The sequence below is a fragment of the Pleurodeles waltl genome, chromosome 2_2 (genome assembly GCF_031143425.1).
Source record: "Pleurodeles waltl isolate 20211129_DDA chromosome 2_2, aPleWal1.hap1.20221129, whole genome shotgun sequence".
NCBI classification, from domain to species: Eukaryota; Metazoa; Chordata; class Amphibia; order Caudata; family Salamandridae; genus Pleurodeles; species Pleurodeles waltl.
Window position 1 is genome coordinate 219,812,423 of NC_090439.1, and position 144,179 is coordinate 219,956,601.

Genomic DNA, 144,179 nt, shown 5'->3' on the forward strand with positions numbered 1-144,179 from the left:
TAAACCTGGGATTGCGTCAAAAGCCTACGCCTTGCTGCACACCTTACCAGGGGAGGCATAAGGGAGGACAAATGAAGAGAAATAACTTTATTTCTCACTGTTTTTTTCCTCTTTCTATGTGTGCTGCACACACATAGAAAGAGGAAAAAGCCTCCAGTTATTGTGCACGAAGGTGTCCCTTCCTGCACAAAAAACAATCATTTCTATAACGTGGACACCTTTGCACCATGGTGCACCTTTGTGCACCAATGCAGGGGAAAAGGACAGGAATGTGCTGTATCTCATAGCCTTACTTACACTTGAATAAGCTGTGTCCTGCCCCCACACAAAGGGCTGCATACCCCCTGTAGCTAGTCTGGACCAGGGCAGGGGAGGCAGAAAACCTGTGCACTTCAAAGGGAAACCTCTTCAAGCTTCTCCCACTTCAAAGGAAGCACCTGAAATGTATTGGAACACCAACAATTCAGTACACTTCTGGACCTATGGAAGACACTGCCAGGAAGGACTGCTGTCCTGCAGAATGGACTGATGCTCTGCTGAACTGCTGCTTTGAAGGACTGCTGCCCTGATGTGCTGACCTGCTGCTGTCTTGCCTGGGTGAGAAGGACTGGAACTGCATCTGTTGAATCGAGGGCTCCAAGGTGACTCCAAGAGCTAGTTGGCTGGCCTCCTGACTAGAGCATCAGGGACAGAAGGCTTCAACCCATGAACAACATTTAGGGTTCACAACTGTGATCCCTGGCTTGTCCCTTAAGGCCCCTGGCACTACTTTTGAGACCCTTGGCCTCAGAGGTGGCAAAATCAGTGCCAGGAACACAGCAGCAGCTTCTCCTTATGGATGGTAGTTGCAGTCTATTAATTTCTTTTATTACACTAATACTTAATATATATATATATATATATATACATATGTATGTATGTATATATATATATATATCTATATATATATATATATAATTCACTGAAATAAACAAAAGGTTACAGGGACGTTATAGTTGGGTTCTGAATTTACTTGTATAAAACCATAGAAATTCAGCAGTTATAGTTCGAGTTCATTTAAATAACTATAACTCGTGACCTTACCATGCACAGTTTGTTTTCTTATCAATATTTTTATTGCAAATGTTGCAGTGATAATATCAAAGATGCCATACAAGATCTCATCAAGGATATATGTGGAATAATTAGCTGTGCATGGTGAAGGCCTGAGTTATATATATGACCCCGGAGGGAGGCAGAGCCCCCCTCCTGTTTTAAAAAGTGAATAGGCCCCAGGCAGGAGGTGGTCCCCGGGGGACTCCCTGCATCATTTTCTATTACAGCCCCACCAAGTCCCAAAATGGCTGCCAACACCTCCTGGTTGAAGTGTTGGCAGCCAATCATATTTCTGCACGAGATTGGGAGGATTAGTGAAGGGTTCGCGCCTCCAGATATACAAATTTGTTTTTCTTTTGATATTTAAAAAACTATTGAACAGATTTACACCAAAACAAATGGGCGCTTTCTGGACCAAGTGCTACTTTTTTGCCAAATTTGGTGTAACTCTGTCCAGCCGTTCAGGTTGCAGTTGTGTCTAAAATCCCTATGGGAATTAACATGGAAAAAACATTCTTTTATCTCCCTTTTTCTCGCCCTTTGCTTGACAGATCACCCTGAAACTTTCCTGCTCAGAGCATGCATTAAAAGGGGGCACTCCATTATTTACAATGGGCCCCTATGTACTGTTTAGGGTAAGCGCCAAAATGTTGGCGCTAACCATGAACAGTATACAAATAGGGCAAAATATTTGATGCTATTGCCTCTACCCCGTGCCATGGTGCACCATATGTTAGTTCTGGCACACACATGGTGGCAGTAGGGGGGCGCTAAGGGATGCAAGGAAAGTGGTGCTGCACTGGGTGCTGCGCCACTTTCCTTAAATATGCCCCTACATTTGGCTCAAACAGCTTACCTCGTATCAGCTGCTTGCTTGATATTGGACAACTTGCAAACCCCCCCCTTCAGTAGAGCGACCTCAGACAAGCTGGCGCTATGACAGGAAGAGTTCTTGCAATATGCTGCAACTAACTATTCAAAGTCAAAGCCGCAGCCGCTGCCCTAGCTCTATCGATGCAAGCATCGTTCCTCGTGGGCACAGATTTACTGCTGGCCAATCAAGATGGGGTGCATCAATACTGTTAAGGCATTGAAGCTGCCTGTAGGTGAGTCATTAGGCCTCTCTGCGGGTCAGGAAGTCTCAGAGGTGTGGCAGAAGTGGTCTGCTTAGCGCAGATGCGGCTTGGAGCCCTCCCTGGATATTCCGAGCATCACCCAGCATTGCGGTGTGGGATCAAGCGAGATGAAACGTATTGCTTGGGATGGAGTTTCTAAGCTGTGCCTCCCAAGCAAAGCTTCAATGTCTAGAAGTCGTAAGTCACCCGGACCATCCCGAGGAACAAAGACTCCAAAAAGGCAGAGTACTCAGCAGACGGTTCCCCGGCCAGTTTAGGCTTATTATTATTAGGGTCACCCTCATCGGGCAATCTACGAGAACAGGAGTTACTACTGCCCATCTTCAGCACCAGCATACGCCCCAGCCTGCATTAGGTTAAGAGAGCTGCGTAGCTAGCTCAAGAGGCTGCAGCAAGAAAGATCAGGCCTCGCTGGTCATCTCTAGTCCCAAATCAAAAAAATACGGGCATAACCCTTGTTCACGATGAGCAACTCGAAAGAAACTATGAGGGAGAGCCTTGTGATGGAACGGTCCCTTCAATGCACAGACCAGAGACCGAGTCCAAATTTGAATCATGTTCTAGACGATTGATAGCGGATGGTAAACGTTAGCCCCAAATTAACACCAACAATGTTCTCAGCGCTAGTAGACTTATCTTCAGTGCCTGTTGATGAGTCAGCAAAGGCTCTGCCTGCCCTAGCAGCACCACCTCCGTTTGAGCACATGGCAGAGAAGCCAACTGTGAAAATGATACTAAACCAGATTCTCAAGGAGTTTCGTGATTTTAAAATGTCTCAGGAGGAGGCCCACAGAAAGACTAATGAAAAGCTAGGTGAAATAAGCATTCGTATCCAGCAGCTGTCCTCTCAGGTGTACCAGGCAGAGGAAAAAGTGCCTGATCTGGAGGATATAACGAACAGACAAGAACTTAGCATAACAGAACTTCAATCTGAACTTGAAGACTTCCAGGTCAAAATGGACGATGTAGAAAATGGGTCTCGCTGCTTGAGTTTAAGGTTTGTGAGCATCTCTGAGGATCTTCAGGTGTGATCCATGGTAACCAAAGTCAATGCAGTTCTTGTGCATCAGCATATTATTCCGGAGCCAGCAGCTCGGGCCTTGATTTAACAATTTTGCGGGCTCATTGTGTCCCAGCGGTAAGTTCTCCTAATGTCAAATTCCCTTGTACTGTTCTTGTAAACTTTGGGGATTTTAGGATAAAGGAGCCAATCCTCTTGCATGCCATCAAAGCAAAAATCTATAACTTTAAGGAAAACCTTTGTTTTCGGGTATTTTCTGACTTGTCCATCAGGGCGGCATGGCTTTGTAAGGAGTTTCTTGGCCTAATGGGTGACTTCAAGAGCCAATGGGCACCAGTGGGCATCACTCAATAATCCAAGCTTAAGGTGTTCCATAAGAGACGAGGGCACATTTTTCATTTGGTGGATTCTGCAAAAGACTTTCTTCAGTCAATAAAAGGGGACAGTCGGCCAAGCATGCCCTAAATCATCAGGAGAAATGAGGAATCCACCTCTACTAGTCCCTCCAACGGATTGTCATAAGACTTATAGCTACTTATGGTTTGAGTAACCTAGAATGGAGTTAAGGGCAATGTGAGGATGTACTTCCTTGTTTTATTTTTGTTGAAGGGCAGGTGCTATAGGACTTTAAATTACAGGTTCTCATTGAAACCCCTACCAATGCCCTTTTGTTGTCCATCTGCTGCTTATCCCTTAGACGTAGGTTCAGTAAATACCATGTCGCGGCACTCTATGAGTCTGGCAGGGCAGGGAGGAAGGGCACTCAGGGAGGGCACTACTGCAGGAGAAGGAGTCCCATGATGGGTGGGGCTCTAAGTAGGCAGTGTGACGGGAGAGTGGTTTGGGGATGGGATTGGCAAGTCAAATGGAGGTGAAGAGTGATTGGTAAATACACTGGTATGGGCATGGGTAGGAAGGAGGTGATGTGGTCTGCGTCCAGTCTGGGAATTGTTTGTGATATCTGTTTTATGGTAGGGGGTATGACTACAAGGCAAATGGGCACTCCTGTCCAAATAAGGACCTATATAGGATGATGGCTACAAAATAAAGTAAGTTTGCTTCCTGTAATGTAAATGGACTAAATAATCAGATCAAAGATCAGGCAATCTTGCAATAACTATACATTCCAAGTTCAAATAATCCTGATGCATGAAACACATCTCAAACTGCATGCTAAACCACCTAAAATACAGAGCTATTTTTCCCAGGAATATTATGCCTCTGCAAGCACGGGGGCATGAGGTGCAGTGTTTTTTTTATAGCTCGAGGCTTCGAATGTGAGGTGTGTTAGGTTTTCAGAGGTATCCAAGCCAAATGAATCATAGTCAGCTTGTCGGTTCAGGGCAAATTAATTCAAGTTGTCAGCCTTTATGGCCCAAATGAGTATGAACCGTCATCCTTGGAATGTTCCTACAAAGGGCTTGTGTTGTTAACAGGCCACTTTATTATAGGGGGCGCATTTTAATTTGATCCCAGACCTATGGCTAGATACATCCCGAAAGAATAGATTGCAGAACAAGCCTAGATCTTTTTCTGTTTTGACAAAATGATTCAGGATTAAGCTTTAATTGACACTTGGTGGTATGACCAACCTACCACCGTGTTCTTCACTTTTTTGTCCAAAGAGATTTAGTACTGCCTCAGGGATCGATTTTTTTAATTTTTAATTCTCATATATGGACAAGGGAAAGCTCTTGTATTTTAGCAAATCCTTTTTTGGATCACTCAGTTCCTGTTATTCAAATTCAAATGCACACCAATTCATCCAGTAGGCCAAGGTGGGCACTAATGAAATCTTTGTTAACTGATCCTGGCTGAATAGCCACCTTGCAGTGACATGTGTCTACATTTCTATCTAGAAATAGAGGCACACCAACAACTTTCTCCACTTGGAGGGCATGTAAAGCCTTTATAAGGGGAGAGACTATTGCGTATCAGGCTGAGATATCAAAAATTAGAAACAAGAAAGCCCAATGTCTCCAACAAGATCTAGATTCCGCAACTCTGACATATGTAACAGAGGGTTCTTCCGCCTCTGAAGAGCGTTTAGAGGCAGCTAAGGTGAAGCTTAAGGAATTTATATGACCTGAGAAATTTTGAATCGGAACTCTTGTTTTCAACAGTATTACAAAGAGAGTGAGCATGCCGGGCGGCTTTTGGAGTGGTCTGTCAATAAATGGCATAATAATTAATATTGTGGTCAAGTCTATTTTTGATGAGACCAATAATCTTCTGGTCCATCAACTGACCAATATAGATAGAGTGTTCTTGACTCACTATGAGGACTTATATACCTCCGCATCTGGTATCGGCTTGGCTAATGTTGAAGCAAATTTGGACTAGACTTTGAATTAGGCCGGATTTATAGGCCCCAAGCGCCACAGGAGCGCCACTTCTTGTGACTCTCCTGTCGCGTTAAGCACAGCGCTGTATTTACAAGGTGACATTAAGACACGTTTTGTGGCTTAACACCACCCTATAAATACAGCCCCTTCCCATGCAGCACTGTGCGTGGAAGGGGAGTGCAATGGGTGTTGCTGTGGACGTGCCACAGCAACACCCATTGCATTTTGACCCTGCCTCAGATTTATGAAATTTCTTAAACCTGAGGCAGCGCCAAAATCTAACACCACCCCCAGGGGGGTGCCATTAGCAGGGCGTAACGAGGAGGAATACTTTAATTCCTCCTCATTTTTTGCTTTTTCTATGCGTGCTGCATTCTGCCGCATGCATAGAAAAAGCAAAATGCCAGAAATTATCATTTATATGTGGGAAGGTGTCCCTTCCTGCACATAAACAATCATTTGAAAATGGCGCTTTGGCACTTATGTGTGTGCTGCATTGGAGGTCTATGGAGGTGGAATTAGTAATGTTCCTGTGTAATTTTTTAAAATTTTTGTATTAATGTCAAGCATGGTACCATGTATTCCTACTCATGTCTGTAATTAATTAATGGGAAAAATTAATAAAACTACATACATATATAACCTAGTGGCAGTCACCACTAGGTAGTTATAGTTAGGATCTAGTTCCTAAAGAAAAAGCTGTTTTTTGCTTTCCTACATCTTTGTGGCCGCTTGACCAGTCTTCACAAACGTTTCCCAAACAATTCGACAGTCGCGTGAGCCATCAAGCGGGGGCTGAGAGAAAGGGGTGGTGAAATTTAGAGAGTTTCCAATATTAATTCCCATAGGAAAAATTGAACAGCGATAGCGCAAAAACCACTGGATGGAATTACATCAAATTTGGCAGAAAAATAGCTCTTGGTCCAGAAACAGCTCTTTTAGTAATGTTGGTGTAAATCCGTTCAGTAGTTTTTGAGAAATGTAGTGGAATCCAAATTTGTTTATTTAGGGACACAAAGGACTCACGACCCCTCTCGATCTCATGCTGAGATCTCATTGGCTGCCAACACTTCAACAAGGAAGTGTTGGCAGCCATGTTGGGACTCGGCTTCACCTTGATCCCTTCGCTCCGGTGCTAAGATCCCAACGGGACCCCTCCAGGGCTAAAAAGCATTTTTTTTTAAAAATGTTTACCGTGCTTGATTTTAAATAAAACTCCAGCTGGGCCAGGTCCCTGGAGCACTGTTTCTTTCTCATAGGGAGGGGCCTCCTGGCTCCCCCACAGCCCCGGGGACCACCACCTCCCCAGGACAAAATGAGTGAATTGTGTGTGGGGGGACCAGAGGGCCCCCCAAAGCCCTGGGGACCACTACCTCCCCAGGGCTATATAGAGAATAATGATGGGGGTCCGCCACCTCCCAGGGGCATTTGTGGTTGACTCATAGGGCCATATTTATACTTTTTGACGCAAAACTGCGCTAACGCAGTTTAGCGTCAAAAAATTTAGCGCCGTCTAACGCCATTCTGAAGCGCCATGCGGGCGCCGTATTTATTGAATGGCGTTAGCCGGCGCTACCAGACCGGCGCTGCCTGGTGTGCGTGGAAAAAAACCACGTACACCAGACAGCGCCGGCGTAGGGGGAAAATGGCGTATGGGCGTCTTAAAATGGGGCAAGTGAGGTTGCGTCGAAAAAATCGTCTTAACCCGACTTGCGCCATTTTTTAACGACGCCCATCCCCCATCAACATGACTCCTATCATTGTAAAGATAGGAGTCATGCCCCCTTGCCCAATGGCCATGCCCAGGGGACTTCTGTCCCCTGGGCATGGTCATTGGGCATAGTGGCATGTAGGGGGGCACAAATAAGGCCCCCCTATGCCACAAAAAATAAAAAAATAAATACTTACCTGAACTTACCTTAATGTCCATGGGATGGGTCCCTCCGTCCTTGGGTGTCCTCCTGGGGTGGGCAAGGGTGGCAGGGGGGGTCCCTGGGGGCAGGGGAGGGCACTCTGGGCTCATTTTGAGCCCACTTGTCCCTTAACGCCATGCCTGACCCAGGCGTTAAAAAGCGGCGCAAATGCGCCGTTTTTGGCCACGCCCACTCCCGGGCGTCATTTTTGCCCGGGAGTATAAATACCACGTAAAGGCCTGGGAGTCATTTTTTAAGACGGGAACGCCTCCCTTGCATATCATTAACGCAAGGAAGGGGTTCACGCTAAAAAATGACGCACACTCCGGGCACTTTGGCGCCCGAAGAGTCTAACGCCATAGTATAAATATGGCGTTAGTTGGCGTTAGTTTAGCGTCGAATTTGCGTCGAAAAAAACGACGCAAATTCGGCGCAACCAGAGTATAAATACGGGCCATAGAGTCACTGATGGAGGAACAAATGGCCCTGAGGATCGCCTGTCAAGCATGCCCTGCTGTCAAAAAGAGGAGCTTTCATCTCTGCAGGTATGTGTGCAGGAAGCATAGATGAGAGGTTTGCTTCAGCAACCACGGAGCTGCTACTTAAAGCAGCTCCTTGGTTGCTGAAGCAATGGATCCGCAGGGGGGCCTTGAGGCTTCTCCCACAGTCCCAGATGGGCTCCCCTGCCGTTCCAGATATCCCATAAAGGGCTAAAAAAAATATATATATATATATATTTATATATATATATTATTATTATTATTTTTTAAATGCCCTTTATGGGCATTAAAGCTACCTTCGCAGTGCCATTGCTTCAGCAAGCACGGAACTGCTTTGACAGCAGCTCCGTGCTTGCTGATGCATTTCATCTCTGTCCCCTGCATGCATGCAGGGGACATAGATGAAACTTTGGATTTTGACAGCAGGGCATGCTTTAAAAATCCCGCTGTCAAAACCTGGAGTGTTTGCTGCAGCCAAGCAACAGCAAACAGCCATGTACTGGAGTGAGCACCCAGGGACATAGCAGGAGCCGGCCCTGGGGGGCTGTGGTCCCCAGGACCATCTGTGGCTCTACAAGGGGGGCCACACAGTCCCCCTCCAACAAGAAGATAGCCCCGGAGGGTGGTGGTCCCCTGAGCTAATGGGGGTCCAAAACAAACCTGTTTCATTAGTTTTCTGTTTGCTCTGGGGAGTGGTGCCCCCAGGGTGCAGGGGGGGGTCAAGGACCTACCCCACATTTATCTATATAGAGTCCCTGGGGCGCGGGGATCCCATACGAACCCCCTTTTTTTTTTTAAAGATTTGCTCCTCGAGGTGTAGTGGTCCCCGGGGCGCCAGGAGGCTGTGTGGCCCCCACTCAAAATTCAGTGCAGCCCCAAGGGTGGTTGTCCCCAGGGCTAAAGGGGGTTCCAAAGGGACCCCCTTTTCTTTTATTTAAATATTTGCCCCAGGGGCGTGGTGGTCCCAGGGGCGTGGGGGAGGGTACAGGCCCCACGCGTATCATTTCTTTAATGCCCCAGGGAGGTGGTGGTCCCTGGGGCAGCGGAAGGGTCTGGGCGCCTCCCGTGTATCATAACAGCCCTGGGGAGGTGGCAGTCCCCAGGGCAGCGGGGGCACGTGGCCCCTCGCATATACATTATAAGCCCCAGGGAGGTGGTGGTTCCCCGGGCAGCGGGAGTGGGCCAGGAGGTCCCCCGCATTTCTAAAGAAATGCCCTCGGGACTTAGCTCACCCAGGGTCTTCATGATAATGAAGCACGGAACCTGTACTTTTAAAATATTTTACAACAGATCTGCCGCAGTTCCGACCAGAAAATTTTAAAAATGCTATTTATCCCTGATGGGGTCCCTTTGAGAGCCCACCACCAGAGTTAAGGGGTCAGGGTGTTCATACCATGGCCCCTTTTGTATCTGTTTTAATTTATTTCCAGGGCTCAGCTTCCGCCGAGTCCCAAGATGGCTGACAACACATATCTTGTTGAAGTGTCATCAGCCAATCAGATCTCTGCACGAGATCGGGAGGGGTCGCAAATCCTTTGTGTCCCTGTATATACAAATTTGTGTTTCCTTGAATTTCTTGGAGCAGGTGTTAAAAGGAGGCTTCTATTGGTTACAATGGGCCTCTGGGTGCTTTGCAGGATTAGCGCCAGAATGTTTGATGCTAACCCTGTAAAATGCCGGACAAGCATCAAACATTTTGACGCTAGTCCCCTAACTACCGCCATGGTTTACCTATTTTAAATATGGCGCACACCTGGTGGCATTCGGGGGGTGCTAAGGGGCACAGGAAAAGTGGCGCTGCACTGTGTGCAGCACCCTTTTTCTTAAATATGCCCCTATATACATTTTAAAGACTTGGTAGCAATAAGTTTTGCTTCGAGCTACCCTGCAAAGATAGACCTAAAAATGATTAAATGTGAAAAGGTTGTATCACATCTATGTTGCCATCATATCGTGAAAATCAATATGTAAGATAGTGCCTGAGACTCCTAAGGCTGATTTTTATTAAATATGTATTTCAGAATGATAATTAATCTATAAGATAAACATCAATCAGTTACAAATTTAAAAGGTGGCAAGACTATAAGCATTTAAAACACATGAGAGACATAGTAAAATATGTGTTAGCTGAAAACAACACTCAAAATATATCTGAATTTCTGAGGCAGATAGAGTCCGTCTAAAGTCACAGCACCATGCAAAAATATTTATTCCCATTTTACAGCTCCAGCACTTACTGAAAACGGTTACATTTAATTCTATGACCTGGTTTTGTAGAGGTTCCTGTATCTTACCAATAACCCACTCAAATTAAATTAGCTTTAATATAGAAGATCTAACCTCTTAAAGAGGCAGGATCCATGCAACTCCAACCGACTGACTTAATACAATCCCTTAACACTTTCTGCAGGATATTTGATTATTCAGCAAGGGAGGTTGTGCCAATCAGTGGGTCACACATTCAACCAGCAATCAAAAATAATGGATTTTATAGTCATTTTACATGAAATGTAATCCTGTTCACACCTACAAGGGTACTATAAGATATATGTCTAGAAAATAAATATTCCAGTAAAACGGTTGACCTATGTTACACGTGAAGAAGTGTGTTCCTTCATTATACGTAATGAACACTATTGGCAGAAGCTTCATTCTAATGTAGTATGAAGTCGCAAACATTTTCCGGGCACCCTCATTGGCCAATAGAGTCTCATAACCGCTTTCTGTCAACTCATTTTAGGCCTTCTTGGAGTGTTTAGCTTATGTGCCAGAGTTAAGAATTTAAGCTTCCATGGGCAATATGTGGGGTGATGTGTTGACCAGAACCCAATAGCCTCATCAGCGCACATCCGCTGAGGATGGCAGTAATGCAGAACAGCTTGTCACACAGAACAACCCCATCGCTAGATGGAGTGGTTTTACGTAACTCCTAACACTGTGGTATGAGCTACTGTTCAGTTTGTCATGCTGCCTGCAAAATTACACACAATGGGGCTGATTTAAGAGCCCAAATCACCTCCTTGCGTCACATTAGCGTCAGTTTTTATGCTGAAGGGGCCCAATGAGGCCAAAATTGCTGTGCCAAATTCACAAAGTGGTGCAGTGCGTGCATTGCTCCACTTTGTAACCCTTTTCACTACATTATGAATGCACCAGGCATAATGTATGCAAAGGGGGCATTCCCCGTTAGGGGGGGCGAAAAAATGGCACAAAGAAATCTAAGAGGTTTCTTTGCATCATGTTTTCTGCACTTTTAACACCTGCTCAGAGAAGGCGTTAAAAGGAGGCACACCATTGTTTTCAACAGGCCTCAATGGGCTTTGCAGGATTAGTGTCAACATTTTTTACGCTAATCCTGCAAAGCTCTGAACTAGCGTCAAACATGTTGGCATTAGTTCCCTTAATTATCGCCATGATGCGCTGTATCTTAGATATGGCGCACACATAGTGACGTTAGGGGGTCGCTAAGGAGCGCAAGGAATGTATTGCTGCACTGGGTGCAGCGCCACTTTTCTTAAATCAGCCACAATATCTCTCAATAAACGCTATTGCTCTTGGACACCCAAGCAAAAGGTACCGTATGGTGGGGCATATTTAAGAGCCCCTAGCGCTTCCTAGCACCACATTAGCGTAATTTTTTCTGACGCTTATATGGCCCAACGAGGCCTAAATCCCTGCACCATATTTACAAAGTGGCACAATGCTTGCATTGTGCCACTTTGTAACCCTTTGCACTACATTATGCCTCCACCAGGCATAATGTATGCAAATGGAACTAGACCCGTCTAGCGTCAAAATATTCAAGTTAGTGGCATGTTTAGGATACACAATATCAAATCATAGACATTTATAAAGCGCGCTACTCACCCGTGCGGGTCTCAAGGCGCTAGGGGGAAGGGGTTACTGCTGCTCGAAAAGCCAGGTCTTGAGTCGTCTCCGGAATGCGGAGTGGTCCTGGGTGGTCCTGAGGATGGTGGGGAGGGAGTTCCAAGTCTTGGCCGCCAGGTAGGAGAAGGACCTCCCACCCGCCGTGGAGCGGCGGATGTGAGGGACGGCGGCGAGAGCGAGGCTGGTGGAGCGAAGAAGACGGGTGGGAGTGTAGAAGCTGAGGCGGCGGTTGAGGTATTCAGGTCCCTTGTTGTGGAGGGCTTTGTGTGCGTGGGTGAGGAGTCGGAAGGTGATCCTTTTGCTGATGGGAAGCCAGTGCAGGTGTCTCAAGTGGGCGGAGATGTGGCTGTTGCGGGGTATGTTGAGGATGAGGCGGGCGGAGGCGTTTTGAATTCGTTGCAGACGTTTCTGGAGTTTAGCTGTGGTTCCGGCGTATAGGGTGTTGCCGTAGTCCAGGTGGCTCGTGACGAGGGCGTGGGTCACGGTCTTTCTGGTGTCGGCGGGGATCCAACGGAAGATCTTTCGGAGCATGCGGAGGGTGAGGAAGCAGGAGGATGATACGGTGTTGACTTGTTTGGTCATGGTGAGAAGTGGGTCCAGGATGAAATCGAGGTTGCATGCGTGGTCTGAGGGGGCGGTGCCAAGGGCCGTGGGCCACCAGGAGTCGTCCCAGGCGGTCGGGGTGTTTCCGAGGATGAGGACTTCCGTTTTGTCTGAGTTCAGTTTCAGACGGCTGAGTTTCATCCAGTCTGCGACGTCTTTCATTCCATCTTGCAGGTTGATCTTGGCGCTGGTGGGGTCCTTGGTGAGGGAAAGTATCAGCTGAGTGTCGTCGGCGTAGGAGGTGATGATGATGCTGTGTTTGCGTACGATGTTGTCAATGGGATGCAAGGTAGGCGGTCCCATTGTAAACAGGACCCTAACCCCCCTAGCGCCATATTTATCTCCAGGTACAGAAACAATGCGCAAGGAGGAGGCAGACCTTAATAATGGTGCTAAGCCCGCTTAGCACCATTATTTAATGACTGGGTGGAGGTAGGACCATTTCTATGGTGGAACACTATGCCCACTTAAAGCCCCAGGAACAACACCACCCACACCACAGGGACACTACAGGAGGGGGACCCCATCACAGGTAAGTTTAGGTAAAAATAATTCTTTTTTGTAAATACCATTGGGGCCCCTTACTTGGGGCCCCCTGCCTGGCACTGGGTATGTTGTGCTTTCCCAGGAGACACTAGTCCCCTATGGTGGTCATTGGAGTGGTGGTAATGACTCCTGTCTACACTTAGACAGGAGTAATTATTTGGCTGCTTGGGCATTAAAAAATGACACTTGGCTGGTTAGCGGCATATTTTTTGCCGCTAACCAGCCTAGCGTCATTTCAGACACACCAGTGCCATTTTCCCTAACGCTATCCCTGACCGGCTGGCATATTTTTTTTTTAGACACTAGGCATTCCTTAGCGCCATCTTGGGTGATTTCATAAATATAGTGCAAAGATGGCTTGAAGGAAGAGCGTTAGCTAGCGTTAAGAAAAATTATGCAAAACTGCCTTAGTGCAGTTTTGCATCATTTTTCATAAATATGGGCCTAGGGGCCTGATTTAGAAGTCTGCGGAGGGGAATATTCTGTCATAAATGTGACGGATATCCCATCCGCCATATTACAATCCCATCCTATTGTAAGGGGATTATAAAATGGTGGATGGGATATCCGTCACATTTGTGACAGAGTATTCCCTCCACTGTCATCTAAATCAGGCCTTAAAGCAAGTTAACAAGATCCAAAACAATTACACGGCAAATTATAATTAGCTGTCTTATTTAAATTAGCTGTTTTACCACACATATAATCAGTCTCAGTATTGCCTCTCTACCAACCAAATATGCACCAATTCCAACGTAACTCTTTTTGCACCACTCTCTTCCACATATTCAGTCTTGCCAACTTTGAATCACACATATGCATCATACACATGCATCAATGCATCATACACATTTCACCTCTATTCTCTTGTTCCATTCTCAATCTAGGGTCTACATTTTTCTTCTTTAATTTGTTCTCTTATTGCCTTTTCATCTTTCCAATCTCTCACAATTTCTCAATGTATTCCTAAATAAATTAAATTAACATGCATACAGTTAATAGTTTCAGTTTCATGCTTAATTTGTGCAACAGTTTTCAGAAACTTACCATACTTAGGGGCATATTTATACTTTTTGATGCAAAACTGCATTAATGCATTTTTGCATCAAAACGCTTAGCACTGGCTTGCACCATTCCTGAGCACCAGCCTGGCGCCATATCTCTGGAATGATGCAAGCCAGTGCAAAGGGTGGGCTAGAGTAAAAAAATGACGTTAGCGGGCTGGGGGTGGCGGTATGGGAGAAGGGGGTTTTGCACCAAAAAATGACGTTAGGCTGGTTAGAGGCAAAACAATGCCTCTAACCAACCTAGCGTCATTTTCTGATGCAAAACCATCCATCCTACATGCCTCCTGTCTTAGAAAAGGCAGGGGTCATGCCCACCACCCCAATGGCCAGCACAGGGGACCAGTGGCACTTTCATAAAAAAAAAATATATACTTACCTATGCTTACCCTACTTACTTGGGCTGGGTTCCCCCATCCTCCTGTGTCTCTCTGGTGTGGGTGACGGTGTTCCTGCGGCTTGAGGTGCACACCTGTGGACCCATTCCATGGTGCTTTACCATAGAAATGGGTCCACAGGTCCCCTAACGCCTGGTCTGGCCCAAGTGTTAAATAATGGTGCAAAGCAAGCTTTGTACCATTATTTAGCTCCTCCTCCCACCCGTGCGTCATTTTATCACAGGGGATAAATATGGGGCTATATTTTTTTAGATGGGAACGCCTACCTTGCATCTCATTGACGCAAGGTAGGTTCATGCATCTAAAAAATGGTGCAAACTACAATAACGCCAAAATATAAATATGTGATGGTTTTGCACCTTATCTGCATAAAATAAATTACACAAATTCGGAGCAAATGGAGTCTAAATATGCCCCTTAATACCATTGTTTGATTCACCATTCTCCTGAATAGATAAGCTCTCCAGTGACGTGTTGAAATCTAATAAGTAGGGGGGAAAAATAATTATTAATAAATACACTAACAAACACTGTGTAAAATAATCTAGAGGAGATGAGAAGATGTGTATATGTGACACCCTCACCTGCGTCAGAGGGAAGGAAAGTACACATAGCTTTCATAATTTCAAAATATTTCTGTACCATTTTAGTATCCTGAAATCCACTAACTATACTTTTGTTATGTATCTGTGTGTCATATTTCACTTAATTATGCACTGTAGTTAATTCAACTCTTGTGGAGAAATATCCTAACAGATGACTATTAATATTATAATTTAAAAAATGAAACCAATACTTTTATAGCATTTTCTGTAGTCAGTTTACTATTGGGACAAAACAAAAAAATGTGAGGCTCAAAAATGTAAAATTAACATATTTTCTTTCAAACAATAGGGTTTTGTTTCTTCTTATTTCTTTCAGCACAATAATCAAAGAAAAACTGAAAAATTATATTTTTCTTCAAAAGTTCTTTTCAATTCTTGCTTCCAGTATATTTACTCTTTTCATTTATTTCAACAGGAATATCTATTTTACGGTACAGTCTTTTTAAAACCTTTCAAGGTGGCTCTTCTTCCTCTTCCGATTCACTTTCAAGTTCACATTCAAAAGTGTATTTGAAGCAATTTATTGGGTTATAGCTCTCTGAGTCTGATTCTTCTTCCTCTGACACTGGAGCAAGACATATCCATTCAGGTGATGCATACTTTTCATTTGGTGTTCTCTTTCCTACTGGTCTTTCAGCAACCAGTGATTAACTTTCCCTATTTTCTGAATCTAGTTCAATCATTTCTGAACTTTCATTAAATGGCTTTATTCTCCTTTATTTCCCTGGTTGGTAATGCTTTCTTTTGCAGGTTCTTTTCATTGACTGATTTCCCTCTGTTCTTTCTTTTTACCTGATTCTCAACTCACTGAGGGATTTGAACCCTGATCAATCTCAACTGCACAAACAATTTTGAACAACTTTCTTCCTCTGGGGGTCCTCATGACACACATTTTCATCTAAAGTCCTTCACTGTTTGTATCAGAGCCTACTTCTTGTTGCTGCTAGTGATGCCTTGACTTTGGCAATTCAACATCTCTCTACTCTGAACCCAACTTTGAAACAGGAGAGTAGTACCACTGGTTGAGGTACCAGGATCTTCACCAGAACTTTCACCGATCAGGACTTTTAGAACTTCTTTCCTTTACCAGTTTCAAACATTTCACGCCCTCTGGATCCACACCACAAATTTGAGCTTGATCTAGAGAATCAGTGGTTATTTTCACTGCTTCTTCATTTGCCATCTTCACTCTTTTCGCATGTCCACTGCGGGTTTCCACCACATTTCACCACAGTGTTTGCAGCCAAGATCACTTGATAGGGTCTGTGACAACACTCTTCTAAACATTTCTTCCTCATGTGTTTTCAGACCACTATCCAGTCCCCAGGGTTCAATCATTGCAAAGTATTTCCTTTGTTGCTCCTGATGCCACTTTCACCTCATGAGAAACAGATTTCACCATATCAGCCAAACCTTTGCAGTAATCTAGCTTAATTATCAGTTATGGAAACTAAAATACCTGAGGAAGAATGAGACAATCTGATTGCTGTGACCATGATCACTTTATGAGGCAACAGACCAGTATGTTTGCCTACAGTACATCTGATGCTCCTCAAAACAAGAGGAAGAACATTTTGCCATTTCAAAGCAGTAGAATCACACACTTTGGCAAATGTGGTCTTGAGAGTTCCATTCATCCTCTCAACCACACCTGAAGATGAGGACGAGGCCCACCATGGAACCCCTGAGAAGTTTAGAAGACAGTGCTAATTATCTGCAAACTTTCATTTTTTAAATGTGAGCCACAATATCTCTCAATAGAAGTTGGTGGGCCAAAATGTGGAATTAACAGTTGCAACAAAAATTTAGCAACATTAAGGTTATCAAATCTCCAGGTAGCATACACCTCAAACCATATACAAAACAAGCAGACAATGACTAAGATGTATTTTAAGCCTTTACAAATTAGTATCTTCACAAAGTCTGCTTGGAGTCTTGTAAATGGGCCTTCTAATTTTCCAATATGGTTCATTAAAGTCAATGTCTTTTTTCCTGGTTATTTTTCTAACACACAAAACACTTGGAGCATATACTTTCAGCAACATTTTTAAAATGTATATTTTCCCAATATTCCCTAAATGGTCGAACTATAGAGACTTGTCCTGAATGAGATTGTCCATGAAAATACCTTGTAACATAATATTGCGTCTGGAAGAATGTATTTGTTTTAAAAAATAACATATAAATCCTGGTGATTTTCTTCTAACCTAGTTTTTCCCATTTCTTTTTTTCAACTTCTATAGCTTCCCCTTGAAGGTCTTTTTCTCACCCAGAGAAGTTTGAATGGAACTCAACAAGAAACAGTTTACATTGTTTGCATTTTGTATAGTACCGCAGCAGTATACCGCTACCCGTATTATGACCCACACATAGAAATCCGTCACTATACAGACACACACACACACAAGTCCACCAGCCCAAAGGTCATTGATAAACTGGCGGTACCAAAACCCACACCGTCATGCCAACAGAACTACGCCCACAATATTATGACCCACGAATCACTGCGGCGGACATTCAACTGTGGTAAACCATTGGCGGTACATACCGCCACGCTCAAAATACACACACACGTACAAAACACCACCACATTGGACAATTCAAACTACACACACCTGACACACATACACACACCATACCCACACACCCACACCACTATAAAGCAACCACCCACATTACCCACAACCCTTTACGACTCAAAATATTTTAGAACTGAGAGAGAGACACCAAGAGCACCCACAGAACCAGAGCCACAGAAAACCATCACCCATAGACCCATCCATGCACCTCACAGCACACACCCCAACACATCACCCCACACACCCTCATACACACCACTCACACTACACCCATGGCACCACAAAGACACCCCAGGTTCTCTGAGGAGGAGCTAAGGGTCATGGTGGAGGAAATCATCCGGGTAGAGCCACAGCTATTCGGATCACAGGTACAGCAGACATCCATTGCCAGGAAGATGGAGCTGTGGCGGAGGGTCGTGGACAGGGTCAATGCCGTGGGACAGCACCCAAGAACAAGGGATGACATCAGGAAGAGGTGGAACGACCTACGGGGGAAGGTGCGTTCCGTGGCAGCAAGACACCAGATAGCTGTACAGAGGACTGGCGGTGGACCTCCACCTCCTCCCCCACAACTAACAACATGGGAGGAGCCAGTCTTGGCAATCATGCATCCTGAGGACCTGGCAGGAGTAGCAGGAGGACTGGGCTCTGGTAAGTCAAATCTCTATTACTGTCACCCCTCTACCTGCATGTTATCACAAACCCCCAACCTTACCCTCACCCCCATCACGCCACCACCTCAGATACACCCCACCATCACAACCCACGCATCCCAATACCAAGCCCTACATGCAACACCAATGCATGGACATCACTCACAGCCCTGCATGATCATCACTAAAGTATGCACATTAGAGAGAATCACCTAGCCCACAAAATCACTACTCACACAAGGCAAAGCTGACAGGGCAAACACAACCATACAGGGCAACACACCCATGCACAAGATGTCAAACGCAGAAACAATAACACTGCATTTAAATCCCCACAGGTCCCCCACACAATGTCACCGCAGGGGAGGTACCAGCAACATCCAGTCCCCCCACAGAATAGGCCCACAATGATGACAGCAGCTCTGCACACCTGGATCACGATGACCAACCTGGCCCATCAGGGACCTCCGGACAGTCGGTTACCCAGGCACAGTCCCATAGCACCACCGACCCCCTCCCCTCAGGAAACACCACCACAGCACCCACCCAGTGGGCCCATACCACTCTCCCCAGGACATGCCAATCAACAGTGTGTCCACCAGTACAGGGACCCCAGGACACCCCTCAAACACAAGACGATCAGGGACCTGGGGTCAGTGGCAGTGGGCACGCAGTTCAGGGGACAGAGGCACAGGACAACAGGGAAGCTGGGAGGACTGCTGTGCGACGGGGGGAGGACAGGCCCAGGGAACCAACTCTCCACAAGGCACTCACCAACATCCTGGGAGATTACCACCATTCCCAGGAGACGATTGGGCAGATACCGGCCAAGTTGCAGGAGACCCAGCAGCTGCAGTAGGGACAATACCTTGGGATCAGGAAGGACTTGAAGGACATAAACTTCACCCTGGTCACCATTGCAAGGGTGCTGGCAGACATGGCCAACATTGTGAGGGAGGCAGTAGCACACCAAAGGCCCCCTGACACTAGTCACACCGTTGAACAGCCCTCTACCTCCACCAATGCAAGTGGACAGGAGGGCCCGCCACAGGAACAACAGGCCACCAGCACCCCACCCCCTGCAGAAGTAGAACCACCACGCAAACAGTCCCTGCAATCCAGGCAGAAGCCAGAGAGTATTGCCAAGACCCCCACCAGGAAATAAGACTCTCCTGAATGTCACCATTGTGTCCCACTCTGTCACCCTGTCCACCTTGAACTGCCATTGCTCCTCTTCCTATGCCCCATTGGACAATGCATCTGTAATACCAATAGACTGGACTCTATCCTAGACCTTCCTCCACCATCACCCAAGCCCATTGCACATCCCCATTTACTTTTCAGAACTGAAATAAACACCCCTTGAAAAAATACAAGTATGGAGTATGTCAAATGACTTAAGGATGTATTCGTTTGACAATCTGTAGACATTGCAATTAGACTGTACAGTTATGTATACATAGGTAGAACCTGTAATGTGCTGCAGTCAATACACCAGGAGCCAAAGTAGGGCACAAATATCTGTGAATAGACATGTCAAAGGGTAGAGTAAGTGGCCATAGTAGTGGGAACAACAGCCTGCCAGTGATAATTTACAACACAAAACTGCAATGGAAGATGAAGTTACAGTGTCTTACCTGTGTGTCACTGGAAGTACTGTTGTATGATAGTTGCTCTGTTGTCCACATCCTCATCCTCTGCCTCATCTTCGTCACTGTCCACAGGCTCCACAGCTGCCACACGCCCATCTTCAGTCTCATCCTCCTGCAGAAAAGGCACCTGGCATCTCAAGTCAAAGTTGTGCAACATGCCACGATGATCTACCACACCTTCTTGGGTGAGTAGCACAGGGATCCACCTGTCAGATGGAGGCACCTGAACCTGGCCTTCAGGAGGCCAAAGGTGCGCTCAATAATTCTTCTTGTTCGCCCATGTGCCTCACTGTAACGTTCCTCTTCCCTTGTCCTGGCATTCCTCCCTGGGGTCAGCAGCCATGATAGGTTTGGGTAACCAGAGTCACCTGCAAATTTTGAGGGATGCCTGTTAGCCACACACTCACCCTTAGAACCAACCCCACACCCAAAGACCAACATACACTGGGTGGGGACCATTAGCTCACCTATTAGCCACACCCTGTGCCTCTGGAGTTGAGCCATCACATATGGGATGCTGCTATTCCTCAGGATGTAGGCATCATGCACAGACCGAGGATACTGTGCATTGACATGGGAGATGTACTAGTCCGCCAGGCACACTATCTGCACATTCATTTAGTGAAAGCTCTTTCGATTTCTAAAGACCTGTTCATTTCTCCAGGGGGGAGGGACAAAGGCAATATGTGTACCATCAATTGCTCCAATTATGTTGGGGATATGTCCCATTGCATAGAACTCAGCCTTCACTGTGGCCAAATCATCCACCTGGGTGAAAACGATGTAGCTGCGCATGTGTTTCATCAGGGCAGACAACACTGTGGTCAGCAGGTTTGAGAACATTGGCTGGGACATCCCTGCTGCCATGGCCACTGTCACTTGGAAGGAGCCACTTGCCAAGAAATGGAGCACTGATAGGACTTGCACAAGAGGGGGGATCCCAGTGGGCTGACAGATAGTTGAGATCAGGTGTGGCTCCAATTGGCGCCACAGCTCTTGGATTGTGGCCCTATCAAGTCCGTAGGTGAGGATTATGTGCCTGTCCTCCATTGTTGCCAAGTCCTCCAGGGGTCTGTACACGGGGTATGTCTCCATCTCCTATTCATCCTCAGCGGTTGTAATCTAGGGGTCAAAACGGTGAGCAGCTGGTCATTTTCAAACATATACTCAGCAGAGTAAAATGCATTGCATGTTGTGACAGAAACAGTATGTTTACGTGTAGTCCCTAAAAGTGCTCATATCTGCTATGACGCAGTTATGTGCCAAGGCCTGCCCCCCATGAAATGGTGGACACCTGTCCTGTGTGGATGGACCGGTGGAAATGAGGTAATTCCGCTGACGTTGTGCGCCACTGTGGGAGACGGTCGAGGACCGCCGTGCAACTCCTCATTGGTTATCATTGGGTCCTATGGGTTACAGTAGCCAATGGTGATGTACACCGGCGGTGACGGTACGCACCGCCGCAGATGTGACCGCCATTTTCTATCTGTTTACTCACTTGCTACCTGACCTTTAACAGTAGAGGACCTACACTGCAAGTGCTGCTGTGACCTGTGTCTGGAAGCGACCATGGCTCGAGTCTCTGGGGAAAGGGCCCCAGCCTTCACTTCGGAGGAGTTGGAGAGACTGGTGGATGGGGGTCCTACCTCAGTACTGATTGCTTTATGGGCCTCCAGACCAACAGGTGAGTACACTGTGAGCACGATGCATGGGGCATGAATACATGGAGTACTGTGTGTGAAGGACTCATGTAAGGGGGGGTGGTTGAGGGGTCCTGGGCAGAGTGCTGCATGTATGGTGGGCAATGTATATGCATAAGGGGATGGGACGGATATAGTGGGCCATGAGTGTAACAGGCCAGACGGTATGACTGATACCTCTTTTTATGTTATTTCCCTGCAAGTTAGCACCCATCAGAAAAAGGGTACATGGGGTGCCATCGCCAAGGATGTGCGGACCCTGGGCGTCTACGGCAGGCAGAGCATCCATTGTTGCAAACGGTGGGAGGACCTGCAACGCTGGGCAAGGAAGATGGTGGAGGCCCAGCTGGGGATGGCCTCCCAGTGAGGAAGGGGTGCCCGTCGAACCCTGACCCCTCTGATGTTCTGCATACTGATGGGGGCCTATCCAGAGTTTGATGGGCACTTGAGGGCATCACAGCACCCACAAGGGGGTGAGTACAGTTTCCAATTCTGCAAATCACTTGTGGTGGGGTGTTGTCTGGGTGGGGGATGTGTGCCTGTGGGTGCCTTTAGGCCAGGTCGAACATTGCAGGTTAGGTTCCATTTTGGGCAGGGTCTGAAGCACTCCGCCCCCAAACATGCTAGTGGGCATCTACTTCTGGGCAGTGTTCTGTGGGTCTCAGGTATGCTGCTATTGGCGTTAGGCATTTTTCTCCATGGCCTGGTGACTAGCATTGTAACTGGTAGTGCATCGCCTAGTGCATAGGGCTGTTCCCTGTGTGTTGTGTACGCCAACTGTGGTGTTATTGCTGGCATTGACCAAGTTTATCCTCTGTCTCTTCCCCCCCTTTTTTGTTTTGTCCCCCTGTCCTTATGTGCATTAGCATCATCTGCCGGAGGAGCAGAGGCACCAGCGACAGCGGGAGCTGCATCCCACATGGCCCTGGAGGCCGAATCCACCGACTGTGAGGGCACCAGTGGGACGGAGGGTGAGGGGAGCACCACGGCGGAGTCTGGAGGGGTCAGTTCAGACAGTTGATACCTCCTCCAATGGAAGCTCCCTGGTGGTGGCAGACACCTCTGTGGCCACCCCAACTACAGGTACAGCTGCCACCCCCGTACCAGCACCGCCCACCCAGCAACCCCTCAGCGTGTTTCCTGTGCCCGCTCACCCAGGAGGGTGGGCATCTCCTTCACCCCAGGCACCTCAGGCCCTGCCTTAGTCAGCCCTGCTGCCCTGAGTGAGGAGTCTATTGACCTCCTGCGATCCATCTCTGTTGGACAGTCAACCATAGTGAATGCTATCCAGGGGCTGGCAGGGCATTTGCAACAAACAAATGCATTCCTGGAGGGCATTCACTCTGGCGTGGCGGCCCAACAGAGATCTTTCCAGGCTCTGGCCTCCTCCCAGATGGCAGCCATTGTTCCTGTCTCTAGCCTCCCCCTCCAACTTCTTCTACCCAGTCCCATTCCCCTCAACCCCAGCCTATCCCAAGCGCACCATCAGACCAGCATGCACCCAAGACAACACACAGGAGGGGCTCAGGCAAACACAAGCACCACACTTCACCCCACAGGCACTCACTCAAACACCATCCAGATGCAGACATATCAACATCCACTGCCTCCACTGTGTCCCCCTCCTTCTCGTCGTCCACCTCCCTCCCAGTAGCATCTCCACTCACACCTGCATGCACTACATCCACACCCACTGCCACCATCACCCTCACGCCTATCACTACATGCCCCTCACTGGCAATCACCACCCTCAAATCCATGCACACATCCCCTGTATCCTCTCCCACTGTGTCTGTGCCCCCTCCTCCCAAAGTACACAAACGCAAGCACTCAGACACCCAACAGCCATCCACCTCACAACAGCATCCAGCCCAACCCATGCACCTGCACCCAAACACAGCAGACAGACACTTACAACCACCACTCCCTCTTTCTCAACTCCCAAACCTTCACCCTCTTCCTGCCCCAGTGTCCCTAAAAAGCTTTTCCTCTCCATCCTTGACCGCTTCCCTGCCCCTCCCCCCCCGTCCTTCACTTCAGGCCAGGGTGTGCAGAACCCAGGCCAGCACCTTAGCCACCCAGTCCACGGCCACTGGAGTTTTGGCAGCTACTGCAGGTGTGAGAGGCTCCAAGGAGACACCCGTCAGCACTGCCAGTGTGCCTGCACCAGCTGCCAAGGTCAAGAAGGGACCACCAGCTACCACGGGCAAGGAGGCACCACCAGCTGGCAAGGGCAAGGAGGCTACACCAGCTGGCAAGGGCAAGAAGGGACCACCATCTACCAAGTGCAAGGAGGCACCACCATCTACCAAGGGCAAGGAGGCACCACCAGCCATCAAGGGCAAGGATGCACCAACAGCAGGCAAGGGCAAGAAGGGACCACCAGCTGCCAAGGGCAATGACAAAGGGCCAGCCACTGCAGGCAGGATGGATAGGACGCCTGGTGCTGGGGCTGAATCTGAGCACACAATACCAACCATGGCACTTCAGCCGTCCGAGGCTGCAGGGGAAGGGCTGGAGCCTCCCCTCACAACTGGCAGCACGGCCGCCAGCACCGCCAGCATCACCACTGTCAGCATCAGCAGCCCCAGTGGGCAGCCGTCCGAGGCTGCAGGGGATGGGCTGGAGCCTCCCCCCACCACTGCCAGCACCGTTGCCAGCACCGCCAGCATCACCACTGCCAGCATCAGCAGCCCCAGTCAGCCGTCTGAGGCTGCAGGGGATGGGCTGGAGCCTCCCCTCACCACTGCCAGCCCCGTCACCAGCCTCGCCACTGCCACCACTGAGCAGCTGTCACCGCCAGCGGGCAGTTTGTAGTTCTGCCTCCATGGGCTGTAGTGCATCCTGGACCCTGCAAATCCTGTAGGTGAGACAGTCAAGTGAGAGACTGTGACCTTGCACTCCTCAAGTGCTCATCACAGGGCACAAGGCCCCATCCATAACCAGTGGAAGAAGTCATCCACTCACTGCATCCTTGCCAGGATGAAGTGCACTGGGCACAAAGCCCCCTCCAGAACCAGTGGAAGAAGCCATCCACTCACTGCATCCTTGCCAGGATGAAGCACACTGGGCACAAAGCCATCCTCCAGAACCAGTGGAAGAAGGCATCCACTAACCCCTCTCTGCCAGGATGAAGCACACTGGGCACAAAGCCCCCTCCAGAACCAGTTGAAGAAGGCATCCACTCACTCCCCCCTTGCCAGGATGAAGCACACTGGGCACAAAGCCCCCTCCAGAACCAGTGGAAGAATGCATCCACTAGAGAGACTGTGGCCTTGCACTCCCCAGGACCAAGCAGTGGGCAAACCACCCACTTGAGAGACTGTAGCCTTGCACTCCCCAGGACCAAGCAGTGGGCAAACCACCCATTTGATAGACTGTGGCCTTGCACTCCCCAGGACCAAGCAGAGGGCAAACCACCCACTTTGAGAGACTGTGGCCTTGCACTCCCCAGGACCAAGCTGTGGGCAAACCACCCACTCGAGAGACTGTCGCCTTGCACTCCCCAGGACCAAGCAGTGGGCAAACCACCCATTTGATAGACTGTGGCCTTGCACTCGCCAGGACCAAGCAGTGGGCAAACCACCCACTTTGAGAGACTGTGGCCTTGCACTCCCCAGGACCAAGCTGTGGGCAAACCACCCACTTGAGAGACTGTCGCCTTGCACTCCCCAGGACCAAGCAGTGAGCAAACCACCCACTTGAGAGACTGTGGCTTTGCCCTCCCCAGGACAGAGTAATGGGCATGTTGCCCCCTCCAGGAGCAGTGCTGTTGTACCATCTTCCGGCTGAGGTGCCCCCCTTCCCCCTGAGGTGCCTGTGTTTTTTCAACATGATGCCCCAGCAGTGTTCCTTCCGTATTGAGGCAGGAGTCAAATGGGGCCTTGGCCTATGTGATATGGCCCTGTGGCCCACGGACATTATGGACTGAGCAGTGTCCCTCCATTTGTATATATTTGAATACTGCTTTGAAACTTGCAGACTTATTTCTAGATTTTTATCTTACTTCACTAACTTTCATCTATTCCTGTAGTCCTTGCATTATTCCTGAGGGGTACTGGGTGAATATGTAATGTTACTGCATCTGTTTGTGTGTATGGTGTATGGTGTTGCGTGTGTGTGTCACTCTATTTTTCCTCCCCCCTCCCTTGTGTGCTAGGGGCGGTACTCACCGTGGTCGTCTTTGCCGCCGTTGGTATTCCTGGTGTAGGAGGAGGTAGACCAGCATAGGTAACACCTGTAGTTCGGGCCCCATGCGTTGTGGTTCTTCCTTGAGTGTCCAGAGGTGAGTCGTTTCCCTTCTGTGTTCCTTTTCCGCCATGCTTTTGATGGCGTGGGTACCGCCCCGGAAAAGGTGGCGGATTGCTGTCTCGTAATACAGTGTTGTTAGATTAAGTGAATTACATCTCTTAATCGATATGTTCTTTGCTGCAAGAATGACTTGCTTGTATTGGCTAAACCAACTATCATGTGCTGTGTTCTTGTATGGGTTAATAAAATTCCACCTGAGTGTGAGACTCCACAATTAAAGTATGGCCCATTACTATTACTTTACTTTGTTCAATAGCCAAGCAAACAGCAGCAACCAATTTCAAACATTTAGGAAGACTTACTGCTATTGGATCTAATGCTGCTGAAAGGTAAGCTTCTGGTCTCATTATCTCACCATGTCTCTGTTTAAGTATTGATATTGCACACCTACCTCTTTCATGGCAGTACAGAAAAGAATGTCAAATTATAGTGAGGCATTTCAAAGGTAGGTGCATTGCATAAACCCTCTCTCAAAATTCAGTATACCTCTGAACACTCTTTGTCAAATGGTACTGAACCTTTTATATAACTGTGGTAACCTAATTAAAGGTTTCACAACTAAGCAAATAAAATTGGAATCTACTGACGGAAGTAGCCAACAATTTCCAGAAACATCCTCAACTCCCTCTGGGTAATAGGAAGACTAATTTTCAGAATTTCTGAAGCATTTTCTTTTGAGACTTTCCCTGCACCCTTCTCAAAATGGTGACCAATAATAATTGCTTCCTTTTCACAATTCTGCATCTTTGCTGGGGAACTTTTGTGCCAACTGTCAGCTAAATGATTAAGCAAAGCAAGAGTATCAATATTAGAATGCTCTTTAGTCTTCAATACACTGCACCAGGACCGAGTTACAAGGCACCCCCAAACTCTCTGCATCTTTTTTTCGATATTTGACTAAAGATTAAAGGACTTTTTGTGTACCCTTGTGGGATTCTACACCAAATAGAGAACTTTATTTTGAAATTGAAAAGCAAACAAATATTGACTGTCTTCATGGTGAGGAACTGAAAAGAACACTTGGCATAAGTGAATGACTGTATACTATTCTGTATCTGAAACAATTTGGAACAAAATCACTGCTGGATTTGGTACCACTGGACAACATGGAATTACAATTTTATTAATTTTTCTCAGGTCCTGCAAAATGTGACATTTCCCACTCGGCTTCTTTATTTCCATACAAGAGAGTTGCAAAGACTACCAAGCACTTCCAGAGGGATTCCCTGCTCAATAATTTTCCCAATAACAGGATTCATTACTTGTTTTGCTCCTATTGGAAGTTTATACTGTTTTTTGGAGGAGGACACTGCGTCAGGTTGTACCCTAATTTTAACTGGTTCTTCATTTTTAATCAGACCTATCTGTTTACCAGAAATCAAACACCTCTTTTTTGACAGCATGTCTTAAATTCAGAGGCAGGTCATCTTTTGAAGAGGCTAGAAATAATTAAACCCTTAAATGTTGTGATTTGATTTTGAAACCTGAATCCTAATCTTGTGACTCAATTGCAACACCATCCAGTGTGCAGTTTATCACACAATCACTTTGGCAAACCAAGGGGGTTATTCTAACTTTGGAGGAGTGTTAATCCGTCCCAAAAGTGACGGTAAAGTGACGGATATACCACCAGCCGTATTACGAGTTCCATAGGATATAATGGACTCGTAATACGGCTGGTGGTAAATCCGTCACTTTTCCGTCACTTTTGGGACGGATTAACACCTCCTCCAAAGTTAGAATAACCCCCCAAGTCTCTGCCCAACAGATTTACAGGGCTTGAATCACACACAATGAACTGATGGTTATTCTTCATTTGTCTGATTTTACATGGGACATCTGCCGTAATCTGATTAACAATTTGTTTATTACTGATCTTTACAATTTGGACTTTTCTTCCTGAGAGACGTAGGTTTGGGACTTCCACAGAACAAACTTTAGAACGAGTAGCCCCTGTATTGATTAAAAATGAAATGGGAATGCCACTGACTTCATTATCAATATATAGGCCATTTCAGTTTACTCAATGACTGCTCAAAGTAAACAATCCTCCTCTCATCTCAGGCACTGTCATTGTGATTTATTCCCTGGTACAAACTGAGGAGAATCTTTACTCTGAATCTGTGGATTCTGTTAGTACCCTGAACTATATGGCATTTTATTCTTGATATTTTTCTGCATCATTGGGGCTGAAGCCACTGTCATGAGAAAAAGATTCTGATTGTGCATACTCTTGACAGAACTCGACTGGGCAGGGATCATGAATGATTTATTTTTTTGCATCTGAGGAACAAACACATTCTGGATTCTATCTGAATTTTGGCTGCATTCCCATTTTTAGGGCCTGATCTTACCACATAAGTGACAAGCAGTGTTTCTCTTTAATATTGCAGCATTTACATTTATTCCAGAATTGTTTACCATCCCTTTTCTACCACCTTGCATTTGCATTGAACCATTTCCCATTCTTGCACCTTCTATTCTATTCACTCCAGCATTTCCAGATTGAACATAATCCATGTTCAAACCCATCAACTGATTTCAGACACTTCTCTCAAATCGTTTTGTCTGGGCAGCCATCATTTTCTTCTTGATTCTCTTCTGCTTCACATAAAACCAATCACTACTGTATTTGGACAGATTTAAAATCTCATCTATACTCTTTATCTGCCAGCACATTTCACTTTGCTGTATGTGACTACTCAATTCTGGGCGCAAATCCATAACAAAAGCATAATTAAAACCCCTGACACATCCTTTCTGTGGACCATCAACTCCACTGTGCCTTTTCAAAATCTGCAGGAGCCTCTCATAATAAGCATGCACTGACTCTTTAGGTTCCTGTGGCGTTTCCAAAATCTTTTCCCACTGTATATCACTTTTATGCGCATTCTTTTTCAAAGGTTCAATCACTTGTCTATATTTGTTAGCTACCTCTTCAAAAGGAGCATTATTATGAGAATCTCTAGCTGGTTCTTCAGTTTTTCAAGTGACAGTAACCGCACATTCAAACCACAAGACACTAGGAATTATACAATCTCCAATAATGAATTCAAATCAGTCTACAACATTTGTGAAATCATTGCAATACCTATGAACCTCCTTGTACTAACTTTCAGGCTCCTCGCACAATTTTCAGAAGTTTGTAGTAAAAGCATAAAGATCAGGTCTTGTCCATGGCACATGCATCGTTTCCCTTATGTACTTCCCTTAATGGAAACTCCAAAGTTGTTCCTGATCCTACTCCTGACTCACTAGTTGATCCCTTTGCCTTGTTCTCTGATTCTGTCTTACCTTTTCGCTAGTTTGCTTGCTGTCCCTCTTTTCCACCGCTCTCTGTATTTCTTCAAGTCACTCCGCTCCCTTGTTTTCTCAATTAAATCTTTAATGTGAGCTCTTCCAGTCATCAATCCCATTTCCTTTATTTTATCATGGGTTAGATCAATTTTGTAACTCTTGCTCAAATTCTTCATTTTACTGATGTCAACTTCACAGTTATCAGCTAATTTATCATGTACTTCATTTGCACATCTCACTGCTTATTTATTGAAGTACCTAATTTCATCAACATTGTATGACAACAACCTGCTTAGATCAATTGTCTCTTCTAACATTCCTCCAAATTCAAATTTTAAAAGACCAACTTTATTAGTTCCCTTTTTATGCGTCTATTCAACTAGAGCTGTAGTAATCCGTGGATCGATTTGAATTTGATACACAGTTGGGGTATCTCTGCTAGTACTCAGCAATGCTGTCTTTGTAACTTTAGGTGGGGCACTCACTATTGTGCTCACAACCACAGCTGTAAATGGCCTTTGCATCTGTAATGCTGTTTTATCTCGTACAGCACCCATATCTCCACCAGAAGCAATTCCCTGTGCCCTGTCGGTATATGGTGAGTTCTGAAATCCAAAAGGTCATGTAAAATGTTATCCTCCTCATCTGAATCATGATTTTGTTTTTCTCCCTTGTTGATTGAGCCATTCACTTGCTTTGTGTTTTTTTTTTCTTTCCTTCTCCGTGGATATTCAATCCCATCTACTTAATGCCTTCAACTGTGTTGGTCTATGTAAAAGCTTTCTATCATTCATTGTTTGTCTCTGGAAATCTAGCCTGCTAATGCTAAATGCACATTCTAAAGAAAACTGCAGGACTTTATCAGAAGTGATATAGTCATGCCATTTAGAAATCCAGGTACACATATTTGGCAGAATGAAGATTGTCCATTCAATTGACATAACCCGACTGACAATCGGCGGCCCTGTAGATGCTTTTGCTGCCCCCATCAGAGGGCCAAAAAGGGCATGCAGCTTGCCGGCAGCCGGCCCAAATCTTGTACATGGCCAAATTCAGCCTTCAGACTGCAGTCTCGAGCCCCTCCTGGGTGCCACTGAGAGGCCGGGAAGTACAGTGGATCTGAGCAGCGGCTACAAGTGGTGAGGCGGGGAAAGTAGGAGGTGTGGTGTGCTTTGTTAGGAGGCACAAGAGTTAGGGGGAAAGCTGCACAGCGAAGGGGGAGTTGCACCCTAATGTCCCAAGAACCCAAGTAAGCAGCCTTTTTAACACCAGTGCAACATTTATACAATATTTGCATCACACTTGCTGCTGCTTGTCAACCAGCCTTTCGCTTGTCGTGACTAGACTATATCAGTCTGTGAGACTGAGGCTGAGCACAGTGAGGTGCATACAACCCTAGGTATCGTTACAATAGTAGGGAGAGCCTGGTAGCCATGGAAGTGGCCTGACTAGGTTCAGGTGTGGCTTGTGGCCCTTGTGAGCTCCCTCCCTCCCGTTCTGTCTCCCCTGCAACCATTTCTGCAGTGGTGCACTCCAATGCAATCACCTCTATTTGCGCCTCAGACCAAGGACCAGGAAACTCTATACTCCTGGTTCTGTACGTTGTGAGACAATAAGGTCTGGCAGGACGAGGAGAGGTTTGCTCCGTGAATCCGAATCTGACAGGGGAGCCCTTGTCACTCGATCTTGAGCTTAGCCCCTGGGCCCTGGCATCAAATTCTATACTTAACTCTGCAACAGCTAGCCCCATGAACAGGATCAGTCAAATAGGCCTGCACACAATCACCCTTCTTGACTTTTTTTTACGAAACCTTTGATTGTTGACCTCTCACATCTACCACATGAGGAAGAGTCCTCCACTTACGAACATCTGGTGCCGGCTGAGGCTGTGCCAGCAGGGACCATTGTTCATGTTACTGTTCACGCAGTCCTGCTGTCACTGTGTCAGAGCGGCAATGGCAGCAACAACGTTGAAGGCCTGAAGTCCTGTCTCAAGAACTCACTTGCTGGGTTTGACTTATCTGACCTAAGCACCACATAGTGCCTATCACCTGCTCCTCCAATAGTTCACCCCATCAGTGGCCTGCCACAAGTCTGTTACCATGGGTTTTGCCTGAGGTCACCAATCCCTGCCCCGTTCTTCTAACCTCAGGACACAGTTTCCCTGATGCAGCCCGCTCCCCCGAACCCCAGCATGCAAGTGTATTACAACTACCTGAACTGCAAGGACAATTCGCTCCCTCCCTCAAAGCACTTAAGCAGGCATCCCCGCACACATAGCAGCACAATACCGACCAGCCCTAATCCTGGAACTAAGCACAAAATACCCATTCAGTCCTCCAGCCACCCAGCGGAACCATGCTTGGTTGGAAGCATCTCTAATGAAATCTTTCAAGTCTGACACTACGAACTATCTCGAGACCAATGCTGTCTGCACAGAACTAAGGGGCATATTTATACTCTGTTTGCGACGAATGTGCGTCAAAAATTTTGACGCACAATCGGGGCAAACCCTGCCCCATATTTATACTTTGACGTCCGACCCCACGGGCGTCAAAATTCCACTATGTGTGTCATTTTTTGGAAGGGGGAATAAGCCTTGCGTTAATTATATGCAAGGTAGACTGAACCTTTTATATAACTGTGGTAACCTAATTAAAGGTTTCACAACTAAGCAAATAAAATTGGAATCTACTGACGGAAGTAGCCAACAATTTCCAGAAACATCCTCAACTCCCTCTGGGTAATAGGAAGACTAATTTTCAGAATTTCTGAAGCATTTTCTTTTGAGACTTTCCCTGCACCCTTCTCAAAATGGTGACCAATAATAATTGCTTCCTTTTCACAATTCTGCATCTTTGCTGGGGAACTTTTGTGCCAACTGTCAGCTAAATGATTAAGCAAAGCAAGAGTATCAATATTAGAATGCTCTTTAGTCTTCAATACACTGCACCAGGACCGAGTTACAAGGCACCCCCAAACTCTCTGCATCTTTTTTTCGATATTTGACTAAAGATTAAAGGACTTTTTGTGTACCCTTGTGGGATTCTACACCAAATAGAGAACTTTATTTTGAAATTGAAAAGCAAACAAATATTGACTGTCTTCATGGTGAGGAACTGAAAAGAACACTTGGCATAAGTGAATGACTGTATACTATTCTGTATCTGAAACAATTTGGAACAAAATCACTGCTGGATTTGGTACCACTGGACAACATGGAATTACAATTTTATTAATTTTTCTCAGGTCCTGCAAAATGTGACATTTCCCACTCGGCTTCTTTATTTCCATACAAGAGAGTTGCAAAGACTACCAAGCACTTCCAGAGGGATTCCCTGCTCAATAATTTTCCCAATAACAGGATTCATTACTTGTTTTGCTCCTATTGGAAGTTTATACTGTTTTTTGGAGGAGGACACTGCGTCAGGTTGTACCCTAATTTTAACTGGTTCTTCATTTTTAATCAGACCTATCTGTTTACCAGAAATCAAACACCTCTTTTTTGACAGCATGTCTTAAATTCAGAGGCAGGTCATCTTTTGAAGAGGCTAGAAATAATTAAACCCTTAAATGTTGTGATTTGATTTTGAAACCTGAATCCTAATCTTGTGACTCAATTGCAACACCATCCAGTGTGCAGTTTATCACACAATCACTTTGGCAAACCAAGGGGGTTATTCTAACTTTGGAGGAGTGTTAATCCGTCCCAAAAGTGACGGTAAAGTGACGGATATACCACCAGCCGTATTACGAGTTCCATAGGATATAATGGACTCGTAATACGGCTGGTGGTAAATCCGTCACTTTTCCGTCACTTTTGGGACGGATTAACACCTCCTCCAAAGTTAGAATAACCCCCCAAGTCTCTGCCCAACAGATTTACAGGGCTTGAATCACACACAATGAACTGATGGTTATTCTTCATTTGTCTGATTTTACATGGGACATCTGCCGTAATCTGATTAACAATTTGTTTATTACTGATCTTTACAATTTGGACTTTTCTTCCTGAGAGACGTAGGTTTGGGACTTCCACAGAACAAACTTTAGAACGAGTAGCCCCTGTATTGATTAAAAATGAAATGGGAATGCCACTGACTTCATTATCAATATATAGGCCATTTCAGTTTACTCAATGACTGCTCAAAGTAAACAATCCTCCTCTCATCTCAGGCACTGTCATTGTGATTTATTCCCTGGTACAAACTGAGGAGAATCTTTACTCTGAATCTGTGGATTCTGTTAGTACCCTGAACTATATGGCATTTTATTCTTGATATTTTTCTGCATCATTGGGGCTGAAGCCACTGTCATGAGAAAAAGATTCTGATTGTGCATACTCTTGACAGAACTCGACTGGGCAGGGATCATGAATGATTTATTTTTTTGCATCTGAGGAACAAACACATTCTGGATTCTATCTGAATTTTGGCTGCATTCCCATTTTTAGGGCCTGATCTTACCACATAAGTGACAAGCAGTGTTTCTCTTTAATATTGCAGCATTTACATTTATTCCAGAATTGTTTACCATCCCTTTTCTACCACCTTGCATTTGCATTGAACCATTTCCCATTCTTGCACCTTCTATTCTATTCACTCCAGCATTTCCAGATTGAACATAATCCATGTTCAAACCCATCAACTGATTTCAGACACTTCTCTCAAATCGTTTTGTCTGGGCAGCCATCATTTTCTTCTTGATTCTCTTCTGCTTCACATAAAACCAATCACTACTGTATTTGGACAGATTTAAAATCTCATCTATACTCTTTATCTGCCAGCACATTTCACTTTGCTGTATGTGACTACTCAATTCTGGGCGCAAATCCATAACAAAAGCATAATTAAAACCCCTGACACATCCTTTCTGTGGACCATCAACTCCACTGTGCCTTTTCAAAATCTGCAGGAGCCTCTCATAATAAGCATGCACTGACTCTTTAGGTTCCTGTGGCGTTTCCAAAATCTTTTCCCACTGTATATCACTTTTATGCGCATTCTTTTTCAAAGGTTCAATCACTTGTCTATATTTGTTAGCTACCTCTTCAAAAGGAGCATTATTATGAGAATCTCTAGCTGGTTCTTCAGTTTTTCAAGTGACAGTAACCGCACATTCAAACCACAAGACACTAGGAATTATACAATCTCCAATAATGAATTCAAATCAGTCTACAACATTTGTGAAATCATTGCAATACCTATGAACCTCCTTGTACTAACTTTCAGGCTCCTCGCACAATTTTCAGAAGTTTGTAGTAAAAGCATAAAGATCAGGTCTTGTCCATGGCACATGCATCGTTTCCCTTATGTACTTCCCTTAATGGAAACTCCAAAGTTGTTCCTGATCCTACTCCTGACTCACTAGTTGATCCCTTTGCCTTGTTCTCTGATTCTGTCTTACCTTTTCGCTAGTTTGCTTGCTGTCCCTCTTTTCCACCGCTCTCTGTATTTCTTCAAGTCACTCCGCTCCCTTGTTTTCTCAATTAAATCTTTAATGTGAGCTCTTCCAGTCATCAATCCCATTTCCTTTATTTTATCATGGGTTAGATCAATTTTGTAACTCTTGCTCAAATTCTTCATTTTACTGATGTCAACTTCACAGTTATCAGCTAATTTATCATGTACTTCATTTGCACATCTCACTGCTTATTTATTGAAGTACCTAATTTCATCAACATTGTATGACAACAACCTGCTTAGATCAATTGTCTCTTCTAACATTCCTCCAAATTCAAATTTTAAAAGACCAACTTTATTAGTTCCCTTTTTATGCGTCTATTCAACTAGAGCTGTAGTAATCCGTGGATCGATTTGAATTTGATACACAGTTGGGGTATCTCTGCTAGTACTCAGCAATGCTGTCTTTGTAACTTTAGGTGGGGCACTCACTATTGTGCTCACAACCACAGCTGTAAATGGCCTTTGCATCTGTAATGCTGTTTTATCTCGTACAGCACCCATATCTCCACCAGAAGCAATTCCCTGTGCCCTGTCGGTATATGGTGAGTTCTGAAATCCAAAAGGTCATGTAAAATGTTATCCTCCTCATCTGAATCATGATTTTGTTTTTCTCCCTTGTTGATTGAGCCATTCACTTGCTTTGTGTTTTTTTTTTCTTTCCTTCTCCGTGGATATTCAATCCCATCTACTTAATGCCTTCAACTGTGTTGGTCTATGTAAAAGCTTTCTATCATTCATTGTTTGTCTCTGGAAATCTAGCCTGCTAATGCTAAATGCACATTCTAAAGAAAACTGCAGGACTTTATCAGAAGTGATATAGTCATGCCATTTAGAAATCCAGGTACACATATTTGGCAGAATGAAGATTGTCCATTCAATTGACATAACCCGACTGACAATCGGCGGCCCTGTAGATGCTTTTGCTGCCCCCATCAGAGGGCCAAAAAGGGCATGCAGCTTGCCGGCAGCCGGCCCAAATCTTGTACATGGCCAAATTCAGCCTTCAGACTGCAGTCTCGAGCCCCTCCTGGGTGCCACTGAGAGGCCGGGAAGTACAGTGGATCTGAGCAGCGGCTACAAGTGGTGAGGCGGGGAAAGTAGGAGGTGTGGTGTGCTTTGTTAGGAGGCACAAGAGTTAGGGGGAAAGCTGCACAGCGAAGGGGGAGTTGCACCCTAATGTCCCAAGAACCCAAGTAAGCAGCCTTTTTAACACCAGTGCAACATTTATACAATATTTGCATCACACTTGCTGCTGCTTGTCAACCAGCCTTTCGCTTGTCGTGACTAGACTATATCAGTCTGTGAGACTGAGGCTGAGCACAGTGAGGTGCATACAACCCTAGGTATCGTTACAATAGTAGGGAGAGCCTGGTAGCCATGGAAGTGGCCTGACTAGGTTCAGGTGTGGCTTGTGGCCCTTGTGAGCTCCCTCCCTCCCGTTCTGTCTCCCCTGCAACCATTTCTGCAGTGGTGCACTCCAATGCAATCACCTCTATTTGCGCCTCAGACCAAGGACCAGGAAACTCTATACTCCTGGTTCTGTACGTTGTGAGACAATAAGGTCTGGCAGGACGAGGAGAGGTTTGCTCCGTGAATCCGAATCTGACAGGGGAGCCCTTGTCACTCGATCTTGAGCTTAGCCCCTGGGCCCTGGCATCAAATTCTATACTTAACTCTGCAACAGCTAGCCCCATGAACAGGATCAGTCAAATAGGCCTGCACACAATCACCCTTCTTGACTTTTTTTTACGAAACCTTTGATTGTTGACCTCTCACATCTACCACATGAGGAAGAGTCCTCCACTTACGAACATCTGGTGCCGGCTGAGGCTGTGCCAGCAGGGACCATTGTTCATGTTACTGTTCACGCAGTCCTGCTGTCACTGTGTCAGAGCGGCAATGGCAGCAACAACGTTGAAGGCCTGAAGTCCTGTCTCAAGAACTCACTTGCTGGGTTTGACTTATCTGACCTAAGCACCACATAGTGCCTATCACCTGCTCCTCCAATAGTTCACCCCATCAGTGGCCTGCCACAAGTCTGTTACCATGGGTTTTGCCTGAGGTCACCAATCCCTGCCCCGTTCTTCTAACCTCAGGACACAGTTTCCCTGATGCAGCCCGCTCCCCCGAACCCCAGCATGCAAGTGTATTACAACTACCTGAACTGCAAGGACAATTCGCTCCCTCCCTCAAAGCACTTAAGCAGGCATCCCCGCACACATAGCAGCACAATACCGACCAGCCCTAATCCTGGAACTAAGCACAAAATACCCATTCAGTCCTCCAGCCACCCAGCGGAACCATGCTTGGTTGGAAGCATCTCTAATGAAATCTTTCAAGTCTGACACTACGAACTATCTCGAGACCAATGCTGTCTGCACAGAACTAAGGGGCATATTTATACTCTGTTTGCGACGAATGTGCGTCAAAAATTTTGACGCACAATCGGGGCAAACCCTACCCCATATTTATACTTTGACGTCCGACCCCACGGGCGTCAAAATTCCACTATGTGTGTCATTTTTTGGAAGGGGGAATAAGCCTTGCGTTAATTATATGCAAGGTAGGCGTTCCCTTCCAAAAAATGACTTTAAGGCCTGTGCCCCATATTTATACTCTGACGTCATTTTGACGCACAGGAGGGGGCGGGCCTTAAAAAACGGCGCACAGCCTGATGGGCGCCGTTTTTTAACGCCTGGTCAGGGCAGGCATTAAGGGACCTGTGGGCTCAGAAGGAGCCCAGAGGTGCCCTCCCATGCCCCCAGGGACACCCCCTGCCACCCTTGCCCACCCCAGGAGGACACCCAAGGATGGAGGGACCCATCCCAGGGAAGTTGAGGTAAGTTGGGGTAAGTATTTTTTATCGTTTTTTTTGTGTGGCATAGGGGGGCCTGATTTGGGCCCCCCTACATGCCACTATGCCCAATGACCATGCCCAGGGGACAGAAGTCCCCTGGGCATGGCCATTGGGCAAGGGGGCATGACTCCTGTCTTTGCTAAGACAGGAGTCATGTCAATGGAGGTTGGGCATCAAAACAAATGGCGCAAATCCGATTTGAGGCCTAAATTTTGCCTCAGACCTGACCTGCCCCATTTTTTGACGCACAACCCCCATTTTCCCATACGCCAGCGCTGCCTGGTGTGAGTCATTTTGTTTTACGCACACCAGTCCGCAGCGCCGGCTAACGTCATTCCATAAATAAGGCGCCCGCATGACGCGTTGGAATGGCGTTAGCCTGTGGTAAAATTTTTGACGCACAACTGCGTTGGCGCAGTTGTGCGTCAAAAAGTATAAATATGGGCCTAAATGACCAATCATTTCTGGAGCTGTCCCTCCTTCTCCTTTCCAGAGGAACCATTGGCCCATTACCTTCCCCCGGCCACATAATGTTCCATCTTTCCAGAACTCTTGCAGACTCTTCAGTCTATAATAGCCACCCTCAACTATAACTCCAACAAGCTGGATCCCTAAATAGATCGCTTGAACTCCTTCATCGTTTTTACTGAAGGATTTACAATAAGCTTGATTATTTCAGCAAATTAATTAATATTCAGATCGCAATCCACTCCCAACCTGCCACATGCTTTTTGGTGCTACTCCCCAATTATCGACAACTTGTCATCGCTCCTAGCCTTTCTCAACACCATCTTAACTGAGATAAAAGGCATTTGAGCTGCCTCCCGGCAAAGTTTAATTTCAACTGAGGCAGCATGACCCAAGCTCCCAAAACCCTGAAAGCTCCATCCCCGGAAGCTTCTCCCTCGACATGTTCTTAGTAATTAGCATGCAGGATCGCCTACTCAGGACGACCTGTCCATTACTACAGCAAGGTCGCCTCAGACTGCTCTTATAACGGCCAGGGCCAGCTCTAATCCAGACTGCTCCTCTCCTAAGTAAAAGAGAGAGGAAAAGCTGCCAGAAGCAACGGAACACAGACAGCCGATATTCCTTCTCAGCAATCCACCAGCGTACCAATTGTTCATAAAAAGGAGCTTGAGGAGCCCAGCGCCCCACCAAGAAGGAAGCAGCACCTATCAGTCCACAAAGGCCCATTCCTCAGATCAAAACACCGGAACAGAGATTATCAACTCAAATGTTCTTCCAAACCCAGGTGTCCGAGAGACAAGACAAACTGAAATCTTTGAGTGCTGAAGAAGTCGATACAAGGGTGAGTCAGTTGGAAAGCAGAGCAGACCTGGCCCCCTAAGAGACAGGGGCGGCACAGAATTTGGGCAGCCTAGGCAACACCCCTGTGCCTTGCACCCAGGTTAACTGAGGAAGCATTCAAGTCACAACCGCAAGGGAACAGGTGGGCTCGCACCCCGCGGACCCTTTGTCCTAAAAGGGTCAAAAAGTGGAGCATATGGAATATCATACGCAAAGTCCTCACAATATACAGGGGAAATATTTTAAGGCTAATGAAGGCCATCCTGGAGCTCAGCATCCGAGAATCAAAGGATAGTGTCTCAATTGGGATTTTTGGCACCCAGGGGTGCACACATCTACGATCCCACACTGGTGTCATTTGCCTCTGCATCCCATATGCAAAGGATCTCACCGAGAGAAGAGTTCTTCAGCTCCTGGGGCATCAGCCTTAGGGGCAGATTTCAGAAAAGTGGTGCTGCATCCACTGCAGCACTACTTTTCTTTCGCCCCTTAGCACCCCCTTCCGCCACCATGTGTGCACCGTATTTAAAATACGGCGTACCATTGTGCAGGTTAGGGGTCAGTAGCATCAATATTTTTGACTATATTGATGTACTGTTCAGGGTTAGCACCAAAATATTGGTGCTAACCTTGAACAGTACATAGGGGCCCATTGTAACCAATGGTGTGCCCCCTTTTAACACCTGCTCTGAGCAGGTGTTAAAACCACAAAAAACGGCAGAAAGAAATCTTTTAGTTTTTTATGCAATTTTTTTGCCCTGCCAAATGGGGGAATGCCCCACGTGCATACATTATGCCTGGCGCAGGCACAATGTGGCGCAAAGGGTTACAAAGTGGCACAATGCAATGCATTGTGCAACTTTGTAAATCTAGTGGGGTGGTTTTGGCCTCGTTGGGCCATATTAGCATACAAAATTATGCTAATGTGGTGCCAGGAGGATCTAGGCCATATTAAATCTGGGCCTTAGTGTCCTTAAGAAAACTAAGGGCCAGATTTTTAAGAAAAGTGCCACTGCGCTGGGTGCAGCGCCACTTTTTTGTGTGCCCCTTAGCACCCCTCTAACGCCACCAACTACCACCATGATGGTATTAGGGAACTAGCATCACATTTTTGACGCTTGTTCGGAGCTTTGCAGGACTAGCGTCTAAGAGGGGAACACCCCGATTGCATACATTATGCCTGTTGCAGGCATAATGTAGCGCAATGTGTTACAAAGTGGCGCATTGCATGCATTGCACCACTTTGTAAATTTGGCGGGCGATTTTGGCCTCGTTGGGCCACATTAGTGCAAAAATAATGACACTAATATGATGCAAGGAGGCGCTAGGGGTTTCTTAAATTTGCCCCTAATTATCATATGGTTCTTGAAAAACAGCAGACTGCCCCAGCTGTGCTTAAGCAAGAGACTTGGGCCCATATTTATACTTTTTGGTGCAAAACTGAGCTAATGCCGTTTTGTGTCAACAAGTTTACCGCCAGCTTGCATCATTCCAAAGTGCCAGCCGTGCGCCAAATTTATGGAATATGGCAAGCCGGTGTTAAGCTTGGGCTGCCATCAGAAAAAATGACGTTAGCCGGGTGGAGGTGGCAGTAGGGGTGAATGGGGTTTTGCCTCAAAAAATGACGCTAGGCTGGTTAGAGGCAAAAACAATTCCATTAACCAGCCTAGCGTCATTTTCCTGAGGCACAACCATCCATAACACATGACTCCTGTCTTAGCAAAGACAGGAGTCATGCCCACCACCCCATTGGCCAGCACAGGGGACCAGTGTCCCCTGGGTATGGCTATTGCACCCATGTCAGGGCCCCCAATGGCACTTAGAATTTTCTTTTTTAAATACTTACCAATACTTACCCTACTTACCTGAGATGGGGTCCCCCATCATCTGGTGTCCCTTTGGTGTGGGTGTAGGTGTTCCTGGGGCTTGGGGTGGGCACCTCTGGGCCCATTTCATGGTGTTTGACAATGGAAATGGGTCCACAGGTCCCCTAACGACTAGTCTGGACCATTATTTAGGCCTGCCTCATCCCCCCTGCACCTTTTTTGCATGGGAGGATATATAAAGCGCTAGGGGCCATGAGTAATTTTTTTTTCAGGAACACCTACCTTGCATCTCATTGACGCAATGTGGTTTCATGTATCCAAAAAATAACTTTGACTCCAATATTGTGACGCTAGACGGGGCTAGCATCAAAATATAAATATGGAGTGAAGTTTGCGCTGAATTAGCGTAAAGAAAAGGACGCTAATTCAGCGCAAAGAAAGTATAAATATGCCCCAAAGTCTGCTGTCGCTTTTTATACTGCTCTCTGTGTTGTGTGACTTCAGCCATTGGTTAAGTACTTTACAGACACCTTTGCTATTATACTTTATATGGCCCTTGCACCTTGTTTTATTAGCTACAAGTTCCCCTTTATTGGCTAAATGTGGCCTAAGCCCTGGTCCCGGGTGTGAACATTAGGGGGCATATTTATACTCTGTTTGTGCCGATTGTGCGTCAAAACTTTTGACACACAATCGGTGCAAACCGTGCACAATATTTAAACTTTGACGCCGAGGCCGCGAATGCCAAAATCCTGCTGTGTGCGTCATTTTCTGGATGCGGAAAACCGCTTTGCGTTAATGACATGCAAGGTAGGCATTCCCGTCCAAAAAATTACTTAAACCCCAGTGCGCATTATTTATGCTACAGTGCAAAAATGACGCACTGCCAGGAGGCGGAGGCGGAAAATGACGCACAACCCGATTTGCGTAAAAAAATAACGCCTGGGGCAAAAAATGGGGCAAACACACCTGTATTTAAAAAGGAAGACATGGAGGTGCTTTTCATCCAGCATACATGCAGATTCAGAGCACAGGACCAACAACAGCAGCTTCCACAACACCAGCATGGACCTCAAAGGCAACGCAGAAGGCAGGAGAGGATATTCCGCACCAGGACAACCCTTATGGGACTCCGCCAACAAGACATCATTCAGAGGTACAGGCTGAACTTGTCACGACTCACGTGCTGCTTGCGCCTGGAATTTGCAGATCTGGTGGCGTGGATCTTCAATGTTCGACTTTGGCCCAAAAAGGGGCGACTCTTTCTGGTAGCCACGGTGCTGTAGGCAATGGAGACGCCAAGAACAGACCGTGCCCTTCAGAAAATAGCGCCAGAGGGAAAAAAAACCTTAGAAAAAGGGGAAAAACCTCCAACAGGAAGATTCCTGGAAAAAACAAGAACAAACAAACAAGAATCCAAAAGGAGCAAAAGTCAGGAAACACAGAATGCTGAAATCCAGAACCAAAAAGGGGAGGAAATCAGGAGCGAAGACACTAACTGAGCAGAAAGTGTTGCAGCGCAAGGAAATGAAGAAAACACAGCCCTTATATACCAAAAGACAGGAAGTGACCCACAGGAAGTAAAAGGACACCATATTAGACAGGGAGAGGTACATAGAACAAAACAGAATAGAAACCATAGAGAATAGGGAACAATGAATGCTGGGAAGAGAAAGGTAACCTGGGAAGGGAAGAAGACATCAAAAAGGTACAACAAAAAAGACCCCAGAAAGAAGAAAAGAAAGAAGATAAGAAGGAAGAAAGAAGAACAGGTAAGGGGGGTCAGGAGACCCCAGCAAGGTGGTGGAAAACGACAGAGCGAGGCCCCATGCAATGCCTGGGGCCTCGAAAAGTGCATGAAAGGCTGGGGGCGCGCCGCGTTTTAGAAACGCGCTCTGCGGCCCCAGCCGGCTTGTGCCGAACATTCGGCTCGCGCCGCACCACGCGGCGCGACAGTAGGTCCCCCTCCCGAAGGTCCAGGTTTGAGAGGAAATAAACGGTGAAAGCGTTGAATCAGGCGAGGAGCGTGAACAGAAGATGCATCTTCCCAAGAGCATTCACTGAGAGGATAACCCTTCCAATGAATCAGATACTGAAGGCGTTTGTGAAGAAGACGAGAGTCACAAATTTCCTGTACTTCATATTCAGGAACATCATCCACGAGTACAGGAGGTGGACAAGGAAACTGACGTGAGTAAGGGTCAGGCACATAAGGTTTAAGCTGAGAAACATGAAAGACCGGATGAATCTTCCATGTATGAGGTAAGTGAAGACGGACAGTGACAGGATTGACCAACTGAAGAATACGGAAAGGCCCATAGTAACGAGGTGTGAACTTATTTTGAGAAAGACGTGAGGGTAAGAATTTGGAGGAGAGCCAGACTTTATCTTGCGGATGATAGTCTGGATTGGTAGCACGTCTCTTGTCTGCAGCCTTCTTCATATATCTCTTGGTATGTAACAAATTAGATCGAATTAGTCTATGGATTTGGAGAAGGCGTTTGGAGAAACAGGTAATAGCGGGTAGAGGAGAGTTGGATTGTGGAGAAGTAGGAAAAGAGGTAGGATGAAAACCATATGAACAGAAAAAGGGAGTGACCTTGGAGGCACTATGGACTGAGTTATTGTAGGAAAATTCTGCTATAGAGAGGTAAGTGTTCCAGTTACTTTGGGTAGAATTGCAAAAGCATCGAAGATATTGCTCTAGTCCTTGGTTCAGACGCTCGGTCTGGCCGTTGGTCTGAGGATGGAATCCTGAAGACAGGGCTCTATTAATATTTAGTGTTTTACAAAAATGCCTCCAAAATCGGGAAATGTACTGAGGTCCTCTATCAGATATTATGGTATGTGGAAGTCCATGGAGACGGAAGATATGATCAATGAATATTTGACTTAGTTCCTGAGAAGTAGGTAGCCTTTTCAGGGCAGTGAAATGAGCCATCTTCGTGAAAGAATCCACCGTGACCATGATGAATCGGTTTCCCGCTGATGGTGGGAGTGAACACATAAAATCAGTAGAGATGGTATGCCATGGGGCCGGTGGAACAGGCAAAGGCTGTAGTAATCCTGCCGGTCTGGTATGGGGTATCTTGATTTGGGCACATATGGGACAGGCCTGGACATATCTTTCCACATCCAGCTTCCAGGTAGGCCACCAGAAAAATCGTGAAAGAAGTTCTTGTGTGGCCTTGATGCCTCTATGACCAGCTACAGGTGAATCATGGCACATTTGTAATGCCTTTTCTTGCACCTTGTTAGTGGGGAGGAATATCAGGTTTTGATAATAAAAATATCCTTGTTTCTTATGTATTAATGGTCTTAGTTCTTCAATGTCGTGGTCCGATAGATTGGCGTATTCCAGTTGTACTTCTTCCAGGAAAGACTGAGCCACTCCAATGATCTTACGGGGTTCCAGAAGATACTGAGATAAGGAAGGAGTACACTCTGGATATCGGCGAGACAGAGCATCAGCCAGAATGTTTTGAGATCCAGGAATATATGTGATAAAAAAATCGTACTGACTGAAGAAAAAGGCCCAGCGGGCCTGACGACTATTCTGGCATACAAAATTTCATAAACATTGTAGGTTACGGTGGTCTGTCCTCACCTCAAATGGTTCCTTGGAACCCATCAGAAACTGTCTCCACTCAAGGCAGGCTGTTTTCAGAGCCAATAATTCCCTTTCCAGTACAGAATAGTGTTGTTCAGCTGTGGAAAGGATATGAGACAAGTAGAAAACAGGATGTTCAAGACCATCATCCTCTTGTCGTTGGAGTAAGACAGCTCCGATGGCTCTCTCAGAAGCATCAGTTACGACTATAAATTGTTTGGTGGTATCTGGATGTCTCAAGATGGGGGCTTGGGTGAAGACTCTCTTTAATTCTTGAAAGGCTGCTACAGCCGCCTCAGTCCAGATAAACCCTTTCTTTAAATTTTCCTTTTTTAAGGTGTGAGTTATGTGGCTAGTCAGTCTGGCAAAATCTAGAATGAATTGTCGATAGAAGTTTGCTAACCCTAGGAAACATTGTGTTTCTTTTATGGAAGAAGGAGAAGGCCACTCTAGGATAGCTTGTACCTTTTCTTGATCCATAGCTATGCCGGTGGGACTTAAATGATAGCCCAGATATTTGACTTCCGTCATGTCGAACTCACATTTTTCTGGTTTGCAAAATAGTTGATGAGCACGAAGTCTTTGAAGAACTTGTTTCACATGGGAAGAATGGAGTTCAGGATTTCTAGAATAAATAAGAATATCATCTAGGTAGATCACGACTGTCTGATTCAGAAGGTCTGAAAACACTGAGTCCATAAATCTCTGGAAGATTGCGGGGGCGTTAGTGAGACCAAACGGCATAACCCTATATTCAAAATGGCCAAATGGAGTCCTGAAAGCTGTCTTCCATTCGTCGCCTTCTTTTATGCGTAAAAGGTGGTAAGCTCCTCGTAAATCTAATTTAGTAAAACGTTGAGCCCCTCTGATAGCTTCTAGTATGTCCCTGATGAGAGGCAAAGGATAACGATCTTTAATTGTTATTTTATTCAGACCTCGAAAATCCAGGCAAGGACGAAGATCCTTTGTCTTCTTGGGCACAAAAAAGAGAGGAGCCCCAGCCGGAGATGACGATGGAACAATAAGACCACTCTGTATATTTTCGTCCAGATACTCTTTTAGAACTTCTCTTTCGGGTTCCGTGAGAGAGTACATCCTCCCAAAAGGAACAATTGTGCCGGGTTCCAATGGAATAGCACAATCATATTCTCGATGTGGAGGTAGCACAGGTTTCGACGGTTTTTGGAAAACATCCTGAAACTCCAAATAGTGGTCTGGGGCCCCTTGGACTGTATTAATGGACATACCAGTGGCACCTTCAGTATCTAAGGATCTTTTCGGAGACCAATACTTGTCGGAAGTAAAACAGTTCTCATGACAAAATTGCGAAGACAAAGAAACTGTCCGGGTTACCCAATTTATATACGGGTTATGTCTGATGAACCACGGAATTCCAAGAATGATGGTATGGTTGGGGGACGTGATAAGATCGAAGGAAATGTGTTCTTGATGGTTTCCCACCTGTAGACTTAACATCAGGGTAGTGGTGTCTACAGGACCCGAGGATATCAAGGATCCATCCACGGTGTGTACCTGTTCGGGTACTTCTTTTGCTTGTGTAGGAACTTGGTGAGCAGCAGCCCACGTCTTGTCCATGTATATACCACTAGCACCACAATCCAGTAATGCCATAGTCTTTTCTTGACGACCGTCAGGAAGTTGTAACAGGACAGGAAAAATGAACAAGGCGGTTGTATTGTCATTAAAGGAGCTGATGGAAGGTATAGCTGTAGATCCCGTCCCCTCCCTTCTTACAGAGGACGGGAGGTGGCGTTTCCCGAAGGCCTGGGCGGACGTACAGGACAGGTACGAAGCATGTGACCAGCAGAACCACAGTACAGGCACAACCCTCTCTTGCGTCTGTCTTCTCGTTCACTAGCAGAGAGCGGACCTCGGGTAGTATCCACCTGCATGGGTTCCCCTTCGATGTCTCTAGCAGGAGTGCGAGGTTCCTCGGAACGCTGCAGGCAAGCTCGTGAGCTACTTGGCTGGGAAAACCCTCTACTCCTTTTCTTTTCCGATCTCCGTTCCTGAAGACGATATTCGATGGACAGTGCTTGATCCATCAGGCCACGAAGCTCTTCTGCTCTGGTAGAATGTACTAGTTCATCCTTTATTTCTTCTTTGAGTCCTCTACGAAATAAAGTTACCAGAGTACGTTCCACCCAAGTGGTCTCTGCCGCCAGCTGACGAAAACGGGTTATATATTGCAGGACGTCTTGCGAGCCTTGTTGGATGTCACATAGGGCTTCTTCAGCAGAGGCTTCCAATCCAGGATGGCTAAACATCTGTTTGAAGCGACTCACCAAGGTGGAATAGTCCGACAATACAGGGTCGTTGGAGGACACCATCGGGGTTGCCCAGGCCAAGGCTGGACCGGATAAGGCACTGATAAGATAACCCACCTTGGTCCTGTCGTGGGAGAATTGGGTAGGTCGGAAGGCGAAGTACACTGTTAATGCATCCAGGAACTCGCGAAGCTTGGTTGGTTCACCAGAGAAACAAGGGGTGGAAGCGGAGATAGTTGGAACATCACTGGTGCGGAGAGCCAAAGCCTGTCGTAACGCAGCATTTTCATTGCGTAGTTGTTGCAATTCCTGAGCTTGTTGCTGAATCGTGGTCAAAAGAGATTGTTCCGGATCTGCAGCAGCCGCCACTGAGTCATCCATGGTGTTTGAGGACGTCGGAATGGTTGGGCGCTGCAATCTGTCACGACTCACGTGCTGCTTGCGCCTGGAATTTGCAGATCTGGTGGCGTGGATCTTCAATGTTCGACTTTGGCCCAAAAAGGGGCGACTCTTTCTGGTAGCCACGGTGCTGTAGGCAATGGAGACGCCAAGAACAGACCGTGCCCTTCAGAAAATAGCGCCAGAGGGAAAAAAACCCTTAGAAAAAGGGGAAAAACCTCCAACAGGAAGATTCCTGGAAAAAACAAGAACAAACAAACAAGAATCCAAAAGGAGCAAAAGTCAGGAAACACAGAATGCTGAAATCCAGAACCAAAAAGGGGAGGAAATCAGGAGCGAAGACACTAACTGAGAAGAAAGTGTTGCAGCGCAAGGAAATGAAGAAAACACAGCCCTTATATACCAAAAGACAGGAAGTGACCCACAGGAAGTAAAAGGACACCATATTAGACAGGGAGAGGTACATAGAACAAAACAGAATAGAAACCATAGAGAATAGGGAACAATGAATGCTGGGAAGAGAAAGGTAACCTGGGAAGGGAAGAAGACATAAAAAAGGTACAACAAAAAAGACCCCAGAAAGAAGAAAAGAAAGAGGATAAGAAGGAAGAAAGAAGAACAGGTAAGGGGGGTCAGGAGACCCCAGCAAGGTGGTGGAAAACGACAGAGCGAGGCCCCATGCAATGCCTGGGGCCTCGAAAAGTGCATGAAAGGCTGGGGGCGCGCCGCGTTTTAGAAACGCGCTGTGCGGCCCCAGCCGAACGCCCGGCTTGTGCCGAACATTCGGCTCGCGCCGCACCACGTGGCGCGACAGAACTGGCAAGCCATTCAGGAGCTGCTGCGCAACATTGAGCCACAGTTGGCACCCAGCTTGCAGACACCCCGCACCATTCCACCAGAAACCAAGCTGCTAGCTGTACTACACATGTTGGCAAGTGGCTCCTTTCAAACCACTGGCGCCCTGGTTGCTGGGATCTCACAGCCATCATTCTCCGCCTTCCTACCCAAGGTAATGGATGCAATTATCTCACTCACACCCCACCACATCTGCTTCCCCAACACACAGCAGAAGCAGCAGGAGACAAAACAGGGGTTTTACCTAATTAATGGCTTTCCACACGTCCTTGGTGCCATTGACTGCACACATGTAGGCATTGTGCCACCTGCTGCAACCAAACATCTATGCCGCAACAGGAAGCACACACACTCCATCAATGTGCAGGCCATTGTCGATCACCGGGGATTAATCACCAACATCATGGGAAAGTATCCTGGGAGTGTACATGATTCATTCATCTTCCTTCACTGCACCATCAATCAACACTTCCAGGATGGACGATATGGAAATGGACTACTTGTTGGTAAGTACAGAAATCTACCTATGTACACACAGCACAGCAACCCTCTAGGACACACAACTCATACACCACGACATCAACATGTGGACAGGAACACACTGAGGTTGTGACACCGCTAGGCATGTTTGATATCTTCACCCAATGGGAGACATACCTAGGGACAAATGACCGTTCTAAATAACAACTGATGCCACTCCACAGACACAAGGGAACAATTTAAAAACAACACAATGACAAACACATGGCCCCAACTGGCAGTACATCTGGCTAGATGAAACTTTCAATATCACATCAATAACACTCAATTCAACACCCTTCAAATCAATACGTACTGTATAAGGGGTGTGTAATGTTTTTTGCTGCAGGTCAAACACCATGACACACATAGCATGATGATGAACACAATGAAGGTCACGTGCAATCATTGAGGCCGTTCCAATATCTCACATCACTCCTGATCTCACATTGCCCACTACCAAGAAGCAAGTGGACTGTGCGAAGAACACATCTTGATGGGACAATATTGAAAGTACACATTCCTACACCTATGCATAGCGACAAATTAACACACACACAACAGATGTACTGCCATACGGACCTTCTGAAACTCTAAATGACAACCTCACAACCAAGTTAGCCATCGGAACCTGAACATGTTCAGTAGTATAGGAACACGTAACAACCTGAGTCGACTTGGCAAGGGCAGAGAAATAGGTCTGCAGTGAACTTGTCACACATGTGAAACTAGTGTATAGTCAATTGTTAACACATCAGTGCTCACACCGTACGGAGATGTTTTGCATAATGTCACCTTGCAAAATCAAAGGGTCTCACTGATGGTTAAATTAATCTATTGCATATGTCAAATTGTATGGGATGTCCAGGGTACATAGATGCAACCGTGCTACCACCACTGTCGAATTGATTCTGTGTATGCAATTATTATCTCACCCCCAGTTAAGACACAGGGACACCTGTATCACAAGTCACAATGCAAGGGAGTACACACTCTACTGCAACTCTCCATAAATACTACTGACATCCGGTCAACAGCCAAACACCCGTTCAGATAAGGAAACAACCCAATGCTGATGGTACATCCTAGAAGCCTAGCAATCAACACAATAATACAAATACCAATGAGTCACAGACAACACAAGAGAACTACTACCATGCAAGGTGATATTTATGGGGCAAGCTACATCAACATGTTCTCACTCATTTTCTCTTTCAGCTGATCAGGGGTATGGGATCCAGCCATGGATTATGACACCATTTGGCAACCCAAGCACTGCATCAGAGCGTGCCTATAATGAGGCACATAGGAGGACACTCACTATAGTCAAGAGGACCTTTGGCATCCTGAAGTCAAGATTCAGGTGCCTCGACATCATCGGAGGCAGCCTCCTATACTCACCTGAAATGGTGTGCAAAATAATTTTGACCTGTGCCATCCTGCACAACATATGTGTAAGAAGGAACATTCCCCTATATGAACCCGGCCCACAAATACCTGAAGAGGAGGAAGAGGAGGATGCTGGCCATCAACATGAGGGGGACCATCCAAACACAGCAGCAGGATTACGTTGGAGACAACAGATTGCACAAAATTTCTTTTGACCCTACTCACCCATCACCACTGTCTTACCATATGTAAATAAACACCTATACTAACCACTATGGTCTGGAAAATCATTTTTGCATAACATTATCTCTAACTATCAGCTTCAGAGTGTATCCTCATGGAGCATTGCTGAAATACCGATTAGGACACAGAACATTGCCAAACTAGTTAGATGTGTATGAATATACAGCCACATTCACTCACACTGTAAATGACATATATCCTGTACATGTCACATTTGAAGGGCAATAGCAGAGGACCACACCTATATCACACATACATGTTGGCAACAAGGTTCATTTCAGCATATGGCACACAACTAAGACACCATCAGTCAATAATGGAAAAAAATTCATCATACATGAGACAGTGGATGTGCTATTGCATTAGTAACAGGAATGTATGACCAGACCCTTGACAGCAGTAACTGTTACATCACCTATCTTTGCAAGGACAATATCTAACTAGATTTCCATATAAGCAGCAAAGTCATAGCACATGTGCCCCAGGTATGACAAGCATTGCTCACATGACATCCCCTGCACATGTCAGCCCATGTCCTAAGTCCTGACACACCCATGTTCCCTGTCTCACCCCACCCGTCTTCAGAGGTCCCTGGAATGGTAATATGTGTACCCAGATAATCCCTCCTCTACACACTCCCAGACTCACAATCTAAATCCAGTGTGCTTCCCCCTTTAGTATGGTATGCCATAGTCATTGTACTTCTGTCTGCATGGACATCACGTTAAATAATGCACTGGCTTGTAGTTTCTAAAACCTGTTATCACTTGTACAGTGATTCCCATGTGAAAGGTACTGTTGGCCCTTTGAACTTGAATCTCACGTAGAGCACATGTGAGCACCTCCGTGGAGACCAGCCATTTGAACATGCACTGCCCTTGCTGATGCTTGGAACAGCATAGAAGCTGCCATTTTATCTCTAACACTGTTATGCCTTGCCGTTTAACTCAGCTGTGTAACACAGCCCTTGGGTTAATGTCTTACCTTTCAAAACACAGGACAAACACAGTTTTCCATTTCAACTGTCTTGTTCCTCCTTACACCAGTCTCAGTCTGCCCACTGTGTATTTACCTTGTGAACTGTCTGGATCCTGATTGACCCTGCATCCTGTTAGCCTGACTGGCTCCTGTCTTTGCGTTACCCTAAAGGTACCTTGTGGCTACATTTGTATCATAGTTGCTTTCCCAACCCTCATATTCCTCCTGGGGTATTGTGTCAGGTGGGTCTACAATGCATACTCAAATACATTGTATAGCATAATCAGTTTATTTATCGTACCATGGGTGAGAACTTGTCTCCAAATACCCGAATCATGGCCTATCCCTTGTCTGGGTCTCATGTATGCACGAGTGACAAATTGTGACAGTGTATCATGGCTGTATGCAGGGATTGGGTTTGGTGCCTCCAGCAGAACCAACAACGTCAGATAATGTGCATGAAATGTCTACACATGTTAGGACCCTGACAGTCCACACACTGATTCACATTGCTCCCAACATATTGATGGGGCCTGCGTGGTGAATGGCTGTGAGAATAATCAGCACAGAGGCAATGATGTTCCCATATGCAGTGGGAATTTTAGAGGCCAACCTGTGTACAAATGTTGTGATGACACCTGCCGGTACAATAATCCTGAGATATTAACTGTATCAGCACACCAAGGTTGCCCTGTTGACAGTCTCATAACATGTCTGCAGTAACAGGGTTGGACCATCCCCATGTGTGTTCTCAAATCCTCATTGGCTTTACTTCTATAGATCTGCGAAGGATACTTTGTAGATACAGGAAATGGCGCCACAGACTCATGACTAGACCTGCACATAACTGTGACAACATAGATCCCAATAATTATACAGACAAAACATTGGCCCACACACATGAACCAGACACCTCTGTGCATTTGACCTCTGGAAATATGTGAGCATGTGCTGCTTGGTCTGCTAGTCATCCACTGCCACAGGAGAGACATGGCTCAGTTATATGACCTCAACTGTGGCATAACATTACAAATGTGGTTTATCTTTGGTTCTCTGTGTCACAAACACGGTACCCACATAGTATGTACCCGTGCCTGACTCATGGTGGGTGAACAAACAAGTGCCTAGGAAGTAGTATCCAACATTCCAGGACATGTGATGGCCAAGTTTCCGACCATTGACATGAACAACCGTCTGCTATCTATCCAGTGCATGCTTTGTCATTTGTGGTGTTTATGTTACAAAAAAACTAGAAAGTGCACACAGGAATTGTTGCTACATGTATGACTAACACATGTCTTCTCTCATTTCCACACTGACTTGCATCTGAGGGTTGGACACAATGACTCCACATGCATACAAGCATATTTGCTACAACGCATCTTGTGATGGTCACACAGTGGGTCAACAACAATAGTAGTAGGCAAATCACACACATTGACCCATAGGCATTGAGTTATTGTACTTATGTGTGTCGCCTTGCTATCCTCTCTTGATGCCAAACATTCCCAAATTCGGTAATACATATTTGTAGCCCACACGTTTGCCCATCTATTGCGTCAGTGAAGTGTAAAAATCCTGTACACCAAGTAGCGGATCATGGTCCGCAGTAGTATGATCTGTCACATGTACCCATACACCGTAATGCCCAAAGTGGGTGCAATCAGCCTATCTCTGTATTGTCACAACTGTCATGTACCATTAAAATGGAAAAATGACCCAAACCCAGTTTATGTCAGAAATTTTGACACATACGCTTCAAAAAATGACGCACATGTGTCTAAAAATGACGCTTATGCTTAGAAATATGACGGACAATGCCCTGAAACATCCATTGGCCCTGAGCGGTATTTCCCATACTGTTCCCCCGGAAATTGGTTAAGTTGGCAATTTTTTTTAACCATATGGAAGCAGGGTTAATTCTACTCATGTGTGTAAAAAAAAGGACACGCAGACTGTAAGCGTCATAATATTTTGACGCATAAAAATAAAAACGGACTACATTTGAGGCAGGAAGTGATGTAATAGGATATCCTGTTTACAGAATTGGTACAGTGGGTGTACTTTTACTTTCACTTTGCAGTCTGTGATATTTCCTGACTGTGTGGCTGTGTCTAGAATTGTCTCTCTGGGCATTTTGTGATTTTGTCTCCAGTGTGGTCTTTAAATTGTCTATTTTTGTTTCATAACTGTCTGTGGTATCCTGTCTGAGTGTTTTTGTGGTCATTTGTGTTGTCAACATTTGTCTTTGTTGTGTTGGGAGTCTGTTGTGGGTAGTGGTAGTTTGGGTATAGTTGGGCTGTGTTTGTTGTTTTTTTGCATTTTTCCTGTCCTACTTTCTCTCTATTCTCCTTTTTTTCCCATTTATCCCCTCTTTATTTTTCTGATATAATGTTGGGTAGGCCTCGTCTTGGCAGGATGGGAGAGGAGGAGCTGGGTGGGTTCATTTGGCTGGTGTGCCATTTCCTACCCCTGATGATTGAGGCAGGTGGTCGTGTGATCCAAGGTTATCACACAGAGGCACGGAGGCTCCGGTGGGCAAAGGTGTTGCACCATCTGCAGAGGATATACAACACACCACGAAATGACCACCAGCTGAAGCACCGCTGGGCTGACCTTGTATCCAGGGAGCAAGATATGCTGGACCACCTGGGCATTGTGATTGGTGGCCCTGTTGGTAAGTACAAATCAGGGTAATGTGCACGTTTAAATGCTCTGTAGTGACAGTAGCTGATTTTTTCATAATCTTCCAGCAATGTTTTTGAACATGTGGAATGCTAGTGAAACATACAGGGCCATATTTCTACTTTGTTAGCACCACAATTGCGAGCTGTTTGAAGCAAGAGCGGCGCAAACTTACAAAATACAATTGTATTTAGTAAGTTTACGCCGCATTTGTGTCAAACAGCAACACAAATGTGGTGCATAATATGTTTAGATATTGGCCACAGTTGCCTGTGAGGTGTAGAAATTTCCGACAAATGACCGTCATTTGTTGACGCAACAGCTACACTAACTTTATAAACACAACAGGAGCCAGAAAATTAGTGCAGCCTTCACGTCAATTGATGATGGCAATGTGGCTCAAACATATGTTTCATGTGTGGTCGGTGAGTGTGTCAGGAAACAGATCATGGAAATCCCGAAAATTTTCAGAAATATTGTGTCCCTCCATTGTAATCGGATACATGTCTGAACTGGATTTGGACACATACGTAATGAGTTATAGCTGCGGTCAGCTAACATCTTAGACTGATATTTGGAGTTTGTAGTGCCACATTTCAATTAGGAATGGCTGGCAAAAGGTATGCACATGGGTTCATATCTCTATGGTTGCTGCAACTCACCATAGTTGTGGCACATCAATTGAAGAAAATGATACAAATTGAGGGCTAACAACTGTCCCTGGATCTCTGTACATTGTACCTGTGTGTCTAAAATTGGTCTTAGTCACAATGTCTGGGTGACTGGTATTGCAGTCCTCACGGAAAGTGGCATTAGATGTCTCTCATGGATACACATGATGAGAGGAATACACTCCATGATTTTGTCTGCTCACTAATGAAGGAGCATGTTTGCCACCACATGATAGTTAGGGCCACTGCATGTGTGCAGATATGTGTGTATCACTCACTGGAGTCCCCGGATCTGTACATGTTTGCAGTGGTATGTAGGATGCAGTATCATCATGTCTGAGAGGCTTTACTTTCTGAGTTCATATTACACATAGTATTTGTATTTTGAATTGTTGTACAGTGCACAGTTCTCCCTTCCATGCCTTACAGGTGGACCGGCACCCTACACTATTGGAGAGGTGGTTCAATTTGCGGACCCAGACATCTCCAGTAAGTGTTGATATTTATGTTCTGTGTTGTGTTAGCTGATGATGTGTGATTGGCTCCTGTGTGTTGGACACATAGCACGGTGTGATGCGCTGGTCAATCATTTGTTTTGTTCCATGAGTGGAAAATCATTTTATCACCATGTTTGAGTTGGCCAATTCTTATTGTATTGTCATATTTTGGGATTCTAGGTCAGTCCTGTAGGCACGGCAATGTGAATAGGGATGAGTCATGTGGATAAAACTTGAATCTGAAAAAGTGGCAGTGGACCATATTAGTGAATTAGTCAGCCAGTCAGACCCCGATTCTCCCAGAATAGAGATGCCAAAGTCTTAGCCACAGACTTCAGCTTCCCTATTCACTAATGAACATGTTTGACTGTATGTTAAACTTCCTAGCCGCATGTAGCTCCACATGTAGTGCTACCAGTATGAGGCACTTGAGTACAATGGCCTAGGTGTGCATGCAGCTCATGGCCAGAGGTGTGCTTGCATTTATCTGTTTGTTGTAAGTCATGGCTTACTGGTAGTAACTGATGTTGACAATGGTCTACATTTCCAAAGATAAGTGTTGATGGGATTGTCCAAGGTTTAGGTGTATCCTATTTGGAGTTCCTCCTTACCTGTGGTGTGCTGGCCAAACCCATGTACAGCTTTCCAAAGCTTCCTGGGTGTCCTTGTTGTTAGAAATTATTAGTTGATTGTCCACCCCCCCCCTCAGACACAGGCGTAGGGTTGGGAATAGTGTACCTAGGACTGATGATCCAAGTTTGGTACACAAACATGTAAATCAGTAAATCACTTGTCCAAACCTAGGGTAACCACTCATGATTAGCACATGCTCTCTATACTGGCAAGTCCATTTACAACTCACAGATCTTGTGGTCCTAGATTGCCATCCAGTACATATAAATTTGTTGGCCTGGCAGTGGTGGAGGATATGCAGCATGATTTTTACCTGACAACTGGCGGAACTATGATGCCAAAATCATTCCAGTTGTTACCCATCTTGTAGGGTTTGGATGTGCTATTTGATGATAGGACATTTGTAGGCTGGCTTGCCATGTACTTCCTCAGGGACTGTCAGTGATCTGTATGATGATATGGGCTGTTACAGATACATTAGATGTAATGTCTGATTTACTTCTTGAGCCATTTCACACAATGCAGTACCTAATGTTTGGTTTTCTATTTGTCTTAACAGCTGCAAATATGACTCCCATCCAGATTCGGGAGTTTCAATGCCAGACAATGCGATACCGCCACATTCTTGATGTTGAGTCTGGGTACTGCAACATGGCAAGAAGATATCGCCATGAAAGAGCCTCCGGAGCGTGGAGGGCATTTGCACAAGGGGGACCTTATATGTCTACCACAGCCACCACCACCAGCACCACCACTACCAGCCAGGTGGCACCAACAGCAGCTGGGACCTTTGCGGGACCATCAACTGCAACAGCTCCAGGAGCAGTCACAGCACCACCTGCCCCGCAGCCTATAGACATTGCACCGACAAGGGCCCATACTTCCTCGGCTGGCACTCAGACCACCCATGCTGCAGCCATAGACCCTGCAGCTTTTGCAAAGATGCAAAAGACCTTGGACCGTGTCTTACGAAAGATGACCAGACTGCAGCAGGAGATGGCACAGGTCAACCGGCGGGTGCGTGCCATTATAAAGACGCTCAGGATGGCCAACCTGTAGGCATCAACGCGGACATGATTCCCTCCCCTCCCTCCTCTTTCCTGGTTCTTAAACTTTGTGGGCTTAGTGTTAGGTTAGTATAGGCTGTTAGTTTAGTTAGTAGTAGTGGGTGGGGAGTGGGGGTTTCAGAATATTTTTACAGTTTTTTATTATGTGGGTGGGTGGGTTGGGGGCAATGTGGGGGTTTTGGTGTTTAAAAAAAATATATAATAAAAATATATTAAAAAAAACAAATTACAAAGAAATATATATTTGTTTAGTATAGTATGTGTTTAGGTTAGTATCTGTTGTCCTCAATGTGTCCAATCTAATAAGGGGGGTGGGGCGTTGATGTTTAGATCGTTTAATTAAATGTGATAAGTAAGTTTAGCTTAGGTAAGTTAGGGACAGTTGTGGGTAATGAGTAGTTAGAGTAGATTAGGGTAGGTAAGGCTTTTCCCCGAGTTTTCACTTCTGTTTTTACTCTTTAATAAATATGTAGGTAACTCTTTACAGTATGTGTCAAATGCTTGTAGATCAAGGCCTTGCCATGAGTGAACAGTGTCTCTTTTGTATTAGCTTTCATGTCCCATGCTGCAACCATATCCCAACTGAGCTGTTACATTGGCAGCTACCCCAAAGCTACTTAGCTAAGATTCAACCATTCATTGCACCCACCACTCACGGTTGCTATGGATCCCAAAGTGTGGTTATTTTGTGATGCATGTTTTCAATGTCACATACTGTGCTACCAGATTTGGTATTGGGGACACTGTGTTAAGTCTGCCGCAGCCTGATGTCCAAGCAAATCCTTATAAGGTGAGTGGTAGTATGCTCTCTTGTAGTGTAGTGTACATAACTCACACATGTCATTCGTTACAATGTGCAGCATGGTTACTTATTTGTATGGAAACTCATACACATCCCTTCATGCAGTTTGGTGTGTGTTAGGTTAAAATTGGGGCAAATGTTACATCACATACGAATGTTTTCACTTTCAGCAACAATTGAAGGCAGTATTTTCTGGCTTAGACATCCTTTGAGGAAGTGTTATTCTGTCCAACACAGCATTATACTGTATTTTTTCTATTTCCCCCAGAATTAACTCTCAGGAAGGGCAGATGATGGTACAATCCAGGCCACTGTGCATAGTTATCAGCCCACATTATTTCAGGGCAGTTGTATTGACAATCTATAATCATTGACAGGAGGCAAACATCACTGATCTACTGCACGGTTGATGTGTCACATTACACAGAGACAAAGTGGTTGTGTAAGTGCTATTTATTTTAAAAGTGCTATAGTGCTATATGTACATTGTCCATGATTGTGAGTCCATTATTGTGACATCTTCCCTTGTGATCCTACACGAGTGCAAAAGGACATGTCATTGGACATGCTGAGGTGAAGTGTCAGACAGTGCAGAGGGACAGGATTTGCCAATGAGTTAGTGAGAGACAATCACAGGGCAGGCTGACAAGATAAACAGTGGGTTTCAGAACAGTGCTTGAGTACAGTTGTTGCAAGACTGGCATGTTACAAAGCACAGGACCTTGGTAATAGGTGGCCATGTGGCAGGGACTAGTGCTACCGGGTACTCTAACGTGTGAAGGTGATCTGTTCCACGTCTTCATCTTCTGATGTGTGTGTAGTCTCCTCTGCCCTTGGTGGTGGTCGTTGTGAAGGGGCAACACACACCTCAGTGTTTGAAGACGTGGAGTCAGACATCCCGGTAGCTGCTAACTGTGGGGGTCTTAAGGGCAGTACTGCAGCAAGGAGGATCTCCTGGTTCTTAAGAATAGCAGCCACATTACGGTTGTAGGCAGCCAGGTCGGCCCTGAGAGGTTCAATGTTGCATTCGTGCATGCGTTGACAGGATTACTGTTGTAGGTGTTGGGTCAACCGTATTATGGCTGTGCCGATTTCCTTCAACCTTTTTTCTACTTCCTGCAAGATAGTTGTTTGCCCTTGCATAGCTGCTGCCTGTTCTTCAGTTGACATCATGCACGAACGCACCCCCTCTAGGCTGTGTGCCATATTTTCCATCCCCACCCACACCTCCCTGGCCAGCTCTCGCTGTACTCCAACTACAGTTCGCTCAAAGCTGGTGCCAGTGTCATCAGAGTCCTCAGCTGTGTTGGAGCTGGGAGGTTGTACAACTGGTGTTGTGGGTGGGTCCTCTGTGATGGTTGCTAGTTCTGTACTACTCCTTGTGACTGAAGGTGGGGTCTGGAGGGTTCCAAGGACCTCTTGGAGGGTCTGCTGGCTGATGTTTGTCAGCTCGTCATCCATGTCATCAGGGTAGTCCTGGACAGTCATAGCCACAGGAGATCCATCGTCCTCTGCAATGAGATATGGTACAATTAGTGTGTCAGTGTTGTGGGCTTTATAATGTGACATGCCTTTCTTCTGATTATTTTCACATTGTGATCTTGGTTCCTGTTCATTGTTCCTGTCTTTCAGATTGGCATTCTCCCAGGCCTATGCGCCACCTACAGTTCACATGTAATGTGGTCAGTTTGTGGACTTGTCAGCATCATATCCTCTAGGTGTTGGTTCTGGCCAATTTGTGAATGGCCACCTTCTTATCCTACTCAAAACTCCGTCTACTTCCAATCTCATGGTGAGGCATTTCACTGGCTGTGGGTGCTCTGATTGCACTAGCACCACACTTAACAATCTGGACCTGCCCCAGTCTCTGATCTTTCACATCCACCTATATGTTGTTGAGATGTAGCATATACTATGTATAGCATTGTTATGGCACGATATGGATGTCAGCATTGGTAATGTGTACTGCTGATGTTGGGGAATGTGTGGTACATTGGATTGCACTGATAGTCGTAGCAGTGTCCTATTTCCTCCTCTTACTGTGCTGGTGTATTTCTGTGAACAGTTACATGTGTCCTCCCCCTCAATGCTGTTGTCTGAGCAGTATGACATTTGGGTTGTTGCATGGTGTCATTGGAGCTATAGTGACCCAGGCACAGGGTGGACTCTGACATATGCAGCATGGGTATGACATTAATGCTGTGTACCTCCTAATGTTAATGACAATGGGTGAAGTTTGTGGCAACGTTTGGCAATCACATTTAACAGGATTGGAACATTTGTCTTGATTTCAGGGGATTGATGACGTTGTCATCCTGAACCCTCTAATTTGGGTGTGTTTGATCCATGGGGACGTTACTGCCATTAGCTACTTGACCTGCACACAGAGCAGAGGTGGTAGTGGCAACTGTTGTCAATGTTACATTCCACTTGCAGGTATGGCCAGAGGCTGTTAATTGGGCCCTAGTTAATGTAGGGAGTATACTGGCTGACGTGTGACGGGCTGCCAGTTTTATGTTGTACCATGCCCTCCAGGCCTGGCTTAACCTTTGCAACATCCTTGGCATGGCAGCATACCCCCATGCAAAGGTTGTTGGTGTTGTGTAGTGGTGGGCCCCAGGTTTCCTTAGTACGGGCCATGTCCCCGTGCAGTGCCACCTTACCCATTGCACTCCCTGAATATCATGACTTATATGTATTGTGTAGTAGGTTTGTCCACCCCCCCCGGTTGCAGTTAACATTAGTGCATTTTAATTCCCCATGCGACTTACCCTGCATGTGCGTTGTCTCCTGGTATTCTGCGCTGTCCTGTCCTTGAATCCCTGTGACGATCTCCTCAGGGATGATGGCTGTGACCATCTCCTCCATGTGGTCAAGGGGCTCCTGTGGTGCTGGACTCCCACCTCCAGTCTTCAGTGCTGCCTTCCTGTTCTTGGCCATCTTTTCCTTGGTCCTGTGCTTGCAGTCATGCCAGCGTTTCTTGCACTCGATGACTGTTCTGCGTACTTCTGCCACACTGTTAATCTTGTCAACAATTTGTTGCCATATTGCCTCTCTCCTACTGATTGGCAACTTTGAGGTGACAAACAGTTGGTGCTGGTGTTCCGTCACCTCTTTCACCAGAATTTTTGAAGCTGCACTTTATTTTCTTCTTCTCCCTGTCCTGGTTCTTGTGTGGATCCTCCTGGCTGGTTCCTGGTCTGTTGTCATATTCCTGGGGTCTGTGCAAGCATCTGGGATCCATTTTGGCTCTCCTCTGCACAAATTGCTGTGTTTACGGTGATTTTTGACGCTATTGCGTCAAAAAATGCTGCATATCCGGTTTGCGGTGTCGTAAATCGTCTCACAGTCATTTCCACCGCGTGAACATCGTTTTTTCTTCACGACGTGACCCAGTGGTTTGAGTAAAAAAAAACTACTCACACCTGTGGTTTGTGCCGCCGTGCGTCAAAGTATAAATTTGACGCCTGCACGGCGCTAAGAAATGGCATTAGCCGCAGTAATAATTTTGATGGAAAACTGCGTCAGCGCAGTTTTGTGTCAAAAATTATAAATATGGGCCTAAGTGCACTTCCGTGCTGCCCCCCTACTTTTCTCGTTTACAGTTGAATCTGTTTATGAAAACTTGCTGCTATTTTTCAATATCGCACTTTGCACTTTGTCTTACTCAACTAGTATTTAGAGTTGTTGCCTGCTCTGGTATGTTAGTCAACTCTAACTATGCACCTGCTTTAGGCATGAAAATCAGGCTCTTTGTGCCATTTATCGGTTGACAAAAGATGCTCTTCTTTCATTACACGCTGCACTTAATTTTTACTAGCTACTGGAGTAACTGTCTGGACCATGGTTCCGACAATTGCCATACGTTTCAGAGACACTTTGGCCTATTTCCCAAGCACATTTATGTGTATATTGTTTGTACTCTGCTAACTGTAAAAACATTTTGAATTCCTTCTAGACTTTGAATTTTTAATATTGTATATGTTATCGTTAATTGTAATGGTTTTGATCAACCATAGAATAAAAAATAAATTCAGGTACACATATAGAACCCAATATCCGTCATCATTTTGTGTGTAATCATTCCCTCAGTAGGTAATTTCTGGTCCTCAATAGGATGCACAACAGAAACATTAGGCTTTTTCAACACAGCACCCATTATTTTGGTTCAAATCAATCAAAAAATAACACAAAACAAACTAGCAAACAAAAATCCAATGTAGCTCTGTCAAACGTCACCGTATCGCAGTGTCTTGGTCAGCAACCAACCAATTTCAGCACAGCTTTCTCGTGACATCTAAACAATCCTAGTGCGGCTCTCTGGAAGATTTACCAGCCAAAGTGTGACTTCTCTGTGAATAAGGAAAACAATTGCAGAACCTTTTTCACTTCATTTTACATAAAATAAACTTCATCTGCTCAGCCTAAAGAGAAGACAATCAGCAAGATAAGGTAGGGCAAATGTCAAAATCACTAAACACAAGAGCAACCAGAACAGCACCATTTACAGCACTGTTTACATCACAATTCACACTAGATAGACTTCTGTCAAGTGGTAACCCGCCCTGGTTAATGTACCTACTCTTGTGCACGTACAACCAAAGCACATCAACCCATGTTAAACCCACAAGGCTGGAAAGGAAAACCCATTAATTCAGGCACCCCTATCTGTGTGCATGTGGATCCTCATACTACACACTATCTTATGCAGACAAGTGTGAGGAAGTAGCCTCTTTCTTGCATGGTTAACCTCATATTGGCCTATTTGTCAGTGTGTTTGGCGGTGTCACTGAGATCCTGCTACTCAGGACCCAAGTGCTTATGGTTTGTGGCCTACTTGTCAGTATGTTTTACTGTTTTTGTCAGTCTGCTTGACTGTGTCACTGGAGTCCTGCTAACCAGGACCCCAGTGCTTATGCTCTCTCTGTTTCCAAATTTGTCACTACATACTGGTAACCCAGTATTTCAACCCAAATTGGCATACTGGTGCCCCCTCATAAGTCCCTAGTATATGGTACTTAGGTACCCAGGGCATTGGGGTTCCAGGGCATCCCTATGGGCTGCAACATCATTTTGCCACCCATAGGGAGCCCATGCAAAGGATTCTAAAGGACTGCCATGGAACCCTGTGTGAAATGGTGCATGCACCATTTCACAGCCATTTACACTGCACCAGATCACTTATAAGTCACCTGCCTTGGAATTCAGATTTGCAGGTCATCCTGTTGGGTCTATCACCCCTGCCAGAGCAAGCTTTGTTTCTGACCTCCAGAGAGCAAAGGCTCTCATCCTTGGTGGCCAGAATCTCATCTGTTGGTGACAGGCTGGCTAGAACTAGTCAGTGAGCCCACCATCAGTTGGTAGGTTTTCATTGGGCACCTCTAAAGTGCCCTTTGGGTGTAGGTATTAATACATTCATCACTGGAATCAGTGAGGGTTTATTGTGAGCTGCTTAATACCAAACATCCCTATTTTCAGTGAAGCCATTATGTAGCTGGGGAAGTTGTATTGACCAGTGTCTAGCACATGTTTCTGAAATGGCTTTCCTGTACACTTACTATGTCTAAGAATCAACAAAGACATAGCAGGGGCATATCTGTCCTTGCACATATGTCCACACATGTAATATAATGCACTCTGCCTTAGGGCCGTAAGGTCTGCTGTAGGGGTGACTTACAAATAATACAGGCAGTGCTATGGGGACATGGCATACAGCCTGTGTGCCATATTATGTTTTCCCTTTTGGAAGCCCTTGTCATGCAGCCTGCAGAGGCAGTCTGCATGTGTTTTGGCGATGGGTCCCTTATAGTGGCACAAGTTGTGCTTCAGCTCTTAGAAGCCCTCTTCAGTATCCCTGCCCTGTGTACCAGAGGCACCATTTACTAGGGACTTACAGAGGTGCTAAAGAGCCTGGACACCTAGGGATCAAGTGGGCAGGTGTCTTGTTTTGGGGAAGGAACCCTGGCACTGAGGACCTGGTTATCAGGAACCCAGTGCGCTTTAAGTAAAAGTTGCATTAAAAAAAAGAGCAAAAAGTGTGGGGTATTGCAACCAGAACCCAGCTTCCTACACACATTTACACTGCCAAGTCAACTTGGCATTTAAAACCTGTTGCCAAGCCTTAAACTCCCCTTTTATTGCACCCTGTCTCCAATACACATCTGGGATGGGTGACAGCTGGACCTTGTGTATTACCTACAGACAGCCACACACAAAGGGAGCTTAGGTGTGACTGATGGAACATCATCATCCTGATGGCCCATCCTGGGTAGGGTGGGAGGGAGAAGCTGACACCTACACCTGAAAAGGCAGTCTTGCTTCAACAAGAAGGGCTGCATAACCCCCTGTAGTGAGTCTGGAGCCAGTGCAGGAAGAAAGGACATCTATGCACTTCAAAGACTCTTCTTTGAAGTCACCACCACTTCAAAGGCAGAACTGGGTAAACGTACTGGACCTCTGACATCATCTCTTAGTACACTTCTGGACCCGTGAATACTCTGCCAGGAAGAAGTTGGGTAGGGAAAGAGATGAAAACATTGCTCCCGTACACAGGGAGCTGCTATTTATAACAGCTAACTATGTGCAGGAGCAATGCCAGCTTCCGCAGGAGCAGGTGGGACCATGGGGCCTTGAGGCCCCCTTGAGGTCCCCATAACTTTACACTGGGTGCCCTGGGCACCCAGTAGCATGTGGCCAGGCCCCAGAGGATGGGCTCATCTTGGGCCGAAATTGGCCTAGGGAGTTGGGCTAAATGGCCCCCTTTACTTTTATAAAAATTCCCGCCCCCGCCATGCACCGGTTGTTCTTCAATAATTTGGCTTCTAATGTTTCATTTATATTTTTTATGGACGTTATAAAAGTTGTCATGAGTGAGTAAATAGCAGTGCATGGCGAGGGCACGAGTTATACTTACCTTAGGCAGCAAGTTATAATTACTTGAAATAATTCTAACTATAACTGCTGAATTTCTCTGGCTCTGTACAATTCATTATTTTTTTAGAATTTGTGATGTCGCAAATTCAGGCAAAATTCCTTTGAAAAAAGTGCTTTTTTGCCCTGACATTATCCCTCTGGGATCCAAGCACCAGAGCTTAGGGGTCAGGCTATCCGTACCCCGGCCCTTTTTCTTTTCTTTTCACTCTTTTTCTAGAACTTGGCTGAAGCAGAGTCCCAAGATTGCTGCCAGCACTTCCCGTTTAAAGTGTTGACGGCCAATCAGAGCTCTGAAGATCTCTGCACAAAGCTCTTATTATTCATGAAGCACTCGGGGAGAAACCGCAGCCTTAAGGATACAAATTTGGCGTTCCTTTAGTTTCTCCTAAACTACTCAATGGATTTACATCAAATAATAAAAAGCCTATTCTGTGGACGAAACGCTACCTTTCTGCTAAATTTGGTGTAGTTCTGCCCTTCTGCCTGAAACCTTCTGTGCACAACAAGAATCACCGGCACACTTAAAAAAATGAAATAAATTCATGATGATTCGTTAAACGGTGCCAAAGGTATAGTAAAGTCAAAAATGCTTTTTCTATGGAAACATGGTCCTATCTATACCTACCTACTGGCCAGTAGGTAAAATATTCACTGAAAAAAAACATAGGTTATAGTGAAACTATAGTTAGGTTCTAAATTTACTCACACAAAACCAGAGAAATTAAGAAGTTATAGTTATAATTACTATATGTTAATCCAACCACCACTGCGCACAGCCTTTAGCAATGCGCAGTTGGTGTTGGCCGCAGGCCCTGCGCCCATCCTCTATAACCACCCAACCCAACGCTGCACACGGCCTTTGGGTGGCTGCACGAGAGGGTGGCTCAGGCCTTGCAGCTACCCACTATATCCACCCAACCCGCTCAGTGCACAGCCTTCGGCTAAACAGGTCCCTCTCTGTGAGAGCAGTTTTCTCAGTTTCCCTGCCTGCATCTCCACGGGTAGGGAAACAGAGGAAACGTCTGCTTGCATGAAGCAAGAGCTGTTTCACAGCTCTCACTTCATCCAACCAAAATGTCCGCTCCCGTCAAGTCACAGCAAACAGCTATGTCCCAGGGGTGGGCACCGTGGGACATAGCAGGAGCTGGCCCTGGGGGTGGTGGTCAAGTAGTTCCGGGGAAGTGGATGTCATCAATGATGTCACTGACCTTGTTATGAGTGATGTAATATATGAGGTCATAAACAGTACTTTACGGGGCAGTGAGTTATAGTTAGTTCAGGTAACTATAGCTGTTGAATTTCTATGGTTTTGTATGTGTCAAATTGAAGCCTAACTATAACATCTCTGTGTTTCCTAACTGTAAAGTCCCTGTAACCTTTGCTTTTTCAGTGAATTTCTATGTTTTTTTAATGTGAAGTATTTACATTAGCTTACATTGATCCAAACACCTTCGCACATGGCCTTCGGCTGTCCACAGCAATGAATGGCACCACAGCCTGGCCTGTGGCCAAACCCTGCTGCCAAACCATGCTAATATGCACCCCTGTATTGTCATCTAGACCTGTTTTTAGTGATTTGTACATTGCAGGGCTTTAAGTGTCAAAGAAGCTAACCTAAGGGTGCTCAGGCTTTTCATTTCATTGCCCACACCGTCTCCTTACAGTAACTGCTTCTGGTTAGTTTAAAGATTCAGCTGCAACTCTCTACAACATAAAATTTGATGGAAAACCACAATTAGGAAGGGACAATAGCCCAACCCATGATAAATGGGTTTCCCTCTACCCTACATGGTGGATCAACTAAATCCACTGCTTTATTACTGCCATGGGCATTCGTGCAAAAATCACTGATGTTATAGAACTATTAACAGTAATATACAAATTTTGCTGTTTAAAAAAAAAAAAAAAATTCAGGAGTTGTGTACCGTGCAAGAACTTTTGCTCATGGTATATAACTTCAGCATGATTTCAAAATTTGTAGAATATGCATTGTTAGAGATGGGGTTTTTGGTTGGCAGTCAGGTTACCCTCTGTCCAAGCAAGAACCCTCACTCTTGTCAGGGTAAGTCACACACAATCCAAAATCAGCCTGTGCCCACCCTCTGGTAGCTTGACACGAGCAGTCAGGCTTAACTTAGAAGGCAATGTGTAAAGTATTTGTGCAATAAATCATACAATAACACAATATAGCACCACAAAAATACACCACACACTGTTTAGAAAAATATATAATATTTATCAGGATAATTGTAGGTCAAAACGAATAAAGATGCAATGTGAAATTGTAGAGATATCACTGGAAAGTGATATAAAGGCGGTCATTCTGACCCTGGTGGTCAAAGACCACCAGGGCGGAGGACCGCGGGAGCACCGCCGACAGGCCGGCGGTGCTCCAATGGGGATTCCGACCGCGGCGGTAAAGCCGCGGTCGGACCGGCAACACTGGCGGGCTCCCGCCAGTGTACCGCCGCCCCATTGAATCCTCCAAGGCGGCGCAGCTTGCTGCGCCGCCGAGGGGATTCCGACCCCCCTTACCGCCATCCGGACCGCCGGGATCCGGATGGCGGTAGGGGGGGTCGCGGGGCCCATGGGGGCCCCTGGGGGCCCCTGCAGTGCCCATGCCACTGGCATGGGCATTGCAGGGGCCCCCGTAAGAGGGCCCCTAAATGTATTTCACTGTCTGCTGCGCAGACAGTGAAATACGCGACGGGTGCAACTGCACCCGTCGCACAGCTTCCACTCCGCCGGCTCGATTCCGAGCCGGCTTCATCGTGGAAGCCTCTTTCCCGCTGGGCTGGCGGGCGGCCTGAAGGCGACCGCCCGCCAGCCCAGCGGGAAAGTCAGAATTACCGCCGCGGTCTTTCGACCGCGGAACGGTAACCTGACGGCGGGACTTTGGCGGGCGGCCTCCGCCGCCCGCCAAGGTCAGAATGAGGGCCAAAGTGTCTTAAGTCTTTAAAAAGCAAACAAAGTCTCTTTCAAGCACAAAGTACCAGGTTTGAAGTGGAAAATCTTTGCAAAGGGCCGCAGAAGAAGAGAACCGTGGAAAAATGGCGTGTGCGCCAATTTCTCCCCAGCACACACAGACTTGTGTCGTTATTTTTCACGTGGGGAAGTGGGGTGTCGTTTTCCGGCGCGCGGACAGTCTCTTTCTGTGGGTCGCGGGATTACCAGATGTCCTGGGGTCTTTGCGTGGATTCTCCTGCTTGTTTTCCGGCTGCGCATCGTTCCGCAGGGCTGTGCGTCGAAGTTTCGCTCTCACGGCAGGTGTCACGTCGATTTCCCCTCTGGAAGTCGGGTGGCATTGTCCTTGCGAGGCCGTGCGTCGAAGTTCCGGTCGTCCCGAAGGCGTCTCGTCGATCAGCGTCGGTGTGCAGTGTTTTTCTCGCCGCGGAGCAAGCTGTGCGTCAAAATTTTCGCCGCACGAAGAGTCCAAATGAAAAAGAGAAGTCTTTTTGGTCCTGAGACTTCAGGGAACAGGAGGCAAGCTCTATCCAAGCCCTTGGAGAGCACTTTTGCAGCCAGACAAGAGTTCAGCAAGGCAGCAGGCCAACAGCAAGGCAGCAGTCCTTTGTAGAAAGCAGTCAGGTGAGTCCTTTGAGCAGCCAGGCAGTTCGTCTTGGCAGGATGCAGCTTCTGGTTCAGGTTTCTTCTCCAGCACGTGTCTGATGAGGTAGGGCAGAGGCCCTGTTTTATACCCAAATGTGCCTTTGAAGTGGGGGAGACTTCAAAGAGTGGCTAAGAAGTGCACCAGGTCCCCTTTCAGTTCAATCAGTTCTGCCAGGGTCCCAGTAGGGGGTGTGGCAGTCCTTTGTGTGAGAGCAGGCCCTCCACCCTCCCAGCCCAGGAAGACCCATTCAAAATGCAGATGTATGCAAGTGAGGATGAGTACCCTGTGTTTGGGGTGTGTCTAAGTGAATGCACAAGGAGCTGTCAACCAAGCCCAGCCAGACGTTGATTGTAAGGCACAGGATTTAAGTGCAAAGAAATGCTCACTTTCTAAAAGTGGCATTTCTAGAATAGTAATATCAAATCCAACTTCACCAGTCAGCAGGGTTTGGTATTACCATTCTGGCCATACTAAATATGACCTTCCTACTCCTTTCAGATCAGCAGCTACCACTTCAATACTGTATGAGGGCAGCCCCAATGTTAGCCTATGAAGGGAGCAGGCCTCAGAGTAGTGCAAAACCGAATTTAGGAGTTTTACACTACCAGGGTATGTAAACTACACAGGTACATGTCCTGCCTTTCACCCACACAGCACCCTGCTCTAGGGGTTACCTAGGGCACACTTTAGAGGTGACTTATATGTGGAGAAAGGGGAGGTTTAGGCTTGGCAAGTACTTTTAAATGCCAAGTCGAGGTGACAGTGAAACTGCACACACAGGCCTTGCAATGGCAGACCTGAGACAAGGTAAAGGGGCTACCTAAGTGGGTGGCACAACCAGTGCTGCAGGCCCACTAGTAGCATTTAATCTACAGGCCCTAGGCACATATAGTGCACATTACTAGGGACTTATAAGTAAATTAAATAGTCCAATCAGGTATGATCCAAGGTTACCATGTTTAAAGGGAGAGAGCATATGCACTTTAGCACTGGTTAGCAATGGTAAAGTGTGCAGAGTCTAAAAGCCAGCAAAAACAGTGTCCAAAAAGTGGAGGGAGGCAGGCAAAAAGGTAGGGGTGGCCACCCTAAGGCTGTCAGGTCTAACATGCATATACACAAATTATTAAAATTTACTTTAATATACAAAGTTTACTAATATTTTCCCTTAACTAGCATAGAAATAGCAATGCACACAAATGTTAAATTGTTGTTTTATAAAAAAAAAGTTGTTCTGCTTACCGTTGCAAGTGATGTTGCTTTTTTCCTCAAAATTCAAATAAAACACCCAAAAGAATCAAAATAGTAAAAAAAAAAAAAAAAACACCAACGAACTATGAAAAACCAAAAAAATTGTTCTTTTTAGAACCACATCTTTCACTTTAAAAAAGAAATGCATGGGTGAGTGATTGGGTGTATGAATGCCTGAATAGGTGAGTGATAGCATGCCTCAGCTTATGTGTGAGTAAAGTGAGTAGCTGTAGGGGTGAGTAATTGGCTGGATGGGTGACTGAGTGCATGAGAGGGTATGTGGGTGAGTGAATGTGTGTATGAGTGGGTGTATGAGTCAGTGTGTGCATGACTGGCTGTATGCGTGGGTGAGTGGCTGCATGAGTGATTGTTTTGGTGAGTAATAAAGTGCATGAGTGGTTGTATAAGTGACTGACTGTGTGCTTGATTGGGTGTATGGGTAAGTGTCAGTGCCTGAGTGGTGTGAGAAAGGGCCTCTTTTGACATGGTAGCCCCCTACCTTTGGCTTGGACAATGATGTGGTCTCGAACTATAAGTGCCCTGGTCCCCACCTAAACCGGTTCCCTACCTAAACCAGTTTCCAGGGCAAGATCTCTTTCCTCAAAACTGTACTATGTTTGGCATTCCAACCACCCTTGCAAGTCCCTAATAAATGGCACCCCTTAAACCTAGGACATGGGTACTGAAGAGGGCCCTCCAGAGCTGCAGTACCAATTGTGCACCTCTGAGGGGGCCCCACACCAGCCTCATACCAACTGCATTGCAAGTGCATGACAAGGTGTATTTAAAAGACACAAACTCAAAATGGTATTCACCAAGAGTACCATGTCCACTAACACTGCATGCACTATAAGTAAGTCACCCCTCTGGCAGGCCTCACAGCCCTCTGTTAGGGTGCACTATAATGTATGTGAGGGCATATGGGTGCATGAGCAAATATGCCCCTTCTGTGTTTTTGCAAAAACTTAAGACATAGTATGTGTACAGGGAAGCTGTAGCAAATACATGTGCTGGACACTGGTCATCACGAGTTCCCCAGCTAGATGATGGCCTCTTTGAATACTGGGTTGTCTGGTAGCAAACAACTCAGAACAGTAAACCCACACTGATGCCAGTGTTGGATTTATTATAAAATGTACCCAGAGGGCACCTTAGTAGTGCGCTCTGCAAAACCTAACAGCCCTGGCATAGTTGCTGACTGGTTTTTACCAGCCTGCTGCTACCAGACGGATGTTTGGACTCCTGGGATGAGAGCCTCTGCTCTCAGGAGCCAGAACACAAAGCCTTTCCTGGATGGAGGAATTACACCTCCTTCCCCAGATAGGCAACCTGCACCAGTGGTCAGCTTCAAATGCTTTATCACCAATGAAATATGACCTCTGACTGCTGCAAGCAGCAGATGGCCACCCAGCTGTTTTCCCCCACTTTGAGCATGAGTACCGGTGGAAAAACGTAGCCAGAATAGGATGAGTGGCCACACCCCATCCTGCACCCTCAGGTGTAGCAGGCAAAGTAACCAGTCCATTTCATATTCCTCCATCTTGGATAGTAGGAAAATAGCCAACCAGTGTTATGGATGTGACCCCTTTCCCTCAGGAAGTTGTTACATAGTGGGTGTAGCCACCCTAAGGTAGGTGGCCATTTGGCCACTACCAGGTGCTCACCCTAACGCCCACTAAATGCAGTATTTAGCAGTTATCCTTAGACCTGCAGATCAGATTTGACAGACACAAGAAGACCATCGACAAAGAAGACCCAAGGATCAAGAACAGAAGTACAGCTGCAAGAAGAGAAAGGTGCCAAACCCTGCCTGCTGCACCCAGGGCTCAAGAGTCCCCACTGAGAGGTTGACTGGACAACTGAAGGACTCCAAGAAACCCTGGAGGACCTCCAGTCTTCTGAAAATTGCAAGAACCTCCCTCTGCATGAATGAATCTCATCCTGCTCATTGCAGGCAAGAAACCAGTGAAGTCCGGTTCACTGAGTGGCCACTGTCCAATAAACCGGACAAAGTAACCTTATCAAAATCAGCCCGATGGACTTGAAGAACAAAGCCTGCCAGTGTGCCTAGTTTGGTAGCATTGCAACCTTTAGGACCCACGATGTCACAATACCTGGGTTAGTGGCCCCCTAATGTCAGACACCCAGAAGGAAAGTCCACTCCAGACTCTCAAAAGCCCAGAAGCAAGCACCAATCAAGAGACTTCAGGACACCAAAGAACCACCCCCCAGAATGGCCCTGCTGACCTGTACTCAACCCTCCAAGTGACCTGCACCTGGCTCCAAAGACTCCATGATGCACAACTCTTGGCTGACCTATCTGCGCCACACTCAGCCTCCCTGGCCCCTTCATCTGAAAACCAACTGTGCTCTAGGCGTCCCTAAACCCCCACCGGACTTACCTTTAAGTCCATCTGTGTAGTGTGTTTCTAAGTGGTCCCGTTCCCTGTTCTGCACCAGCTCCAAGACTTTCAGCTGCTGCTTCCGCTACCTCTTGAACTGGGAACTGCCCGAACATCTCTGGCTGGCCCACAGTACATCTGGGAGACCTTGACCTAAAAATAGGAAGTGACACTTATGAGAGCATTGCCTGATTTTATATGCATTTTTAAAGATTTTCCCATTCATTCCTATGGTGTGTAATTACGCACAAAAAGACTGTGGGCCTGACTTAAGAAAAGTGGAGCTGCATCTAATGCAGCACCACTTTTCTTGCACCCCTTAGCACTTCCCTAACTTCACCATGTGTGCACTGTATTTAAGATACTGTGCACCATGGCAGTAGTTAGGGAACTAACGTCAAAATCTATTACGCTGGTTTGGCGCTTTGCAGGACTAGAATAAAAAAATGTTGACACTAATCCTACAAAGCTCATTGAGGTCCTTTGAAAACAATGGTGTGCCTCCTTTTAACGCCGGCTCTGTGCAGGCATTAAAAATGCCCCAAAAAATGTAGCAAAAAAATAGTTTCGATTTCTTTGCGCCATTTATAATGTGGCGCAGGGGATTACAAAGTGGCGCAATACATGCACTGCGCCACTTTGTTAAATATTGTGCAGGGAACAGGCCACCTTAGCACTGCCTTAGCTTAAAAAAATGACGCTAAGGCGGTGCTAATGTGGCACAAGGGGCTCTTAAATCTGCCCCTATATTTGCTAAACTTTGAAAAAACATAACAAAAGAAGTACTTACCGTATATTGATGATCTTAGTTTTATAAAAATATGACATATTTTTGTAAATTGGTCTCAAGTTATTTTTTCAGAGTATATATGTATTGATTCTGTGAGTACAACAAATGCTTAGCACATCTCAAAGATAAGCCTAACGGCTCACCCGCACTACCACAGAAACAGAGCATTAAGTGGTCTGCCTTTTGCCTCTGGATACCAAGGTGGGGTTGCTTGGTCTCTCTGCACAGTGCACGTCTTTGTCGTTCACTATAGCCAGCCTCCTACAAGTGGCTGCATGGTTGAGTATGTCAGTAGCTTTATGGGCAAGTGAGTGGGTGCATGAGTGGCTGCATTGGTGAGTGAGATGGTGCATGTGTGTCTGTATGGGTGAGTGAGTCCATGCATGAGTAGCTATATGGGTGAGTAAGAGCGTGTGTGAGTGGTTGTATGCATGACTGAGAGTATATGTACCTTTATGTATGAGTGAGTGGGTGAATGATTGGTTGTACTGGTGAGTGAGAGGGTGCATATGTGTGTGGGTGAGTGAGTGGATTCATGAGTGGCTATATGGGTGAGTGAGAGGGTGCATAAGTAGCTGCATAGATGAGTACGTTGGTGCAAGAGAAGTTGTATGAGTGAGTAAGTGAGTATATAGGAGAGTGAGTGCACGGGAGTGTGTATGGGTGAGTGACTGGGTGCACAAGAGGCTCTATGGATGAGTGCCTGGGTGCATAAGTGAGTGTATGGATGAATGATTGGGTGCATGAATAACTGTATGGGTGAGTGACTCTGTGCGTGAGTGGCTGTATGGGTGAGTGACTGGCTGAGTGAGTGGTGCTAGGGGTGAGTGACTGGGATGTGAGTGTCTGTATGGACGAGTGACTGGGTGCATGCGTGCTTCTATGGTTGAGTGAGTGGGTGTGTGAGCGGCTCTATGGGTAAGTGACTGGGTGTGTGACTGGCTGTATGAGTGAGTGACTGGGTGTATGGGTGAGTGAGTGGGAGGATGTATGGGTGAGTGATAGGGTGCATGAGTGGCTCTATGGGTGAGCGAATGGGTGCATGAGTGGCTGTATGGGAGAGTAAATGAGTTTATAAGTGAATGTATGGGTGAGTGACTATGTGCATAAGAGGCTGTATGGGCGAGTGACTGGGTGTGTGAGTGGCTGTATGGGTGAGGCACTGGCTGCATGATTGCCTGTATGGGTGATTGAGAAGGTGCATGACTGGTTGTATTGCTGAGTGAAAGGGTGCATGAGTGTCTGCATAAGTGAGCGAGAGGGTGAGCAAGTACTGCATGGGTGAGTAAATGGGTGTGAGAGCAGTTGTATGAGTGAGTAAGTGGGTGTGAGGTGAGTGAGTGCATGCAAGTGTGTATGGGTGAGTGAATGTGTGCAAGAGAGGCTGTATGGGTAAGTGACTGCATGGGTGAGTGACTAGGTGTGTGAGTTTCTGGATAGGTGAGTGAGTGGGTGTATGAGTGGCTGTATGGGTGAGTGAGTGGGTCCGTGAGTGGTTGTATGGGTGAGTGACTGGGTGCATGAGAGGCTGTATGGGTGAGTGACTGAGTGCATTGGTGGCTGTATGGGTGAGAGAATGGGTGTAAGTAGCTGTATGGGTGAGTGAATGGGTGCATGAGTAGGTGAATGGATGAGTGGGTGTGTGAGTGACTCTGTGGGTGAGTGACTGGGAGTGTGAGTGGCTGTATAGGTGGGTGACTGTGTGAGTGAGTGTATGGGGGAGTGAGTGGTTGTGTGAGTGGCTGTATGGGTGAGTGTATGGGTGAGTGAGTGGTACCATGGTGAGTGGGTGGGTGTGTGAATGGCTGTATGGGTGAGTGATTGGGTATGTGAGTGACTGTATGGGTGAGTGAGTGGGTGTGTGAGTGCCTGACTCAGTGAGGGAATGGGTGCATGGGAGGCTGTATGGTTGAGGATATTGGTGTATTAGTGGTTGCATGTGTGAGTGAATTGGTGTCTAAGTGGCTGTATACATGAGTTAATGGATGTGTGAGTGGCTGAATGGGTAAGTGACTGGGAGTGTGAGTGTCTGTATGGGTGTGTGAGTGGCTATATGGGTGAGTGATTGAGTGCGTGCGTGCCTGTATGGGTGTGTGAGAGGGTGCAAGAGTGGCTGTATTGGTGAGTGAGTGGGGGCATGAGTGTATGAATGAGTGAGCAAGTGGTTGTACAAGTGCTTATAAGGGTGAGTGAGAGGGGTACGTAAGTAGTTATGTGGGTGAGTAAGTGGGTGCAAGATTAGTTGTATGAGTGAATGAGTAGGTGAATGGGTCAGTGCCTGAGTGCTTGAGAGGATATATAGATGAGTGCCTATGTGCATAAGTGAGTGGATGGATGAGTGGATGGGTGAATGAGTGACTGTATGGGTGAGTGTCTGGGTGCGTAAGTGGCTGAATGGGAGAGTGACTGGGTACATGAGAGGCTATATGGGTGAGTGACTATGTATGAGGGGCTGTATAGGTGAATGTGTGAGTGGCTGTATTGGTAAGCAACTGGGAGCCTGAGTGGCTGTATGGGTGAGTAACTGGGTGTGTGAGTGGCTGTATGGGCTAGTGACTGGGTGTTTGAGTGCCTTCAATGGTAAATGAGTGGATGCACGAGTGGCTGTATTGGTGAGTGAGCGGGGCATGAATGTCTGTATGGGTGAGCAAGTGGTTGTGCGCGTGGCTTTATGGGTAAGTGAGAGGGTGCGTAAGTAGCTGTGTGGGAAAGTGGGTGCAAGAGTACTTGTATGAGTTAGTAAGTGGATGTATGGGTGAGTGAGTGCATGAGAGTGTGTATAAGTGAGTGCCTGGGTGCATGAGAGGCTGTACAGGAGAGTGACTAGGTGCATGAGTGGCTGAGTGGCTGTATATGTGAATAACTGGGTGCGTGAGTGGCTCTATGGGTGAGTGACTGTGTGTGTGAGTGGCTGTATGGGTGACTACCTGGGTGCGTGAGTGGCTGTATGGGTGAGTGACTGGGTGTGTGATAGGCTGTATGGGTGAGTGACTTGATCATGATGGCTGTATGGATGGGTGAGTGGGTGTGTGAGTGGCTGTATCGGTGAGTGAATGGGTGCATGAGTGGCTGCATGGGTGAGTGAGTGGGTGCATGAGTGACTATGTGAGTGAGTGACTGGTTGCATGAGTATCTGTATGAGTGAGTAAATGGGTGTGAGTGGGTGTATGGGTAAGTGACTGGGTTCGTGAGTGGCTTTATGCATGAATGACTGGGTGCATGAGAGCCTGTATGGGTGAGTGACTGGGTTTGTCAGTGACTGTATGGGTGTGTGAGTCGGTATGTGGCTAAGTGAATGGGTGCTTGAGTCAGTATATTGGTGAGTGACAGGATGCGTGAGAGACTGTGTGGGTGAGTGAATAGGTGCATGTGTGAGTGTATGGATGAGTAACTGGGTGCATGAGTGACTGTATGGGTGGGTGACTGGGATGCTGTATTGGTGAGTGACTGGCTTCATGCATGAGTGGCTGTATAGGGAATAGACTAGATGTGTGTGGCTGTATAGGAGAATGACTGGGTGTGTGAATAGCTGTATGGGTGAGTGACTGGGTGCATGAGTGGCTGTATGGGTGAGTGACTGGTTGCGTGAGTGGCTGTATGAGTGAGGGAGTGGGTGCATGAGTGACTGTGTGGGTGAGTGAATGGGTGCGTAAGTAGCTGTATGGGTGCGTGAGTGCTTGCATGGGTGAGAGCCTAGGTCTGTGAGAGGCTATATGGGTGAGTGACTGGGTCTGTGTGTAGCCGTATGGGTGAGTGACTGGGTGCGTGAAGGGCTGTATGGGTGAGTGAGTAGGTGTGTGAGTGGCTGTACTGGGGAGTGACTCGGTGCATGAGGGGCTGTATGGATGAGTCACTAGGGTCCATATTTATACTCTGTTTGCGCCGAATGTGCGCCAAATATTTTGACGCACATTCGGTAGGGTGCATGGGTAGCTGCAAGGGAATGGGTGCATGAGTATCTGTGTGGATGAGCAAAAGGGTGTATAAGTGACTGCATGGATAAGTGAATGGGTGTATCAGTAGCTGTAGGGGTGAGTGACTGGGTGCGTGAGTAGCTGTATGGATGAGTCACTAGGGCCCATATTTATACTCTGTTTGCGCCGAATGTGCGCCAAATATTTTTACGCACATTCGGTGCAAACCGTGCACCATATTTATACTTTGACGCCCGAGTCCACGAACGCCAAAAGTCTGCCGTGTGCGCCATTTTCTGGATGCGGGAAACCGCCTTGCGTTAATGACATGCAAGGTAGTCGTTCCCATCGAAAAAATGACTTAAACACCCCTGCTCCATATTTATGCTACTGCGTAAAAATCCAGCATGGCCGGGAGGCGGAGTCAGAAAATTATGCACAGCCCGATTTGCGTCAAAAAAATAACGCCTGGGTCAGGGCAGGCATTATATGGGGCAAACACACCAGTACTTAAGGAAAACACACAGAAGCAACAGCAGAGCTCCAAAGGGAACACATAGATGTGCTTTTCATCCAGCATGCATGCTGACGCAGAGCAGAGGACCAACAACAGCAGCTTCAACAATACCAGCAGGGACCCCAAAGGCAACGCAGAAGGCAGGAGAGGATATTCCACACCAGGACAACCCTTCTGGGACTCTGGCAACAAGACATCATCCAGAGGTACAGACTCAACTGGCAAGCCATTCAGCAGCTGCTGGACAACATTGAGCCACAGTTGGCACCCAGCTTGCAGACACCCCACACCATTCCACCAGAAACCAAGCTGCTAGCTGTACTCCACATGTTGGCAAGTGGCCCCTTTCAAACTACTGGTGCCCTGGTTGCTGCGATCTCACAGCCCTCATTCTCTGCTTTCCTACCCAAGGTATTGGATGCCATCATCTCCCTCACACCCTGCCACATCAGCTTCCCAACACACAGCTGAAGCAGCAGGAGACGAAACAGGTCTTCTACCAAATCAACGGCTTCCCACACATGCTTGGTGCCATTGACTGCACACATGTACGCATTGTGCCACCTGCTGCAACCGAACATCTATACCACAACAGGAAGCACACACACTCCATCAATGTGCAGGCCTTTGTCGATCACCGGGGATTGATCACCAACATCGTGGCAAAGTATCCTGGGAGTGTACATGATTCATTCATCTTCCACCACTGCACCATCAATGAACACTCTCCAGGATGGACGATATGGAAATGGCCTACTTGTTGGTAAGTACAGAAACCTACTTATATACACACTGCAAAGCAACCCTCTAGGACAAACAACACATACACCAGTACATTGACACGTGGCCAGGAAGACACTTAGGTTGGACACTGCTAGGCATGTTTGATATCCTCATCCATTTGGATACACAACTACAGTATGGACAAATGACAGATCCAAATAACAACAGATGCCACTCCACAGACACAAGGGAGCAATTTAAAAAAACAGAATGACAATGACATGGCCTCAACTGGCAGTACAACTTGGAAGATTAATCTTTCAATATCACATTAAGAACACTCAATCAAACACCCTTCCAAGCAATAAGTACTGTGTAAGGGGTGGGTAATGTGTTTTGCTGCAGGTCAAACACCATGACACACATAGCATGATGATGACTACAATGAAGGTGACATGGAATCAATCAATCAAGGATTTATAAAGCGCACTACTCACCCGTTAGGGTCTCAAGGCGCTGAATCATTGAGGCTGTACCAATATCTCACATCACTCCTGCTCTGACATTGCCCACTACCAATAAGCAAGTGGACTGTGCTAAGAACACATATTGATGTGGCAATATTGAAAGTGCACATTCCTACACATACGGATTGAGACAATTGCACATATACACAACAGATGTACAGCATATGGACCTTCTGACACTGTAAATTACAACCTCACAACCAAGTTAGCCAGCTGCACTAGAACATGTTCTGTAATATAGGTACACGTTTGAACCTGAGTTGAGTTGGCAAGGGCAGAGAAATAGGTCTGCAGAGAAATTGTCACACATGGGATATTTGTGCACAGTTAATTGTCAACACGTCAGTGCTGACAACTTATGGAGATGTGTTGTACATTGTCACCTTGCCAAATCTAAGGGCCTCACTGATGTTTAACTAATTCTATTGCAAATGTTAAATTGGATGGGATGTCCAGACCATATAAATGCAACCGTGTTACCACCACTGTGGAATTAATTCTGTGTATGGAAGTATCATGTCACCCCCAGTTAAGACACATGGACACCTCTTTCACATGACATAATGCAAGGGAGTACACAATGTACTGCAACTCTACAAAAATACAGCTGACATCCGGTCAATCAGCCAAACACCAGTTCAGATAAGGAAACAACCCAATGCTGATGGTACATCCTAGAAGCCTAGGAGTCCACACAATTAACACAAACACAGATGAGTCACAGACAACACAAGAGAATACCTGCTATGCAAAGTGATAATCACGGTGCAAGCAACATCAACATTTTCTCACTCATTTTCTCTTTCAGCTGATCAGGGGTATGGGATCCAGCCATGGATCATGACCCCATTGGCAAACCCAAGGACTGCATCAGAGCGTGCCTATAATGAGGCACATAGGAGGACATGCACCATAGTCGAGAGGACCTTTGGCATCCTGAAGTCAAGATTCAGGTGCCTCAACATCACCGGAGGCAGCCTCCTATACTCACCTGAAATGGTGTGCAAAATCATTTTGACCTGTGCCATCCTGCACAACATATGTGTAAGGAGGAACATTCCCCTATATGAACCCGACCCACAAATGCCTGATGAGGAGGAAGAGGAGATTGCTGTCCATCAACATGAGGGGGACCATGCAAACACAGCTGCAGGATTGCGTTGGAGACAATATATTGTCCGAAATTTCTTTTAACTCTACCCACCATCACCACTGTCTTACCATATGTCAATAAACACCTATTCTAATCACTATATCATGGTCTGGGTAATCATTTTTTCATAACATTCCCTAAGAATCATAATCAGAGTGTAGCCTCATGGAGCATTGCAGAAATACATATTAGGATACAGAAAAATCCACATCATATTTGATGGGTATGAATGTACACCCAACTTCACGTACACTGTAAATGACATATATCCTGTCCATTTCACATTTGAAGGGCAATAGAAGAGGAGCACAGCTATTTCACACATACTGTACATGTTGGCAACATGGTATATTGCAGCATATGGCACACAACTAAAACATCATCATTCACTGAGGAAAAAATTCCTCATGCATGAGGCAGTGGATGTGCTATTGCATTGGTAACAAGAAGGTATGACCCGACCCTTGAGAGCAGAAAATGTGACAGCAGCTATCTTTGCAAGGAGTATTTGTGACAAGAAATCCATTTTGTGAGCCTCTGTGCATCTCCCCTGTGTCCTGAAACAGCCCAGTGTTCAAGGATTGCAAAAAGACCTAGGTAAGGAGCCCTGAGATTTTTCTGGGTAAATAGTATTACTTGTTCAACCTTGTTTGTTTCAGCTACCTGTGTCTGTTTTACTGTGGACTCTCTGTGTTTCAGGCAGCCTGGCCTCTTTTAAAGTGGTGTTTTTTTTTTATTTGTTTTTGCTGTGACTGTGTGAATTGCCTTGCTAGATTGTGGCACCCTCCCCTCCCTTTTTTCACTTATAAGTAAAAAGGCTACATACATCTTGCAGAGTGTGTTTTTAGGAGACTGTTTTAATCTGTTTCTGTGATTTAAATTGTGCTTAAAAACTGTCTGCCCCCCTGTATTTTTGCCTTTAAAAAAGCCCGATTTTAGAGTGCGCACTCAGCACAATTGCAGTGTTTGTTTCTTAAATAATCTCTCCCTTACCTGGAAAGTAGACTCTGCTAGCTTGGAAGTGTGGATTCAGCCTGTCTGTATCCAAGGAGATTCTGAATAGAGCAGCAGTTGCCTTTCCCCCTGACCACAGGGACTGGACTTAGCTGATTGGCTCCCTGATTCCCTGCTGCACCTGAGACCCACCCCCCCACCTGCTCTGGCCCCTTAAGTTTGTGGAGGGAAGCCCAAGACAGCCGCCTCCACCTTGTGAGCCTCTGTGCATCTCCCCTGTGTCCTGATACAGCCCAGTGTTCAAGGATTGCAAAAAGAGCTAGATAAGGAGCACCGAGATTTTTCTGGTAAATAGTATTATTTGTTCAAAAGTTTTTGTTTAAGCTACCTGTGTCTGTTTTACTGTGCACTCGCTGTGTTTCAGGCAGCCTGGCCTCTTTTAAAGTGGTGTTTTTTTTTAATTCGTTTTTGCCGTGACTGTGTGAATTGCCTTGCTAGTTTGTGGCACCCCCCTCCCTTTTTTCACTTCTAAGTAAAAAGGCTACGTACATCTTGCAGAGTGTGTTTTTAGGAGACTGTTTTAATCTGTTTCTGTGATTTAAATTGTGCTTAAAAACTGTCTGCCCCCCTGTATTTTTGCCTTTAAAAAAGCCCGATTTTAGAGTGCTCACTCAGCACAATTGCAGTGTTTGTTTCTTAAATAATCTCTCCCTTACCTGGAAAGTAGACTCTGCTAGCTTGGAAGTGTGGATTCAGCCTGTCTGTATCCAAGGAGATTCTGAATAGAGCAGCAGTTGCCTTTCCCCCTGACCACAGGGACTGGACTTAGCTGATTGGCTCCCTGATTCCCTGCTGCACCTGAGACCCACCCCCCCACCTGCTCTGGCCCCTTAAGTTTGTGGAGGGAAGCCCAAGACAGCCACCTCCACCTTGTGAGCCTCTGTGCATCTCCCCTGTGTCCTGATACAGCCCAGTGTTCAAGGATTGCAAAAAGAGCTAGATAAGGAGCACCGAGATTTTTCTGGTAAATAGTATTATTTATTCAAAAGTTTTTGTTTCAGCTACCTGTGTCTGTTTTACTGTGGACTCGCTGTGTTTCAGGCAGCCTGGCCTCTTTTAAAGTGGTGTTTTTTTTTAATTCGTTTTTGCCGTGACTGTGTGAATTGCCTTGCTAGTTTGTGGCACCCCCCTCCCTTTTTTCACTTCTAAGTAAAAAGGCTACGTACATCTTGCAGAGTGTGTTTTTAGGAGACTGTTTTAATCTGTTTCTGTGATTTAAATTGTGCTTAAAAACTGTCTGCCCCCCTGTATTTTTGCCTTTAAAAAAGCCCGATTTTAGAGTGCGCACTCAGCACAATTGCAGTGTTTGTTTCTTAAATAATCTCTCCCTTACCTGGAAAGTAGACTCTGCTAGCTTGGAAGTGTGGATTCAGCCTGTCTGTATCCAAGGAGATTCTGAATAGACCAGCAGTTGCCTTTCCCCCTGACCACAGGGACTGGACTTAGCTGATTGGCTCCCTGATTCCCTGCTGCACCTGAGACCCACCCCCCCACCTGCTCTGGCCCCTTAAGTTTGTGGAGGGAAGCCCAAGACAGCCGCCTCCACCTTGTGAGCCTCTGTGCATCTCCCCTGTGTCCTGATACAGCCCAGTGTTCAAGGATTGCAAAAAGACCTAGATAAGGAGCACCGAGATTTTTCTGGTAAATAGTATTATTTGTTCAAAAGTGTTTGTTTCAGCTACCTGTGTCTGTTTTACTGTGGACTCGTTGTGTTTCAGGCAGCCTGGCCTCTTTTAAAGTGGTGTTTTTTTTTAATTTGTTTTTGCCGTGACTGTGTGAATTGCCTTGCTAGTTTGTGGCACCCCGTTCCCTTTTTTCACTTCTAAGTAAAAAGGCTACGTACATCTTGCAGAGTGTGTTTTTAGGAGACTGTTTTAATCTGTTTCTGTGATTTAAATTGTGCTTAAAAACTGTCTGCCCCCCTGTATTTGTGCCTTTGAAAAAGCCCGATTTTAGAGTGCGCACCCAGCGCTATTGCAGTGTTTGTTTCTTAAATAATCTCTCCCTTACCTGGAAAGTAGACTCTGCTAGCTTGGAAGTGTGGATTCAGCCTGTCTGTATCCAAGGAGATTCTGAATAGAGCAGCAGTTGCCTTTCCACCGACCACAGGGACTGGACTTAGCTGATTGGCTCCCTGAGTCCCTGCAGCACCTGAGACCCCCCCCCCCCCTGCTCTGGCCCCTTACGTTTGTGGAGGGAAGCCCAAGACAGCCACCTCCATTTTGTGAGCCTCTGTGCATCTCCCCTGTGTCCTGATACAGCCCAGTGTTCAAGGATTGCAAAAAGACCTAGGTAAGGAGCCCTGAGATTTTTCTGGGTAAATAGTATTATTTGTTCAAATGTGTTTGTTTCAGCTACCTGTGTCTGTTTTACTGTGGACTCTCTCTGTTTCAGGCAGCCTGGCCTCTTTTAAAGTGGTGTTTTTTTTTTTTTAATTTGTTTTTGCCGTGACTGTGTGAATTGCCTTGCTAGTTTGTGGCACCCCCCTCCCTTTTTTCACTTCTAAGTAAAAAGGCTACGTACATCTTGCAGAGTGTGTTTTTAGGAGACTGTTTTAATCTGTTTCTGTGATTTAAATTGTGCTTAAAAACTGTCTGCCCCCCTGTATTTTTGCCTTTAAAAAAGCCCGATTTTAGAGTGCGCACTCAGCACAATTGCAGTGTTTGTTTCTTAAATAATCTCTCCCTTACCTGGAAAGTAGACTCTGCTAGCTTGGAAGTGTGGATTCAGCCTGTCTGTATCCAAGGAGATTCTGAATAGAGCAGCAGTTGCCTTTCCCCCTGACCACAGGGACTGGACTTAGCTGATTGGCTCCCTGATTCCCTGCTGCACCTGAGACCCACCCCCCCACCTGCTCTGGCCTCTTAAGTTTGTGGAGGGAAGCCCAAGACAGCCGCCTCCACCTTGTGAGCCTCTGTGCATCTCCCCTGTGTCCTGATACAGCCCAGTGTTCAAGGATTGCAAAAAGACCTAGATAAGGAGCACCGAGATTTTTCTGGTAAATAGTATTATTTGTTCAAAAGTGTTTGTTTCAGCTACCTGTGTCTGTTTTACTGTGGACTCGTTGTGTTTCAGGCAGCCTGGCCTCTTTTAAAGTGGTGTTTTTTTTTAATTTGTTTTTGCCGTGACTGTGTGAATTGCCTTGCTAGTTTGTGGCACCCCGTTCCCTTTTTTCACTTCTAAGTAAAAAGGCTACGTACATCTTGCAGAGTGTGTTTTTAGGAGACTGTTTTAATCTGTTTCTGTGATTTAAATTGTGCTTAAAAACTGTCTGCCCCCCTGTATTTGTGCCTTTGAAAAAGCCCGATTTTAGAGTGCGCACCCAGCACTATTGCAGTGTTTGTTTCTTAAATAATCTCTCCCTTACCTGGAAAGTAGACTCTGCTAGCTTGGAAGTGTGGATTCAGCCTGTCTGTATCCAAGGAGATTCTGAATAGAGCAGCAGTTGCCTTTCCACCGACCACAGGGACTGGACTTAGCTGATTGGCTCCCTGAGTCCCTGCAGCACCTGAGACCCCCCCCCCCCCCCCTGCTCTGGCCCCTTACGTTTGTGGAGGGAAGCCCAAGACAGCCACCTCCATTTTGTGAGCCTCTGTGCATCTCCCCTGTGTCCTGATACAGCCCAGTGTTCAAGGATTGCAAAAAGACCTAGGTAAGGAGCCCTGAGATTTTTCTGGGTAAATAGTATTATTTGTTCAAATGTGTTTGTTTCAGCTACCTGTGTCTGTTTTACTGTGGACTCTCTCTGTTTCAGGCAGCCTGGCCTCTTTTAAAGTGGTGTTTTTTTTTTTTTTATTCGTTTTTGCCGTGACTGTGTGAATTACCTTGCTAGTTTGTGGCACCCCCCTCCCTTTTTTTACTTCTAAGTAAAAAGGCTACGTACATCTTGCAGAGTGTGTTTTTAGGAGACTGTTTTAATCTGTTTCTGTGATTTTAATTGTGCTTAAAAACTGTCTGCCCCCCTGTATTTTTGCCTTTAAAAAAGCCTGATTTTAGAGTGCGCACTCAGCACTATTGCAGTGTTTGTTTATTAAATAATCTCTCCCTTACCTGGAAAGTAGACTCTGCTGGCTTGGAAGTGTGGATTCAGCCTGTCTGTATCCAAGGAGATTCTGAGTAGAGCAGCAGTTGCATTTCCCGCTGACCACAGGGACTGGACTTCAGCTAACTTGCTCCTTATATAAGTTTCTATTGGTTGTTGCATATGTTGTTGTGAAAGGTTGTTGGGAGATGGTCTTTCATTGGTTGCTGGTTCCAGGGCTGCGGTTATGATTGGTGGATAGGGCTGGGAATCTGATTGGCTGTTGGTTCTAGGGCTGATATTCTTATTGGCTGTTGGTTCTAGGGCTGTGATTGGTGGATAGGGTTGAGATTCTGATTGGCTGTTGGTTTCTAGTGCTGATATTCTTGTTGGCTGTTGGTTCTAGGGCTGTGATTGGTGGATAGGTCTGGGATTCTGATTGGCTGTTGGTTCTAGGGCTTTGATTGGTGGATAGGTCTGGGATTCTTATTGGCTGTTGGTTCCAGGGCTGTGATTGGTGGATAGGTCTGGGATTCTGATTGGCTGTTGGTTCTAGGGCTGTGATTGGTGGATAGGTCTGGGATCCTGATTGCTTGCTGGTTTTATGGCTGGGGCTGTGATTGGTGGTCAGGAATAGGGCTATGATTGGTGTTTAGGGCTGGGTCTCCCATTAGTTGTTTGAATCGGGGCTTGAAATTGGATTGGCTAGGGTTAGGACCATCTTCTTATTGGCTAGTAGGGCTACATAAGCCTAGGACTCAGGGCGTCTCAGCAAAGGGCGGAGAGGACAAGGGCAGCTGCCTGTTTGGGCCTGTTTGGGACAGGTAGGGACTAGGGACTAGGGCCAGAAATGCTGCCCAATTCTCCATTGACCAGGAATGGTTTCAGCCCCTACACATCCCTCAACATGCAAACACATATTATACAAAGACATCCAACTCATGCATCACAAACTGACCACAGACAGATTGCATTGCCCCATCACCCAACACAATACCCTATATACAACACATATACACATGTCCACCACAACTACAACAGTCAAACACCTGCATTCTCACAGCCAACACTACTCTGTCCACTCTTACTAACACAACCTGCCATCACCCACACAATACAAAACTACAGCATACATTTCTCTCAGTCTCAGCCTTCCACATACACACTCTCTGCTCATACTAACCAACAACACTACCCGCTGTTTGCTCCACACAGACCACCTGTCATCATAACAATGCCCAAACCCTGCCTTCAAACACACCATCTACAAACACTCTTCCCCTCTCCTCACCAATTACACACAACCATACAATCATCACATTTCACTCCACCACACATATTACCTCTTCCAGTCATCACAACTAATACTAACTCCCCTGATACACACCCATTACCTCTTACACACCTCGTACATTCATCTCCAAAACACATCAATACCCCATCTAACACTCAAATTCCACTTACTAGCACTAACTCACATACAAATCCCTCACCAAAAACAACTACACCAATATCCTCTCTCACTATTCCACAAAAACAATACCGACCACAAACATCAGCACATCAAAGCAACACAAACTTACATTACACTTATCGTCATACCCACTCCCACACTCAGGACTACGCAAAGAATACAAATTCCATCCTATCTTCACCCCTACTTTCTCACTCTTCACAAACACCTACCACAAGCACCCCAACCCAGCAACTTTCCTTCACATGCCTCTCCTCCATTGCACAATTTAGAGACTTACATCATGATCCACATGCTCCTCCACCACCCCTAACCCATACTCCATCCACACTAAACAAACGCAAACAAAATAAAAAACATGCCACTCATAGCAACCTCGCATCCCCTTGTCTGTTACATAATAAAAATACCCTACAAAAAACAGTACACTCCTCATGTCTCTCTCAGCCACCAAGTCCACCACCCACACACACAGACCCAACAAAATGCCTCCTTAACCTGCTGGAAGAGGAACACTTTATTGAAAAGCAAGACTATTGTGAGCCTCAAACAGTTATCACAACTAGCAACACTCCTGCTTCAAGCTCACATTATACTACTTACCCTTCTCCTAAACAAAACAACACTACCACTAACACACCTTTCCTAAACTGCCAGCTCATAAATGCTCGATCACTCTAAAAAAACAAGCACCACATCTACGACCTGCTCACAGACACACAACCTGACTTACTATTCATAACTGAATCCTGGTTGGGAGATGACATGGCACCAGTGTTGCATGAAGCCGTTCCTCTGGGCTATCAAACCATCACTCAAAACCGTATAGGCAAGAGAGGAGTTGGACTAGCTATTATATTCAAACAGGCAATGAACCTCAGTAAAACAGACAACATCTCCATACAAGGTTGTGAAGCCCTCCTTACCAAATGCCACCCTACTCCAACTTCCTCCTGTAACTTTCTCCTCCTTTACAGACCTCCACCTAACAACTCCACATTCCCAGATGCTTTTCTAGACACAGTCTCAAACCTTATTACACTATACTCCAATCTATGCATTCTTGGGGATCTAAACATATGGTTTGACAAACCCAATATGCTCCATCTAAAAGCTATCACCACTGGCCTAGTCGCATTGAACCTACATCAGATTGTACACAATCTCACACACATCACTGGTCACATTCTAGATGTCATTTTTGCTATGCCTGAGCTAGTTACTATTCATAGCATCACGCCAATCACTTGGTCAGACCACCATATGATAACTTTCCGACATACAACTTCACAAATCAACACACCCCACAACTACTTACATACATAAACCGACCATGGAGCAAACTCAATTTGGATCACTTAGAAACACAATTAATAGCAAACACAGATCTAGATACAATTAATTCTGTACCAAAACTTTATGAGTGGCTACAGGAAGCTTTTGATATCCTAATACCACTCAGAAAAACTAAACACAACAAAAGAAAACCAACACCTTGGAGAAACACAGAACTTAAAAAGATAAAGCAACAAATCAGAAAGTTGCAGTGGACCTGGCTCAAAACAAACAACATTCTAGACAAACTGCAGCTACACAAACTTAACAGGATATACAAATCATCAATCAAAAAAGCTAAAAAAAAGATACTACTCAGACAGAATTCAAAATGCTCAATCTACAACCAAGGAATTTTATAAAATTCTCAATGAATTTCAAAAACCTACATGCATTGAAGGAAGTCATCCCACTACTCAAGATTTCAGAAACAAATTGGCAACTCACTACACAACCAAGGCAGACACATTGGACTCCTATTTAAAACAGAAGAAAACCATCAGCACCAACCCCTTTCCTAAAATACCCTTTAAAAATAAACCAACCCAACCTCTACAGTCCTTCAAACAAATATCCCAGGATGAATTTATGGATTTGGTCAAAGCAAGCAGACCTTCTGGTTGCCCTTCTGACCCTTGCCCACCACAAATCTTCAAGAACATTCTTCTATCTACTTCTGCTGCCATACCTGTAAGAAGAATCATCAACAACTCTTTAATTTCAGGAACTTTTCCTGTAGGCCTGAAAAAGGCATACATACGACCTTTATTAAAGAAAACAAACCTAGCCCCTCAAGACCCCAACAACTTCAGACCAATCACAAATGGACCTTTCCTGGGCAAATTGATAGAAAGAGCAGCATTCGCCCAGATGTCATAATTAATTGAAGACAATTCTATACTTTGAGACTTCCAAACTGGATTCCGCCCAGGAAGAAGCACTGAATCAGCACTCATAGCAATCTGGGATGATTTTAAAAACACAGTTGACCGCAATGGAGTTGCTGCACTACTTCTCTTGGACCTCCCGGCTGCCTTTGATACGGTTGACCATGACACCCTAACTCAAAGACTCCACAAAGCCGGCATACAAGGGATTGCTCTCGACTGGATTACTTCCTATCTTCAAAAAAGATCTAATATCACCCACTCGCCCCCCTTCTCGTCCAAACCCTACCTCACAAAAGCAGGGGTCCCCCAAGGGTCAATCATCTCACCTTTGCTTTTCAACATCTACATGATATCTTTACCAGAACTGATCAATGATTTCCATCTCACATGCTACAACTATGCAGATTACACACAAATATTACTTAAATTAGAATGCCCCAAAAACATTGAAAACTCACAAATCTTCAGTTGCCTCAGAGCCGTTGATCAGTGGATGACCTGGAGCCATCTCAAACTAAATACCTCCAAAACAGAAATACTCCTATGTGGTGACTGGAAAAGTTATGACCCTCTGTGCATCTGGCCTGACGATCTCGGACCACCTCCTCAATTATCCAAGGAAGTTAAAAACCTAGGAATCACCATGGATTCCAAGTTAACTATGAATGCCCAAGTGGACAAATTAGCACAAACAAGCTTCATCACCTTGAAGACTTTACAATGCATCTTCCCCCCACCTCGGATTTCCACACAAGGTGCAAGCTACTATCTCACTTGTACTATCCAAACTGGATTATGCCAATGGCCTCTACCATGGATTATCTCTATCTGTTATGAAAAAACTACAACATATCCAGAATTCCGCAGCCAGGCTACTATTACATGTAAAGCCGCAAGCCCACATCTCCCCTGCCTTGAGAGCACTACACTGGTTACCTGTTGCCAGAAGATGCACTTTCAAGCTGCTTTGTATCACCCACAAAGCTATGCATGGAACAGGACCGCTTTTTATCAGAAAGAAAATTACCAAATACATCCAACAAAGAAACCTCCGCTCAAGATTGGCACCCCGCCTTAGAACACCACCATACAAGAAAAAGACTATAGGTGGTACATCCTTCTCCGTCCAAGCAGCCAAACTATGGAATTCATTACCCCCAACTATAAGAGCCACAGATAACTTTCTTGTCTTCAGAAAACTACTCAAGAGTTGGCTCTTTCCTTCATAACCACCATATTCAAACAACTATGAACTGCATATGCCTATGTTGATAAATATTTTTTCAGATTATGGTGGTCACTACAACCCAAGACCGCAGAGGGACCGCCGTGCGGAAGACCGCCAGTAGTGGCGGTTTGCCGCTCGGAGTATTATGACTGTTGGCTGCTCTCCCTTCTTTTTCGGACGGAGAGCCGCCAACAGCCATACTGCCGGGCGGCGGGGAAGTGGAGGTTGCTCCACCTCCACTGCCACGCCAACAGAACACCGCCCTCCGAATCACATCCTGTGATTCGGCATGGCGGTGTTCTGTTGGCGGTGTGGTGTCGGCGGAGCAGCCCCCATGGCTCCCGTCCCCTCCCGGCGGATCGACGGACCAGGTAAGTCGATCGTCTGTTAGGGGAGGGGGGTTGGGGGGGTGTTGTGTGTTGTGTGGGAGCAAGGGGGTGTGCGTGTGTATATGTAGTGGGGATGTCTGAGTGCGTGTATGCTTGCGTGGGTGTCGTGAGTATGGGAATGAGTGTGTGTATGTCTGTAGATATGTCTGCATGGTTGTGTGCGTGTATGTTTGAATGTGGGTGTGCGAGTCTGACTGTGTGTGTGGATGTTTGCATGTATGTTGGTGTGTGTGCGTGTATGTGAGTTGGTGGTGCCTGCGTGCGTGTCGTGTGTGCATGAGTGAAGTGATGTTGGGGGTCGGGATGGGGAGGGGGGTCCTGCCACCTTTGGGGGGTGGCAGGGGTGGTGGGGGTGTAGGGGAGGGAGTCTGGTGGGGGAGACCCCTATCAGTGCCAGGGAAGGATAAAAAACGGGACCATCTTCACTCTACTATGATTAGGGTGATGCCTCAACCAGGCTTAAGACCACGTAATATGGACAAATCTCATATGGAGGAGGTTGTGCCGGAAAGGAGAGAAGTCTTGCGCAACCCCCCCTCAAATGACCAGGTTTTATCCCAGGTTTTACCCCAGACTCGACGATTATCTGGATACGGACCCCCACTTGCGAAACCTCTTGAGCTCAGCCCTTCTCTGGAGCCTGGAAAGGGATCTTATCCAGGCCTTTTACCCATTCCTCATTTTAATTCTATTTCCATCAGAGACAAGCCATTGCAATTTCCACCTGACTGTATGCCATATGTATTCGTTTTAGAAAATGTGCCCCACTTAGATCCTTGTCATAAAGAAGACACTCAGGCACTAATGAGGAAGTGTGCTCATTGGTTAAGGTTAAAAACTAGATATCAAAGAGACTTGAATGGTAAAATTCTTATGGCACATAGAGTAAACTGGATTGGTCCCTTAAGAAAAGCATATGAGGGTGACTGCGTTGTGATTAATTTTGCCAACCCCTGTTAAGTAAAATGCCTGTTGGCTGACCTGTCTTTCTGTGTTAGGAAGGAAGAATGGATTCATGTTTACCCCCTTAGCTATTTTTATGATCCATCCCTCCCACGTGCTAGCCCTAAAGCAGTACAACGCTATTGTGATTCAGGGTCGGCCAAATTTCAACTGCGGCCAAATAACTCTTCTCTTAGACATCAACAGACCCCAACCCCTTTAGATGAGAATGACTGACATGTGGACAAGGGTGTTGGGGGCGCCCTGGAGAGTTTTGTTCAGGGTATTTGGCTTGATACTCCTTCACCACAGTATGGGCCTGATGAGATTGATATTGCCCCTTATGCCCCGCTAACAGCCATTATCGGTGAGGAAATGGTGGTAGGGATGGGACCAACTGGCTTACTTTACTCTGTTGGAATATTGCGGGCCTTCGATCAAAGGCAAAAAACTCAGAGTGGTTGGAATTTATATCTGCATATGATGTTATTTGTTTGCCGGAGTCCTGGCCAATGGACTCCTTTTATTTGGATGGTTATTACTCTGTTCATCAGCCTGCAATTCCCTCCCTAGTGGGCAGGGCAAGTGGGGGTCTTTTGGTTCTCGTCTTCTTACAATTTCCCAAAATTGAGGCATCTTTAATCTGGTCATCACCATACTTTATGGTTGTTTCACTGTTGACCGAGGGATGTAAGGGTATATTGCTAGTAAATTTTTATAACAACATCCCACATGAGCATCTGACTGGAAGTTTTGAGGAAATAACAGATTTTCTGGACTCCTGTGATAAGTTCCAGGATAATGAGTCTAATATTATATGGGCAGGAGATTTTAATATGCCATTATGTAACCCGGAAGTCTTACATGGGTGCTGTTTTCCTATTGAGGATAGAGAGACGTTATTTCATTTTATTCATACAAAACAAGCTGAATTTTTTAATTTAAATTAAATTAAATTCAATCTTGTATTCGATAGGGAAAAGGCTGCCACACTTACTCAAAAAATACCTACATTTAGGGGAATTCCAAAGGAAGTATTATTGACTATATCCTTACTAGCTCCCCTGATTCTGATTTAATCACTGATTTTAAGATAATACCGCATTGTGCCAGCGACCATAATCCTTTATGTATTAATCTTACTTGTAATTTAAACTCAGTACCTATTACTAGAGAACTGAGTAGGAATTTTGCTTTTAACAAAAATTCTGGCTTACGTATGAAATGGGAAAAGGTTGATCCTAAAACCTTCAATCAGAAAATTATTGAACAAAAATTGGTCTCCATTAATATATGCTTGTCGCAACAACAAAATCATGACCGATTAGTATTAGAATTTGAGCACTTAAGCCATGCTATTTCAGAGGCTCTGATGACTGTCAGAACATCTGTGGCCACAGTAGTCAGCCCATGGTTTAACTCTGCTTGTACTACTGCTCATAGAGATCTAAAAATGGCCCTCAGATCAACCCCTTTTCCCGGGATTCAGTTAGAAGGGCAAGGGGCCATTATAAGGCAGTCTTGTTAGAGAGAAAAAATGAAATCAGAAACACAGCATGGGACGAGATTCTGGTAGCCACCGAATTGAAGGATACTACAAAATTTTGGAGGGTGATAAACCATCCTTATTTTGCAGATCAGGATAATAAAGAGGTTGAATGTCTGATACCCGAAGCGGTGTGGGTGAATCATTTCACAAGAGTTTTTCAATCTGATAGTGACATTTTATGGAGGGGGATGAAAGCAGGGACAAGAGATCTGTGGAATCTAAATTGAATAAAATAGACTTGTCTTTTGAGTTACATGAGGTCATTACAGCAATTAATCGTTCGAGACCTGGTAAAGCATCAGGCCCGGATGGGGTCCCTGTTGACCTTTTTAAGTCTATGCCAGACTTCTGGCGCCCTTTAATTACAAATGTATTGAGAAGTGTTGCACAGAGTAATATTCCCCCCTCCTGGAAACTGGCCATTATTGTTCCAATTTTTAAAAAGGGTGACAGGCAAGATCAAATTTGCTATAGGCCAATCTCTCTTATCGATTCCACTGCTAAGATATTGGGGAGTGTGATTTTGACTCGACTGGAAGAATGGGCTGCGGAGGCAAAGATCCTCTCCCCAATGCAATATGGTTTTACACCTGGTCTGGGTACAGTGGAACAAGTGTTGAATTTGCACCTTATACTTAGCAAATATGTTATCACTAGAAAAGAATCCATCCATTTGGCGTTTATCGATTTATCAAGTGCTTTAGACCTGGTAAATAGAGTGAAGCTCTGGTCAATTATGGAATACCTGGGGGTTGACCAGAATCTTCTAGAATTAATTAAGCGATTATATACTGATTTAATGGTCACAGTGCAGTATGGTTTGCATGGTGAGAGGTCTTCCTTTTTTTCCTCCAGGAGAGGTATTAGACAGGGTTGCATTTTAGCACTGTTCTTATTTTTGTTATATATTAATGGACTTTATGATTTTTCAGTAAAAAATGGAAAGGATTTCCCTAGAATGGGACTGAGACATCTCCCTGTCCTTTTGTATGCAGATGATGTGGCTTTAATTGCCCGTACAGCTAACGGACTCCAAAGTTTACTGGACCTTTTTCTAAATTTTTATGCAAGACCTAGATCTAAAAGTAAATTTTTCAAAAACACTTGCCATGACCATTGGCCCCCAAAATACTAGAACTAAACAATTTACTATGGGTGGAAGCATCATATATAAAGTCAAAGATTTTTGTTATTTAGGTTTGCACGGTGCAAGACCAGTATGCGGGCCATCAGGGGGATCAGGTTCCGATGGGCACCCCTTCCTCGTTGGGAGGCAATCCCCAGCTGGTCCTCTGTCGTCTTCTGTGCCCAGCGTCTCAGGTCCTCCCACGGTTTCCGACAGTGGGTGCTCTGCCTGCCATAGATCCCCAGGGACCGCATGTCCTTGGTGATGGCACACCATAATCCCTTCTTTTGATGGGCGCTGACCTGCAGAGGTAATACAGACAGGAGGACACCATTACACATACAATCCAGCCTGGCCCACCAATCCCATTCGCGTCATCATTGGCACACACATTGGCCGGTGCACACCATGTACACCACCACAAGACATTCCCCCACTCCCGCGATGACACAATGCTTGCTCACACATCTCCATGCATCCTTCCCACATGCATCATGCCCAAGGTGTACTCACCTGTTGGTCTGGAGGCCCATACAGCAGTTCTTACTTGGGTAGGACCCCATCCACCAAACGCTCCAACTCCTCCGAAGTGAAGGCAGGGGCCCTTTCCCCAGTCATACGGGCCATGGTAGGTTCCAGACACAGGTCACGGCAGCACACGCAGTGTAGGTGTTCTCCTGTTGAAGGTCAGGAAACAAGTGAGGAATCTGACAGAAAACGGCGGTCACGTCCATGGCGGTGTACACCGTCACCACCGGCGCAGATCCCCATTGGCCACAGTACTCCATACAGCCCCATGTTATCCAATGAGGAATTACACAGCGGTGCAAGACCACCTTCTGCCACGACTCTCAACGTCGGCGGAGTTACATCACTTTCACCTGCCCCTACGTAAAGGACAGGCAGTCGCCATTTCATGGTGGCGGACAACAGTCATGTCAACCTTAACTGCATCACAGCCTAGATTAGCACATACCTCGCCATTCCCACTGTCCTATCACATAAATGCACTATGTACACCGAGGTTGGGGTTCCATTGTTCAAATTGTGACAGCCTACTCAATCTTGTGTCCCTTAGATACCTACTGCGGCGGATAACTAGGAAGAGGAGACATACCCCCGTGTACAGACCCCATGTGGACTTGGTTACATTGGAGGACAGGCACATTATACTCACCTATAGACTGGACAGGGCCACAATCACAGAGCTGTGTGCCCAGTTGGAGCCTGACCTGATATCTGCTATTCGTCATCTGACTGGGATCCCCCTCTTGTGCAAGTGCTATCAGTGCTTCGTTTTCTGGCAACTGGTTCTTTCCAAGTGACAGTGGGTTTGGCAGCAGGAATGTCACAGCCAATGTTCTCAATAGTGCTGGCAAGAGTTTTGTCTGCCCTGGTGAAACAAAGGTGCAGCTACATAGCTTTCCCCCAGGTGAAAGATCTGGCCACTGTGAAGGCCGAATTCTATGCAATGAGACATAGACCCAATATTGTTGGGGCCATTGACAGGACACATATTGCGTTAGTCCCTCCCCTGCCAGAATGAACAGGTGTTCCGGAGTCAGAAGAGTTTCTACTCACTGAATGTGCAAATGGTATGCCTGGCGGACCAGTACATCTCCCACATCAATGCCACGTACTTTGTTCTGCGGAATAGCAGCATCCCAAATGTGATGGCCCAACTACAGAGGCACAGGGTGTGGCTAATAGCTGAGCCATGGTCCCCACCCACTGTATGTTAGCGTATGCCTTCAGGTGTCATCCCCAAATCATTGAGTGAGGCTAAATGTTGCCCCTCAATACTTGCAGGTGACTCTGGCTACACAAACCTACTGTGGCTGCTGACCCCTGTGAGGAATGCCAGGAAAGGGGCTGAGGAACATAATAATGAGGCACATGGGCGAACCAGAAGGATCATCGAGAGGACCTTTGGCCTCCTGAAGGCCCGGTTCAGGTGCCTCCATCTGACAGGAGGATCCCTGTGCTACTCACCGGGGAAGGTCTGCCAGATAGTAGTGGCATGCTGCATGTTGCACATCCTGGCACTCATTCGGCATGTACCTTTTCTGCAAGAGGAGGAGACTGGAGATGCCCCTGTGGCAGCAGTGGACCCTGAGGACAGTGAGGATGAGGAGGCAGAGGATGAGGATGAGGACAACCAAACATCAGTTATACGTCAATACTTCCAATGACACACAGGTGAGACAGTGCAACTGAGCATTCCTCTGACTATTGATGTTTTCTGTGTGGCTGTAGCATGATGGCATTAACTTTCATTGCATCTTGACTTACTGTCACATATGGCTTGTCATTTTACAGATGTTGATGAGATTACAACTGTGTACTCATGTGATGAGTACAGACAGCTACAGGTCATTATTTCTATGGTCTCACAGTGTTCAGATCATTTGCGCTAGATGTGACTGTTCCCATAAATGCACATTTTCAACACATAAAATACTAGTAGTCAAGTTGTGTTCAGGGGTGTTTATTGTAGTGCTATGACATTGAGGGAAAGGTCCAATGGAATGGGGTAATGATGGAGGAAAGTCCAGGGTATTGTTCCAGTCTGTTTGTAGCACAGGTGCAGTGTCCAAGGGGCCATAGGAAGGGGAGCAAAGACTGTTCAACGTGGACAAGGTGACAGTGTGGGACACAAGGGGAACAATCAGGAGAGTCTAATTTCCTGGCGGTGGTCTTGGCATGTGTCTCTGGCTTCTGTCTGGGTCGCAGGGAACATCTGCGTGGTGGTTCAACTTCTGCAGGGGGAGGGATACTGGTGTCCTGTGGGTCCTGTGGCGGGCCTCCTGACCACTAACGGAAGCGGAAGTGGAGGGCTGGTCAATGGACTGTCTAGTGGTAGGGGCCCCCTGGTGTGCTATTGCTTCCTTCATGATGTTGGCCATGTCTGCCAGCACCCCTGCTATGGAGATCATCGTGGTGTTAATGGCCGGCAAGTCCTCCATGATCCCCTGATACTTTTCCTCATGCAGCCGCCTGCTCTCCTGCACGTTGTGAAGGATCTGGCCCATCGTGTCCTGGGAATGTTGGTAGGCTCACAGCATCTCGGTGAATGCCTCCTGAAGAATCAGTTCCCTGGGCCTGTCCTTCCCCTGGCGCACAGCGGTCCTCCCAGTTCCCCTGTTGGTCTGTGCCTCTGTCCTCTGAACGGTGTTCCCACTGCCACTGACCCCAGGTCCCTGATTGTCTTGGGTATGAGGTGAGGACTGGGATACCTGTACAGGTGGGCACACTGCTGATTGACGTGTCCTGGGGACAGAGGTGTGGGTAAACTGGGTGGGTGTTCTGGTGTTGGATACTGATGGGGGAGGCTCTATGGTGGACTGTGAGTGGGCTTAGGTGACCGACTGTCCAGTGGTCCCTGATGGGCCAGGTTGTTGGTCCAGATCCAGAAGTCCAGAGTTACTGTCATCACTGGGGACATCTTCTGTTGGGGGACTGGATAGTCGTGGAACCTCCACTCTGCTGACATTGGCTGGGGCACCTGTGGGGATGTAATTGATGTATTATGCTTCATGTCTGTTACACATTGTACATCACTGGCTTCACTTCTATCATTGCTGTTGCCCTGCCACCTTTGTTTGTGTGTGGTGATGTATTGCGGGATTGTTAGCTTCCCTATGCTGTGCATCCTTTGGTGATGGGTATCCATGCAGGGCTGGGAGGGCTGTCCATGCATTGCTATGGCATGCAGGGCTTGGAATTGGGGTTAGTCATCTGCATTGGTGCAGTGTGTGGGAAGCAGTGGAGTGATGGGAGTGAGGGCGAGGGTGTGAGATGGCATGCAGGTATGGGAGGTGATAAGCAGTAAATATTGACTTACCAGTGTCCAGTCCTCCGGCTACACCAGCGAGTCCCTCAGGATGCAGGATTGACAAGATTTGCTCCTCCCATGCTTTGACCTGTGGGGGAGGAGGTGGGGTCCACCGCCAGTTCTCTGTATTGCGAGCTGGTCTTTCCACCTATTCCTTACGTTCTCCCTTGTTCTTGGATGCTGTCCCACAGCGTTCACTCTGTCCACGATTCTCTGCCATAGCTCCATTTTCCTGGCAATGGATATCTGTTGTACATGTGCGACAAACAACTGTGGCTTTACCCTGACAATTTCCTCCACCATGACCCTTAACTCCTCATCAGTGAAACAGGGGTGCCATTGTCAGGGTGTGGTGGGTGTATGTTGGTGAGAGTGTGTTGAGTACTGTGGTGGAGTGTGTGATGTGGGGTGCATGAGGGACGTATGGATGTATGTGGACTGTGTGTCTAGTTGTCTCTGTGCTGTTCGTGTCTCTCTCCTGGCAGTAATTGTTGTTTGTAAAGGGTTGTGGGTAATGTGTTTGTGTGTTTTATAGTGCTGTGGGTGGGTGGGTGTGGTGTGTGTATGAGTGTCAGGTGTATGTTTTTAATATTGGCTAATGTAGTGATGTTTTGTATGTGGGTGTCCATTGTGAGCGCTGCAGTATGTACTGCCAATGGTTTACCGCCATTGAATGTCCGCTGTGGTGATTCGTAGGTCATAATGTGGTGGCCGTTGTTCTGTTGACGTAACGGTATGAGTGTTGGGACCTCCACTTTAGCACTGACCTTTGGGCTTGCGGATTTGTGTATGTGGCTGTATTCTGTCGGATTGGTGTGTGTGTGTGTCATAATATGATGAATGGATATTCGCCACTGTGGCGGTATGTTGGTGGCCGTCACCGTGGCGGTGAGGGGGATTTACCGCTAATGTCATAATGAGGGCCTAATAACCTGTAACTAGTTACATATATGTATAGCTCTAGGTATAGAGCACAATTTCCTGTGGAAAGCACCGATGACAGAGTGATAAGGCAATTGCAAGTACTTATCCCACCGCTGCACCACCAATGTAGGAGGCTGGCCTGGTTTGTAGTGGGTACCTAAGGTACTTACACCTTATACCAGGTCTAATTATCCCTTATTAGTGAAATGTAGTCAGTGTCTAGAAGCCAAGCTCCCTAGGGAAGCCTAGCCTAGCCAAGGCCTAACTAGGAGACATGCAAAGCTCATGCAATACCACAGTAGTCACACAGTACTCACACATGAAAGAAAATACTCGGTGTTACAAAAATAAAGGTACTTTATTTTGGTGACACAAATGCCAAACATACTTTAGAGACTCTACTCCCTCAGGAGGTAAGTAATACAAACAGTATATACACTAGAATGCAGTAATTGCTGTAAAAACAGTGAAAATAGTGAAAATCACAATAGTTAGCAATTGGCCTAAGGCAGCACAAAGCATATACTAAGAAAGTGGAATGCAAAAGTCGGTTTCCCACCTAAAAAAAGTGTAGTGTGTAAAGGGGCACTGGGAGTGTAAGAAAACACCAATGGTAAGTAACAGAACTCACCCTAGAGGCTAGGAAAACAGGAGTAAATCACGGTAAGTTTCCTAGAACACAGAAGAACACGTGATAGAAGATTTTGCAAGAACCAGAAGAGACTGCAAGACACCAACAATGGATTCCTGGACCTGAAGACCTGCGGAAGAAGGGGACCAAGTTCAAGAAGCACTGAAGAGGCCAGGGAGAACAGAAGCCCCTGCTAACCCGGATGAAGGTGCAAAAGAAGAACCACCGGTGAAGAAGAACAGTCAGTACTGCATCCAAGAAGATGGATGGGGGTTCCTGGTTGGTGCAGATGATGTCCCACGCCGGACGGATGCTTGTAGTCTGGTTTGCGTTGCTGGATTCAGCCAACAATCCTTGGCACACGCAAAGCACGCGGTTAGCGGAAATTGGCACTGCCGGGAACCAGGAGGGGCCTGGTGGCCTCTATCCAGGAGAGGGAGACAGAGGGGGCTCCCAGCAACTCAGAGAGCCCTCGGAAGACCAAGCCACATGCACAGGAGTCCCACAGAATGGGGACAAAGAAAGTGCAAAAGGAGGCCCACGCAGCACTACACAAAGGGATTCCACCCTGCCAGAGAACCACTCGGGAAGCCGTGCATCGCAGGATAGAGTGCTGGGGGCTGGAGCTGCATGATGCACAAAGACCTTCGTGGAAGGATGCCAACAAGCCTTGGCAACTGCAAAACACACGGTGCACTCGGGTACTGTCTTGCGTGGGGAGGCAAGCTCTTACCTCCACCTAAGTTGGATGGCTGGACTTCGGGACCGTCGGGACCACTTCAGTCCACCACCCGTGTTACTGGATTGACACACTTCTTCAGGAGAGGGGACTTAGGCCACCAGTCGTCGCTGCAGAGGGGTGCCTGCTGAAGCAGGGAAGTGACTCCTTCACTTCAAGGGAGATTCCTTCGTTCTTCTGGTGCAGGTGAAAGATAGGCAACCCTCGGAGGATGCATGACCTGGAGACAGTTGCTGGCAGGAGCTGAAGATAGAATGTTGTAGAAGTCGCCTTTGCTTCTTTGTTGCAGTTTGTAGAGTTCCTGGAGGGCCAGATGCAGTTTCATCAGTAGAAGGTGAAGTAAAGGATGCAGAGGATTCCTGCCGGAGTCCTGCAATCCGCATTTGAGGAAACACCCAGAGGAGAGAACCTAAATATCCATGAAAGGGGGATTGGTCAGCTACACAGGTAAGCACCTATCAGGGGAGGGCTCTGACATCACCTGCCTGCACTGGCCACTCAGATGCTTCCAGAGTGCCCTGCCAACTTAGAATCCAAGATGGCAAAACCCAGGGACACTATGGAGGGGCTCTGAGCACCACCCGTGGGGTGGTGATGATCAGGGGAGTGGTCACTCCCTTTTCCTTTGTCCAGTTTTGCACCAGAGCAGGGACTGGGGGTCCCTGAACCGGTGTAGACTGGATTATGCAAGGAGGGCACATCTGTGCCCTTCAAAGCATTTTCAGAGGCTCTGGGAGGCTACCCCTCCCATGCCTGTAACACCTATTTCCAAAGAAGGAGGCTGTAACACCCCTCTTCAGGAAATTCTCTGTTCTGCCCTCCTGGGCTCGAGCTGCTTGAGCAACAGGAGGGCAGGAACCTGTCTGTGAGGTGGCAGCAGCTGGGGCTCCCTGGAAAAACTCAGAAGGCTGGTATGGCAGTACCGGGGGCCCACTGTGGAGCTCCCAAAGTGCGTGGAATTATACAACCAATGCTAGAATCAGCTTTGGGGTATAATTCTGAGGTGTTAGACACCTTATATGGCCATATTCGGAGGTACCACTGTGAAGGTGGACATAGGTATTGACCTATCTCCAGTGCATGTGTAAAATGGTGTCCTGACACTCACAAAATCTGGGAAAATGGTCCTGGATGACGTGGGGTCATATCTGCTAGTGCAGGGGTGCCTTCACACACAGGTACTCTGCACCCAGCCTTCAGGTTTGGAAGGCCTGGTATATGGGTGACTTATAAATGACCTGGTGCAGTGTAAATGGCTGTGAAAGAGTGCATGCACCATTTTACACAGGCTGCAATGGCAGTCCTCTAGAAGCCTTTGCATGGACTCCCTATGGGTGGCAAAAGTAATGCTGCAGCCCATAGAGATCCTCTGGAACCCCAGTGCCCTGGGTACCCTAGTACCATATATTAGGGACTTATAAGGAGTGACCTGTATGCCAATTTGGGATGAAATAATGGGTTACCAGTATGCAGTGACAAAATTTAGAGGCGAGAGAGCATAAGCACTGGGGTCCTGGTTAGCAGGATCCCAGTGACATAGTCAAACACACTGACATCAGGCAGAATTTGGGGTAACATGCCAAAAAGAAGGTACTTTCCTACAACAGCACCTTCAGAACCTACAGGTGAGTAGCACGCTCTAAATAAGTCTGATTGATTGAATTGAGTGATATTACTGTAACCAATATTTGGCACAAATATTTATGTCAGATGATATTCTGGGAACGAGATCAGTATGCTATTGAAATATTGTCATACATATGAAGATAAGAACAATCTAGCAGCCAGGCTCTGCAGTAATTGGAGCTTATTTATGCAGTGTCTTGGAAGAAGCTGAAGATTTCCACTAGTCATGTGGAAAGGTACATTGACCACCTAGGGCCAGATGTACCAAGAAGGCCTTTTGCGAGTCGGAAATAGCGATTTTTAAGAAATCTCTATTTCTGATTTGCAAAATACAATGTACCACATTTGCGCTTCGGTAATAGCAATTTCTTAAAAATCGCATATGCTATTACCGAATCGCAAATTGCGATACCAGCCCCATTCGCACCTATGGGCCTGTAGGCCCATATTTGCAAATTTTTTGCATTTCCAAAATTGAGATTTCTTAACTGGAAATCGCAATTTTTGAAATGCTAAACCCCTGGGTGCTGGGGGCCTAAGGCCCCCTCTGCTGCACCCCAAAAAGTTTTTTAGGACATGTAAGGTGCACACATGTCAAAAGGGCATGTGTGCTTTACATGTACATTTTAAAAATGCATTTTAAATGCATTTTTAAAATTTGCACATGGTTACCACCAAGTTCAACTTGGTGGTAAATAGCGATTCCTTAATGCCCAATTCACATTAAGGAATTGCTTCTTACATGTGCTTAGAAATCGCAAATAAGGAATCCTTATTTGCGATTTCTTATTTAGAGAGTCGCAATTTGCGACTCTCTAAACAGGGTCACAATTTTAAGGAATCGCTATTTTAGCGATTCCTTAAAATTGCTTTCATAATGCCTTTAATACATTCTGAAATGGCCTTTTGCATTCGCAAACGGGCATTCGCACCGTTTACGAATGCAAAAAGCTTTCATAACAACTGGCCCCAAATCTCTAGTGTGCAAATTGGAAGTTAGAAATGGGAGTATCTTCTTTGAAGGTTTAAGGCCCTGATTACGAGTTGCTCATTAAATATCACTCGATGAGTAAACCCCTATTGAAGCATGGGTCAGAATTACCTGATTACGAGTTGCTCATTAAATATCAATCGATGGGTAAACCCTTATTTAAGCATTGGTCAGAATTACAAGTTTTTTTGTTTTTTTTAAAGGAACGATACTTCTCGGATTAATGAAATAACTTAACATTAGTTACATTTTGGTAGGTCAAACTTTCCGAAATTTAACGGGGGGAAGCACATGTTATTTACTATATCTTGTGGATTTTGGTGCGTTAAAGCACTCAAGCGCTACTTTTGTTCTTTAATTAGTTTTTTACAATAATTCAAGTTATTTCACTGCAAAGAAAATCGCCATTCTTTTTTAAAGCTGTCACAATGGTGTGTTTGAAGCCATTCACAGGATTTCATCCGGTGTTCTCTGGGAACGCCACAACAATGAAAATAAATATCCGAACATGTAGACATTCATTTGTCAACGCCATTGCTAAATTATCCATTGCTAATGTGCACAAGGCAATTTAGCAGCAGATCAAAATAGTTGCTGACTGTATTGTTATCTGGCAGCTGATGCATGCTGTCTTTGGATGGCTACAGACAGGAATTGATATGAGCTGCACTACATTAAGACTGTGGCAGGATATGATCTTTTAAGTGACTTAGGAGTAAAACGCTGCTAAGATCTGCCAAGCAGTAATTGTTCAGAGACAAAAATGGCTCACTTGGTAAGCTAGCAGCACTGCGGTCTCGTATAGTGCACTTTTCAAGATGGAAATTACAAGAGAACCAGAAGGGCCTGTAGTTTATCAATATTGCGCTCTCCGTATACAACACTATGGGGGTCATTACAACATTGGTGGTAAAAACCGCTTACCACCATGCAGAATACCGCCAAAACACCTCTGCGGCCGCGGAATTCCACAGCTATTATGACACACATCTCGGAATCCGCCGAAATTCAGACACCCACACAAGTCAGCCACACCAAAGGTCAGTGTTAAACTGGCGAAAACAAAACCTCCACCGTCACGCCAACAGAAACACACCCATGCTGTCACGACCCACGAATCCAGGCGGCGGTCTTTCAACCACGGTATTCCATTGGCGGTACACACCGCCGCGCTCAAAATACACACACATCTCCAAAACACAGCCACATTGGACAATTCGAAATACACACACCTGATACACATACAAACACCACTTCCACACAATCAATACAATATAAAACACACACCCACATCACCCACAAACCCCTATGACCCAAACTCAGAGACGAAGGCGACAGACAGAGAGCACAGCAATAGAGAACCCCACCACACTGAGGCACACAACACCATTACCCATACAACATTCCACGCACAAAACACCACACACCACTACACATCACCACACTCATCAACACATACACCACGCCACACATCACCTACACCACCCCATGTCACGCCAAAGACACCCCAGGTTTTCTGAGGAGGAGCTCAGGGTTATGGTGGAGGAAATCATCCGGGTGGAGCCACAGCTATTTGGATCACAGGTGCAGCACCCCTCCATAGCCAGGGAAGATGGAGCTATGGCGCAGAATCGTGGACAGGGTCAACGCTGTGGGACAGCATCCAAGAAATTGGGAGGACATCAGGAAGAGGTGGAACGACCTACGGGGGAAGGTGCGTTCAGTGGTCTCCAGGCACAACATCGCGATTCAGCGGACTGGCAGCGGACCCCCACCTCCACCCCCACAACTAACAACATGGGAGGAGCAGGTCTTGACCATCATGCATCCAGAGGGCCTCGGAGGAGTCGGTGGAGGAATGGACACTGGTAAGTCAAATCTTAACTATCATATCCCCCACCCTACCTGCATGCTATCACACCCCCCCATCCTCACCCCCTCCCCTATCACTCCAACTCCTCACTAATGTACTAATAACACAAACCACCCATCCCAACACCAAGCCCTGCATGACACAACTAAGCATGGTCACCCCTCACTAAAGCATGCTCACTGCACATACCCATAACACCCCCCCAGCCATCATCACACAAGCCCCCACAAAGGAATGCTTGCACTGGGGTACACGCACACCCACCCATTGCACACCATGACACACACACATGCAATAATCATGCTCTTATACCCCTGCAGGACCACTATGTAACGTCACCAGACAGGAGGGCTCAGACATCTCCACTCCACCCACAGAAGAGGCCCACAGTGACGAGAGCAGCTCTGGCCAACTGGATCCTGATGACCAGCCCGGACCATCGTTGGCCTCGGGACAGTCGGTTCCCCTTGCAGAGGCACAGACCAACACTGACCTTCCACCCTCTGGTAACACCAGCACAGCACCCACCCAGCGGGCCCATACCTCCGTACTCAGGACACATCAATCAGCTGTGTGTCCACCACTACAGGGAATCCAGGATAACCCACCACCCCAACAGCAACAGGGACCTGGGGGCAGTGGTAGTGGGCACACGGTCCAGGGGACGGAGGCACAGGAACACAGGGGAACTGGGAGGGCTGCTGTGCGACAGGGGGCGGACAGGCCAAGGGAACCCACTCTCCACGAGGCCCTATCCTCCATCATGGGAGCATACCACCACTCCCAGGAGATAATAGCTACGGTTCTGGCCAAGTTTCAGGAGACACAGCACATGCAGGAAGAACAGTATTTGGGCTTCAGGGAGGAGCTCAGAACCACCAGCTCCGCCCTGGGCACCATCGTAGGGGTGCTGAAGGACATACAAAAGACCATGAGGGACACCGTGGCACTCCAAGGGGCCCCTGACACTAGCCGGGACGATGAACTGTCCACCACCTCTGCCGGCGCTAGTGGACAGGACGCCCCACCACAGGACCACCACACCAGCACCCCACCCCCTGAAGACGGAGAACCACCCCGCAAGCGGTCCCTGAGATCCAGGAACAGGACAGAGCAAGATGGCAAGACCCCCCCAGGAAATGAGACCACCCTCATTGTCCTCCCACTGTCCCACTTTGTTACCCTGTCTAGATTGGAACTGCCCCAGCTCCACTTCCTATGCCCATATGGGCAAAGCACCCGTGAGACGAATAGACTGGACTCTGCCATGGATATTCCTCCACCATCACCCATCACCATTTTAACACCCCCCTCCATTTTTGAGCACTTAAATAAACACCCTTGAAGCACAAAACAATCTGGAGTCAGTTTGTGATTTTGAAAATGTGGATTAGCTATGACTATGACAAAATCCGTTCAAAATTTGAATGTCAACATACCTATGTCACACAGCACAAGTCATGAAGGAAGCAAGCAGATGACACACGTTGGTAACCACACCTGTGAAACCGTAATAGAAATGTACAACTCAGTTACCAAATACTGCTTCAAATTGACAGACAGGATAAAGGTAGAAGTGTGAAAGTGAATATAATAGTAAACAAATTTTCTCACATGTGTGTCACTGGAAATATTGCTGTATGACTGACTCCCTGTTGTCAATGTCTTCTTCCTCAGCTTTCTCCTCATCACTGTCCACAGGCTCCACAGCTGCCACAACACCGTCGTCTGGACCATCCTCCTGCAGAAAAGGCACCTGGCGTCGCAAAGCAAGATTGTGAAGCATTGAGCAGGCGATGATGATCTGGCACACCTTCTTTGGTGAGTAGAATAGGGAACCACCTGTCATATGGAGGCACCTGAACCTGGCCTTCAGGAGGCCGAAGGTGCGTTCGATCACCCTCCTAGTCCACCCATGGGCCTCATTGTAGCGTTCCTCTGCCCTGGTCTTGGGATTCCTCACTGGGGTCAGTAGCCATGACAGGTTGGGGTAACCAGAGTCCCCTAATAGCCACACCCGGTGCCTCTGGAGTTGACCCATCACATAAGGGATGCTGCTATTCCGCAGGATGTAGGCGTCATGCACTGAGCCAGGGAACATTGCATTTACCTGGGAGATGTACTGGTGTGCCAAACATACTATCTGTACATTCATGGAATGATAACTCTTCCGGTTCCTGTACACCTGTTCACTCCTGCAGGGGGGACCAGAGCTACATGGGTCCCATCAATAGCACCTATGATGTTGGGGATATGTCCAAGGGCATAGAAGTTACCTTTAACAGTAGCCAAATCCTCCACCTGAGGGAAAACGATGTAGCTCCTCACGTGTTTCAGCAGGGCAGACAACACTCTGGACAACACGTTCGAAAACATAGGCTGGGACATCCCTGATGCCATGGCCACTGTTGTTTGAAATGAACCACTTGCAAGGAAATGGAGCACTGACAGCACCTGCACTTAAGGGGGGATTCCTGTGGGATGGCGGATTGGTGACATCAGGTCTGGCTCCAACTGGGTACACAGTTCCTGGATTGTGGCACGGTCAAACCTGTAGGTGATGATCAAATGTCGCTCCTCCATTGTTAACAGGTCCACCAGCGGTCAGTACACCGGAGGATTCCGCCATCTCCTCAAATGTCCCAGCTGACAGTGCCTAAGAAGGACAACAGCCATCACAGAGTCAACAAAATCTCAGATATGTACCCACAGCTACACAGAACACGACACCATATACAAAACTCTTCCTGTATGTGTGTTGAGTGTAGGCCTAGGTATGTGTGACGCAGTAGTAAATGAAGCCATGTGGGCCCCTGAAATGGCGGCTGCCTGACCTCTAAACTGGGACAATGGGATGTGAGGTAACTGCGCTGGCGTTGTACACCGTCACGGTAGGTGGTCGTAGACCGCGGCGCAATGCTGCATTGGTTAACATTGGACCTTATGGGTCCCAGGAGCCAATGATGAAGTGCGCCGGCGGTGATGATACGCACCGCCGCGGACGTCACCGCCGCGGACGTGACCGCCATTTTCTATCTGTTCAATCACTCGATACCTGATCTTCGACAGGAGAGGACCTACACTGCAAGTGCTGCTGTGACCTCGGTCTGGAAGAGACAATGGCTGCTGCGTCTGGGGAAAGGGCCCCTGCCTTCACTGCTCAGGAGTTGGAGAAGCTCGTAGATGGGGTCCTCCCCCAGTACACGCTACTCTACGGTCCTCCAGACCAACAGGTAAGTACACAGGGAGCACGTTGTATGGGCTATGCCTGGGTGGAGAGGGCTGGTTGTAAGATGGAAGGGGGCAGAGTTCTGCAAGCATGAAGGACTGTGAATGCATGTGCCACTTGGCAAGGGTAGGGATGTGGGCCACTCACTTTGACAGTGCAGTTGGTAATGACTTCTCTTCTTCCCCTGTACATGTCATGTAGGTCAGCACCCACCAGAAGAAGGACATTTGGGGCCATATTTATACTTTTTGACGCAAAACTGCGCTAACGCAGTTTTGCGTCAAAAAAATTAGCGCCGGCTAACGCCATTATGAAGCACCATGCGGGCGCCGTATTTATTCAATGACGTTAGCCGCCGGCGCTGCCTGGTGTGCGTGGAAAAAAACGACGTACACCAGGCAGCGCCGGCGTAGGGGGATATGGGGCTTGGGCGTCAAGAAATGGGGCAAGTCAGGTTGAGGCAATTTTTTCGCCTCAACCCGATTTGCGCCATTTTTTTCACTCCCAACCCCCATAGAAATGACTCCTGTCTTAGCAAAGACAGGAGTCATGCCCCCTTGCCCAATGGCCATGCCCAGGGGACTTCTGTCCCCTGGGCATGGTCATTGGGCATAGTGGCATGTAGGGGGGCACAAATCAGGCCCCCCTATGCCACAAAAAAAAAAAAAAAAAACACTTACCTGAACTTACCTTAATGTTCCTGGGATGGGTCCCTCCAGCCTTGGGTGTCCTCCTGGGGTGGGCAAGGGTGACAGGGGGTGTCCCTGGGGGCATGGGAGGGCACCTCTGGGCTCCTTCAGAGCCCACAGGTCCCTTAACGCCTGCCTTTTGCAGGCGCTAAAAAACGGCGCAAAAGCGGCGTGCGTCATTTTTTTTGACCCGCCCACTCCCGGGCGTGAATTTTGCCTGGGAGTATAAATCCGACGCACATGCCTCGGAGTCGATTTTTTAGACGTGAACGCCTACGTTGCATCTCATTAACGCAAAGTAGGTGTCCACGCTAAAAAATGACGCAAACTCCATGGACTTTGGCGCTAGACGCGTTCAGCGCCAAAGTATAAATATGGAGTTAGTTTTGCATCGAAATTGCGTCAAAAAAAACGACACAATTCCGGCGCAAACGGAGTATAAATATGCCCCTTGGCGTGCCATTGCCAAGTACATCCGGACCCTGGGGGTCCACCAGAGACGGGGCACCCACTGCCGGAAAAGATGGGAGGACATTCGCCGCTGGAGCAAGAAGACAGCGGAGGCTCAGCTGGGGATGGCCTCCCAACGTGTGAGGGGTGCGCGTCGAACCATGACCCCCCTGATGTTCCGGATCCTGGTCGGTGACCTCCCCTGAGTTGGATGGGCACTTGAGGGCATCACAGCAGACACAAGGGGGTGAGTACACTCCCAGCCTGCGGACTTTGCGCGCAGTGGAGGGGTGTGGGTGGGGGAGGAGGGCTGTGGGTTTCCCTAGGCGAGGGCGAGTTCCGTAGGCTGGCCCCTCCCTAATGCAGGCCATGTGCCACTCCACTCCACCTCTGTAGAGTGGCAAGTACATGTAGACATGCCCTTGTGTCATCTATGTGGGCAGATGACACCCATAGCCATGTAGGCCATATCCCAGGAATTGCATCTGTAGAGGCCAAGAGCACGGCGTAGTGCAGGGGGCTGTTGTGTCTGTATTGTCCGCCAACGATAGCGGTACGGCATGCACTCAACCTGTCTTTCTTCTGTCGTTCCCCCCCCTTTTTCTGCTCTCCCTGTTCTTTTGTGCATCAGCATCATCAGGCGGAGGTACAGTGGCACCGGAGCACAAGGGAGCTGCATCCCACATGGCCATGGGTGGCCACACTACGGACTCTGAATACACCAGTGGGACGGAGGGCGAGGGGAGCTTCACGTCGGTCACCGGATCAGCAAACAGCGACACGGACTCGTCCTCCGATGGGAGCTCCCTTGTGGTGGCGGCACAATCTGTGACCCCCACTTCTACAGGTACAGCCGCCACCCCCCCTACCAGCACCGCCCTCCCAGCAGCCCATCAGCCTTCGCTCAGTGCCCCCTCACCCAGGAGGGTGGGCATCACCTTCGCCCCAGGCACCTCAGCCCCTGTCCCAGTCACTCCTGCTGCCCTCAGTGAGGAGGCCATTGACCTCCTCAGGTCACTCACTGTTGGGCAGTCGACCATTGTGAATGCCATCCAGGGTGTAGAAAGGGAGTTGCAACACACTAATGCATTCCTGGAGGGCATTCATTCTGGTCAGGCTGCCCATCATCGAACCATGCAATCTCTGGCCTCAGCACTGATGGCAGCCATTGTCCCTGTGTCTAGCCTCCCCCCTCCAACTTCCTCCACCCAGACCCAATCCCCTGTAACCCCAGCCTATTCCAAGCACACCATCAGTCAAGCATGCACACACCTCAACACACAAAAGTAGCTCAGGCAAACATAGGCACCACACAACTCACAGGCACTCACACAAGCATCACCCACATACAGACACAACAACATCCACTGCCTCCACTGTTTCCCCCTCCTTGTAATTTCCCTCATCCCTCCCAGTGTCGTCTACACTCTCACCTGCATGCACTACATCTACAGGCAAGGACTCGCACCAGGACACCCAGCACCACACCCCACTCACTTGCACTCACCACCCCCACTATCATTTACACGTCCCCTGTGTCCACTCCCAGTGTGTCTGTGACGCCCCCTCCCAAAGTACACAAACACGGGCACCCACACACCCAACATCCATCCACCTCACGACAGCCTCCAGTACCTGCACCCAAATCACCTAAAGTTACACCTCCTACAACCACCTCCTCTTCCTCCACTCCAGCTACTCATCCCAGTCTTCGTCAGAAACTTTTCCTGAGCAATATTGACCTCTGGGCCACAACCCCCACCCCTCCAATTCATAGATCCTAGTAGCACCTCAGCTAAAAAAGTCTGGTACCAGTGGTGCGTGTTAGAGGTCTGTGGAGTGCACCGGCCACCAGGGCAGCCAGTGTGACACGGAGCCAAAGCACTTCCAGTCCACCCCCTGTAAAGCACCTTAAGTTGGACAGTGCCAGACGGGAGGGGGTGAAGACTCCTGCCGGCAAAACTGCTCACAAGTGTCCCCGGGGGAGTGCTGAGTCAGCTGTGACTCCTCCCAAGGTGGTGAAGGGGCAGAAGAAGTCTCCAAAGTCTGGTAGGAGCAGCACAGCGGGGAAGGCCGCCATCCTCCCCGCTGGCCAGGAAGCCACCGCCAGCACTATCGTCACTGGTCCGGAGACCACCGCCAGAGTCAGAGCCCTGGAGGGCACCAGTATCGTCACTGGTCCGGAGACCACCGTCAGAGTCAGCGCCCTGGAGGGCACCAGTATCGTCACTAGTCCGGAGACCACCACCAGCGTCAGTGCCCTCGAGGGCCCCGGCAGCCACAGCCCCGCTGGGCACTGAGGGACCGTCATGCCACACACCAATGCACAGGTTAGAGACAGCAAAGTCAAGCACCGCTGAACAGGGCAAAGCACCGCTGAACAGAGCAAAGACCGCCATGGCAAAGCACCGCTGAACAGGTCAGAGACAGGAAAGTCAAGCACCGCTGAACAGGGCAAAGACCGCCATGGCAAAGCACCGTTGAACAGGGCAAAGACCGCCATGGCAAAGCACCGCTGAACAGGTCTGAGACAGCAAAGTCAAGCACCGCTGAACAGGGCAAAGACTGCCATGGTAAAGACTGCTGAACAGGGCAAAGACCGCCATGGCATAGCACCGCTGAACAGGTCAGAGACAGCAAAGTCAAGCACCGCTGAACAGGGCAAAGACCGCCATGGCAAAGCACCGTGGAACAGGTCTGACACAGCAAAGTCAAGCACCGCTGAACAGGGCAAAGACCAGGGCAAAGACCGCCATGGCAAAGCACTGCTGAACAGGTCAGAGACAGCAAAGTCAAGCACCGCTGAACAGGGCAAAGACCGCCATGGCAAAGCACCGCTGAACAGGTCAGAGACAGCAAAGTCAAGCACCGCTGAACAGGGCAAAGACCGCCATGGCAAAGCACCGCTGAACAGGTCAGAGACAACAAAGTCAAGCACCACTGAACAGGGCAAAGACCGCCATGGCAAAGCACCGCTGAACAGGTCAGAGACAGCAAAGTCAAGCACCGCTGAACAGGGCAAAGACCGCCATGGCAAAGCACCGTGGAACAGGTCTGACACCGCAAAGTCAAGCACCGCTGAACAGGGCAAAGACCGCCATGGCAAAGCACCGCTGAACAGGTCAGAGACAGCAAAGTCAAGCACCGCTGAACAGGGCAAAGACCGCCATGGCAAAGCACACCTGAACAGGTCTGACACAGCAAAGTCAAGCACCGCTGAACAGGGCAAAGACCGCCATGGCAAAGCACTGCTGAACAGGTCTGACACAGCAAAGTCAAGCACCGCTGAACAGGGCAAAGACCGCCATGGCATAGCACCGCTGAACAGGTCAGAGACAGCAAAGTCAAGCACCGCTGAACAGGGCAAAGACCGCCATGGCAAAGCAACGCTGAACAGGTCAGAGACAGCAAAGTCAAGTACCGCTGAACAGGGCAGAGACCGCCATGGCAAAGCACCGCTGAACAGGTCAGAGACAGCAAAGTCAAGCACCGCTGAACAGGGCAGAGACCGCCATGGCAAAGCACCGCTGAACAGGTCAGAGACAGCAAAGTCAAGCACCGCTGAACAGGGCAAAGACCGCCATGGCAAAGCACCGCTGAACAGGTCAGAGACAGCAAAGTCAAGCTCCGCTGAACAGGGCAAAGACCGCCATGGCAAAGCACCGCTGAACAGGTCAGACACAGCAAAGTCAAGCACCGCTGAACAGGGCAAAGACCGCCATGGCAAAGCACCGCTGAACAGGGCAAAGACTGCCAACTCAAGCATCGTTAGCCCATGTGCAGCTGGGACAGTGACCGAACTGGGACCGTCACGGGGAGTGTGATGCACTCTGGGCACCAGTCCCCCTCCAGAACCAGTGGAGACATGCATCCACTACCTCAGTCCTGCACAGGATGAAGCACTCTGGGCACCAGTCCCCCTCCAGAACCAGTGGAGACATGCATCCACTACTTCAGTCCTGCACAGGATGAAGCACTCTGGGCACCAGTCCCCCTCAAGAACCAGTGGAGAATGTTATCGACTTGAGAGACTGTTGCTTTACACTCCCCAGGATGGTACAGTGGGCAATCCACCCACTGTTAGACACTTGAGAGACTGTGGCTTTGCACTCCCCAGGATGTAACAGTGGGTAAACCACCCACTGTAGAGACTTGAGAGACTGTGGCTTTGCACTCCCCAGGATGTTACAGTCGGCAAACCACCCACTGTAGAGATTTGAGAGACTGTGGCTTTGCACTCCCCAGGATGTAACAGTGGCCAATACTCCCACTGTTAGAGACTTGTGAGACTGTGGCTTTGCACTCCCCAGGATGTAACAGTGGGCAAGCCACCCACTGTAGAGACTTGAGAGGCTGTGGCTTTGCACTCCCCAGGATGTAACAGTGGGCAAACCACCCACTGTAGAGACTTGAGAGACTGTGGCTTTGCACTCCCCAGGATACATCAATGGGCATGGAGCCCCGTTGTGGATCTGGCGTGGTGCTGTAATCCGGCTGAGGTGCCCCCCCCCTTCCCTTCCCCCTGAGGTGCCTGTTGTATTTCTATCTAATGCCCCTGCAGTGTTCTCTCCGTTTGTGGACAGGTATCTAGTGTTGGCGTCGCCCATGCTTTGTGGGCCCAGTGGTCCACGGACATTGATATGTGCATACCTGCACTACTAATCGTAATGTATAAATTCTAGAATGTGTATATATATATCTGTATATATTTGGTTACTGTGTGTTGACACATTACAATGGTTGAACTGATTTCCTTTTGTCTTTGCATTCTTCCGGGGCGTTGTGGGTTGTTACTGTGATGTTTGGAAATGCATTGGTGTGTGTGTTGTAATGTGCGAGGGTCGGGGTGGGGGTGGGGGTGTTGCGTGTGTGTCCCCCTGACTTTTGCCTCCTGTACACATTACCAATGCTAACATCCATATCGTGCCATAACAATGCTATGCATGGGATACGGTGCATGTCAACTACATATAAGTGGATGTGAAAGATCAGAGACTGGGGCATGTCCAGATTGTTAAGTGTGCTGCTAGTGCCATCAGAGCACCCACAGCCAGTGAAAGGCCTCACCATGAGAATGGATGTAGACGGAGGCTTGCATAGGACAAGAAGGTGTCAATTCACTATTTGGCCTAAAACAACACTAGAGGAGATGATGCCGACAAGTCTAATAACTTAATACAATACATGTGACATGCAGGTGGGCCATAGGCCTGGGAGAATGCCCATCTGAAAGACTGGAGCACTGAACAGGAAACAAGAGCACAATGTGAGTTCATCACAAGGCAGGCATGTCACATCATCAATGCCACAACACAGATACACTAATTGTACCCTATTTCATTGCAGAGGATGATGGATCTCCTGTGGATATGCCTGTCCAGGACTACCCTGATGACATGGATGACGAGCTGACAAACATCGTCCAGCAGACCCTCCAAGATGTCCTTGGAACCCTCCGGACCCCACCTTCCATCACAAGGAGGAGCTCAGAACAAGCAGCCATCACAGAGGACCCACCCACAACACCAATTGTAAGACCTGCCAGCTCCAATACAGCTGAGGACTCAGACGACACAGGCACCAGCTTTGAGAGAACTGTAGTCAGAGTACAGCGGGAGCTGGCCAAGGAGGTGCGGTGGGGATGCAAACTATGGCAGCCAGCCTAGTGGGGGTGCGTTCGTGCATGATGTCATCTGCAGATCAGGCAGAAGCCATGCAAGCCCTAACATCCATCCTGCAAGGACTACAACAAACTGTCAAGGAATTCACCACTGCAGTAAGGGAGTCGCCACAACACCTCACACCCCAAACCTTCCACGGCATGCACGAATGCAATCATGACCCCCTCAGGGCCGACCTGACTGCCTACCATCGTGATGTGGCTGCTATTCTTAAGAACCAGCAGATCCTCCTTGCAGCAGTACTACCCTTAAGACCTTCACAGGTAGCAGCGACCGGGATGTCTGACTCAACGTCTTCTAACACTGGGGTGTGTGTTGCCCCTTCACCACCACCACCAAGAACAGAGGAGGCAACACACACATCAGAAGAAGAAGACATGGAACAGATCACCTTCACATGGAAAAGTACCCGGAAGCCCTAGCCCCTGCCACACGGCCAACTATTACCAAGGTCCAGCGCTTTGTAACATGCCAGTCTTACAACAACTGTACTTAATGACTTCTGTCAGCAAACCACTGTTTATCTTGTCATCCTGCCCAGTGACACATCAACTGTGCAGTAGATAACTGAAATGTGCCTCCTGTTAAATTACGTAGCTTGTCAATACAACTGTCCTGAAATTATGTAGTCAGATAACTTTGCACAGTGGCCTGGATTGCATCATACTCTGCCCTACCTGAGGGTAATATCTGATGAAAAGAGAAACCATACACCATCATGCTGTGTTGTATAGAATAATGCTTCCTCAAGGGATATCTAAGCCATCAAATAGTGGCAGCAAAATGTTGTCACCATGCAATACTAACACATATAACAGTGCCCACAAATCTAAGCAAACACTCAAAAAACTGCATGAATTAAGGTGTCTGAGTTTCCATCCATATAAGTAATCATGCTGAACAGTGTCACAAATGATGTCTGTGAGTCATTAAGACGATACTACAAGAGTGCTTATGACCACTCATCTTATAAGGGTGTCCTCGAACATCACACTGCAGTCAGACCTAAAACAGTTCGCCCAATACCAAATCTGGAAGCATTGTTTGTGACTTTGAAAACATACTTATTGAAAAAAATTTGTTGGGATCCATAATAACTGTGATTGGCGGTTGCAATGAATGGTGGAATCTTTGCAAGGTAGCTCTGGGGTAGCTGATAATCTTACAGCTCAGTTGGGATTTGTTCGTAGCATAGGACACAAATGTAATAGAACAAAATTAATGTACACTTATGCCAAGGCCCTGATCAACAAGCATTTAACACATACTGTATAGGGTTCACTATATATTTATTAAACAGTAATAGCAGAAGAGGAAACTCAGGGAAAAGTCTTACCTACCCTAATCTAACCTAACTACTCATTACCCACAACTGCCCCTAACTAACCTAAGCTAAACTTACTTATCACATGTAACAAAATGTTCTAAACATCAACCCCCCACCCCCCTTATGAGACGGGACACATGGAGGACAACAGATACTAACCTAAACACATACTATCCTATACTAAAAAAAAAAAAAATTGTGTATTTTTTGATATTTTTTACATTTCTTTAAAAAAAAAAAATTTAAACGCACAAAACCCCAACATAGACCCCCAACCACCCACACACTCAAAAAGAAAAAATAGAAATAATCAGGAGCCCCCACCCCCCACCCACTGACACTAACTAAACTAACCTAACACTAAGCCCCGCTAAGTATAAGAACAAGGAAAGAGGAGGGAGGGGAGTGAATCATGTCCATTTAAAAAGTCTAGAGGTTGGCCCTCCAGAGGGTCCACTTTATGGACCACACACGCCTGTTCATATGGCGAACATCCTGGCTCAGGTGACTAATTTTCCGTAGGACACGGTCCATTTTTCGTTGCATTTCCTGAAAAGCTGCAGGGTCAACTGTGGCAGGTGGGGCGGTCTGGGTACCAGCTGTGGACGTGTGTGGGCGTGTAGAGTCTATGCCTGCGGGCTGCCCTGAAGGTGTTCCACTGCTAGGGCCTGGAGCAACTGCAGATGTTGGGACAACAGTCCCAGCTGTGGGTGGTGTCACCTGGGTGGAAGTGGTGGTTGTGCTGGTAGTGGCTGCGATGGGCAAAGTAGGCCACCCTGTGGGAAAGCCCTCCATGCTCCAGAGGCCCGTTCGTTCCTGTATCTTCGGGCCATCCGTCTGAACTCCGACTCTACCAGCAGGATATGCTGGTAACGCATTGCCCGCCTCTGGAACTCACGGACCTGGATGGGTGTCATGTTCGCAGCTATGAAGACAAAGGCAAAAAATTTACGTTAGGAACTGTATTCTGTGAAATGGCACAAGGGGTAAATCAGACAGTACATCTACTGTACTTGTAACAGCTCATATCATCATACAGATCATTGAATGTCCCTGAGGAAGTACATGGCTGGCCAGCCTACAATGGACGTATCACACATAGAACATCCAAACCCTACAAGATGGGTAACAACTGGCATTAATTTGGCATCAGAGTTCTGTCAGTTGTCAGCTAACAATCATGCAGCACATCCTGCGCCAATGCCAGGGCTACAAATGTCAGTGTACGTGATGGAAATCTAGGGCCACATGATCTGCAAGTTGTAAATGGACTTGCTAGTATAGTACTCATGTGCTATACCTGAGTGTGTATACTAGGTTCCGACCAAACATTCACTGATTCACATGTCTGTGTAACATACTTGTATCATCAGTCCTAGGTACACTATTCGCACACCCATGCCTGTGTTTGAGAGTGGGGGGGTGGATAAACAACTAACAATTTCAAACAACTTGGGCACCCAGGAAGCCATAGAAAGCTGGACATGTGTTTGGCTCTACACACACACCACAGGTAATGTCCATCAACAAATAGGAGACAGCAAACCCTTGACCAATCCCAGTGCCACACATGTCTGGAAATGCAGACCTTTGTCCACATCATATACTTCCAGTAAGGCATGACTTACAACAGACACAGAGTTGCAAGAACACCCATGGTCATGATTTGCATGCACACCTAGGCCATTGCACTCAAGTGCCACATGTCTGTAGCACTACATGTGGAGCTACATGCTGCTAGGAAGTTCAACCTACAGTTTAATAAGTACTTTGGTGAATAGGGAAGCAGATGTCTGTGGGTAAGCATTTTGCAGCCCCATTCTGGGAGAATGTGGGTCTGACAGGCAGACTAAGGGGGTCATTACAACATTGGTGGTAAAAGCCGCTTTCTGCCGTGCAGAAGACCGCCAACACACCACCGCAGCCGCGGAATTCTGCCACGGTCTTTATGACCCACAGCACGGAATCCGCCAAAATCCAGACACCCACACAAGTCCGCCACACCAAAGGTCAGTGATAAACTGGCGAAAACAAAACCCCCACCGTCACGCCAACAGGAATATGCCCACACTATCACGACCCACGAATCCACACAGCGGTCTTTCAACTGTGGTATTCCATTGGCGATGCACACCGCCACGCTCAAAATACACACACATTTACAAAACACAGCCACATTGGACAATTCCAAATACACACACCTGATACACATACACACACCACTCCCACACACCTAATACAATATAAAACACACACCCACAAACCCCTACGACCAAAATCCCGAAAGAAGGCCAGAGAGAGACACCACAATCTATAAACAAGCATCCACAGGCACACAACACCATCACCCACATAACATCCACGCACCCCACACAACACACAACTAAATATCACCCCACATATCACAACACACTTTACCCACACATCACCCACACCACCCCATGGCACGGCACAGACACCCCAGGTTGTCTGAGGAGGAGCTCAGGGTCATGGTGGAGGAAATCATCTGGGTAGAGCCACAGCTATTCGGATCACAGGTGCAGCACACCTCCATTGCTAGGAAGATGGAGCTATGGTGCAGAATAGTGGACAGGGTCAACGCAGTGGGACAGCACCCAAGAAATAGGGATGACATCAGGAAGAGTTGGAACGACCTACAGAGGAAGGTGCGTTCCGTGGTATCCAGACACCACATCGCGGTACAGAGGACTAGCGGCGGACCCCCACCTCCTCCCCCACAACTAAGAACATGGGAGGAGCAGGTCTTGGCGACTCTGCATCCTGAGGGCCTCAAAGGAGTAGCTGGAGGAATGGACTCTGGTAAGTCAAACCTTAACTACCTTATCCCCCACCCTACCTGCATGCTATCACATACCCCCACCCTCGCCCTCACCCCCAACACTCCAACTCCTCACACATGTCCCACTATCACAAACCACACATCCCAACACCAAACCCTGCATGCAACACCAAAGCATGGACACCCATCACCAATGCATGGCCACGGCACATACCCATACACCCCCCTAAACCATCATCACACAAGGTCCCACTCAGGAATTCAAACACTGGGGTACACGGTCACCCACCCATTGCACACCATGGTACACACAGATGCACTAATCATGCTTTTACACCCCTGCAGGATCCCTACCCAACGTCACCGCACAGGAGGGTCCACACATGTCCACACCACCAACAGAAGAGGCCCACAGTGATGACAGCAGCTCTGTCCAACTGGATCTAGATGACCAGTCCGGCCCATCTGGGACCTAGGGACATTCAGTTCCCCTCACACTGGCACAGGCCACCACAGAGCTTCCCTCCTCTGGAAACACCAGCACAGCACCCACCCAGCGGGCCCATACCTCTGTCCCCAGGACACATCAAGCAGCAGTGTGTCCACCACTACAGGGAACCCAGGCTAACCCACCACCCCAACAACAACAGGGACCTGGGGGCAGTGGTAGTGGGCACACTGTTCAGGGGACAGAGGCCCAGGAACACAGGGGAACTGGGATGGCTGCTGTGCGACAGGGGGAGGACAGGCCCAGAGAACCCACTCTCCACGGGGCCCTCTCCAACATCATGGGAGCATAGCATCATTCCCAGGAGACGATGGCAACGGTACTGGCCAAGTTTCAGGAGACCCAGCGGCTGCAGGAGGAACAGTATTTGGGCTTCAGGGAGGAACTCAGATCCATCAATTCCACCCTGGGCACCATCGTAGGGGTGCTGAAGGAAGTCCTCAACACCAGGAGGGACACTGTGGCACAACAAGGGGCCACTGACACTAGCCTGGACGATGAACTGCCAACCACCTCCGCCGGCGCTAGTGGACAGGAGGCACCGCCACAGGACCACCACACCAGCACCCCACCCCCTGCAGATGGAGAACCACCCTGCAAACGGTCCCTGAGATCTGGACAAAGACAGAGAACGATGCCAAGACCCCTGCCAAGAAATGAGACCACCCTGAATGTCATCCTTTTGCCCCACCTTGTCACTCTGTCCATCCTCAAACTGCCCCAGCTCCACTTCCTATGCCCCTTTGGACAATGCACCTGTGAAACAAATAGACTGGACTCTGCCATGGACATTCCTCCACCATCAACCCTCACCATTTTACAGCATTCTCCAATATTGAGCACTAAAATAAACACCCTTAAAGCACAAAACAATCTGGAGTCTGCCTGTGATTTCGAAATAGTGTATTAGCAATTACAGTGACAAAATGCTCTTTCAAATGTAATGTCAACATACCTATGTCACACAGCTCTAGGCCATGAGGAAATAAAGCAGATGTCACACAGTGGGACCCACATCTGTGAAATCATAAGGGAAAGTGAAAACGCAGTGACCATACACTGGGTGAAAAGAACAGACAGTAGAGAGGTAGTAGTGTTAAATTACATGTAGTAGGCAGGTTTGTCTTCTTACCTGTGTCTCACTGGAAGTATTGCAAGATAACCGAGTTCCTGTTGTCGATGTCCTCTTCTTCTGCTTCCTCGTCTTCACTGTCAACAGGCTCCACAGCTGCCACAACACCTCCATCTGGACCATCCTCCTGCAGAAAAGGCACCTGTCGTCGTAAAGCTAAGTTGTGAAGCATACAGCAGGCCACGATGATCTGGCATACCTTCTTTGGTGAGTAGAATAGGGAACCACCTGTCATATGGAGGCACCTGAACCTGGCCTTCAGGAGGCCGAAGGTCCTCTCTATAATCCTCCTAGTTTGTCCATGGGCCTCATTGTATCGTTCCTCTGCCCTTATCCTGGGATTCCTCACTGGGGTCAGTAGCCATGACAGGTTGGGGTAACCAGAGTCACCTGAAAAAGGCGAGGGACAACTGTTAGACACACACTAACCTGTAGGGATATCCCCAGACCCAGACAACTATTCCCACTGATTTGGTTCCAGGTGCTCACCTAATAGCCACACACGATGCCTCTGGAGTTGCCCCATCACATAAGGGTTGCTGCTATTCCGCAGGATGTAAGCGTCATGCATTGAGCCAGGGAATTTGGCATTCACATGGGAGATGTACTGGTCTGCAAAACACACCATCTGCACATTCATCGAATGATAACTCTTCCGGTTTCTGTACACCTGTTCACCCTCTGTGGGGGGGGGGTACCAAAGCCACATGTGTCTCATCAATGACACATATGATGTTGGAGATATGTCCCAGGGCATAGAAGTCACCTTTCACTGTAGGCAAATCCTCCACCTGAAGGAAAACGATGTAGCTGCGCATGTGTTTCAGCAGGGCAGATAACACTCTGGACAACACGTTGGAAAACATAGGCTGGGACATCCCTGATGCTATGGCCACTGTAGTTTGAAAAGACCCACTTGCAAGGAAATGGAGTACTGACAGCACCTGCACTGGAGGGGGAATTCCTGTGGGATGGCGGATAGCTGACATCAGGTCTGGCTCCAACTGGGCACACAGTTCCAGGATTGTGGCACGATCAAGCCTGTAGGTGATGATTACATGTCTTTCCTCCTTGTCGACAGGTTCACCAGCGGTCTGTACACCGGAGGATGCCGCCATCTCCTCACATGTCCCAGCGGACGGTGCCTATGAAGGACAACAGCGAGCACAGAGTCAACCAACTCAGAGGTACGTGCACACATCTTACACAGAACACAATTCATAATCCGAAATTAGCATGTATGAGTGTTGAGGCAAGGCCTAGGTATGTGTGACGCAGTTAAAAATAGAGCCATGTAGGCCCCTGAAATGGCGGCTGCCTGACATGTAAAGTGGGACAATGGGATATGAGGTAACTGCGCTGTCGTTGTACACCGTTGCAGTAGGTGGTCGAAGACCGCAGCGCAATTCTGCATTGGTTAACATTGGACCCTATGGGTCACAGGAGCCAATGACGATGTACACCGGTGGTGACGGTACGCACCGCCGCGGACGTGACCGCCATTTTCTATCTGTTCAATCACTCGATACCTGATCTTCGACAGGAGAGGACCTACACTGCAAGTGCTGCTGTGACCTCAGTCTGGAAGAGACAATGGCTCGTGCATCTGGGGAAAGGGCCCCTGCCTTCACAACGGAGGAGTTGGAGAAACTCGTGGATGGGGTCCTCCCCCAGTACACACTACTCTACGCCCTCCAGACAAACAGGTAAGTACACTGGGAGCATGCTGCATGGGCTATGCCTGTGTGGAGTGGGGTGGATGAAAGATAGAGGGGGATGAGGTGTGCATGAAACGACGGTGAGTTCATGTGCCACATGGCAAGGGTAGGGATGCGGGCCAATGACTGTGATGGTGCAGTTGGTAATAACTTCTCTTTTTCCCCTGCACAATTCCTGTAGGTCAGCGCCCACCAGAAGAAGGATATTTAGCGTGCCATCGCCAAGGACGTCTGGACCCTGGGGGTCTATTACAGACGGAGCACCCACTGCCGTAAGAGATGGGAGGACATTGGAGCAAGAAGATGGCAGAGGCCCAGCTGGGGATAGCCTCCCAACGAGGGAGGGGTGCCCGTCGCACCATGACCCCCCTGATGTTCAGGATCCTGGCTGTGACGTACCCGGAGTTGGATGGGCGCTTGAGGGCATCACAGCAGCAACAAGGGGGTGAGTACACTTTCATTCTGCTGATTCAGCACGGAGTGGAGGTGTCTGGGTGGGGGAGGTGGGCTGTGGGTTCCCCTAGGCCAGGGCGAGTGTGCTAGTTAGGTCCCCTTTTTCAGGCAGGCCCTGTGGCACCCCACCCCACCTGGGTACAGTGCCAACTACACCTAGTCAGGCTCCTGTGACATCCATGTGTGCAGATGTCGGCCATAGCCTTGTAGGCCATGTCCCAGGGATTGCATAGTGGACTTCAAGTGCACAGCGTAGTGCAGGGGGCTTCTGTGTCTGTCGTGTCCGCCAACGGTAGCGGTAATGCATGCACTCAACATGTCTTTCTTCTGTCGTCCCTCCCCTTTTTGTGGTCTCCCTGTTCTTGTGTGCATTAGCATCATCAGGCGGAGGAGCAGTGGCACCGGAGCAGGAGGGAGCTGCATCCCACATGGCCCTGGAGGGCGACACTACGTACTCTGATTTCACCAGTGGGACGGACGGCGAGGGGAGCTCCACGACGTGGACAGGAGCTGACACCAGTGATACAGACTCGTCCTCTGATGGGAGCTCCCTTGTGTTGGCAGCCCCATCTGTGCCCCCCCCATCTACAGGTACAGCTGCCACCCCCCTTCCAGCATCGCCCTCCAAGCAGCCCCTCAGCCTTTGCCCCGTGCCCGCTCACCCAGGAGGGTGGGCATCTCCTTCGCCCCAGGCACCTCAGGCCCTGCCCCAGTCACCCCTGCTGCCCTCAGTGAGGAGCCCATTGACCTCCTCAGTTCCCTCACTGTTGGGCAGTCTACCATTTTGAATGCCATCCAGGGTGTAGAGAGGCAGTTACAACAAACCAATGCATTCCTGGAGGGCATTCATTCTGGTCAGGCAGCCCTTCAGTGAGCTTTTCAGACTCTGGCCTCAGCACTGATGGCAGCCATTGTCCCTGTCTCTAGCCTCCCCCCTCCAACTTCCTCCACCCAGACCCACACCCCTGTACTTCAGCCTACCCCAAGCACACCATCAGACCAGCATGCACACACCCCAACACACAAAGGAAGCTCAGGCAAACATAACCACCACACATCCCACAGGCACTCACGCAAACATCACACACATGCAGACATAGCAACATCCACTGCCTCCACTGTGTCCCCCTCCTCGTCTCCCTCCTCCCTCCCAGTCTCGTCTCCACTCACACCTGCATGCACTACTTCCATCACCAGCACACACACCACCACACCCCGCTCACGTGCAGTCACCACCCCCACTACCATTCACACATCCCCTGTGTCCTCTCCCAGTGTGTCTGTGACGCCACCTCCCAAGGTACACAAACGCAGGCACACACCCACCCAACAGCCATTCACCTCACAACAGCCTCCAGCCCATGCACCTTTACCCAAAGTCACCAAATGTACACCTCCTACAACCACAACCTCTTCCTCCACTCCCAAACCCCCTCCAGCTACCCGTCTTAGTGTTCCCAAGAAACTTTTCCTGTCCACCCTTGACCTCTTTCCCTCACCTCCCCCACCCCGTTAGTCTCCTAGGGCCCGACTCTCCAGGTCCCAACCTAGCACCTCAGCCACGACATCGGCGGCATCAGTGGTGCCAGTAGTCACCGGATTCTGGAGTGCACCAGGCAGCAGGGCAGCCAGTGTGGCAAGGAGCCAGAGCACGGACAGTCCCCCACCTGTCAAGCATCAAAAGTTGGCCAGTGCCCGTCGGGAGAGGGGGAAGACACCGGCCACCAAAGCTGCTCCCAGGGGTACAGGTGGGAGTGTGGAGTCAGCTGCGACACCTTCCAAGGTGGGGAAGGGGCGCAAGTCTGTGAAGATCGGCACGGCAGAGAAGACCTCCATCAGCCCCGCTGCCCAGGAGGCGAACGCCATCAGCTCCGCTGCCCAGGAGGCGACCGCCATCAGCCCTACTGCCCAGGAGGCGACCGCCATCAGCCCCGCTGCCCAGGAGGCGACCGCCATCAGCCCTGCTGCCCAGGAGGCGACCGCCATCAGCCCTGCTGCCCAGGAGGCAACCGCCATCAGCACCGCCAGCAGCAGCCCCGCTGGCCCAGAAAGGACCGCCAGCACCAGCCCTGCTGGCCCAGACAGGACTGAGAGCACCAGCCCCGCTGGCCCAGACAGGACCGCCAGCACCAGCCCCGCTGGCCAGGAGGCGACCGCCAGCAGCAGCCCCGCTTGCCCAGACAGGACCGCCAGCACCAGCCCCGCTGGCCAGGAGGCGACCGCCAGCACCAGCTCCGCTGGCCCAGACAGGACCGCCAGCACCAGCCCCACTGGCCCAGAAAGGACCGCCAGCACCAGCCCCGCTGGCCAGGAGGCAACCACCAGCAGCAGCCCCGCTGGCCCAGACAGGACCGCCAGCACCAGCCCCGCTGGCCAGGAGGCGACCGCCAGCAGCAGCCCCGCAGGCCCAGACAGGACCGCCAGCAGCTGAGTCGCTGCAAAGGACACCACCGCCACAAGCATTGCTGAACAGGACACCACCGCCAAAAGCACTGGTGACAGGACACCGCCGCCACAAGCACCGCTGAACAGGACACCGCCGCCACAAGCACCGCTGCCAAGGACACCGCCGCCACAAGCACCGCTACAAAGGACACCGCCGTCACAAGCACCGCTGAACAGGACACCTAACGCCACAAGCACCGCTGAACAGGACTCCGCCGCCACAAGCACTGCTTGCCCATGAGCGCCAAGAGCACTGACGCTACTGAGTCCACCACGAGCAGGATGAAGCACTCTGAGCACCAAGCCCCCTCCAGAACCAGTGGAGAAAAGCATCCACTACCTCAGTCCTTGGCAGGATGAAGCACTCTGGGCACCAAGCCCCCTCCAGAACTAGTGGAGAAAAGCATCCACTACCCAGTCCTTGGCAGGATGAAGCACTCTGGGCACAAAGCCCCCTCCAGAACCAGTGGAGATTCACATCCACTACCACAGTCCTTGGCAGGATGAAGCACACTGGGAACAAAGCCCCCCTCCTGAACCAGTGGAGACTGTTATCCACTTGAGAGACTGTGGCTTTGCACTCCCCAGGATTGAACAGTGGGCAAACCACCCACTGTAGAGACTTGAGAGACTGTGGCTTTGCACTCTCCAGGATTGAACAGTGGGCATGTGGCCCCCTCGTGGATTTGGCATCGTGCACTCAACCGGCTGAGGTGCCCCCCCCTTCCCCTTCCCCCTGAGGTGCCTGTTTTATTTCTATCTGATACCCCTACAGTGTTCTCTCTGTCATGTTCGGGTACCTTGTGCCTTGACCATGCAGTGTGGGCCCAGTGTTCCACGGACTTAAATGGAGCAATACCTGGACTTCTATTCTTGGTGTGTATATATTTGTTAATAGTGTATATATATTTTTGCGTACTGGATTTTAATAGATTACAATGGTTACACTCATTTCCTTTTGTCTTTGCATTCTTCCGGGGGGGGGGCTTTGGGGGTGTAACTGTAATGTATTAACATGTACTTGTGTGTGTGTTGTAGTGGGTGAGGGTGGGGGTGGGGGTGTTGTGTGTGTCCGTCCCTGTTTTTTCCCCCCTCCCCTGTGTTGTAGGTGCAGTACTCACCGTGGTCTTCGCCGCCGGCATTCATGCTCCTGGTAGAGGAGCAAGAAGATAAAGGCTGGGAAAATGTGAAGCTCTGGTCCCATGGCGTCCTGGGTCCTCGTGGGGTGTGTAGAGGTGAGCGTTTTCCCTTCGAAGTCCAGTTTCCGACGTGTTTTTGTTCGCAGTGAATCTGCCCCGGAAAAGGTGGTGGATTGGTAGGTTGTGATACTGTGGGTGGTACATTGTCCTCCGCCTGTCTGTTGGCAATGACTGCCGCACTGTTTGTTTGTACCGCCCTCGGACTGTTAAAGTGGCTGTCTTTGTTGGCGGTTTCCGCCACGGTTGTAATTCAATTTTTTTTCCGCCGGCCTGTTGGCAGTCTTACCGCCGCTTTAACACCGACCGCCAGGGTTGTAATGACCACCTAAATCTGAGATTAGTTCCAGTGCGACTTTTGTTGATACAAGTGTTATCCACTTGACTCACCCCAGTTCACATTATGGGGCCTACAGGAATGACCTAGAATCCCTAGATAAGACAATAGGACAAGCATTGGCAAACTCCAAAATGCTTAGAAAATTAAATCCCACTCATGGAACAAGACAAATGATGGGTCAGCGCATCATACCTTGCTATTTGTTCAACACGCAGGAGTCCATCACACATCACCAGCAAACACAACACATAACAGACATATCAACACTTACTGGAGTTGTCGGGGTCCTCAAATGAAGCCACCTCGCCCACAGTGTAGGGTGCCGGTCCACCTGTAAGGCATGGAAGGAAGAAATGTGCTCAAAATCTGTGCACGGACCAACAATTCCAAAGACATAAACTATGTGTAAGATGGCATAAGTAATTAAAGCCACTCAGACATGATGATACTGCATCCGATATAGCACGGCTAACATGTACATACATGGGTCTCCTGTGACAATTACACACATATCTTCACACATGCAGTGGCTCTAACTATCATGTGGTGGCAAACATGCTCCGTCATAAGTGAGCAGACATAATAATGGTGTGTATTCGTCTCATCATGTGCATCCAAGAGAGACATCCAAAACCTGGTTACTTGAGGACTGCATTACCAGTCAAACAGCCTATGTGGCCATGACACATTTATGACACATAGGTACAATGTACAGAGGGGCAGGGAGTTTTGTAAGCCCTCATGTTGTTACAGTTTCTTCATTTGATGTGGCCCAGCTATGGTGATTTGCACCAACCATAGAGATATGAACCCATGTGCATACCTTTGGACTGCCATCCCTAAACGAAAGGTGGAACACCAAACACCAAATACCAGTGTAAGATGTTAGCTGAGGGCACCTTACACCTTTTCCCTATGTTTCCAAATCCAGATCTGAAATGTATCCAAAATGATGAAGGACCACAATAATCCCTAACATTCATAGAACTTCCAAAAACGCTTTCCTTACACACTCACCAGACACACATGAGACATATGTCTGGGCCACATTACTATCATCAATTGACGTGAAGCCAGCACTCAATTTCTGCATCATGTAGGGTTTGGAAAGTCAGTCTAGCTATTGTGTCAACAAAGGTTGCCAATATTTTAGAAAATCTATACTTCACTACCAAATTTGACCAATATAGACATGATTGGCTCCTATTTTGTGTTGCTGTCTGACACAAAGGCGGCACCAAATTACATTAAGCAAAAGTATTCTGTAAGTTTACAGAGCACGTGCTTCCTGACAGCTAGCAATTGTGGTCCTTCACATAGTCCATCAATGACCCTGTATGTTTCCAAAGCATTCCACACAGTCAGCAACTTAGCCGGCAGATATTGTACAAATCATCTGATGTCACTACAGAGCTTTTAATTGTGCACATTTACATGATTTGTACTCACCAACAGGGCCACCAATCACTACTCCCAGGTGGTCCAGCAGATCTTGCTCCCTGGTGATGAGGTCAGCCCAGCAGTGCTTCAGCTGGTGGTCATTCCTCTGGCTCCCATACACGCGCTGCAAGTGATGCAGGACCTTTCCCCACCGGATTTGTCGTGCCTCGGTGTGATATCCCTGTATCACCCTTCCCCCCGCCTTGATCATGAGTGGGAGGAAATGGCGCACCAGCCATATAAACCCCCCAAGCTCCTCCTCACCCATGGCCTACCCAACATCTTAGCACCGAAAAGGGGAATAGTGGATAAAGAAGAACAAAGGAGAAAAGGGGGAAAGTAGAAGTACAAAAAAAGTAAACTGAACAACTAAAAGAGCCCAACTATCCCCAAACTAGCACTACCCACAACAGACTCCCACAAACAACAAATACAATACAATACTGGACAATTGTACACAAAACACACTCAGGCAGTATACCACAACAATATTTATTTCACAAACTAACAAGTAATGGAGCACACAGGAGACAAAAGCACAATTTCACTGGACAACACTCGGAACACAGCCACACAGTCTAGAAGAATCACAGACTGCAAAGTGAAAGTGAAAGTGAAAGTACACCCACTGTACATAATTTGTAAACAGGATATCCTATTACATCACTTCCTGCATAAAATGGCCACCGTTTTTATCGTTATGCGTCATATTTTTTCACGCATACAGTATGTGCGTCATTTTTTTCGACGCACAGGAGTAAAAATTAGGCCGCATCCATATATTTGTAAATAGTCTTAACACTTAACCAATTTTCAGGGCGTTATGCGTAGTTTTTTGGGCATAGGTGGCATTTTTTTACGCTCGTGTGTCATTTTTTGACACGTATGCGTCAAAATTTCAGGGCATGAACTAGTTTTGGGTATTTTTTCCATTTTAATGTAATGTTACATTTGGGACACAATTGAGATAGGCTGATTGCACCCACTTTGGTGTTGATGGTGTATGTTCACATGTGAGAAATCATACTGCTGCGGACCATGACCTGCTACTTCCTTAACAGGATTTTGACGCTTGGCTGACGCACTAGATGGCCATATGGGTGGCCTACATATATGTATTGCACAATTTGGGCATGTTTGGCATCAGGAGAGGATAGCAACGTGACGCACATGAGTACAATACCTCAATGCTTATGTCTCAATGTGTGTGCAGTGGCTACCAATGTATTAGTCGACCCAGTGTGTGTGCCTTACAAGATGCATTATTGCAAATATGCTTGTATGAATGTAAAGTCAATTTATCCAAATCTTAGATGCAAGTCATTGTGGAAAGGAGAGAGGACATGTGCTAGTCATACATGTAGCAACATCTGTTGTGTGCACTTCCAAGATTTTGGGTAACGTAGACACCACAAATGACAAAGCATGCACCAGATAGATGGCAGACGCCTGTTCATGTCAATGGTCCACAAGTTGGCCATCCCATGTCCTAGAATTTTGGTAACTGCTTCCTAGGCACATGCTGGTGAACCCACAGTGAGTCAGGCACATGCATAGAGGAAGTGGGTACCATGTCATTGGCCCAGACAGCCAAAGGTGAACCACAAATGTAATATGACGCCACAGTTGTGGTCATATGACAGAGTCACAACTCTCCAGTGGCAGTGGTGGACCAGCAGATGAGACAGCAGGTGTCCACATATTTCCAGTGATCAATTGCACAGAGGTGTCTTGTTCATGTGTGTGGTCCAATGTTGATCCTGTATATTTTTAGGGGTGTATGTTGTCACAGTTACGTCCAGGTCTCATCATGAGTCAGTGGCAGCTATTCCTGTATCTACTGAGTAACCTTGGAGATCAATGTGAGTAAAGTGGATGAGGACATGTGAACCTACATGGGGATGGTCCCACCCTGACACTGAAGACGTGTAAAGAGACTGTCAACAAGGCAACCTTGTTGTGCTGAGTAAGATCCTATCTCAGGAATCATGTTCCGGCAGGTGTAATTACAACATTTGTACACAGGTTGGCCTGTGAAGTTCCCACTGCATCTGGGAACATCATAGCCTCTGTGTTGATTAATGTAGCAGCTATTCAGCATGCACAGCCCATCAATATGTTGCGAGCAATGTAATTCAGCGTGTGAACTGTCAGGGTCCTAACATCTGTGGACTTTTCATGGACATTATCAGAGGTAGCTGGTTCTGCTGGAGGCACCATACCCAATCCCTGCATACGGCCCTGGTACACTGTCACACTTTGTCGTTCATGCATACATGAGTCCCAGACAAGGGATGGGCCATGACTTTGGTATTCAAAGACAATTTTACTAATATGGTACAATTAAAAAGCAGATGATGCTATACAATGTATTTGGGTATGCATTGATGAAGCACATGACAAAATACCCTCTGAGGAATGAGAGGTTTGCTAACGCAAGTGTGGTACATATGTAGCCACAAGGAACCTTTAGGGTAACGTTCACACAGGTGCCAGTCAGGCTGACAGGATGCAGGGTAAATCTGGATCCAGCAATTTCACAAGGTACATAATCAGTGGTCTGACTAAGACTGGTCGAAGGAAGAACAAGACAGTTGACATGGAAAACTGTGTATGTCCTGTGTTTTTGAAGGTGACACATTAAGCCAAGGGCTGTGTTACACGGCTTAATTAGTAGCAATGCATAACAGTGTATTTGACAAAATGAAAACTTCTATGCTGTTCCAGGCATCAGCAGGGGCAGTTCATGTTCAAATGGGTGGTTATGCATGGAGATGATCACAGGTGTGTGCTGCATCAGTTTCTCACAAGTCCAGTATGTGAGTTTTGAACTCAAATCGCCAACAGTACCTTTCACATGGGAAGCAATCTACAGGTGATAACAGGGCTTAGAAACTACAAGCCAGTGTATTAATTGACCTGACATCCATGCAGTAAGATGTACTATGACAATGGCATAACATAGGAAAGGGTGTAGCACACAGCATTAGTATTGTTTGTCTGTGTGTGTAGAGGAGGGAATATCGGGGTACACATATTACCATTACAGGGACCTCTTCAGACAGGTGGGTTGTGACCAGGAGCATGGGTGTGTCAGGAGTTAGGAAATGGGCTGACATGTACATGGAATGTCATGTGCGCAATGCTCGTCATACGTGTGGCACTTGTGCTGTCTATGTTCTGCTTAAATGGAACTCTAGTCACAGATAGTCCTTCCAAAGATCGGTGCAGTTGGACTTACTGCTGTCGAGGGTCTGGTCATACATTCCTGTTACCAATTCAATAGCACATCAACTGCCTCATGTATGAGGCTTGTTTTCCCCTTATTGAGTGATGGTGTCTTAGTTGTGTGCCATATGCTGCGAAGAACCATGTTGCCAACATGTATGTGTGAAATAGGTGTGGTCCTCTGTTATTGCCCTTCAAAGGTGAAATGTACAGGATATATGTCATTTACAGTGTGTGTGTATGTGACTGTTGTATGATACGCATCACAATTGCTCTGGGATTTTCTGTGTCCTGATAGGTATATCAGCAATGCTCCATGAGGCTACACTCCTATTCTGATAGTAAGAGATAAAGGCTAGAAAAAATGATTAGCCAGACCATGATATGGTGATTATTATCGGTGTTTATTTACATTAGTTAATACAGTGGTGATGGTGATTAGTTTTAAAAGAAATTGTTCACAATATGTTGGCGCCTACGCACTCCAGCAGCCGTGTTTTGTTGTTCCCCCTCATGTTGCAGGCCACCATCCTCCTCTTCCTCTTCTTCAGGCATGTGTGGCTCTGGTTCCAAGAGGGGAATGTTCCTTCTTATGCAAGTGTTGTGCAGGGTGGCACATGTTAGAATGATCTTACAGACCATTTCAGGGGAATATAGGAGGCTACCACCAGTGATGTCGAGGCACCTGAATCTCGACTTGAGGATGCCGAAGGTCCTCTCGACTATGCTGTGTGTCCTCCTATGTGCGTCATTGTAGGCACGCTCTGCTGCAGTGCTTGGGTTGCCAAATGGTGTCATTATCCATGGCTGGATCCCATTCCCCTGATCAGCTGAAAAAGAAAATGAATGGGATCATGTTGATGTAGCTTGCCCCATTGAAATCACCTTGCATGGCAGTAGTTGTCTTGTGTTGTCTGTGACTCTTTTATATTATAGTGTTCCTTCTTAGGCTTGTAGGATGTAACATCTGCATTGTGTTGTTTCCTTGGCTGAACGAGTGTTTGGCTGCTGGCCGGTTGTCAGCAGTATGTTTTGGGATTTGCAGCACAGTGTGCACTCCCTAGCATTGCTCCTTGTGATACAGGTATCCCTGTGTCTTCACTGGGGGTGAGATGATAGTTCCATACACAGATTAATTTTGACAGTGTTGTTAACACATTTATATCAATGTACCCTGGACATCCCATACCTTTAGACTTATGCAATGGATTAATTTAAACATCATTGAGACGCTTACATTTTGCAAGGTGACAATTAGGCAAACCAATCCAAACGCTGTGATCATTGACGTCTTAACATTAGACTGTATACTAATTTCAGATGTGTGACAGGTTCACTGCAGACCTATGAAACATGGCTAGCGATGTCATGACCTCAGTGTGTTCCTGTTGACATGTTGCTATTGTGGTGTATGTGTTGTGTGTCCTAGAGGGTTGCTGTGCAGTGTGTATATAAGTAGGTTTCTATACTTACCAACAAGTAGTCCATTGCCATACCGTCCATCCTGGAAGTGCTGATTGATGGTGCTGTGACAGAAGATGAATGAGTCATGGACACTCCCAGGATATTTTGCCACGATGTTAGTGATCAATCCTTGGTGATCAACAATGGCCTGCACATTGATGGAATGTGTGTGCTTCCTGTTGCGGTAGAGGTGTTCAGTTGCAGCAGGTGGCACAAGGCGTACATGTGTGCAGTCGATGGCACCAAGGACGTGTGGGAAGCCACTAATGAGGTAAAACCCCTGTTTTGTTTCCTGCTGCTTCTGCAGTGTGTTTGGGAAGCAGATGTGGCAGGGTGTGAGTCCAATGATGACATCCAGTATTTTGGGCAAAAAGGCAGAAAATTATGGCTGTGATATTCTGGCAACCAGGGCACCAGTTGTTTGAAAAGAGCCACTTGTCAGAATGTGAAGTACAGCTAGCAGCTTGGTTTCTGTTGGGATGGTGCGGGGTGTCAGCAAGGTGGGTACCAACTGTGGCTCTATGTTTCGCAGCAGCTGCTGAATGGCCTGCCAGTTCAACCTGTACCTCTGGATGATGTCATGTTCCCTGAGGCCATGAAGGGTTGTTCTGGTGTGGAATATTCTCTCCTGCCTTCTGCGCTGCCTTTGGGGTCCCTGCTGGTGTTGTGGTAGCTGCTGTTGTTGTTGCTGGGCTCTGCGTCTGCGTGCACGCTGGATGAGAATCACCTCCATGTCTCCCTTTTGCTGCTCTGCTGCTGCTTCTGTGTGTTCTGATTAAATACAGGTGTGTTTGCCCCATTTTAACGCCTGCCCTGACCCAGGCGTAAATTTTTGATGCAAATCGGGCTGTGCGTCATTTTCCGGCTCCGCCTTCCGGACGTGCAGGATTTTTGCCCGGAAGCATAAATACGATGCTCGGCCGTTTAAGTCATTTTTTGGACGGGAACGCCTATCTTGCATATGATTAACCCAAGGGGGGTTGCCGCATCCAAAAAATGACGCACACGGCGGGATTTTGACGTCCGCGGGCGTCAAAGTTTAAATATGGGGCAAGGTTTGCGCCGAATGTGCATCAACATTTTTGACGCACATTCGGCGCAGACAGAGTATAAATATGCCCCCTAGCACCTACATACCATAGGCACATTTACACTTCACAATCAGCACACACCACACAACCTCACCGCCTACAACACACACACATCACCACTGCACACAATCACAACACAGCACCACACACAACCACTCATCCCACACATCCCATTAACTAAAAACCACTCCAACTTTGCACCTCCCACCCACAACAACCAGTACACTATCACTATGTCCCCACAAAAATACCCACGCTTGATCGATGAAGAATTGAGGGTCATGGTAGAAAAAATCGTCAGGGTCGAGCCACAGCTGTTCAGAGCACAGGTCCAGCAAACATCCATAGCCAGGAAAATTGAGTTGTGGCGGAGGATCGTTGACAGGGTAAACTGAGTGGAAACCATCCATGCCCATGGGAGGACATCCGGAAGAGGTGGAATGATATATGGGGTAAGGTGCATTCCATGGTGTCACAAACCCCAGATTGCCATCCACAAGACTGGCGGTGGGTCCCCACCTCCTCCCTCAGGGTTTACAGCATGGGAAGAGAAGGTCTTGGCTATCCTGCATCCAGAGGGCCTGACTGGTACATCATGTAAACTCCCCTGGCACATTGTACACCTGTGCCGCGTGCAAACCCATCCCCCTATCACTGCTCATACCTCCTAATCAGCTAAAACCCTTCCCCTGCATGTCCACACCACCCCACTAACACCATCCCAACCAAATCCCCCCAAGTTAAAGGAAAGCATGCTCAGCTGAATGGACTACTATTCCCACAAAGCATTACTACGTACTAAAGTTTACTAAAATGTTCACATTCAATATTGAAACACCTGCATGTATGAGCAAGGCATATGCTACATAATCGTGAGGTGTCACTTCCAACCCATGACATGGCAATGACACTAATGCACCAAAAAATAAACAATCCCACATCTAAGCTGAAACCTAAAATACTCCAGCAATGTAAAATTGGACTGTATCAACTGTCATTGTCATCCCTGGGAAGCACCTAAAGAGCAGCATGCACCATGGCATCAGACTACAGTCATATAAACCTGATATCAACAACAGTCTGGTCCATCCACAGGTACAACAGCCACTGTCACCCGGCATCAAATTATAGAAATTGCCTGTCCTCCACGGGAAGAAGGCCCCAGTGATGAGTACAACTCAGGATGTCTGGATCGGGATGACATACATGGCCCATCTGGGACATCTGATCAATCACCCACAACCAGCCTCACCCAGCCCACTGCAGAGGACCCCACACCTGTGGCCACAACACCTCATCCAACTCCACGTTCCCAAACCTGTGTCCCAAAGACAGCTCAACCAGCAGTGTGCCCAACAGTACAGGGACTTGAGTCTTCACCTAACACCCAAGACAATGAAGGCCCTGGTGTCACTGGGAGTGGGCACACTGTGCCAGGGACACAGGCACAGGGGGCTAGGGCCAGTGGGAGGGCACCTGTGGGCCAAGGGATGGGGCCACCCAGGAAAACAACGGGCCAGGAGGAGCATACCAGCAATCCCAAGACAGGATGGGCCAGATACTTGCCACATTGTAGGAGAACCAGATGATACAGAGGGAATACCTACAGGAGGCCATGCAGCAGAGTCAGGCACTCAAACAGGCACTCAATGCCACCATGGCCTCCATTGCAGGGGTGCTGAAGGAACTACCCACCATCCTGCTTGAGTCCTCCACCCACCAGCAGTCCCCTTCCACTACCCAGAGTCCAACACAGCCTACAACATCTGATACAGCTAGTGAACTGGAGGCCCTGCCCGAGGACTCATAGGCCACTAGCACCCCTTCCTATGTAGCTGAGGAACCTCCCGCAAACTTGGTCATCGAGCCAGACATCCTGTAGGAAATGAAGGCAAGACCAATCCCACTGCCATAAAGTGACCCTCTCCTGAACTCTCTCCCTTGCATGCCACTGAGACACCCTATTTACTCTCCACTGTCATTGTCCCATTTTCCATTGGCCCCTGGATACTGGACCTGTACTACTCATAGCTGTGCCTATTACTCTGATGATTTTAAACACCATGACCCCATTCCTTTCCACTTTCAACTATATTGTCAGAATAAACACCAATGAGCACATACCGTTTATGTGTTCTTATTGAATTATATACTAATGTTTGTACTCTGAAATCAAAATATCAACAAATGTCAGACGAATGTATGTCATGGAAGAGGATGGAAGGTGGAGGAAAGTGCAAAAAAAATAGGTCTTCCTTACACAGGATCTGATTTCTTCTCCAAGGGCAGCCAGCAGATGAGCCAGAAACCTGACTTAACACAACAACATTACCTGCAAATAGTGCAAGACAATGAGAATATACACAGTAGGATCTCAATTTAGGTGGCCACTAAACATTCTGTACTCTTACAAACTAACAAAATGGGATATGAATTACTCAATGTGGATGAATGGAACATTGCCTACAGTACATGACATCTCCCACACTAAATCATATGCCAATACCTCACAGCTGACACATCCAAACAGTATCCAAAGTATCAATTTCAATGACTGCTTCTTAACATCCTGGGCTGGTGGTTCTGTCAGGGACAGCCTTACAACTGAGGATATGTTTGTGTCAATAAGCCCAAATAGTAAATCCATGTGAAAAGACTGTAAACTGTTTCCAATAAAAGTTGACACACAAGGTAGTGCAACACTTAGCATAAACGTTAGTAAAACAACCTGTACTGCAACACTTCTGCTGAATGTATATGTCATATCCCTCATTTTCTCACTGTGTACAAATAAGTTAAATACCATCTGGACAGTAGCCATAATACCAGTAATTGACATCTCATCAGCCACACTGCAGATTAGAACAATTTCAGATAACAGTTTTTGCATTCATATGTGACTGTCATTGGAAGTATTGGAGGATCAGCTGAGGTCTTGAGTGCACTTCATACTCATCATCACAATTTTCATCACTGTCATTTGCACCTTTATCTGCCACCGGTACAGCAGCCACTTCCTCGACCTCCAGTAAAGGAACATGTCTTCTCAGGGCCAAATTATGTAGCATGCAACAGGCAATAACTATCTGGCAGACCTTTTGCGGAGAGTAGAGCAGGGAACCTCCAGAGATGTACAAACATCAGAGTCTTGCTTTCAGTAAGCCAAACGTACGTTCAATCACCCTTCTTGTCCTGCCATGGGCCTCATTATAGCGATTTTCGCCCTCTGACCCGGGATATCTCACTGGTGTCAGCAGCCATGATAGGTTAGGATACCCAGAGTCACCTGTGTAGAAGACATTTGCACACATTACAATCCAGGAGTGGCATAAGGTAAACTGTGAAGAATGAATAGCTAACTGTGGAACAACAAAAGAATGAACTAAACAATGATCCAAGCCCACTCGCTCTTTAGTTGTGCCATGATGTGTGGGACATTGCTGTTCCTCAGAATGTAGGAGTCATGCACAGATCCAGAGAACTTGGCCGTCTCTTGGGATACATACTGATCAGAGAGACACACCACCTGCACATTCATAGAATTATAATTTTTCCAATTCCTAAATACTTGTTCATTGATCCTGGGAGGGATGAAAGCAATGTGTGTGCCATCAATGGACCCTACCACATGTGGAATATGTGCTACATCACAGAAGTCAGCCTTCACAGTGGGTAAGCCAGCACATTGTGGGAACCATATGCAGCTGTCCATGTCTTTCAGCAAAGCAGACAGTAAATCTTCCAACACAAGACTAAACATGGGCTGAGACATACTTGCTGCCAAGCCCACTATCACCTAAAAAGAGCCAGAGGCTAAGAAATGGAGCACTGATAACACCTGTACTGTTGGAGGGATGGCATAGGGATTACGTATGGCTGGCAGGAGATCCGGCTCCAACTGGGTACACAGTTCCCTGATGGTCTGACGGTTCAGAAGACATGTCTGTGTAATGTGTGTTTCATTCCATGGTAGCAAGGTTGACTAGGGGCCGGTAGCCCGGTGCATTTCTCAATCTCCCCACTGGATGGTATCTAGGCACAGGACAGAACAAAATTCATGACACCTCTTACACTGTTGTTACAAAAAGTGCACCGTAGAAGTAGCAACCAGGACAAGTCATGTAAGGTATTTGATAGCTGACACAGGGAAACAGTTCTTCACACACTACACAAATGCAACATCCTAGCTGTAAATACCATTGCTATGCTGGTCACGGGGGTCTGTACAGAGATGGAAGTCAGAAATAGTAATATTGTCCATAAGTCGGATACAGTTATCAAACTTTCACACATAGAAAAGATGTTACAACATGATTGGCAGGTGAAACTCACTTCACTAGTTGATTCAAATGAGTTAACCTTGTACTTCAAGCAACTAGTGATTAACATCAAGGTATATACACTAGGAGAACATAGAAACCATTAAAATATGTAAAATGGCAGCTGCCTCCTGCATGCGGAGGACAGATGGAAGTGACCTCATTCTTCTGTCATTAGTCGTCATGACGGTAGGCGGTCGGAACCGCTGTGCAACTCCTCATTGGTTAACATTGATGTCTATGGGAAACTGGGGCCAACGGTGATCACCGCCGGTGGTGATGGTCATGACCGCCGCGGCCATGACCGCCATTTTCTATAGCCCAGCTCACTTGATTCCTGAAACTTGAGCAAGCAAGACCTCCACTGCATGAGCTGCTGTGTTCTGTGTCTGGATGCCATAATGGCATGTCCTGTAGGAGATCGGGCCCCAGCCTTCGTCCAGAAGGAACAGGAGAAACTGGTGGAAGGGGTCTTGCCCCTGTATGGACAGCTGAATGGGGCTCCAGATAAACAGGTCAGTACAATGTGGAATACTTATCAGCTAGGTTGGTGTTTGACGGCAAAAGTGTGTGAATACTGACATGGCATGTTTGACTGCTGGGGTTGTGTTGTATGATTGATAATGGCGTAATGTGGACTTGGTATGACCATGTGCTGTGCATGCTGTATGTAGGCCACTGCTGTAGGTGTACTGTAACTCTACATGATTATATCTTTTTGTCTGTGTCTCCCATGCAGGTCAGTGACCATCAGAAAAAGGGGCTATGGAGAGCCATTGCCAAGTAAGTGTGGACTCTGGGGGTCCATAGCCAGCAGAGCACACACTGCAGAAAGCAGTGGAAGGACCTGAGATGCTGGGCCCGGAAGACCGGGGAGGCCCAGCTGGGGACGTCCTCTCAATGAGGGAGTGGCACCCATCAGACCCTGACCCCCCTAATGGCCCACATATTGGCGGTGGCCTACTCAGAAATAGATGGGCGTTTGAGGGCACAGCAGCCACATGGGGTGAGTACAGACTGTTTAATATCAGTTGTATGGGCTATTTTGTCAGTTAGATTACTTAGGTACTAATGAGGGGCAAGTGTGCATAAGATCAGATAATAGTATCTGGCTATTTCTTCCATTGTTTAGAAGTTGTGTAAGTTAGCTTTTCAACACCATGCAGGCAGTAATATGTTGGTGCTATAACCCCTTGTTCAGTTACGGTTAGACACACTTTGTTGAGTGATCTCAAACCTCTATTCTCTATCTTTGAGTCTACTTTAGATAGACAATGCCATCTTGTCAGGGCTGATATTGGGTATTAAATAGTGTCAGTAGTGGGACTTCCACTGTGAAATCATTGCATTGTCAATGGACTTCTGTACATCATGAGTCATTTACCTACCTGTCCTATATTTTGTGTGCAATGTACTTATCCAGGACATTACAAAAAGTGTAAAAAGTATCAGATTGATAAGTATATGTGGGTAGTCAGTGGTTATTACCATTGTAGAACGACTGATGACAGGCCGCAGCATGTCCAAACTAGTGTTTTTCTGGAAATTAGGAGGTAACAGCTTGAATATTAGGTTATGTCTACATGACCAATATTTGGGGTAAATGTATCAGGGCCATTACATGCCACGCCAGAGGAGGAGTAGAGTACTTGTTAATATGTGTACTGGATTGGTAGGTATTGACCCTTTCCTCCCTTTCTTTCTGTCCCACCCACTCTCCCTGTCCTCTTCTATCCTTGTGTGCATCAGCATCATCAGGCGAAGGAGAAGGTGCACCAGCGAGTGGGGAAGCTGCAGCCCACGGGACCTAGGAGGCAGAGTCCACCGATGCCGAAGGAACCAGTGGGACGGAGAGCGAGGGGAACACCACAGGGGAGACCAGTACAGATACATCATCTTCAGATTCCTCCTTCGATGAAAGAACCCTGGCAGTGGCGGACCCATCTGGGTCCATCCCAGCACCATCCTTGTCCGCCACCCTCCTTACCAGCATCGCCCTCCCTGTGGCTCCCCACCCAGTTGCCCATGCCTGCTCACCCAGGAGGGAGGGCATCTACTTCGCTGCAGGCACCTCTGCCCCTGCCCCAGTCAGCCCAGCTGGCCTCAATGAGGAGGCTATTGATGTCCTGAGGTCCATCTCTGTGTGGCAGTCAACCATCATGAATGCCATCCATGGATTGGCATCCCAGATGCAACAAAGTGATGCCTACCTGGAAGGCATTCACTGTGCCTTGGCTGGCCTGCAGAGATCGTTTCAGGCTCTGGCCTTCTTTTTGATGGCAGCCAGTGTCCCTTCATCGTCCTCCCCCGTCCAGCTACCTATGCCCAATCCTACACCCCTCTCCCCTCACCCATCCACAGCACACATTCAGACCAGCATTCACCCACTACTACAGACAAGGTGTGCAAAGATAAACACAGACAGCACAAGACACACCATACGCATGCATACATTCAACACACACCTGCAGACACAATAGACACTCCCTAAACTGTCTCCCCCACCACCTCATCCCTCACAGTAACATCATCACTCACACCTGCTATCACTATACCATCACTCCCTGATCCTGCCACCAGTCATGTCATATCCACGGACACCACAAAGCAGACCCACAGACATCCACCCCACACACCACATCCATACTTGCAGACACCACCCCAACATACACTCACACATCTTGCACCCCATCTCCCTTCATCTCTTCCACCTCCCAAAAAACATAAACGCCCTCACTCACCCACCCAAAATACACCAACCACATACAAGCATACATTGCACACACCTGCATCCACGTCCAGCACACCAACACCTCCTACAACCACTCCCTCTACTTCCATTCCTAAACCTTTTACCCATGACCGCCCATGTATATAAAAAAACTTTGCCTTGCCCGCCTTGACCTGTTCCCTGCGCCTGTACCCCACAGTGATGCCCCTAAGCGCCATGTCTCCCTGCCTCAACCCAGTTCTTCCACCTCCTAGTCCTTCCATGGCCCCCCTAGTAGTACCCATTCCCCTGCAAAGAAACGATCCTCTCCAAAGCCTAAGGCCTCTACTCCTACCCCAAGAGCCAAACCCTCTCCCCCACAATCAAAATCAAAGGCAAACCCCCCTCCCAAACCTAAACCCCCTTTCCAAGCCCAAGCCCCCACCTCTGCCACACCCCCTCAGACCTGAGGTGCCTGCCTGCCCCATTGATGCCCCTGCCATGTGGAGGCCAATTTGCAGTCAGGATTCAAGTTGGGGTATGTGACTGTGCCCAATGTGGCTGGGGCACTTGTGACAATGGGATTGGCCCATAGGCCTAATTTGTATATAGTTTTTAAACTTAATTTATTATTTTACTACATCTGTACCACTGAGATGTTGGTGTCAAGGTTAAGAAATTGTCCTGGATTTCCTTCAACATGGTTGTGTTATATCTGTATGCATTGGTGTGTGTGTCGTATGTGTATGGCATGTATCTGTGTTGCTGCATGCGCTGGGTTGATGACTTGTGCCACGTGCTTGTTGAGATGTGTTGTTATGGTGGTGTGTGGCTTTGTTTGGTAGTGGTGTGTGTGTCCGTTTGTATAGTAATGCATCTGTGATGTCCTTTGTATTTTGGTTGGATGTGGCGTGTCACCTGAGGCCTTGTTTGGATGTCTGTACTATTTATTTGATTGTGTGTAGTTGCTACGTATTGCTGCCATTATGTGTTGTCAGGTGGAGTTGGTCAATGTGCCTTTCTGACAATGCGTTTGTGTGTTTGTGATGTTGTTGTTGTGTGACTGTGAGGTGTTGTGTATGGATGTGTTTGACAGTGGCGGTGGTGTGCGTGTGCGGTGTGCTGTATGTACAGCAAGTATCTGTTGGCTGTGGTGTGTGTATTTAGCGTATGCTTTGAGTAGTTTGTGTGTCTGTGCCTGTAGATGTGTGTGTTGATACAGGCTTTTGTGTGCATGTGTGTGTGGCCATCGCTGTCCGTGCGGGGTGTGTGTGTTGTGTGTGGGTGCGTGTGTAACACTGCCCTTCCCTCCAGTGTGTGTTAGGTGGGGGTACTTATGGCTGTCGTCTTTGTCATTGTCGCTGGTCCTGGAGGCATATGGCGAGATACAGCAGTGGAAAGACTTCCAGTTCGAGTTCTTTGGCGGCCGCGGACGCGTCTGTGTACCTAGAAGTGAGTGTTTCCTTTTATACTGACCGTTTCTGCCAGGCTTTTCATAGCGGTCGGACTGCTCTGGAAATCCTGGTGGTCTGCTCACTCGTAATATGGTGGGTGGTGAATTAGTCCCCACCAGCTTGGAGGTGGCTATCGCTGGCGACAGCAGACCTACCGAACTGGCGGTAGTTTGGCTGTGTTTCGTTGAGAACACCGCCATGGTCATAATATGGTGGTCTTCACCGCCGGCCCTGCGGCGGTGCAACAACCATCACCACTGTGGCTGTCCGGTGACCCCCAAATTCATAATGAGGGCCATAATGTTGAGCGGCGACATTCATCTGTATAATTTCTTCTAACACATAAAGAAATCGGCTAAGTGGTGTTCCCGTAGTACCTATAATGTGTGTTAGACCTGGCCCTTTTTGCAGGGTTATCCCCAATCTGTTTGCCTCCTTCCTCCTATTTTTTTCTGACCTCTTTTTGTTGGCTTTAGGACTCTGGGCACTTTACAACTGGAAAATAGTGCTAAAGTGCATGTGCTTTCAGTGTAAAATGTTTGTGTAATTGACTTTCCATGATTGGCATATTTGATCTACAAGTCCCTAGTACAGTGCACTAAAGGTGCCCAGGGCCTGTAAATCAAATGCTACTTGTGGGTCTGCAGCACTGATTGTGCCGCCCACATGAGTAGCCCTATAAACATATCTCAGACCTTCCATTGCAGTGTCTGTGTGTGCAGCCTTGCACTGCCAATTTGACTTGACAAGTGTACACACTTGCCATGCCTGAACCTTCCCTTTGTATACATGTAAGGCACTCCTAAGGTAGGCCCTAGCCCCATGGGCAGGGTGCAGTGTAAGTTAAAGGTGGGACATGTACTTGTGTGTTTTACATGTCCTGACAGTGAAATACTGTCAAATTTGGTTTCACTGTTGCAAGACCTATCTCTCTAATAGGTTAACATGGGGGCTGCCTTTAAATGTTATTAAAGGGCAGATTCCCTTTGGTAGCAGACAGAAATATGGAGTTTAGGGTCTCTGAGCTCACAATTTAAAAATACATCTTTTAGTGAAGTTGGTTTTGAGATTGTGTGTTTGAAAATGCTACTTTTAGAAGTAGGCATTTTCTTGCTTAAACTACTCTGTGACTCTGCCTGTTTGTGGATTCCCTGTCTGGGTCAGTTTGACAGTTGGGCTGTTTGCATCTCTCTCCAGACAGTGACACAAAGGGGGCTGGGGGTGTAGCCCGCAAATCCTGATGAACCATCTGTGCTGGAGGGGAGGAGTGGGCACTCACACCTGAATGGGCTGTGCCTGCCTTCACACAATGCAGTATCCAACCTCCTGGTGTGTGGCTGGGCCTGGCCTGGACAAGAAAGGATCTTAAAAACACTTGAAACTTTACTTTGAAGTTTGCCAAATTCAAAGGCAGAAAGGGGTATAAGTAGTGGACCCAAAACCCCTGAAAATCTGATCACTTCTGGAATCAAGAGGAACCTCTGCCAAGGAGAAGAGCTGAAAAGCTGAGAAGTGTTGCCCCTCTCTGTGACTGTGCGTTGTTGGGCTATCCTGCAGTTGCTGCTTCTGCCTGTGAAAGGGGACAAAGAATGACTTTGCATTCCTGCTTGAGAAAAATCTCCAAGGGCTTTAACTGAGCTTGCCTCCTGTTGTTGAAGTCAGCACCTGGACTCTCTGCTGAGTGGTACCCTATCCAGTCCCTGGGCCCTTGAAAGGTGAAGTTGGCAGACAAGAACTGAAAATCCACACACAGAATGCCATGCAGGGAAATTTACAACACACATTCCGCAACGCGGCTGATAAACGATGTGCTGTCGGCTTTGCAGCTGAAATCGATGCTCAACCTGCATCGCAGCTGGGAGATAGATGCAACGTGGCTGGAGAAACAATGCACAACACCCACTTACGGAGGCTGATAATGACGCAAACCCCACGCAGCGTGGTTTTCTGATACTGTGCGAATGGATTTTCCACTCATCGTCCCTGGGTGTCAAAGTCAACCCGACTTTGCGAGGATGCGAGGTGCCCCGTCCGGAAATTGCCACATCGCTCTTTTGCGAGGGAGAAAAACAACACATTGCCAACCCGACCGGAGAAGAAAATTAAGCATTGCCTCACTTGCGAGTAAATAATCGACGCATCACAACCCTTTTCTGACGCACACATGCCCGTGCGGATTTATTTTTTTACGCTAACCAGGTACTTAGTGTAACAACAGCATTTTCACTGTTTTCTAAGGATTAAGACTCTTGTTCTTTTGAAAATTCATTTCTTGACTCGTGTTTGTTGGACTTTTGTCATTTTGGTCTCGTTTTGTTTAGATAAATATGACCTATTTTTCTAAACTGATGTAGTGTTCATTTTGTAGTGTTTGACTGTATTACTGTGTGTGTTGGTACAAATACTTTACATATTGCTTCTGAAGTTAAGCCTGCCTGCTCATGTCAAGCTACCAAGGGGGTGTGCAGGGGTTAACTGAGGGTGATTCTCCTTTACCCTGAATAGAGTGAGGGTCCTTTCTTGGACAGGGGCAACCTGACTGCCAACCAAAGACCCATTTCTAAAAATGTGTCAATAACTTACAACAATCAGTAGTAGACTTTGGGAAAAACATTTTTTCCACTTTAGTGAAAATATGCAACAAGAAAAATCCTGAAACTGGCCTTTGGCCACAGACAGAGTATTTAAGTAGGACTACTG